Source organism: Mastigoproctus giganteus, chromosome 8 (genome assembly GCF_048544385.1).
Source record: "Mastigoproctus giganteus isolate SK-2022 chromosome 8, ASM4854438v1, whole genome shotgun sequence".
Taxonomy (NCBI): Eukaryota; Metazoa; Arthropoda; class Arachnida; order Uropygi; family Thelyphonidae; genus Mastigoproctus; species Mastigoproctus giganteus.
In genome coordinates this window covers 188,743,128-188,887,306 of record NC_143582.1, presented here as the reverse complement: position 1 = coordinate 188,887,306, position 144,179 = coordinate 188,743,128, and the positions used below count along the sequence as shown (strand labels likewise).

Sequence of the window (144,179 nt, the reverse complement as noted above, 5' to 3'; positions counted from 1 at the left end):
CTCACAGTCCAATACATACTTCTGGAATGTACTCTATATAATAATGCTCCACAAGTGTCATTCAGTTCTCTGGCAAGCTTAAAGGAACCTTTGTCGCTTAGCCATATCATAGGAGAAAAATCAAATCTCACAGAATTCTTCTCCTTCCTAAAACGAATAGGACTGTATAGCCGTTTCTAACTGCTTCTACATCAACCAACACAGGCAGCATGAACCACCTTCATAAGTGCAATATGGCCTAAGTAGCCATTGCACTTAAAACCCCATCAACAACAACAACCCACACTCAGGTGGGTTAGTTAGTTGATTTTTTGCTTTGATTTTGGGCTTAAGCACCCATGGCTAATTGCCATCAATGACTAATCCTCTCCACTTCAGTTGCTCCTATCTTGGTTTTTCCAAGAAACATGCTAAAGCGGTTTGGAACCAGAATGAAGCATGTTCCAAGTAGCTTGAGTAGACGGAAAATGAAGCTGGACATTTGTCCAGCTTCATTTTCCGTCTACAATAAAGCTCGTAATAATTATAAACAACTTAATAATAGAGGACACAGAGAGACAGAGACTTACAAGATCTAGTAAGGTAAAGACAGATGCAAGTAGGAAACTGACGTGAGCAGTGCTTTTTCATTTTTCTACATAATCGCAAAAACATTTATACAGCTGTCCCATCGCTTTACAAAATTCTGGAAACCTATTGAAACAGCGGTTTCTCGTAACCAGTGACGCACATAATTTTTTTACTTCCCTCTTGCTATAATAAAATCGCATGACTTTCACCGGAGTTAAATCACGGATCCACAACCAGAACGTACCTCCAAGCAATGGAAGCAGCATGGTAAATATTTACTTGTAGAGTAGTTTATAAAAATTTTAGTATTCAGTTTATTGGTGCTTCTAACGATGGTTAAGTTACGAAAATTAATTGGCGAGTCCAATGTCCATCTTTAATCGTTAGCGCCCCATCGACGTACTACCGAATTAGTATTTGATGCTATTGGTATCAATTTTGTGTCATTGTTTTCTTTGGTGGAAGCCATGTATAAATCGGTGAGGGCAGCGAAATTCCAGTCCCCAAGACAACTCTTATGTTGATTGGTAAGTGTTTTGGAAAACGAAATACAGTATTTTGCTTCGATCAGAAATACTATTTGCTACTGCGCCTGAAGCGTAACGCACTGCGTATATTAACTAACTTATTTTTCTTACATTTTAATTCTATTCTAAAAAGCACAAACTTTTTTGGTCACCTGATATTAGCCCTGCTGACGCACAGCCATAGCCTTCTTTGTTGAGGATGAACCAGGAGTCTCCATTGCATATCTTTGCATTTCATCCCGAATCATTGCTTTTTTACCCGAATCCAAACTGTTGGATTCTGGTAAGAGTCTAGGAAGATAAACAGAACTTTTATTCATTTTATTTATTTCACTTAACTCTTAAAAACATCGTGTAAACAGACTCGTATAAATAAGGATATAAATCTGCAGTATTCATCAGAATGACAGCAATAAATACGAAGAATATAGAAGCCGTTTTTTTTACTACAGTAATAAACGAATTCTACATTGAAAACAGCTCCAAAGAAGCATTCGAAACTTTTATGAGTCTGAAAACGAAAGAACATATTTCCCCTTTCAGCAATAGCGAAAGAGGAAAAATGGCCAAAAATGCATATTGGTTTTACCATAATATTTATCACTCTGTGTACTCTTACTCCATCACATAAAATTCTAATTTCCACCCATCCTTTTGATGGTTGCTGGACCTTGATGTAACCCGTCATCTTGCTACATTATACAAACGTGTCAATCAGGGTTTCGCTAACGATGCTTTCCTGCCGTCATCTAGGCACCGGTTGGTCAGTGATCTCGTAGTTTTATCCTTCCAAGGTCAAATTGCATCCACCAAAACACTGGGAGCAACAGCATCTGAAGTATTGTCTGTGTGTTCGCTCTGTTTAAAAAAAAAAAGGGTTTGTACAGTATGATTAGTGGCTAAATAATAATAATAATAAAACTCTTGATGCAGTTCATTGTGTTCACGATTAACTTGGTTTTATTATTCATCTTCCTCTCAAATTTTAATTAATTTATTTACTGGAATTTATGCGAAAATTCTCCATTGTATTGCCAATGCATTGATGGTCAAATGCCTGTAAGACTACAAGTCCAGATTCAAACGCCGTTGCCGGTTTTTGTCCTCCCCCTAGTCTGACACTGAGGGACATTCAAGTCTTTTGTCCATTTGAAGCAGAAGTACGTGTTAATGACCTTTGATTTGTCAGTTACCTCGTGTTACCACTCCTGACTTACCTTGTAGTTTATCGTCTTACCCAATAGGGAAATATTTCAAAATCTCTCCTTTGTCCTATTTTCAGCTTCGGAGGATTAAACGTATCAGGGACAGCAGAACGATGGAGGGAACAAGGGGACAATCTTCCAAAAAATTTCAGTAGGAATTTTTTGAAAATATATACAATTTATATTCAATGCACTCTATTGTACATTACTTTTTATTTTTATTTATGTGTTTATTTTTTGTTTTAAAGTGTACTACAGCCGTTATTTGTTCGTACATTCCAAAAGATCAAATTAGGCCTATTGACGTATTAAACATTTTTCTTAATTTTCCCTTTTTAATACTCTTCTACAAAATGTATATTGGCAGTTCACTTTAAAAAAATGTGTGGCGAAAAATAAATGCGTTCTCAGTGGAAGGACCACATTTTTTTGGTGGGCGAGAGAAGGCCAATGACCCCTTAAGGCTCATTTAAAGTGAAAAACACCTGGTTTTGGGGCATTATAGCCTCTGTTTCTAATGCGCCAATAAATTTTTATTAGGCTTTTTATTATTTAAATTAATTTTAAAATAACTTGAAATTTTTCAAAATAATAAATAGCGAGTTAAAATTTATTTATACACCTTTCGCTTACTAAGATGATTTTTATAGTTAATTACAAAAAGGGATAAAATCAAGTTTTACCAGTTAAAGAAAGACCTTACGAGTATTATGCAAATTGAACTAGGATAATATTAACTCTTAATTTTGGAGAAGAAAGAAGCAAAACATGGAAAAAATTTTATTGCAAAGTGACGTTATGGATGGTAGAAATCCTTTTCCGGTTGATGCTATGGCCACAAACTAAACACCCCAATTCAAACGGGTCAACATCTTACCACTTTTCAATGAACTTAGGTGATATGAGTGATAATTATCCACTGGCAGGTTGATTTTTTTTCACGATGGTGCAATTTGCATCCAACCAAACTTTAAGCAAGAGTTTCAAGCTCAAATTCATTGCCATTGTCGATTTGGTCTTCTACATGCATGCCTATCTCACAAGAGGCAACTTTTAATCAAGTGTTAACGACCTTCGAATTGTGCAGTAGCCTCTGTCATGGTATCACCTCTGACCTTGCTTGTAGTTTATGGTTGCGATGCTCAATGGGGAAAATATTTCAAAATTCTTCTTTGTTCGCCTGTCTGCGTCATAGGATTAAAGATCTTCCACCCCTTCGCTCTTGACTCCTACTAAATTGTAGGTTCATGTTAATTCCGGCACAGTGCGAAGGATCACAACAGTATTTGTTTCTTTTTCTCTCTCTCTCTCTCTTCTTTAGGTATCTGGTTTTAATGCGATGATCATTGGATGCCAGAACTTCTGGAATGAAAGTAGCTAAGAGCTTTTGAAAAGTTTCTGCTAGCTATCCTATTGTGCTGAAAATTTATAACCAAGGCAGTTTTCTGACCTCTTCTTGCTATAGCGATGCCCAAAAAAAATTTCTTTACAGAAGGGGGGGGGATTACACCCTTGTTCATTCAAATATAAGTTCCTGAAAGACAGAATATTTATAATCGATCTATTATAGTTCAGATAATCTGGTATAACATTACTAATATATTCTCGAAATATTCAGCAAATCAGTCCGACTGCGCACGCGCGCATGTTTAATGTTTTTAAATTTAAAATAGTGATCATTTTAAATGCCAACGAGGATAAACACGATATGCCCATTATAGTTTAACTATAATAAATATAATATAAAATAAAAGGCGTCTGAAGGTCACTTACTTGGATTTCTATTTTGTACTAAGAGGAGGCATAGTGAGAGAGACCTTGAGCCGCCTGCTATTTTTGTATCTACTAGAATAATCTACCTAGCAGTTCGAAAAAATGCATAAATAATACGAATAATTTAGGCCTAAATTATGTTTACAGAGTTCTACTGGTGTATGATTCATTGCCTTCTTTCTGTATAAATTTGTAAAATAAAAAAGATACTGATGCTGCGATAATTTTTATAAAAAAATTAATTTTTTTAATAAAATTTGTTTCTTTAAATTGAATGTTTAAAAAATATTCAATTAAAAAAAAAACTTGAAATTCAAAGAGCGTGTGCTACTGCACTCGCGCTCTTGACCACTCGGCTATGTCAAGCCTTATAAGAGAAAAATGATTTATAAAGTAGGATGTGACTATATTTTCAATGATGCCTAGGGGGGTCCTTCCCGAAACTCAATCATGAAAACGCTAATCGACAAGCTGATGACTATCTGGCGCTGTGAGCACCAGGCGAGGCATCACAGCATATTTCACTGTGGGCTGCACCAAAAGGCTGAAATGGATCTGGACTGATTAAAAATATACCCTTAGAAACAAAGCCCAGGAATGCTTAATTTTCGAGAGGGGTTCGAACATGGGTTTGTATAGGGATCCATAAATTCTATCCACCATTTGAAACAAGGCTGACTTAGACTCTGTCATCTAGCACATTGGGCGAAAATTTTCCTATGAACTAGCGCCACAAGTTCGTTGTAGTAAACTTGTAATGTAGTCCATCGTATCATGATGGACTGCATTACCACTGCGTACATACAATGTGGGGGAGTCTAGGAGGCGTGACGTAATTCTGAAGTTATCAAACTTTCTGTCCAGGCCTCTGGTGTTTGGCAGTGCTTTTGTAGCACGGTATTGGTCGTCTTATCTTTGAAAGCTCTCTCAGCTTTCTGTTGTATCCAAGTGCTGCTGAGCGCACCCTGATCATCAGTTCTTCGATAAGAATTCAACCTTCTCAGGGGAAAACAAATCGGCCCATTATTCTTCGATCATTAGAGGTTACTCAGTTGATTTAAGTATCGATTGACAAAAATTAAAATAAATTTTATCACGTAAACATTTTATTGAACGTTGGATTAATAATGATAATGTATTGTTTTTCTTAAGAATCCATCGCATTTATACACTCAATAGTATTTTCCATAGTTGCGCAATGGACATCTGTGAACAGAATGGGCGCTATAATCCTTGCAGCACGTTGCATGCACGAGAATTATTCAAAATGAATCCGCATTCCTTGGGGTTTGTTACGATTAGAAAGTTTCTGTTGAAACTGTACGGACTGTACGTCCCTCCTCCAGGAGGGATGTACAGTCCGTACAGTTTCTTCATTAACTCACATCTAACAGAGTCCCTCCACTCTGTCTCATAGACGTTCTGTTTCTGCTGCATGCCTTTTCTATAGATACTTCCATGGACCCTGTTCTTCTGCATTGGCTTCTATAATTCCCCCTCTTTCTTCTAAACCGAACACGTGCCTCAACCAGTCAGCATCCATTTACTGTTCAACTTCAAACTCACAGAACCAACATTTCTTCTTCCTCATTTATTCATTCAACTTCCGTTCTCTGGAAGAACCTTCCTTCGAACGTATTTCATGAAAATTACAATCTACAGAAATTCAAGTCCATGTCAACAAGTATCTTCGTTCATCTTCTCAACCTTTAACCCATGCACGCTAAAGTACTGTAGGTTTTAATACTTCTCGTGCTTGGGGTTCTCATAAACAAAAATAATAATTTAAATATCAATTGTCTTTTTCATGAGATTTTATTCATTTATATCATAATAATCTATTTATATTCATTAGTAAACCTTAGATTAGTTACTCGCGAAACTGATTATTCTAGTTTTTCACGACAGTTTTCTTTCTGAAACAAAAAGGCCCTTGAAACTGGACGAATCCAGAAACTCTTACGAAACACCTTCACGGTCTTGTTTTTGTTATGACCTTCTCAAGCGATTTGACCTTGCTGGTCTTTTGAAACGAATCAACGACGAGAATTAATAAAACCGTAATATAATCTTAAGCAATATTTTTGATATTAAATAAATTGCCTTTTGTTCCTGGTACTCTCTTACCAAGAAGCGATATAGACTTTCTCATTCCTTTATCCTCTTCTTTAATGATAATAGTCTTCCAGCAAATTATCATCTTCATTCACAGCAGTGTATGCATCAGCTGACAATAAAAGAATGTGTTAATCGCCTTTTACTACTGGTGGCGCTATAGTCTCCACCACGAGTGTTTTGATTGGTCTGTTGTAATAGAAAGATCTCTCAAAATTCGGGTGTTTATGCCAATCCTCACAACTAGCAGGTACTTGCAGTCAAGTCGTGCGATCGATTTTTATTCTGGGTTTCATTAATCCAGCGCCACTATTGTATTTTCTTATTTGCCCACTAACAGGTTCTGCACTCGCCATCAGGACAACCGTTTTGGCTTGTTTTTCTTACATTCGCTACCTCCTTTTTGGCCTTAGGCGCAGAACAGGGGAGCGACAGGTTGCAAGCTGATTTCTCTTTCTATGCTTCCGTGAGTACTAATATCCCTCACATCCAGTAAACGGTCTAGCGTTAGAGGACGTCACATTTCATCCAGCTTAAAAAAAAACAAGAGAGAGTCCATTATGGAGAAAAAAGGCAATCCACCTGCAAAATGTTTTGTTTCCCATCTCATCAGGTATGATTTTGCATTCATGGAATATAATAAATGCAATGTCATTTTATGCGAAGCATTTCTTTACCGAATTACATTAATTAAAACAAAAATAATCTATCAACTGCCTGTTTATATTTATTTAAAATATTTAGAATTTCTATTAAACTCTATTGTTCTTGTTACTTCCATCATGCTTTAATGGAAGGTATATTTGCTAATATCATAGAACTATTTGCTTATTTCTGCGATATATATTGTTTAAACGAAATAGCTAAAGAATAAATTCCCTTTAATGTTACATCTTTTAATATTCTCTGTCTTCTATCTCTCCTGACACTTCTTTATATCTAGCGACGATCTTGCCAAGGTAGGCATCTGGTGACCACAATGGATGCCTTTGGATTTAGTTACCATACTTTCGAAAAGTCCTTGTCTGACTAAGGCCATTCAACTCTTAAGAGTGCCAAAGCGCTGTGGGAGCAGGCTTAATGTGTCAGACCAGTTCTGATGCAGCAAGAACGGCATCCTACTTTCTCTGTACTGTGTTTCTAACCTGCTTACACACTCAATGGCTACTTGATGATCATGCAACGTCCTTTCCGCAGGCGCTTTCGGGATCAAGGATACTTAAGTGTGTGCTGCTGACCTTTAAAGAACTTTTCTTTGAGTTATTATGAAAATCAATATGAGAAGACACGCTGAAGTAGACGAATTAATACGATTCTTGCATTTTCTAATTGGCTCTGTACAGAAGGACCTTAAAAAAATTTTTGGGACGCCCTTGAATAATAAAAAATAACGGAGTTCTTCCATATTTGCTGTTTATATACGAGTTTCCTTTAAGGAAAAGTAAGATTAACGGCAGCCATCTAGACCTGATATAAAACATGTTTCATTTGGAAGGAAACAGTCACAGAGATTAACAAAAATCAATATATATTTTAACCAAAGTTTTCCTGTTTAGGAATAATCAAGTATACATTGTAAAGTGTAGTTCCTAGAGAAAATAATCTTCATCATTCTTTAAGAATATATATGGAGATATCCACCACGGTTTCTTACCAGGAAAATCCTGTAATAAACCTGTTGAATGCGGATTATATCATGCATACTTTCGAAACCTTCGGGTATGTTGAAATCTCACTGCTGTTTTTCAAATTAAGCTAATACAATATTAAATATTGTTCTAAAATGGATTGTGAGCCTCTTAAACGTAACAGTAAAGATAATGGACTGTTTGGAAATTTCAGAAGAGATTTTAATAGTTACAGGAGTCCTTGAGGGTTCTGCCCTGTGGCCTCTATTGCTTGGATCTTTTGTCGAGTTTCATTGCAAATGAAACTCGACATTGCTGCCAACTATTATACTACTAGAGAATTTCGCATAAGCTATTCATTGAAATGTTACCATTTCAATCTAAACTTAATGGAGATTGGCTACGTTTCAGATTTCTATTGAACTCTATCGTCAGGCATAAATCACTGTGAGACAAATGCTCCTGGAAGCTAAATATGCTTCAGGATCGGTTGGTCGATCCATGGATCCATTGAATCTTTGCAAGACTGTCTGTATTTACAAGGATCACCATAAAGGTCACCATAAACTCAAATTAATTTTTTATAGTTATAATATAGAGGAGAAACTAATCATCAGGTTAGGTGAAGCTACAAATCTGGGTATTTTTGAAACGTCACTGGTTGTAACTTCTGAAGAGATGGAAAGCTAAAAAAGGACTGTTTTTCGATTCTTATTAGAAATATCAAAGTGGCCCATAATTTCAATCGATACATATCCTGTAAGTTGCATCTGATACATTCTAATTTCATTTTTCCCTTTAACGAATCTTTCACTATAAAAAGACATTATGAGCATTCAGAATATTCAAATTAAGAAGGCCACAATATACTGAAATCGGTTTATAATCCTTACAATTACAAATGTGCTCGAACTGGTATTTGGCAATAATCATCTTAACATTTTGAGAACTTTTTTTTTTCTTTTTTCAAATCTTTAATAACCGGAACACTTTGAGTTTAATTTGCTCTAACCAAATTTTCCCTTCCTCCTTGAATCCTAACTACAAAGGAGACCTTTCTAGAGTCCGAAAAACAACACAAAACCAAACACGGATTTCTATGCAACGATATCAGGTGAAAACGAATTTTAATTATTTATCTCTGTTGTTCGAAGTCGAGACAACAGAGAGCAAGCGCACTGCGACAAAGCATAACGTGTTTAGACATGCTTAATCCTTACCACCACGCAGTAAGCTGTTCATTCGCTTATTGTCCGGTATTGTCAACCAATAATGAAGACGTGTTTCATATCTTGTTGAATTTCAAAATGTCAAAGCACTGAACGACCTGTGCGCAACAGCTCCCGATTCAGCAGATATGGCTCAATGCGACCATACCTGTTTCTTTTCTTCTCAGTTCCATTTTTTACAATTAGGTTGTACAATTAGCTCACTCTATTCTTTACTTCGTTTATTCCAAAAACTATGCATTTGTTTGCCAACGCTGATGAAGAGTTCTTTAATCATATTTATCTTCTTAAATGTAAAAGTCTAAGGAAACTATAGAAGCATCCTATAAAATCAGCATACTTCTTATTATGCTTAATCAGATCGCATCTACGATATCATTAATTTACATACTAGAATGATTTTGCCACATGATTCTCCTCTGAACATCTTGATAAATTATTAAAATTTTAGAGGAAATTTTAATCCTAAAATTTCCCACTGATGGGAATATACTTATATGCTTACTGACTCTTTCTAAGAAAATCAAGTTCTTAAATGAATAGAACTAGAAAAACCTGTAAAAGTCACAGGAAAAGATAAGAAAGCATTAAGGGAATGTATCATGGTCAAGGTTGACTATATACTGTAATTTAATGTTTTTGGTGCTTTACAGGAAATATCAGTAGAATATTTGAAACTATACTTAAATTTCATGAATCATCATTCTTGAAAATCGCTAAATCATAAAAATCTAAAAGATTTTTAGATTGGGATTTTTCCTGTTGGGATTTTCACGTACGACTCTATCTGGAGTATGCTGATATTGGCTCAATCATCAAATAACACCAAGCCAATGACGCTGTGGTCTTTGATATGAGAGTCCAAGGAAGACTGACAAGACTTTTGCACGGTACAAACAGACTACATTCAGTAAAATACCATCCAGTGCAACAGAACGCATAACTTGTCGTACCTTGTTATGGATAGGATACAGCTGCCGATGACTGAAGAGAATTCCACTCCTGTCCGCACAAACTCAAGAAGGTATGGTTATTCTGGAACATCAACGCTGGACAGTGGAGGATTGTATATGCGTTGCCTGGTCTGAAGGATACCAGTTCCTGCTTTTTCACAGTGATGGGAAGACCAGAATATGACGAAAACAGCGTGAGATCATGGACCCATTTTGCGTGGTGTCAGCAATGCAGGCTAATGGTGGCGCTGTAAGGATTTAACTGTAAATTGTGTCCGATCAGATACATTCCTTCTGGCCGCCTTGTTTCTATCGTGAATAGGTTTTCCAAAAGGATAATGCGCCATGCCACAAGGTCACAAATGTACATAGCTGGTTCCAGGAACATGAGAGAGTGAATACAGCATACTGCAGTGGCGTTCCTAGTCATCTGATCTCAATCCAATGAAGAACCCGTGGGAAGCAACAGAATCAATGAATAAACATCACTGTGGTACGCTTTCGACACTTTGTTGAATGAATCCAGACTGCTGTTGAGGTTTAAAGCGGGACTTAATCGATATTAGGTATGGGTGCCCTAATATTGAGGCCACTGAGTGTATAAATAAAATCGTCATAATTTTTTTTAAAGAAGATTTTTATAAAATGATTTTAAAAGAGAAATGTTAGCTTATGTTCTTATTTCCTGCGTTCAAGTCCTGTCGATGACAGGACTTGAACTGAGGAATATTTATGGATCTTTTTCACAACGTGGCTGAGTTAGTCGGTCTCATTCGAGGGTAGCATGGTTTTCCCCCCGAAAATTCGAGTTTTTCGTCCAGCAAGCAGAAAATCAACCACAGACACGCAACAACAGCAACTACTTGCGCACATCGATAGTGCTGAATATTGGCAAATCTGTTTCTCGTTACTAATTTTCTTGTAACTAAGTACTGATGCTGATTACACCACCCTTTTCACAATTGTAATGACCAGCAGAATTGCAAATAAGTCATCAACACAGTGATTTGTCAAGTGCTGACGTCATAATAATCAGTGACCCCTTAAACCACACACGCTGGCCAAGGCTAACATCAGCTCAAGCATTTGACATTGAACTGTGGTTTGGAGTAATTCGTTTCTATTTAGATATCGAAGGTCAGCCTATCATTTCCAGGTAAAATGCTTATTCCACAATAATAAGGCTATGAGAGGATATTACTGTGTAGTTGCTCATAAACTGCCATCAAACTGAGTCACTGTTGCATTCATTGGAGCAATAATCAGAGTCAGAAGAAAGCCTTGGGCGCAATGCCCAACGGGGCGTAAATCACCAGCAACTTGTAGTTTAAGTTTTTTATTTCTCTATTAAAGAAATTACAAAATATGAGAAAATTTCAGAATTTTTAAGTGAATATGATTTAAAAAAAAAAGTATTAATGGTGATCTCTAGTAGCATCCTGTACAAATAAATTCTGCGATCAAATTAGGAAAAAGTTAAGGATATTATATAATAAAGTTAAATCTGTCAGAATCGTTTCATCTAAACGTTTTAATTTTAACTACTTAAATATTATTATGAAAATTTTAAGATTTAGAGAAAAAATAAGATTTATTTATTGTTTAATTTTATTTAAATTTATTATGATGAGGGACAATTTAGTCCTATATAGGCCTGTCTTTGAAAACGATTTCATGGATCTGATTTTTAAAATTTATTAATTTTAAGAAATTTATACAATTGTAGAAGCGCTGTACTATTCGAAATAAGTTCTGGATTGCTCAAAAAATTTCTCTTGTTTAGAGAAAAACAAAACAAATTGCGTAATAGTTGGCGCATGCGTGAGAATTTTCACAATTATCCATTCAAGGCTTTACACGCGTGTTCTAAGATTCGTGACGTAACAGCGAATGAACGCTTAGCTTGATGTGGTGTGTCCTTTTTCATTCATTGCAAAATTCTTTCTTTCCTCCTTTTTTATACGTAACAAATTAGAATATTCTGCGTACTGGAAATGACGTCAGCAAGAAGCGATTAACCTGGGTTTATCACACAGGGTGTGACGAATTTCCGATTATGGACATTTGTACATCATCTTAGCGTGCATCCAGAAGTAGAGAACTTCTTGAGAGTTTAAATAAGATACAGCAACCAGAAGCTGTCTTCAGGACATGTGATCTATTTATATGTGAAGTAATAAAACCTGTTTGTATATAACAGGTTGAGTTGGAGGACATTGATTATTGGTAATTTGATCATGTGCAATCATTACAAGTAAGTATATTTTAAGTAGCGTTTCCTTGAAAGACAGGAAATTTTCACTAATTAGTTCGCTCGTTATCTTGATTATTGTGATTTATTATTTTAGTGAAACTGGTAAAGCAGAACTTTTACCACTTTGCTTTCCATAATAATATTTCTATATGCGCAGCGAAATTATTAAGAGAGAAACACAACTTGAAGTTCCAAATGGCCACGGACATTTTTTCTTCTGAGGTGAACCTTAAATGTGGTATCCTTCCACATATTTTGCTCATTTTGTCCTTGATGAGAGCAATCCTTAAAAGTCACTCTTGAGGCTGCTCTCCAGACGTAATCTTTGAAGAATATTCTTCACGGTTGCAATTTTTGTACTGTATACATTTTTTTGGCCCTCTCAAGCATTAATGGACTAAATACTGATATTGAATTTATAATCGAAAGAGAAACGATAATTGAAGATCCTTTATATTATTCGATCACTTTGCAAACGCAAAATCAAAAATAACTTCATACACCATTAAAATTCTTCTTCAATGAAAAAACTCCATCATTCTCGATGGATTTTACAGATTGGTATTTTATCTATAAATACATTATTTTGTTTATTTATGTTTTGGCCATTAACTTCTGAGCGCTAGCATATTTTTAATTACTCAATATACAATACAGGATGTTTATTTTTCAGACATTCTTAGGTTTCCTGAACATACTAGCTACACCATCCCAAAATCGTGACTCATTTCGTTACTTCTCCATAATTATTCACTAACCACGTGCATTTCCTTGATTATTAAAACTTACGTCATTTTGTGATACGCATTTTATGTCACGTCTAGACATTTTCAAAATGAAAGTTGAGAAAGGAGCATCTGACAGTCACAATAAAAAGCAATATTATAACTTTAATAATTATTAACTGCGCACGTGTCACGTGGTGTTACGTTTTAAAGGCTGTTGAGTTTATACGTATACAGTAAAACAGGCCAAAGTGACACCTGGGGACCCCTTAACCTCTTCTGGGAACTCAATAATTAATATTCATATTACAAAATTATTATCACACATAATTCGTTTTTGTTTGAGAATTGCGCAATATTTTTAACAACAACAACAATAACAATTTTTGCAACAACTATAACAAAATATATTCTAAAATTTGTATTTCCAAATAATTTCAATCAAAAAATAATAATAATAATAAAAAAATACTGTTTTTTACTCAGATTATTACAGATTTAGTATAGAAATATTTAATTTTTTTTAAGTGAAATAAGTGTTATACAGGTATCAAATAAATATGCACATTTGTACGTATTTATTTGAAAAGTACAAATATTTATTTGTACTGGAGAGCCAGTATATGATGTCGCTCCGATTTTTAATTTAAAAATTTTAAATTATAAATATGAAAAACTTCTCTCCATTCTCCAAGAAGGAACAAAATCCCAACAACAGAGCAAGGCCCTGTTGTTGGGATTTTTGGATTCATTACATCTAGAGGTTGACCCCAGTAAACTTTGAGTAAGATTCCAAAGCTCCGAGGCTGGACAAATCAGTGACTAACCGGGCATTTGTCCGGGCAGCAGAAAAAGGGAATTTTCCTGCCCTAAAAACAGCGCTGAGGAAAATTACGTGACCTCACCCACTGACACAGTATTCTTGCTGCTCTGCATTCACTTCCGCTTCCTGTTTTCCTTAAGCTCTTTGACAACAAAAACTGTGGTTATCTTTGTGGCTCGATCATCTTTGAAAGTAAATTTCTTTTTTATTTTAGGAAGTTCAGTGTCGCAGGGGCTGTCAGATTCGTGAACAAAGACACTGCCGACAACGACCTTGACCTACGTAACGTCGCCAGCTTAGACGACCTTCTGCAGATGTGCAAGGACGAACTAGCTCATCTTCCACCCAGAATCGAAAGGAACTTCCATCATGTTAACCGGCCGAACGCTTCCGACTCTGCGCCGGAGGTCAACTGTAACGGTGTCAGCAAGGCGGAGAGGATTCGGGTCATGCAGTGGAACGTGCTTTCCCAAAGTCAGTAGAGTGTAACTTTGTTCCTATTTTTTGTAACTGTGCTTGTAATAACAACACATTTTTCGTAGGTCTCGTTCTTTATGTATAATAAATTTTATTTAGACTGTCACTGAGTCATAGAAGAGATTATTAACGTATTTTGCTGAATCATGTGGATTCGGACACGTTTGCGATTCTGCAGCTCTCTTTCCGAACACGAATATTTATTCACAAAATAAAGTACATTTACTTGATATAGTAGTGGATTGCAACTTGTTGATAGAACCCACAAAGACTGCCATTAATTTGAAACCTTCTGAAATGAAAAATGTAGTCATATTTCCACGAAAGATTCAATAAAGAGACTTCATCAAAAACATATTAGATGTGAATGGGGTTTCCTGCAACCAGTAATTTTGGGCGAATAATGGCGTGGAAGGCCTTCAGAGCAACAGGAACAATGAGCAGAAGTCGTTACTTCGACAAACGTTATTGAGAGAAAGGTCAGAATTCGGGTTTTCCAAAGAGATTATGAGAGCTTAATGAAGGTTGATTTTAAGAAATTAGTTTCAGAAAGAGCATTTATGATGAGGCCCTATGACAAAACATGTGCAGAAGTCACAAAATATATTTTTGGGGCTTCTGCACAAATTATAGGTTTTTATCTTCACAAAAGGAAATGACGAGGCTCCTCTTGGATGGCGAGGCCCTCCAAACTATTGCTTATTATTAAATTTATTTGGCTTATCCCTAAATCCAGCACTGCACAGCACTGCACTACATCGTAGCGTATATATTCCTATACGCTACGATGTGGATAGCATTGTTAATCCCGGGTATTTCCCATTGTCAAAGCGTGAAACATTGCATCTAGACAGGAGGACGTGACTACCCGAGTGTGAAGCAACGTACGCAGGATTCGAGGTGTTGCGTCCACATTATACAGAGGAATGCGCTCCTTTGATGTCACCAGACAATGCTACGTGGTGCATGACTTTCATCAGTCGGTGTAACTCTGTGCCATCCCTTATTGGAAGCCTGAAGTGGTGAAACCGCTTCAAGTTTCCAATTCTCTTCTATCGTGTAGTAAAAGTAATGTCGTTTGAGTTTGTAATAGTCCACCTGATCGACCTACTAGTAAAATCTCTGGGAGTCATCCGGATCACCGAGTGTATAATCTCGTTGTCTTTGCTCTCTCAGCCAATGACTGGAGGGAGTCCAAGTAGTTTGTATGCAGATTGTCGAGGCTACATCATGTCAAGTATCTAGGCATATCCTTATCTCAATTTTCAGAGTGTTTTCTTTTGCGCTCTCAGCGTTATTTTTCTTCTGAACGACTTCTCATTCTGTACAAATCGCAAATCCGCCCTACCATGAAATATTATTCCCACATCTGGGGCGGTGCCCCATATGGGCTCTAGGGTTCTAGACATCATTCAAAAGAGGGCAGTTAGGTTAATTAATGGCCCATCTCTGCAAAGTCTCGGCCCCGGGTGCCAAGCGTTCCGTGGCCAAGCGATCTCAGTGCGTTTCAAAAAGCGAGCTATCTAAAGAGGTTTTGCCATTATATATATTCTGTTTATTTCCGAATACCGTTTTTCTCATTTTATACTTAAGTAGCTCTTTCGTTCTACAAGTAGTAGGCAAAGGCCCAGAAAGGAAAGAAACCTTTCTGTTTCGTTTTCTTTATTACTAACACAACTAATAGCCGCTTGGTCACCTCGTGGCACTGCTCCTGCCTCCCCGTGGCGGGGCCGGTAACCTGGGTGGTAAAGACAAACCCCCAGGGCCAAAAGGAGCCGACATGGATATAAGTGACTATCCACCATTAGAGCTCTCGGGTTCGAGATCAGAAATTCCTGACAACGACCGGGACTCCAATCGTCCGAAGAGACTAAGGACGGAAAATCAGAATAATGACGTGCCAGCATTTCTTATAATGCACTCATTATCCACGCAACCTGTTGGCAAACTATCGCCTTTTCTAATACAGAAATGTTTAGAATCGGTTTGTGGATCTCCTAAAATGGTTAAGCGTCTCCAATCTGGAGACCTTCTAATTGAAACTTCTAAGACAACTCACTCAGAGAAGCTGTTAAAATTAACATCATTTAACAGTATTCCAGTGTCAGTTACGCCCCATAACACTCTTAACACCTCTAGAGGCGTTATCAGCGAATGGGACTTACTATCAGTGTCAGAAGAAGAGATAATACAAGAACTCAGGGAACAAAAAGTGACTCATGCGCGGAGAATAATGACCAAAAAAGATGGCAACCTACTACCAACCAGGTCCGTCATTTTGACATTTAGTACTCCGACTCTTCCATCTTCTGTTAAAGCAGGTTATTTAAACTGCAAGATTCGGCCATACATCCCAAATCCCATTCGCTGCTTTAAGTGCCAGAAGTATGGCCATTCTCAGACGGCATGCCGAGGCGATGCTGTGTGTCCTATTTGTGGCTCTAAGGAGCATTCCCAAGGAGACTGTACAGCTGCCACTCCTAGTTACCCTAACTGTAAAGGAAGCCATCCTGCCTTTTCTAAAGCATGTGACCTTTGGAAAACAGGCAAACAAATCCAGAAATATAAGGTGGAACATAAAGTCACATACCCTGAAGCAAGGAAGCAAATACTGTTAACCATGCCTAGCCGATCATACGCATCGGTCTCTAAAAACAGCCGGTCAATTTCAACTCAAACAGATGTCTCCATAGAACCAAACATTTCATTTGCCACCTGGGCCAAAACTATGCTAACGTGCAATAAAAAATCTACAGTTAATGAAACCAGCAACACGCCAATCAGTATCCCAACTGATGCCATCTCAACCTTGCCCGAAAGAACAAAATCTGTTAGCGTTGAAAATCAAAAGACAATGAAACCATGCTATAGCAACATTCAAATGGAAGTTCAGTCAGAGGACGAAGACACAGTCCTAGAATTACATGCCAATGACACCATGGATACAGGACGCCCAACCTTTCCCAAAAATGAAAAATCAAAACTAAGCAGGCAGAAACCTCAGAAAAAACAGTCAGATCAATCTTCGTCAAATAAACCCAAGCAATGAACAAATTCCTACAATGGAATTGCAGAGGATTACGCAGTAATATAGATGACCTGAATGATTTACTCATACAAACTAACGCATTAGGAGTATGCTTACAGGAAACATTTTTATCACCAAAAGTTTCACTCAATTTCAAAAACTATACTATGTTTAGGCGAGACAGGGATTCTGACTCTTCTTCTCGTGGAGGGGTAGGTATTCTTGTCAAAACTACCATACCATCAAGACATCTCCAACTAGTAACCTCCCTAGAAGTTGTAGCGGTTCGGATAGCAATGGGAATATCATTAACCCTTGCATCTATTTATATACCACCTAATTACCCTTGTTCCCAGGCTGAACTTGACAACCTTTTAACACAACTGCCACCTCCTGTCTGTTTACTCGGTGATTTCAACGGTCACCATCCATTGTGGGGATCCTCCACTATGGATAAGAGAGGCCAATTAATTGAAACATTCCTAGATAACCATAATCTGACTGTATTAAACACTGGCTCTCCAACTCATGTTCAATTACCTACAGGTACAACCTCTGCCATAGATTTATCTATCTGTTCAGCATCTCTTTTTCCAAGTATGGAATGGTTGGTGTTGAATGATCCATTCCACAGTGACCATTTTCCCATCATCAGCTCAATTCAGACACAGGTCGTATCATGCCCGAAAGCCCGTTTATTTTGGAATTTCCACAAAGCAGACTGGAAAAACTACTCTACTTGTGTCCTACTAAACAAACAGTATGTACAGCAACAACATATTGATGACGTAACCGAACACATTACCAGCCATATATTATCAGCAGCCGAAATTTCGATTCCAATATCCAAACAGAGCAAGCGGGTACACCAAAACCATTGGTGGAATCAAGACTGTACCATAGCGAAAGTAGAAAAAAACCGTGCTTGGAACCAATTTCGCAAATTCCCCACTACCGCCAACCTTATAGTTTACAAAAAACTGAGAGCCAAAGCAAGACAAATTAGGAAAAAAGCAAAACGTGACTCCTGGATTAAATTCGCCTCAACTATTAACAAAAATACTGACACTCGAATTATCTGGAAAAAAATACAAGTTCTGAATGGAAAATTTCTACCGTTACATTCTCCAATAATACAGTGGAATGGGCAAGACCTATCTTCTCCTACTGACATCGCAAATGCTTTAGCAGAATCTTTCTATAATATTTCCGCCTCTACCACTTATGCGACTGCTTTTCAGAGAATTAAAACTAATGAAGAACGTAAAAAGTTGAACTTTTCCACTAATCTCCCACTTCCATATAACCAGCCCTTTATCATAGCTGAACTCAAAGAATCCTTGAGTAAATCTCCAAATAGTGCACCAGGACCAGACAGCATTCACTACAGAATGCTTAAACATTTGTGTGAAGCTGATCTGTACACACTATTGCTATTTTATAACAGGATCTTCTCAGAAAACACATATCCTCTCTCATGGCGTCATTCCTATATTTGTGCAATACCAAAACCAGGAAAAGATACCTCTCAAGTTCAAAATTACAGACCAATATCATTGACCAGCTGTTTGGGCAAGATCTTCGAAAGGATGGTGCATAAGAGACTCACCTGGATTCTAGACTCCCAAAATCTGCTTTCTGATCACCAATATGGCTTCCGCAAAAACAGGTCCACCCTAGATTTACTTGTCAAAATTGAATCCAACATACGTAACGCCTTCATCAGGAGACAACATTTAGTTATGGTCAACCTAGATATTCAGAAAGCATTCGACACCACATGGCGTTATGGTATTATCAAAGATATGCATCAGTTAGGGTTGAGAGGCTATCTACCTCAAATTATTCAGAATTTTTTAAAGTTACGTACCTTTCAAGTCAGATATCAAAACTTCCTATCAATATCTCATATTCAAGAAGAGGGTGTCCCACAGGGTTCAATACTGAGTCCAACGCTATTTGCAGTTAGGGTCAACAATATATTGGAAGATCTTCCAAAAACTATTGAAGTATATATGTCTGCAGATGACCTCACCATATCGTGCCAATCACAAAATATGAATGCCATCGAAAGGCAGTTACAGATTACTCTAAACAGAATAGAATCGTGGACTTTAAGCAATGGATACCATCTTGCTGAACAGAAATCCACTACCACTCATTTCTGCAAACTCCGGTCATTTCATCCTGATCCTGAGTTAAAGATAAAAAATGTGTCGGTTCCTTTGGTTAACACTGTCCGCTTTCTTGGCCTGGTTCTAGATAGAAAACTGAACTTTCAAGCACATGTGGCCTATCTTCGAACCATCTGCTTGAAGAAATTGAATATCCTTCGGTGTGTGTCATCCATGTCATGGGGCGCTGATCGGCATACTCTTATCCATATTTATAGAGCTCTCATCAGGTCCCGTTTGGACTACGGTTCTCCAGTGTATGACTCTGCAAGGAAGAGTACCTTAGAGCGATTAAATACCATCCAGCACAGTGCCCTTCGAGTTTCCCTAGGGGCTTTCAGAACCTCCCCAATCCAGAGTCTTTACATTGAAGCCCATGAACCTCCCTTACACCTTCGGAGGAAAACATTGCTCTTGATGTATGCCGCAAAAATCCGCAGTCTTCCCTCTCACCCGAATTGGAGATGTCTGTACAATACCGAATGGGACTCATTGTACAACAGTAAACCAAATGAAAACAGACCTGCTGCACTTAGACTTAAAGAACTAACTGAAACGTGGAATATTGAAATCGGCAATATATATCAGGACATAACACCGCCTGATCCACCGTGGACAAATATCCCTGCAATTTTCGATGAATATTTCCAACAGTGGGGAAAGAACACCTTGTGTCCCTTCAATATCGCACAGTTACATGAAGCTCACTCTGCTTCTAATTCGGCCCCGAGTGCCAAGCGATATTAGTGACCACAGCGCCTTTTCATAGTGATTATCTGATACGCTTTACTGTATATACGTTTCTCCTGAGTTTCGCAAGTCCGTTAACTCTTGAGCATTATAATTGAATAGATCTCTTATATTATATAACCCAGAAAGGAAAGTACCTTTCTTTAACCCCCTTTTTTATTTTTCGTTAATACTAACCTTCACTTCGCTTGGGTCACTAGGCGGCACCGCTCTTGCCTCCACGTGGCGGGGCTGGTAACCTGGGAGAAAAAGGTAATCTCCCGGGGCCAAAAAGAGCACGTCATGAGTAAATCAAACTCTGACTTATCTGGGCTGCCAGATGCACCCCAGTCAACAAAAAAGAAAGACAGTTCTATTGCAGGAACTTCAAAACGGCAGAAAACTGACTCTGACATCTATCCTACTCCAGCTTTCCTGATCATGCACTCAACTGGTGAAAATGCAATTGGCAAAATCTCGCCATTTAGGGTACAGAAGGAATTAGAAAGCAGAGCTGGAACTCCTAAGTCTGTAAAAAGACTTAGGTCAGGAGATATTCTGATCGAGACCTCTAATAGTAAACACTCAGAGCGACTCTTGAATATTAATCTCTTTGCTGGAATACCAGTTACTGTGACACCCCACAGATCACTGAACACCTCTAAAGGAGTGATTTCTGATTGGGATTTAATAGATGTATCCGAAGAGGAGATGCTTGAAGAACTTAAAGAAGAAGGCGTTATACAGGTCAAGAGAATTTCCACCAGAAAAGAAGGAGTTCTGACTCCTACACGTAATCTCATTTTGACCTTTAATACACCACATCGCCCAGCATCCATTAAGGCTGGATATCTCGTCTGTAATGTCAGACCTTATATTCCAAATCCCCTACGGTGTTTCCGATGCCAGAAGTACGGACATTCCCAGACAGCTTGCCGGGGAACTCCTGCTTGTGCAAAGTGCGGGTCAGTTGATCACAACTGCGAAGCCTGTACTGCACCCCAACCGATATGCCCAAACTGCAAAAAAGATCATCCCGCTTACGCTAGAACATGTGAACGCTGGAAAACTGAGAAACTTATTCAGATTTATAAAACCAATCATAACGTGTCCTATCAAGAAGCTAAGCGAAATATCTCACCACCAAACCTTGCAAATAGATCTACGTATGCTCAAATCACCAAAAAATTCCAATCAACCGCATCGCAAACTGATCTAACAGTACCCCCAAAAGAGTCTTTCTCGAACTATGTAAAAACACTGTTCAATACAACTGAAACTCAGGCAGTCAATACGCCTATTTCTGTACCAATCGAAAATCACCACTCCCCGGATGAAGGGCACAAAGAAAAACAAATCGTAACTACTCACCAACAGGAAATGGATACTAAGGAAATACCCCCAGATGACCCGGTCCTACACATTTTTGTAGAAGAAGACATGGAAACAGAAAGGCCCTACTTTCGAAAGAAAGACAAAAACAAGAGTGAAAAACAGAGAACCTCAGCACCAAGAAAACGCTCGGAAAGTCTAACTAGAGATAAACAATGAACACAATAATTCAATGGAATTGTCGTGGTTTCCGTGCCAATATTAATGACCTATACGACCTTATCTCTAAATACACACCAATATGTCTCTGCCTCCAAGAGACATATTTCAAACCTCAAGACACACCAAAACTGTCTTATTACAATATCTTTAGAAAAGATAGAACTGATCAAAATACTGCACATGGTGGAGTAGCTGTTATAACAAACCCATTTGTTCCTGTCAAACAGGTCTTACTAAACTCTCCTCTCGAGGCAATAGCGGTCCGTGTAGCTGCTGACATCCATATTACAATCTGCTCCTTATATATTCCACCAAGCTATCCCATCCAACAAAATGATCTAAACAACCTCATAGCTCAACTCCCCACACCTTTCCTCATTCTGGGAGACTTAAATGGTCATCACACACTATGGGGTAACAACAATATTGACCAAAGAGGAAAACTAATTGAAAAATGTTTAGATGATAACAACCTTCTCCTTCTAAATGACGGCTCACCTACTTACGTTCACCTTCCTTCTGGAACATATACTGCAATAGACCTGTCTATCTGTTCTGCAAGTTTGTATCCTACTCTAAAGTGGACGGCAAACAATGATCCACTGCATAGTGATCACTTTCCCATTACAATTGAATTAGTAAATAAACCCTCTTATCAACTTACTAGAATTCCTCGGTGGCTAATTGATAAAGCAGACTGGGAGATGTATAAAAAATTAGCTAAAGTGGACCCTGAAATTATACAAAAATCCCCAACCAAGGAAGCGGTTGAGTATGTCACAAAAACTATACTACACGCAGCAGGACAAGCTATACCAAAATCCTCCTCAAAATTACCTGTACACCCAAAAATATGGTGGAATGACGAATGCCGTGCAGCAAAAAGAGATCAAAATAAAGCTTGGAATACTTTTAGGCGCTATCCAACCACAGCTAATCTCATTCAGTTTAAACGCGTTAGAGCAAGAGCCAGGTATGTTAGACGCAGTAATAAAAAGGCCGCTTGGATTCGCTTCACTTCAACCATCAATCAAGCAACTCCCACACACAAAATTTGGAAAACAATCAGGAAAATGAGTGGTAAATATCAAACGACACCTCAGCCTATCATGGAATGGAGAGGGCAGAACATTTCTGACCCCGCCCAAATTGCCAATATACTAGGAGAAACTTTTGCCAAAACATCAGCAACAGAAAGTTACATACCAGCCTTCAGAAGATTCAAAGCAAATTCAGAAAAACAAAAGTTAAACTTTTCTTCAAAAGCAGAAGAACAATATAACTTACCATTCACTATCCACGAACTACATAGAGCCTTGTCAACATCTAGGCGTAGCGCTGTAGGACCAGATAATATCCATTATTCAATGATACAGGAACTAAGTGCTGAATCACTGCAGTCACTTCTTGATCTGTTCAATAGGCTCTACCGGGAAGACACATTCCCTGAGCAATGGCACCACGCTACAGTCCTTGCATTCCTTAAACCTGGAAAAGACCCGACAAACCCTACTAGCTATAGACCCATTGCTTTGACCAGTTGCCTTTGCAAAATTCTGGAAAAGATGGTGAACCGTCGACTGATATGGTACCTGGAAAATTTCAATCTCTTAAATTCTGCACAATTCGGCATTCGACAGAACAGATCAACACTAGATATACTAGTAAAACTAGAGAATTCCATTCGGAATGCATTCCTTAGATCGGAACACCATGTAATGGTTTGCTTTGACATCAGCAAGGCCTATGATTCCACGTGGAAGTATGGAATACTCCGTGAGCTACATCGCCATGGACTTCGGGGCCATCTCCCGATTTTCATACGCAACTTCCTAGACAAGAGAACTTTCCAGGTTCGATTTAAAACTTCGCTGTCCAAACTATTTTTTCAGGAAGAAGGAGTTCCCCAGGGCTCTGTACTCAGCGCTACACTCTTTATAATTGTGATAAACACCATTGCTGAACAACTTCCGAACACTATTGATAAGGCACTGTTCGTAGATGACCTTAGTATTTCTTGCCATGCGAAAAACATGAATACGATCGAGAGACAATTACAAGGGGCAATAAATAAGATCAGTACATGGGCACAAACCAATGGTTTTCAGCTTTGTTCTCAAAAAACGTTGTGTATCCATTTTTGCCGACAACGTAAATTGCACCTACACCCGGAACTACAACTGAACGGAAAACCAATAGCAGTTCAACCCAGCATACGATTCTTAGGAATCACCTTAGATCATAAACTTACCTTCCTGGAACATATTAAAAGACTAAGAACATCCTGCCAACAAAAATTAAATATCATCCGGGTTCTCTCAGCAACAAAGTGGGGAGCTGATCGCCTTACCTTATTACGGCTATACAGATCTTTAATAAGATCAAAACTTGATTACGGGGCCCCAGTATATAGCTCAGCAAGGCCTAGTGTCCTTCGCTGGCTTGATCCTCTCCATCATAGTGCAATACGCATTGCTCTAGGAGCATATCGTACGTCACCAACACATAATCTATATGCCGAAGCTCACGAACCCCCTCTCTCTATCAGAAGGCAACAACTTATATTACGCTATGCATATAAAATTAGATCTATGCCCGAACACCCAAATTGGGAATTACTTTTCACTCCCCAACACAGCAGGTTATACCATAACCGCCTTACTGCTAACAGACCGTTAGGTATAAGAATAAGACATCTTCTAGAAGAACTTAATCTGAGTTTTGATAATATCACAAGTACCCCTCCACTACTCCTTCCACCGTGGAGAATTACTCCACCTTTATGTGATAAATACCTTCATAAATGGGATAAATCTGCACTAAATAAAGAAAATTTTTTGCAATTGTACCATGCAGTGGTGGAGCAGTTTCCAAACTTCATTGTAGTTCATACAGATGGGTCAAAGAATGACACCCACGTTGGAATCGCCGCAGTTTTCCCGAACATAACATTAGCCTACAAACTGCCACATGAGTTCAGTATCTTTTCTGCTGAACTAATGGCAATTCAGGTTGCACTGAAGCATATCGAGTCCTCCAATATTGAAAGCAGCATAATATTCTCTGATTCTCTAAGTGCACTTCAAGCCCTGGAAAACACCATGAACATCACCCACCCTGTCGTTAAAGAAATAACAAACTCTTTATATACCTTATCTGAACTTGGAAAAACCATACACTTCTGTTGGGTCCCAGGACATATGGGAATTCCAGAAAATGAATTAGCGGACAGTGCCGCAAAAACGGCCGACTTACCACCTGATGTACAGTGGAGAGTTCCACATCACGATTATAGACAAATAATACAGGAAAAATGCATGTACCAGTGGCAATCAACATGGCAAAATCAACTTGAAAATAAGCTTCGAAGTATCAAGCCAAAACTTGAGCAATGGCCTTCAAGCCTCAGTGCAATTCGACAACAGGAGGTAATACTAGCTCGTCTCCGAATAGGTCACACTAATATTACTCATGGTTATCTTTTAAGAGGGGAGAATCACCCCCAGTGTGATCACTGTAAAACAGTACTTTCAATGAAACATATCCTTGTGGAATGCGCAAAATTTGCAATAGAACGCCAGAATATCTTCACTCCAGCCACAACTGAAGACCCACTAACACTTGTTTCACTTTTGGGCAATAAAACAAATGTCTCAAAGATTTTTACTTTTCTCAAAGCGATCAATGTATACCACCTCCTTTAGCTAGTCAAAAATCAGTCTCCTGACCCTCGATCTATAACGAAATAGCAGAAATACTAACCTATGTATGGCGCACTATGGCCATAGATGCCCATGCGCCAAAAAAATCCCCAACCAAACAAACAAACAAACAAACAAGCTTCTAATTCACAGGCCTGTAAGATCTATACAGACGGATCAAAAACTGAGACCCAAGTAGGCGCTGCGGCGATCTTTCCATCATTCACCGCTTCTGTCTCATTACCTGTAGGATGCAGTATCTTCACTGCTGAGCTTTATGCTATTAACTTGGCTCTAGGGCACATTACTCAACTTCTAATTTCGTCTGCCTTAATATACACTGACTCGCTCAGTGCTGTCTCTGCCATAAATAGTAATACCAACTCCTCTCACCCTGTAATAAAACAAATCCATTCTAAATTACTTATGTGTAATGAATCAAACCAAACTGTGACTTTCTGCTGGATTCCAGGTCATTCTGGGATAGCAGGAAATGAAAGAGCAGATCTTGCAGCCAAACAACCAGATAATTCTCTTTTGCAGACTTTTCAAACTCCATATACTGATTATAAGTATATTATCCGTAAAGCATGTTATAACAGCTGGTCATTAATCTGGAAAGGTCATCCAGGAAATAAACTGTACCAAATAAAACCGGAACCAAAACTGTGGCACTCCAGCTTCCAGAAAAGCAGACGAGAAGAAACAATTTTAGGAAGGCTCAGAATTGGGCATACTCATCTCACACACCTGTATCTATTAACTAACGACAGCGCTCCCCAATGTACATCATGTCAAGTACAACTGACCATTCGCCATTTGTTAGTGGACTGTCCCCATTTTCAAAACATCCGCTTAGACACTTTTAAATCAATTACTAATATGCAGAGATCAATAAATTTAATGCAGATTCTTGGAGATGAGCCTAATAAAAAAGAACTATTTACTTTCCTAAACCGGATAGGAATATATCATAAAATATAGTTATTTATTTCATATTCACCATTAGAAAGACACAATATGGCCCAAGTAGCCTATGTGTCGTTAAACCCAACAGCAACAACAACAACTGCAAAGTCTCTCTCCACTCTCTGGCTCACAGACGCTGCATGCCTTTTCTATAGGTACTTCCATGGGCACTGTTCTTCTGAACTGCCGTCTATAATTGCTCCCCCCCTCCCCTACTCTTCAGAATCAGTCCGGACACATGGCGTAACCAGTCAGCATCCATTCACTGTCCACATTACCTCTTCTTTTCTTCAATTTCCATTTTCTGGAACAGCCGTCCTTCATAAGTATTTCCTGGCAATTACAGTCTACAGAAATTCAAGTGTGATGTCAACAAGTATTTTCTGTCTTCTTTCAACCCTCAAGTCACGCACAATACGAAGTTGGCGCTCACGATATGGTCTGCTGTACAGAAATGTCGACTCTTGTCTGGTGAGAATATATCATGCTAAAATATTTTTAGACATTTGTTTTCACCACTCTGGAAATTGTGGCCACCGAAAATTTAATGCATTTGATCTCTGCAAGCGTCAATTATGGTATCGATTAAAAAGTACTGATCTATTCAATTTTATCTCACATTATTTAGAATAAACTTAAGCTGTGTATGAAGGTTCTGGTAACATGACTACGGGGTGTATCCCATTTTCTATGGGTGTAGTCCGATTTAGGCTTTAGCCTAACCTTAGATATTCTATGTTTGTTAGCAAAAAAAAAAAAAAAGGTTATTCACACCAAGTGGTTATTGACACTGCCAACAACAACAACAGCGTCATTTTCGCGGCTATGAGCCTCCGTCCCTATAGTAGTTGTGGACATCCACAACCTCTTCAAGCTTATTGAATGAGTATGCCGTGTTATGGTAAGGTGCAGCAGGAATGTGCTGCCCTGGATTCATGCCAACCCTTGTTAAATTTTAGATGATTTTCCGAGACCAATTTAAGACAGTTAAAATGTGTATGATAAGTAGCTGAACTGAATTAGCAGTCCACTGTAAATTAACTGGCAACAGTCCAGTCAGGGCGAGGACCAGATATTATCATCTGAGATAAGATATGAATATGGCACCCTTTAATAATTCTAAAATATTTTCCCACAAAGTGATCGTAAATTTAGTTAATCAACTCTTTTGGCTATAACGACCAAATAAATAGGTATGTAGAAGCGAGATTGATTTATGTATTAGTCCTTGGTTGGAAACAGTTCAGCGAGTGATAAAAGAGCTCACCACCCTCTATTTAGTAATATTCTGCAGCCTGTCCTCAGGAGTTTATTCATGGCCTTGGTGATGTCCTCCATTAATTCTTACAATGAGTTGGAACTGAGATAGCCTACGTTCCTTCGAAATTACTCAAATCTTCCTTCGTTGATTCTATTCGATGTATGGAGATCCTGGTATTATGGGCAAGTAGCGCCCACAGATTAGATCGATAGCTGCCATTCCCAACCATGTAAACCGTTCGGTGATTTCAGAAATACATGTCACTCCTTTGTTTAAGAATCAAAGGAGTGACATGTATTTCTGAAATAACCAATATTCAACCGGGCCTATTGCCAGGTTACTTGCGCTCAACATTGATATACTCAAGTATTTATTTATGAGTTATAGCCACAAACTAGATTAGTTTATGATTATTCTGTATTGTATAATCTTCTAGAAGTTTTTAGAAGATGTCGTTAGTATAAGTCTATGTAATTAAAGATCAAATAGTTTAAAATGTATTTTTATTCCCTGACGTTTATAATAATTAAGATTTTATTGTTTTTTAGTTCTTGGAGAAACAATCGACAAGTTTTTGTATTGGCCAGAGAAGGCTTTGGCATGGAAGATCCGAAAATGGCGCCTTCTAGAAGAGATTCTTACTTATCAACCAGATATTCTTTGTTTTCAAGAGGTCGACCACTACCTTTTCTTCAAGCGAAGTCTAGATATTATCAACTACCGTGGAGTTTTCTTTCCAAAACCGGATTCTCCTTGTTATTACTCCTTTGGGAACAATGGACCAGATGGGTGTGCCATCTTTTATGACGCTGATAAGTTTGAATTTATCCGGGCAGCGACTAGAGTGCTTGAAGTATGGGGATGCGAAGCTAATCAAGTCGCGATTCTGTGTAAATTGCGTCGGAAATTTGATGGTGCAATGATTTGTGTTGCTACAACTCATTTAAAAGCTCGTAAGGATGACTTGCTCACCACCATCCGAAATGAACAGGGCAAGGATCTATTGAAGTTCGCAAGACATTGCAGCGCTAATGACGCTGTTATCATTAGTGGAGATTTTAATGCTGAGCCCTCCGAACCAGTATACAAAACAATGCTTGAGGATCCATCTTTGCAGCTGGAAAGTGCTTACTGCTATTTGACCAATCGTCATGAAGAACCAAAGTACACCACTTGGAAAATTAGGGATGATGGAGAATATTGCCATACGCTGGATTACATATTTTTTACACCAGACAGTTTGGACGTTACGAGTGTGTTACAGCTTCCAAAAACACAGGACATTGGTAGGGAGAGAATTCCTTCTCTCCAATATCCATCTGATCATTTCTCGCTAGTTTGTGATTTTAAATTAAAATCTAAAGACTTCCCCGATGTGGACGAAAAGAAATCGGATGTATACAGCTAGAGATCCACTTCCGAATCAGATATATATATAATTTTTTATTGAACCAGTTAAACTAGAATTTTTAACAACGGTTAGCCGAGTTCGGAAATTTCTTTCCAAGGGTGTATACATTAGTGTTCACGATGAGTCCAAAACAAGCAATTGTGATAATTGAACAAACGACGTTAACTATCAGCTGGCTCTGCTTGTTAATATGATATTCAATAAAAAAGATGTCCCCCTTCCCTTAAAGGAAACTGTTAGTAAAAGTCCCTACTCACAATCACGATCAACAAAAGTGATCCATTTGTATCAACGTACTATTGGTAACAAGGCAGTGTTTTTTAAATGGCTGAGTTTATTTATGTATAAATACTACGGGTACGTTTGGGAAGTTTTATTTATCTGAGGAGATAGCTTATTGGTTATTCTTTAGAATTCTGTTTATGTTTATGAATATAAGTAAATGAATAAAGCATATTTTCATAATATTGTTGAAACAGCATTTTTTCCAATTCTTGTTTACTTGGTATGTCATGTATTATTCATAATTATGCTCTTATGAGAGTAATACAGGGTGTCTATAAATTATTCACCTGATTTTGAAGTTCGATTACAATTTTATTGTAATAAATACCTTAAAATGGTTTTGATGTATTTATCAAAAAAATACTCAATGGACTTTTTCTCATGTGGTTGGCAGCGTTGACCCCAGAAAACATTGCGACATTACAGCATTAAAATGGCAACAGTGCAGGAGAAAGCAAGGTACGTGTTGTGGCTGTGAAGATACCAAGTTTCCAGAGACTGTAAAGAGACGTTTTCAACGGGAATTTCGGAAAGATCTACCTATTAAACAGTCAATGAAGCGATGGTTGAAGCAGTTTCAAGAAACCAGCAGTGTGCTGAACCAGAAAGGAGCAGGTAGGCCTGGTGTATCTGCAGATAAAGTTTTGGAAATGCAGGAACTGTTTATCAGACGTCCTACAAACCTGCAGCTACAAATACCGCGAGAAACATTGCACAGGGTGGTTCTCAAGAGACTGAAACGTTATGTGCATAAAGTACAAATCGTCTAGGAAATTAAGCCTCCCGATAAACCGCAACGAGAGGAATTCCCAGTTCACATTCTCATCTACAAATGAGCACTTTCTGGAAAATGCGTTTTCAGTGATGAAGGGACATTCTATCTGTCTGGTAAATGTGAGCTGTGTGTGGTGTACAGTTATTAAAATATGCTTCTAAAAATATCTGAACCACTAGGTATACTTCTTTAAAATGCGAAAAAAAAATTAAAATCCGGAACCACCTGATTGTTTGGCTAAAATTTTTTAAAGATGACAACCATTCCAATCCAGTAATAAATCAGAGTGATTTTTTTTTTTGGATAAAGGAGTGCTCTGTGGTCTGTTTATACCTTATTTAGGCCTTTTAGACAGCCACCAGTCTTTGCAGTTTCTCTCCCCCTTTCAATAGCTAGTTAATATCTAATAAACGTATTTTATTTCGTTCTGCTAACCCTATCTTGATCCTTTATCAAGATAAATTTGTGTAGCATGCACGATTCTTAATCAAACTGAATTTGTCATTGCAACTTTTTCACCGTCTGTACTCCCCTTCCCTCTCAGCTCGGCCTGCGCCAATTTCTTCTTAAATTAACACAAAAACCCATATCTTGTTATTAATAAGAAGAAATATGCTAATAACCAATTTTCATTTCGTATATATGTAAAAAAAGTGTGAAACAAATAGGTGTATTTGTTATTCTCCAGAATTTACCGGCTATATATATTACTGTAAAGATTAATAGGAGAAGGTTATTAAAATATACTTTTTATGGAGAGGAATTTTATTATGGACAAAGGCAACTGATAGTCTGAAAGAACCTAAACACCATAATAAGTAAGTAAATAAAGGTTTTAGTGATAAGAGAAGTAAGCAAATAAAGCTTGTAGAGATAAGAGAAGGCCCCGAGTGCCAAGCGAGTGATCTAGCGATTTACAAAGCGAATTTGAAAGCGTTTTTCTAAAGAGCAGTTGATAAAGAGATTTCCAAAGGCTTTACTTTCAAAGTTATTTATTTTCTGGCTCTTTGTAAATAAAGAAGGAAGCCTCCTACAAGAAAGGAAAGACACCTTTCTTTTGTATATATAACTACTTTTCTAACACACTAACCACTAACCTTTTATCGCTTGGTCACTGGTGGCACCGCTCCTGCCTCCACGTGGCGGGGCCGGTAACCTGGGGGATAAATCAACCCTCGGGGCTAAAAGGAGCAGTAATGGAAACGAATGAATTTCCACGTCTAGAGCCCAAGAGTGCTCAATATGACAATCGTGAACCCGACCATGACTTTTCTACCTCTAAGAGAATGAAAAAAGATGCAGGCAGACAGGAATCACCAGCTTTCCTGATTATCCATTCTCTGTCGGCACAGCCTGTTAGCAAGCTCTCCCCTTTCATCATCCAACGATGCCTTGAACATGCAGCATCATCTCCAAAAATGGTGAAACGTCTCCAATCCGGGGACTTGTTAATAGAGACTTCTCTCCCAAGACACTCTGAACAACTACTGAAACTCACCACTCTAAGCGGAATTCCAATACAAGTCACTCCGCATAACACCCTGAATTCATCCAGAGGAGTGATTACTGAGTGGGATCTACTGAACGTGTCTGAAGAAGAAATAGTACAAGAACTAAAGTCACAAAATGTAACTCAAGCAAAAAGAATCATGATACGAAAAGATGGTACCTTAGTCCCAACACGTAACATAATTCTAACTTTCAATACACCGAATCTACCAGCATCAGTCAAAGCAGGTTACTTAAATTGCCGTGTTCGACCCTTTATCCCAAATCCCCTAAGATGCTACAAGTGCCAGAAATTTGGTCACTCCCAGACAGCATGCCGTGGCGTTTCAACATGTCCAAACTGTGGCTCCACAACTCATACCCAGTTAGAATGCAAAGCACAAACTCCACAGTGTCCTAATTGCAGGGGAAGCCATCCAGCATACTCTAAAGAATGTGACCTCTGGAAGATAGGCAAAAAAATTCAAAAATATAAGACTGAAAATAAAGTCTCCTATCAAGAAGCTAGGAAACAAATTAAACTAACCATGCCAAATAGCTCTTATGCCTCGATTATCCACTCTCACCAATCAGTAGCATGTCAGACGGAAGTGTCACTCTCTCCAGATAAATCGATTGCAGACTGGGCTCGATCAGTTCTATCGACCCAGCCTACATCAAAGCCAAACACAGTTGACCAAAGTATGAATACACCTATCACAGTTCCAACCCAAATCATAACCCAAGGTAAAGTAACAGAAAAACCTCAAAAATCAGATCCTGTCGAGGTTAATCAACCACCCTCAATAAGGATGGATACCGACGATACGACTACCCAAGACCTCCTTGAATTACATGCAGATGATGAAATGGAAGATAGCAATAATTCAACACGCCCCAATTTCCCCAGAAAAGAAAAACCTAAGCTGGATCGTCACAAACAACCCACTTATAAAAAGCAGTCAGATTCATCTCCCTCTTTCAAATCCAAATAATGGAACAGATCATCCAATGGAACTGTAGAGGCCTTCGCAGCAACATCGATGATATCCATGAATTAATTCACCTATACCGACCTCTTGCAATGTGCTTGCAGGAAACGAATTTGACACCTCAGATCTCAATCAAAATCAAAAATTATACCTTGTTTAGACAAGACAGAGCTGACACTAACAGTGCTCACGGAGGAGTAGCAATACTCGTGGATTCAAGTATCCCCTCCAGACGCATACATTTACAAACCTCCTTAGAAGCTGTTGCCACTCGCGTTGTAAATGGTATTACACTTACACTGGTTTCAATCTATCTTCCACCAAATCATCAATATACCATTCAAGAAATTGAAGATCTTGTCTTGCAGTTACCATCTCCCTTTTGTATCCTAGGAGACTTTAATGCCCACCATCCAATATGGGGTTCACCTATATCAGACAAACGAGGGAAGCTTATTGAAATGTTGATAGACAGGCAAAATTTAACTTTACTAAATACTGGCACTCCCACATATATCCATCTCCCTACAGGTACAACCTCTACAATAGACCTTACCATTTGTTCCCCAATCCTCTTTCCAAGTATAGAGTGGGTAACTCTAAGCGATCCTTATAGCAGTGATCACTATCCCATAATCTGCAAAATTCAAACATCCTGTTCCTTCCCAACAGAAAATCCAATGAAATGGAAATTTTCAAGAGCTGATTGGACAAAATACAGAACGCAAATATCATTTGACAACTACATTATTCAGTCCTGTTCCATCGACAGTGTTACTGAGCACATCACAAATGAAATTCTGTCAGCCGCATCCGCTACCATTCCTCAATATCAAGCAAGAAATAGACGAAAAACAAATTATTGGTGGAATGAGGACTGCAACCATGCGAAAAAAGAGAAAAACAAAGCCTGGAACCTTTTCCGCAAACACCCAACCACCCTCAATCTTATTAGTTATAAACGTCTTAGAGCAAAAGCTCGTTACATCAGACGTAAAGCGAAAAAAGAAAACTGGATTAAATTCGCCTCGTCAGTGAATAAAAATACTGATATTAGATTAATCTGGAGAAAAATAAAATGTTTAAACAGTAAATTTCCTCCTTTATCCACCCCACTACTGAACTGGAATGGACAGGAGCTTTCTACCCCTACAGAAATATCAAATGCACTGGGAACCACATTTTCTCAGCTGTCCTCTTCTATCGCCTATGATCAAACATTCCAAAAACTTAAAACAATTGCAGAGAAATCCAGACTAAATTTCACTGACAATTCCGCTTTACCTTATAACAAACCATTTACCATGCTTGAGCTGCAACAATCCCTTAACAACTCAAGGAACAGTGCTGCTGGCCCAGATGGGATATACTATGTAATGTTGCAAAATTTGGATCAGAGATCACTCTCATTACTGCTCATATTTTTCAATCGCATTTTTTCCGAACATACCTTCCCAAGTTCCTGGAGTCATTCTTATGTACTAGCAATTGCAAAGCCCGGTAAAGATCATTCTGTTCCGCAAAATTACAGACCAATATCCCTTACCAGCTGTCTAAGCAAAACCCTAGAGAAAATGATACATCGCCGTCTCACTTGGTTCCTGGAGTCCCAAAACTTGATTAACAACAACCAATTTGGATTCCGGAAAAATCGATCTTCATTGGATCTCATTATCAAAACCGAGACAAACATTAGAAATGCTTTCGTCAAGAAGGAACATCTCGTAATGGTCTGTCTTGATGTTGAGAAAGCCTTCGACACTACTTGGCGATTCGGCCTCTTAAAAGATCTGCATTCTCTTGGCCTGAGAGGTAATTTATCATACTTTATCAAAAATTTTCTACATCAGAGATCCTTTCAAGTCCGTTACCGGGGAACCCTCTCTAAGATCTTTACCCAAGAAGAAGGAATTCCGCAAGGGTCGGTTCTCAGTGCCACTTTATTTACAATGAGAATGAACCACATAATTGAACTCATTCCGAAAACTGTAGATTCCTACCTCTTTGCAGATGATCTCTCAATATCCTGTCATTCTCAAAACATGCATTACATTGAACGCCAGCTACAAATATCAATTAATCGCATCGTGACATGGATGACAGAAAATGGTTATAGACTGTCCAGCCAGAAATCTACTGCCATACACTTCTGTAACAGACGAAATATGCATCCTGAGCCCGAGCTCCACTTGAATAACCAACCTCTTCCCATAGCTAATTGTATTCGTCTACTAGGATTATTTTTCGACAACAAGTTAAACTTCCAAAAACACGTTGAATATCTCCGGACAAACTGTCAAAAGAAACTGAACATACTCAGAGTTTTATCAGCGACAGCATGGGGAGCAGATCGTAACACCCTGCTTCACCTATACAGAGCCATAATTAGATCACGCCTGGACTACGGGGCGCCTGTTTTTGATTCTGCTAGGGAGAGTGTTTTATCTCGGCTCAACCCTATCCAACATTCAGCTCTTAGATCAGCATTAGGTGCATTCAGAACATCTCCAGTGCAAAGTTTATATATCGAAGCCCATGAACCTCCTCTAAATATCAGGAGAAAGATGTTGCTGTTAAACTATGCAATCAAGATCCTAAGCCAGGTAACCCATCCTAATTGGTCAATACTTCATGATCCGCTGTATATGACCCTGTATAGAAACAAAACACAGACACTTCGGCCTGCTGGTATTAGGCTAAAACATCTAACAGAAGATTGGGATATACACTTCGATAAAATCTTGCAAGATCCTATAGATCCTGACCCTCCATGGTGTGACATCACGCCATGTTGTGACAAGTACTTCCACCAGTGGGGTAAACACTCTCTATCAGACTTTACCATCCAACAGCTGCACACTGAGCATGGTCAACATTATCCTGACTTCGCTAAAATATATACAGATGGGTCGAAATCCGAGAGTGGATCGGGTGCAGTAGTGGTACTCCCTGATAAAATAGTTTCTCAATCTCTTCCGACAGAGTGTAGTAGCTACACAACTGAATTATTTGCCATAAAGCTTGCATTAGAAAATGTCTTCCATATGTCAATTCAAAAGAGCATAATTTACACAGACTCGCAAGGTTCCGTATTAGCATTGCAAAACAATTCCCCACCTACTCATCCGATATTAAAGCTCATCAAAACACAGTTGATACGACTTAGAGAGCATCAGCAAAAGGTTATCTTCTGCTGGATTCCAGGCCATACCGGAATACCAGGGAATGAAATTGCAGATGATGCTGCCAAAAATCCATCCAGCCCAGCCCCAACGAATTCTCTAGTACCTGTCACAGATTATAAAATGAATATACAAAGAATATGTAAAGATCAATGGACTCTTCAGTGGCAAACACAATTCCAAAATAAACTATTCCAACTAAAACCCTTACCAAAATTATGGGCTTCTAGCTCTATAGCAAACAGACAAGAAGAAGTAATTCTAGCCAGAGCCAGAATTGGACATACTCATTTAACCCATCTGTTTCTTTTGTCAGGAAATGATCCTCCCCAGTGTAATCATTGTCATACACCACTCACAGTCAAACACGTACTTCTGGACTGTACTCTATATAATAATGCTCGACTAATGTCTTTCAATTCTCTGTCAAATTTAAAGGAACCTTTGTCACTTCACCATATCATAGGCGAAAATTCAAATCTTGCAGAATTCTTCTCCTTTCTAAAACGAATAAGATTGTATAACCGTATTTAACTGCTTATAAATCAACAAACACAGACTGTATGCATCACTTCCATAAGTGCAATATGGCCTAAGTAGCCATTGCACTTTAAACCCCAACAACAACAACAACAACAACAACAAGATAAGAGAAATAAGTAAAAAGCAAGAAAGAAGTAAGAAAAAAGGGGTAAGAAACAATTAATACATACAGTATATATTATATTAGAAAGAGAGGACACTATATTGTTGTCTTGTGGTACAATTCTGATGGTTGACACTTGAGATATATATAAAAATTAATACATACACTGAGTGATCACTGAATTATGACCTCCTTTTGCCCTCAGTACAGCAGCTATCCGACGTGACACTGATTCAACAAGATGTCGGAAGCGTTCGGGAGGAATGGCCAACCAGGCTGTGTGTAATGCAGTCAGCAATGCAGGTATGGAGGTGATTGGTGTATCCAGAGGCTTGATATGCCTTTCTATAGTGTCTCACAAGTGCCCTATGGGATTGATATCGGGGGAGTTATGAGGCCAATCGATATGCTGAAAATCAGAACTGTGTTCCTCAAACCATTCTTGCACAACAAGTGCCCGATGGCTCTGCGCGTTGTCATCTTGGAAGACACCATCGCCATTCGGGAAAAAGTGTAACATAGCGGGGTGTACACAGTCAGCAAGCAGTTGACGATAGCGGAGACCACTGATACGTTGTTCCACATGCACCAGGGGCCCAAGTTCATGTCAGCGAAATATGCCCCACACCATACAACCGCCTCCAGCGGCCTGCACGTTTGATACCACGCATGATGGATGAAGAGCCTCATGTTGTTGATGCCGTACACGACATTTCACGGTGTGGAGTAAATAACGGACTCATCCGACCAGCACACCTTCTTCCAGTCTCCTAACGTCCAACTTGCATGCTCTTTGCACCAGGCGAGTCTTTTACGTCGATGAACCTTGGTTAGGAGAGGATGCCGTAGGGGTCGTATAGTCCGTGCGTGCGACGCATGGTCATGCCAGATATTGTTTCGGGTTGGCCCATGTTGTATTGGGCAGTCAACTCTTCAACAGTGCTACGCCTGTTCGCCTGTACGAGTCGTCGGACCCGGCGCTCACCTCTAACATCAACCAATCGCTGACCTTTGCAGTTTTGCCGTCGGGTCGTTGTTTGACCATTTTGACGCCAGCCCTGGTACACTTTAACAACGGCGACTCTCGAACACCCCACCAGTTCAGCCGTTTGGGAAATTGAGGCACCAGCTCGTCGAGCACCCACAATCTGTCCTTTATCAAAATCCTATAAATCCTTTTACCTATCACGCTCGGAATTTTACTAGCTACTGAACCACTGGCATCTTATCTATGCTACGTAGGTCGACTAAGTGCGCACTCTCGTACCTCAAGTGGTCAATGGGTTGCATTCAGTTTTCATAGAGGTGGTCATAATTCAGTGATCACTCAGTATATATATGTTAATTTATATATATATATATATATATATATATATATATATATACATTTTTTTCCACACCAAAGTACATAATTGACTGAATGGAATGTCTCAAGAATAAATGTCAGAAACTCACACTGCATTTATTTTATTTAAGAGGATCCTCGGCGAAGCTGATATAAGCACAATCGTATTAAGGATAAAAATATGATCTCTTATTACCGCTAGGAGTCGTTTCAAGGTGTAACACTCGTATAAGCAGTATCTTAAGTCAGCATTATCTTAAGTCTTAATTTTGCTTACGAACTGATAAATAAAATACTGTTTTCTTAACTTTTGCTAGCTATTACGTCTATCGGCTCCCTCCCATAAAAATATGGGAGGGAGCCAAGTAAAACCGTGCAAATCAAAGTGGCTATTTAATGTAAAACAGTTATTTTGGGAAAACAAGGTTACAGAATATTTTGATTTATTTCTTTGAATACGGAAATTTTCACCTTTTGACATATTCTAACTTTTTGGAATGCAAACCGCATTATATAAGGCAGTTTCGTAATTTACAAACTGGTTTTGCTGTCTGATTTATAAACTGCACGTAGTACATCGAATAGATTTCTCGGAATTAACCTTTTTCGCGAAAAGGAGCGATTGTGTTTTTTTTTTAAACAGCATTTCTTCGAAGTGGAGGCCTTGATAATTTTCCAGCGATCATAAAACATTGTAAACAATAAAAAAAAAAGTAATTTTTCTTCCCCATCTTTAGTGTAACAGCATGTGTTAATTGCACTTGTACACTTCATGTGTTCTCATCGAATCCTCATCATACGCTTGCTGTAACTGTTTCGAATGGAGAAATTTTTAATAGCACAAAATTTGAAGTTAGATAAGTAATTTCCAATAAAGAATAGTCTAAAGGTTAGGTAGAAGATCAAAAACACGAAGTTTCTTAAAAATAAGCATTTATTAAATAATTTTTATATTTTGGCATATATACACGCAATTATATTTATTTAATTAATCTTTAAATCAAAATGTTACGCCTTTTTGCGAATCTCTTATCAGTATTAATATTTATACACTCACTTCCCAAAAAATTAGAAACCTTTTGAATTTGGCATAAACAGATAATTAAACGTAAGGACAGACTATAATTTAGTAAAAGGTGGTCCTACTACATATTGATAAAGGTTTCTAATTTTCGCCCAGCGAGTGTATATATCTCTCGCTTAAAAATTTAATAACATAACAAGAAATTTAAAAAATACTGTGATGGCTTGAATAAACTTGGGAGTTAAATCTAGAATGAAAAAATGCGCAACAGTTCTGTTGAAATCATGCGCATGCCCATAAAACAAGAAGAAATAGCGCTTGTAAGTTTTAACTACACAATACAGAAATCTCGCACTCTTTTATTATCTATGAGTGTTTTTAAACACTATTGACCTCCACAGTGTTGCTTAGCAACTCTAAAATAAAATAAATATCAAATTATACGAAGTTAGGAGGAATATCCTATGTTTATGAATAAACAAAGCATCCAGAAGTCAGCCTACCACTTCTTAATAACTTTTCTGTGATAATAAGAAATATTTTTCTTCATTTGGAAAGTTCGTTTTCTAGAAATTGTATTAAAACCAGGATATTGTACTCCTCTGCGTGCTGCCATCTGGTGGACTTTTCTGGAACGCTTCTGTGTCAGTTTTCGTTTGTGTTTATTGTCAGAACACGTATAGCTCACACTACTGATGAATAATTCCATAATTTCGAAGATTGAGATAATTGAGGCACCAATGTAGAGTCCTATACTTCCCCCGAGGTTAGCAAGAAGTGATGGAACCTAGGAAAAAAATGTATATTAATATATATTTATTAATAATATAGCGTAAGAAATTTCTCTTATTGAAAAAGCTCATAAAATTACCTTGTAAGCTGGAGTACCGTGGAGGTACATAAAATTAACTTCTATTACGTATATGTGTACTTTCATGTAGTTCTTTCTAGAAAGAAAAAGAAAATATAAAAAAGTCTGAATATTTTTGTACACAACCATTTTGAGATTTTATTAGGACTTCAGATGCATTAAGTATTTTCTGAATTGTGAAAACGGTATTTTATTTTGTTTATTCGCTTACGCAATGAAGTTCCTCCAAACACTTTTATCGGCTTCTTTGAACTGTTGTCCTTTAAACCTTTCTTCATATTCCGGCCATCTGGTAATTATATCTTCAATATAATGTATATTGGGCCAGTTAGTCTCAGACGTGGAAGACCTGTAGGTAATGTCACTAAATAAGACAAAAGTACAGATGAACATTAGCTGTAACCAATAATAGGAGATAAATATTAAGCGCCTCTTTTTTATTATTTATTTTATTCAGAAAATAACTCGATTAAAGTAACAAAGCAGGCCAATAGAAACGCTTTCAAAGTACGTTTGAGAATATTGAGTTATTCTACTCCACATGTCAGGGATCCAATGCATACATACATGCATGCATACACATCCACATACAAATCAACACAAACTGTTTCTGTGTTTAACCATGGTGTTTGTGGAAAAGGGGAGGTACTTTGGATGATCCCAGCCTAATAGGATCACAGTATCCTCGAATGGGTTTCTATTGAACCTACCTATTAGAAAAGAAACTGCTTACTTGCAGCCTGGTTTGCAAATTTCGAAGCATTTTTGATTAATATCTTGTTTTTTTGAAATATTATCCCGGCATTGAGCTGAAACACATGAAAAACAATTTGTAATAATTATGCTATCAGAATATATTTTGTCATACTTGCTATGCAGTTTCTAGAATTATTCTTACCACTTTTAAGCCTACACTTACCTTGAGAAATATTACACGGGTTGCACAACGTAATACGCTCATCAAAACTGCCTTTAGAACATCCACAGCTTTCTATAAGGTAAAAATCACGACAGAGTAGGTCACAATACTGAAAAATAATAAATTAAAACGCCATGAGATTTTTAGAATTATTTGTAAATATGTTAAAGTTATTGTACATATTTAAAAATATGCAGGAAGGATTTAGCAGTAACCCGGTTTACCTCAAAAGTGTAAGTGTATTGGTTTAGAGACACAGGAGACTTGAACCCTCTCTTTTTTAGTAGACTGGCCAATTCAGAGTCTTCGAATGTATCTACACAATCCCCATAAGGCTTGTTTAAGCGTGTTGTGTTCGTCTAAGAAAAACGTACACAGGATTAAATTACTAAGTTATCATCATCATCAAGTGATGATATCTAAAAATTGATGATTTTATTATAATTAATAAAATTATTCTTTTTTTTGGGTTTAAAATTGTTTATGAAAGTTTTATTAATTTTTTTAAAAAGCAAAATATCTATCCTTCAAGTGAATGGAATGTTTGCAGTGCAGTACGATAATGAGTGATGAACTTACCATACGAATGCCAATGTAGGTTAATTTTCCTGGAGGGATAAGGATGGAACTACGCTTCAGCTCAGGTAATGCATTTATTGAATGGATGGCTACTCTAACACCATAGTCAGATCGAGTGAAATTGATGTATTGATTTCTTTCAATATTCAGCGTCAAACGCATACCTAAAAAAGTTCAGCGATTACTTGAAATTATATTGATTTGTATGTGGATATGTATGTATGCATGTATGCATTGGTTCAGCTATTTCATTTGATATATAACTGATGGCATTTGTTGGCAGAAACATATATTGATTTCATTAAATGTAACAATTTAGCTTGGTTTTTGCTCAGATAATTTTGTAGATAATAAAAAAAATTCAAGTACTGTTTCAGTTTATTAATTAGACCAAAAAAAAACATCAGAAAACAAATTTGATTAACAGTATTTGTTAAATAAAAAGTTATATCATTTTTTGTATAACGGATAAAAATAAATATACTCACTGACTATTGGCGATATAACGGGCAACCAATGATAAAAATTTAATTTAAAAATTTTATGGCATCTTTGGCAAAAAAAAAGTAAAAATCTCCATAAAACTTATACTGTTCCAATCAAAATATTATGAACACCCCCGTGTTTCAGCAATCGGCTGGAGGCACACGTGTCACGGTGAGAACACGTGTGATCCTGCAGGTTGGTGGCATGTGGTCCATATGAAGTATTTGATCGACATGGGCAAGGGAGGTGATCTGACGTGCTTGTCATGTGGAAATGGTGTTGGCAGCAAGAGGAGGACATATACATTATTAGGGAAGCCATAATGTTTTGATTAGTAAATAATAAATTCTCAACAGTCAGTGAAAGTTTAAATTTAGTTATTTTTAGTGTGTTAATGTACTAATTGCATTATTTAAAAATTTATTTATGGTTAAAACTTTGCATTTATCACTAAACGAACGTTTCTATACTTTTTTGAAGGTCGCTGTAATCAAGTTATATTTTGGACCAATTGATAAACACAATGCACACGATAAGATATAATATTTTAATATATTGTATATTTATATTAATAAAAGTTAATAAACATTTACTTACCACTTGTAAAACCTGCTCTGTTCACCTTTCGACGTGTCTTGTTAACAATTAGGGTGTGGCACAAACCGATTGAGCTGGATGGATACTGTGACACGCTGACGATTTGGCTAAAAGACATACATTTAATATATTTTTTATTTTACAGTTGATCTATAATTCAGGTATCGATTTCTTTCGATATGCATATTTCGATATTTATTGTCAAAACGCAAATAGAAAGTTCGACAGTTACTTGAAATTATATTAACATGTATGTATGTACGCATTCTTTGGTTCAGCCATTTCCTTTTCCACATTATTTAGGAAAGAAACTGTAGAGTTTGAACAGCATTGTGGGAAATTCTTTCAGAAGTTTAAACCAGAACCACCCCATCCACGAATTGGTGGTAGTGGTGGAGGCAGTGTTGCACGTTTTCGTCTGGAAATCGCTTCCTACCAGTCGAATTCCTTTGTGGCTGCAGCGTAACCATCCGCAAACGGGTTCTTCCAACAGGATAATATCCATTGAAGGCCAGAATTGTATAGAACTGCTCCAGAAACACGAGAGCGAATTCAGCCTATTGCGGTGGCCTCCCAATCACCAGATCTCACTCCAGTTGAGCACTTGTGGAATGGGGTGGAAAGAGCTCTTCGGAGTAGAGATCTTCAACCACATCCAATTTGCAACAACTGTGGGACGCGTTGAGTCAACATGGACGAGTATCCTTGTTACTCACTCTCAACACTTCGTTCAGTCCATGTCACGGCAAATCTAGTCGGTTCCGAGGGATAAATGGGGTCCTTCTCGCTATTAGGTACGTGTACCTAATAACGTTTACTAATATCTGTTTACTGTATTGGTAAAATTGAAATCCTCGACAGCTAACAGTCCAATATTTTTAGATTTATTGCTTACATATCTCATTTAGGCTATTATTACTGATAAAGAATGAAGTGTCCATTTTTATTTTAAAGAATTTGAAACATCGAAACGTTATATGGACTTACTCGTGTCATGGATTCATCGCGTATCTGAGCGAATCTGAATTCGATTGAGATCTGGAGAAATAGGATGCCAGGGCAGATGTTGGAAATTTTGGGAATGTTTCTCGAATCATTCACATACAGTTTTTGCACCGTGAATAGCTGCGTTGTCGTCCTGAAAGCATCCATTGCAATCCCGGTGAGAATGAAGAACCTCAAGGTAAAGTTGGTTCGATACGACAGAAAAATATTCATTGGTCACACAACTTTCTAATGGTATGGGCGAACCCAGTCCCTACCAACAGAACATACCCCATACTATGATACCATCTCCAACCGCTTGTGGTGGACACGACAGTCTGCATGAACGGCTTCATGAGATTCACGCCACACTTTCACTCTACCATTGGTCCAAAAATTGCAAATCGAGACTCGTCAGATCGCATGATCTTTTTTCCCTGTTCCACAGTCCAGCCTTGGCATTGGCTGCACCATTGACGGATTGACTAAGAAGCCTCATTTGCATACCGTTCGTTTAATTTTCTATTGACGCCAATTGCAAAAGGTTTCTAAATTTTTTGGCGAGTGTAACGATATTGTATATAAACAGAAAAATGTAAAATATTTCTAAAGTTTGATTTATATTTTAATAATCACAATTAAATTTAAGGATAAAAATATTTTTAAATAAAATCTTAATTAAAAACAGTAACTTTTTTGGGTATAAATTTTTTACCTGCAATTTTCTCCATTGTAAGTGCACTGTACGATCAGATCCTCAGCCTGATGACCATATTTGGAAACATTCTCCAAAGTCATTTTAAGACGTGACCATCTATCGCTAAGATCCACAACTGTACTATCTTTAAGGAACTGCTTTATATCGCTCGCACAGAAACGACTCTGGCCTGTCTCATTATTTCTTGTTAGTGCTTCGATGTAAGTGTTCTTAATGGCGTTGTTATTGCAGATTGTAACAGCTGGAAATTCAAAATTATCCGCGTGTATATATTCCGTGTGTGTGATCCTCGGATAGTTGAAATATTTCACGATAAGCTGACCAGAAGTGTATCCACAAAGACTGAGTGTCGTTAGAAATACCACGATCCAAAATCCTTTTCGAATCCAGCTTCGGGAACCGATGATTCTTTTAAATCCATGGGTTGTGGAACTCTTGGCGAAATATCTCAATCTCGTACTTAAATTCATTGTAAGTGGTTTCTTCGGTGGGTCACAAATAATGTGCTGCCTTAATACAAAACGTTGGGCATTTGGCATGGAAAAAACTCTTTCTTTTGAGGCTTTAATAGGCAAATCGATCATCTCTATTTGTTTGTGGTATTGAAGTAGAACGGAAACATTTCTTCTGGTTGCTCACAGCAACAACAAACATAAATGTCTTTTATAGGAATATTTAACCTTGTGTGCATCTTAATGATTCATAAATATTAAAACAGGAATATATGCGTGAGGTGAAATCGAATGCCCCTTTCAGTTAGTTATTCTATCATCACATCTCTGAAAAGTATAAGATACTATTTATGCAATTGCTTTTTTTTAAATGCGGGGCCCTCAGCAAGCGCGTACAGTATTTATCTGATATCGAAGAGCTTGTGATAAAACATTACCAATGACAACTATATTTGCATACTGTTAGTTTATTTTGTTGACGCCAATTGCCAAAGGTTTCTAATTTTTTGCCCGGTGAGTGTATAATTGAGAAATTTTTATCCTTTATACTTTATAAATGCATAATTATGATCTGAGATCATTCTAACAATGCTCCTAACAGCCATTTTCTTGCATCCTTTTCAAATATTGTTTAGAAAGTTTCTGCATAGTTATTTCGAACTGATGGATAAACAATGAGATGTGAGGAATTGTTATTGAAAATTTTCAGAGTCCATTTGCATCTTGGTCATTAGCAGTGGCAGAAGTTGCTGTAAGATCTGACACAAAATCTCTCATTTTGAGGTGTCAAATTAACAACCTATTTGACTCCTGGTTTTTGTTTCGTGAAGAGAAACTATACCACAGTTTTTCTTTTAATCGATCATCACGGAGTCTTATTGGTCCCAGCCAATGGTCGCTAAGACTGGATGCTGTAGTGAATATGCTACTCCAAGCAAAGTCTGATTTCATTTCGAGTCATAAAAATGTCTTGGGTTTCACAATTAACGAGACGTTTCTCGTTTTGGATGAAAAAATTGGCTTTCCCAACTGGATGCTAGTTATTAACAGTATTGGGGAAATAGGTTATGTTCCTACTAAGGGCAAATTAATTACAGAAAAGGTAAGAATGTCCTCCTTTGTTTAAAAAAAAGATAAAGATTTAACTGAAAAAAATTTTTTAAGTAACATAATCATCTGATTGTCATCTAAAGACTGATTGCCACATAAGCAATCAGTCTTTAGGTGACATTTCAAACGGCATTGAAGATCCCTAGGTATAGCACTGCTGATGTGATCACCAAATGGAAGAGGACTGGTGCTGAAACCTTCACAAAATGACCCGGAAAAATTGAAGTTTAAGGAACATGATAGGAGGGTACTGCAAAGAATTGAGGCCTGTCGGAACGTAGGTCAATGTTGTCGCAGTACTCGCATGCCTTAGTGAGAAGGTTGGGACACATGTCAGTATCAGTACGATGCGAAGGACGCTCCATGATGATGGTTACCACGGTCGTGCATCCATCCACAAGCCATTAATCATCTTAATTAATGGCACGCCGTCCAGCTTGGTGTAAGGCCAGCTTTTTTGGATCGTAGATCAAAGGAAAGCTATGCTTTGGAGCAATGAGTCACGCTACATGGACGTCCAGTCTGACGGTTATACTCGAGCATAGCGGATGTCCGAAGAAAGCTACTTGCTCGACTATATCATCCGGACAATGAAGTTTGGTGAAGGAATTGTGATGGGGCTGGTTTTCATGGTTTGGCATTTGAGATTTGGTTGTTTTGGACAAAACATGAATATTGAGGCCTATCTAGACGTCCTGGAGGACAGTAATGCGTTACCTATCGTGGCAGCACGATTGATTGGAAAGGCCCATGCCACAGTTAGCGTTCAATAGCAAAATCATCTGTTTGTCACTATTGGAAGATTGTGTAATTGCGTCTAAATCTTTCTCATTATCTTACCACCATCTCTCTTAAGTTTATTTTTTCCCCAGGTAACAAATTACTTTGAGATCTGGAAAATTATTGTAATGGTAGGGAAATTTATAACAGCAAGTTTGCCACGAAATATATCCATCTCGTATTGTCGAGGAGCTCCACCAACTCCCCCTGTATTTGAGGTGTTTTTGTAATATCGCGCTACCAGAGCTTGTATAGCTCTGGTAGCATGAGGCCATTTCTTATAACTTAATTCTTCTTCCCACCTGTGTATCGTGGGCGAATTTGACATTAGATTTTTCAGTGCCATTAAAATTTTAGATAAAATCAAAGTAATTTTATTCTTACATTTATCGGAGTGTATTATTTTCTCAGTCATCACGATCCAAACGAAGGGAGTTAGACTTTCTAGATGCGATCATTGATAGAGTGAATGACTCAGCAAAATCTATCCAGAGATTCACAGAATTTTATATTATCCTTCTTAGGTAAGTAGAGGCTTTTGATACTCTTATTGGTACGTTTTAATTAAGATGGAAATGGCACTTCAGCGATTCTTCAAGAACATAATTTCTACACCGAAGTTCTATTTCTTTACTCAAATGAGTTCTTGTTTATTGCAGACTCCTCTTTAAACTTCGCTTTTTGGTATGCAAATTTGGACCAAACTGGGGTGAAAAAACTAAAGTAAAGTGTAAGAAAAACAAAACTCCAATTCTAAGTACGGATTTCCTCGAACTTGCAGGACCACCAGAACAAAAGCTACAGTTTCTCTTAGGATTTGTGGGATGTCCTTATTTGGAACATCAGGATGAGAATGTTATTAGCCAATGCTTGCTAAAACTCCTGACATGCGTCCAAGAAGTGGATGGAAAAACTGTTCGTATAGCTCTCAAAGGTTTCCACGAAAAAATTGCTCAGAGTATGGTCTACTATTATGAAAAGGTAGGGCAGCATTCCGTTCCAAGAGTGCTAATAGGGAGATTGCGTAGCTGTCTTTTTCATGGATCCAATTAAGATTTACTTTCTTTTCTTCCAGGAATCTCGAACGAAACTTCGTGTGACTCTTCTTGATGTGACCAGTGCTCTTTGCAAGAAAGATGAGGATCTTACTAATATCTTTGCAAACACGTCACTTCCTTTAACTCTCATTAAAGAAATTCAAATTGATACTGCAGGTACGTAATGTGAGGACAACATAAAGGACAAATTAAAATGAAAGCCTGGTTCAGATCCAGGCGAAAGCTCTCAGAGCTATCAGAATAGTGTTAGTGGAACCTTTTCATGTATGTAAACGACTACGCCATTACTTTTTTTTTCTTCTTTTGACATTTTCTTTTAGATGCTGAGACGATACCAGCGAGAGCTAAAGCTCTGTTTTGTTTGTTATCATCGAGTGCAACCGTACCAGTCGAACTGAAGAAAGCAGTTAAGAGAGATTTCTTTGCCGATCTTTTAGACATTACTCATCGGATGCCTTCAGAAGATGATGAGTTAACCCACGTTATTACCGGATTGGTTATACGACTCGCAAACGTTTGCCAAGCTGTTTCCACAGTGGAATCTCTTTTTGCAGAATCAAAAAACTCGGCATATTTAATCAAACATATCTGCAACTTTATGAAAAGTGATGGTAAGTGTTATAAAGTTAATTTTGTCCCTAATCACTTGCTTTATTCTCAATGGTAAAGTTGTTCCCCGTCTTTGGTTTAATCTAAACCAAAAGTGGTCATGATCAGTGTACTTCTAAAATGAACGTTAAACCGATTTTATTCGAAGAAAATTAAATAAACAAATACAATAGCTATTATTCTATGTAGAAAAGAAGAAAAAACTCGAAATCAGTGAGATGAGATATACTAATACCAAATCGAGTCATGATTCTACTTGCTTGGATGACTCTTTGTTCAACGTAGCTCTTGGCCAATTTACTCCTCTGATACAGTTAGTAAGTCCCATTTTGTTATTACTCCATTAGAGGAGTTTAGGGTGGCATGGGGTGTAATTTTTATTGGGTGCTCGCCAAAGTTTGAACGTTGGGATTGAGTGATATCTATCAGAAGACCGGCAGACTGGAGTCACCTTATGATTTCGTTGAATCTGCAGCACACTCATTGCAATTCTGCACAAGGAATGGAGATAATTTACTTAAAGGTGGGTCTGACAGATAATGCAGAATGAGGAATGCTGGTATTTCCTCTTGAGGGATTGTTTTCAAATCTCTTGGGTTGAGAAAAGTCATTATCGGTGTCATTTTCTCTGGTCTTGAGCTCGTTGGCTCTAAAGGTGGAAACTATTACTATCCATCTTTGCTCCTTTCAGCCCTGGAAAAGTGGATTTCTTCTGTGAGGTTTCTGGCTCTGCCACGGGGTGGCATACATTTGTTTGCAACTGGTGGGTAATGGAAATTGGCAGATTAACTTTTTAGAGTGCGTTTGACAGCAGTGCAAAACCAGTGCTACTCGTTGTGAAGGCATAGTTTTTTCTGCTGTCAACATTAAGACCATTGGGTTAACTAAATAGTTTACTTATCAACAAGAAAAAATAAGAGTATGGTCCTCCTAACTCCATTGATTTAACAAATAATTTGAATTTGAATAACTACATATCAGCGGAAATAATCTCTGAAATTTTAACAGTTTTAATGGACAAATTTGATAATATGGTTTTCGGACATCAGGTAAGTCAACGGTTCATACAGAATTAACTTCATTTTTTGATTTTGGGTCAGAAAGGTCTAGTATCAGAGAGATCAAAGGTATGGAAACTCGAGATAATTCTATCTGGGTCCCCATTAGGGGGTTATTAAGGAGAGTATCTCCATTTTGAAGTCTTCTAGATTAAAAAAAAATATATAAAATTATAAAATATGAAACTTAAATCTAATTTCAAATTTAAACTTAAATACAAAAGTTAATATAAAGTAAATTATGGTATGTTTTTGTTATTTTGATAGTAAAGATGAACTTTTGTACTGACTCGGTGTTAATCTAAATCAAGTATAGCAGTTTTTTTTTTTTTTTTCAGAAGATATTAATACTAGTTCTTGCAAACTGCTTTTGCAACTGGTAACGTCTCCAAACTCCTGCAATGTTTTAACAGCGGAAATAATCTCTGAAATTTTAACAGTTTTAATGGACAAATTTGATAATATGGTTTTCGGACATCAGGTAAGTCAACGGTTCATACAGAATTAACTTCATTTTTTGATTTTGGATTTAACCGTTGGACTCAATATTCAATTGGGAAAATATTTATTATTTTTTTCAAGAAAGATACGAAAATTTTACTTGTATTTTGGTTCTGTGTTTCGTTTCGCACAGTGGTTGCCTTTGTACTTCCGTCTGGCCAGAGAACTCCTTAACCATCCCAAGCTGCCTGGTGATGAAGTGTTGCTGACCAATTTTCAAACTGTTCTCTTGGAATTCCACAGAAGCAGATATTTATCGCATGACTGTAAGGTTTTGGTGGAAGATACCTTACAGAGTATTCCCAAGTGCTTTGAGATGGGTAAGTTCCACAAAGCAGAGGGATTTATTTGACATTTCTGTAGTAACATCTGTGGAGTTGGCTTATGGCTTATTTTTCAATTGGATACAAATTTAATTTCAGCCACTGCAGAGAATAAAAAAGTCATCGAAAGAATTTCCAGCAAGGAAGGAGATCAGACACAGCCTAAAATACAACCACCACCCTCAGAAATTGTTATCAGAAGTGTGCCTTTTGATATTCAGGTAGAAGCACGTCGTGAAGTAAAGCGCAAGGACTCACTTAAAGATTCAATAAAGGTAAGTCGAGTTGCTGGAAATTTTTCTGTTGTCTTTATCGCAAAGAAATATCCTGAAACTGACCCTCTTTACCACAGAACAACAATTCTCGCAAAGAAAAAAGCTTAAAGACCCGCATAACAAGGAGATTCCAGAAATTGAAGAATTGGGCCATATTGGTAGAAGGTACAGATAATGAAGAGAGTGTTGTAAACATACTGAAAGAACTTGTGGACATACTACAGCACTCAATGCTCCCTAGACAGAAAACTCAGCTTGACAACTCAGACCTAGACGATGCTGCAAGCGTGCTGACACATATTTACAGCCAGGTAGGTGGGACTTCGAGTCTTCTTTGAAAACTTTGGAATTGCATCATTAAATTAATCAAACAATAAGCCGAGGTCGTTAGGCAATAAACTACGCGTGGATCAATTACAATATCCCTGAATCAATTATTCCTTCTCCCCCGAATTAAATTCTTGATTCGGGGGAGCAGGAATAAATGATTCAGGGGTATTATGGACTCGTGTTCCTTGCGCCATACACGAAGGCTCCGTTGGCGTGCACACTCGGTATATGGACTCATCTGACCACCACACTCATTTACAGCCAACGTATTGTTGACACTACAGCATTCGCCGTCCACAATATCAGTGGTGAGGAGAGGGCGTCTCTTGGGTCGCACACTCTGCAACCCCATAAGCCTGAGTGTGCGGCGCATCGTCATTTGGGATATTGTTCTTGCATTCCGCATATTGTATTGCGATGTCAACTCTCACCCAGTGAACTGCCGATGAGCTGCTGGCATGCACTGCATCCTTTGCTTACCAGGAACTATCTTACGTAACCCTTTGTAGTTCTGCCGGCGAGAGGTGGTTTGACCGGTTCGACACCATCTTTGTATACTTTAACCACAGTGGTCAGTGAGCAGCCGACAAGACGTGCCGTTTCCGTTATGGAAGCACCCGACGCACGAGCTCCCACAACCATGTCCTTTTGAAACTCCACAATATCTTTACTACGTCCCATAACTGCTATTTTATCACTTTGACTTGCACGACCAGATGCATATTACCACTGCTCTAGCGTACGAAGCTGCTCGAATTTAAGTACTGCGAGCAATGCGGCATAGTCCATTACAGATGGGATGGTCATAATTCAGTGTTCACTGAGTATATGTATGTGCAGAATTCTTTTCTTAAGTCTGCTTCTCAGTAGCCGTCCATGCCACGAGGAGGAGGGCCACAACTACAGTATATGCACTAAACTCCCTCACCCATAAGGAGTAGTGCAAATTCTACAATTGTCAACAATCCTGTACCATTGGGGGCCAACCAGTGTTACGAGATATCGAGTAGATGCCAGAGAAACAAATCCAGCCTTAAGATGGGGCCAGTTGGATGAAAAGGAAAGTATGAAGAAATAGAGAAAATATTTCAAAGGTAAAGAATTACTGGATGATCCGTTTGATCCAATGCTGAGTTCGACAATTTCTTTCGGACAAGAAATAAAAAATACAAGTGAAGTGTGTGCGCCTGTTTTTTTTTTTTCAAAATCATCAATTGTTTAGTTCAAAAAACATAGCAGTTCTCCACTGCTTTAGGTTCATTTTCTAATATTTTGTCGAGACAGTGTATTTGCTTTGCTTCTTAGGCGAACAATGCAAGTTTAAAAAGGTCATATTCCTATAGAAACAAACACAAGTAATAAGCCTTTTACGCTTCTTTCTTTCTTTCTTTTTGCTATGCGTAAGCACCAAAAAGCTTTCGTTTCGTCCATAAGGTTCTTTTATCCGCTTATTGGGCTGTGATTGAATTTTATAGTCAAAGGATTTTGTCCATACAGTGAAAACAACGAAAGCTTATTGCAAATGTCAAGCCCAGAATATAACAAGAATTCTAGTCTCAAAAAAATGATAGAGTGATCATAAAAAATATAATTTTTAAAACATCTGAAATTTAAAATTATTTATCAACGTTAGATAAAAATCTGAAACTCAACGTGCGTATACCAAAACTCTACTTTACGAGTGCTGCCATCTATTGTTTAAAATTTAAACTACACCTTCTGAGACAGATTTCTTTTTTTTCTTCAATTCATTCAAAATTATGACACCGTTTACAAAAAAAAAAAAACATGTAATGTTAAAGCTTTCTGAACCAACAACTTAGAACTGATTTCTTGAATTCCGGGCTTTTATTTTTGTTTGCAGTACGAAAAGACAAATGTACGGCACTTGACGTTGCAGATTTCTCTGGAGGTTTGTGACCTTTGTCCTCTGTTTGCCGAGAGACTCTTGAATTCCGACTTTCCCACAGCGATTGCGAAAGACATACGAAGCTCACTGAAAGGTAGGACGCTTCTTTTATTTTTCCTTCTGAAGTGACCGATACGTAGTAATAAATAAAGCATCGCGCATAAATAAGTTATTTCATCGGTGCACGTGCGCGTACACACGTAACGCCACGAGAGACATCGCTAAAAACGTGACTTACTCGTCTTGTTGATGTATTATGAAAGATCGAGCACAGACGAGAAAGATTTGTGATAAAAAAAACAAAAAAAAAGAGGTGAATCTCAGACTCATAAATACGCAAGCGTGTCGCAACGCCATCTAGCATCCTCAATTATAATCAGTTTCCAAAAAAATATGTAAATACTGCAGTGCATAGAGTTAGATGGAGTTAAGCGCTAAAATATGCTTAGCTATTTAAACTAATTTATGCATGCACGTAACAAAAACATTTTATGTACATCTGTTCATCTGTATATTGTAAAACACCACTTGTTTGCTTTAATTTAAGGAATATTTGACGCCAGATTATTATTATGGTGATATTATGAGTTTTAGAACAAGCCTGTGCATCTCAAAAAGGAAATATTTTTGTAGTAAGATCGATGTCACATAAATTTTAGTATGTGGGACTGTATTATTAATTCCATGATAATTTAATTTTGTTATTTTTGTACCATTATCTTATTTAAAGACATTCATCTCACTTCATTAAAGCTTATTACTGATATAATTTTTTTCTTTTCTTATAGCGAATTTTGGGAATGACCTACTTTTCCTTCCGAAGGTGGTACTTTTGACCAGAATTTTATCTTTCAACAGGGAGTTGCCTTCTGAAATTTCTGGTAAGAACTACATTTCAAATGTATTCGTGTTTTAAAAGGTTATTGCATAAAAAAGGAAACCTTATTTTCACCTTCCCTCCTAAGCACGCGGAGGTCAGATTTGGCTTTGATCTGCTGGAAAAGAAATGCGCAATGCTCTCGTTAGAAATTGGATTACATCACATACGTACTCTCAACGGTCCTAACGTTATAAGGAGCTTTCGTGTTCTCGGACTGCAACTGTTCAGATTAGGGCGATTATCTAACATTTTAGGGTGTTAGATTTAACCATTCGACTGTTCGCTGATATATTTTCATTCTATACGACTTCAAATGGTTTTTTAATTTCTTATGCTAATAACACTATCTCATTGCCTTTTGCAGACATTTTGACCACAGACTTCATCGATCTTCTGTTGCAAGTCATCAACAAAGACGATCCTGGAAGGAATAATATTGTGACCTCAGTAATGACGCTTTTGCTAGCCATCAACCTTCACTTCAGTACCCCTGCATTTATTATGAGTACTGTCAATAAGCAAAGAAACAACCGAAAACTCTTTGATAATTTGATGAACTTTTTGGTAAAAGGATTTGATCCAGTCTATTTCCACGACCCGACTTCGCAAAATTCCATCTTTAAATTTTATTCTGATATTTTCGCTTACAAAAAAACCTCAGTTTTGTTATCCACTACTGAAGTCCAAGACGTTGTGGACATCCTTTTAAAAGCAATTTTATCTACACTGAGCATAAGCGATGATGTCCTTCCTTATGAACAAATGGAACTTCTGCATCTAATCCTTCGTACAGGGTGCAGTAGGGGCATACAAAATCGCAGAGTTCACTCAAGCGACTTGGAACAGCTCTCCGAAATCCTGACAAACGTTCCATCGCAATCCAGTAACGAAAACCGCGAACAGTTCCGTCAATGGCTTTCATCTGTGGGTTGTCAGGTATTACGGCACCGTAGCTCCAGCGGAGGTAAAGAAAAGGCCAAGAAAATGCGCTGCCGTAGTTTGTCGCCGAGCAAAAAGGTGTTGGGAAAGCCAAAATCAGACAACACTATCTTTCTGGATACCGAAGAGGAGAAAAATGTACACCAATTTTTCAATTCCGACAGCTCTTCCAGCAGTGACGACAGTTGTGATTTTCAGGTTCATCAGGTTGCTTCCGAGGTCACTTTGGAGGAAGATTCATCAAGAGAATTTTCCAGAAATATTAAGAAATCGCAAAGCGTTATTCATCGTAGAAATGTATGCATCCGTAAAATAGAAGAATATCCAGAAGTCATGAAACGATACAGCAGTTCTGAAGAGACCTCAGATGATGGCTATCCTTTTCCAATAAAACATTTTGAACTTCCGTCAGACGATCAACAACGAAGGGCCTCTAACAAAAACATAGATGCAGGAGGTAGAGCTCTTTGCAGATGCGATGACATTCTGTATGTAAGTGATGAAGAAGTTGCTTTCAATGATCGCAAAAGTCAAAGTCGTCAGAAGGCAGAGTTCTTGGATGATCACCCTTGTGTTTCTTCCAAAGCTTTTGACGAAAACTATGATAATCATGTTTACATTAATCGCCGATCTAGTGAAAGTACTCCCAGCATCGTTTCTGGTGGGTTGAAATTCCGAAAGAAACCTGCTTGGGTGTCTTTGCCTGACATCAAAGAAACTGAGGAGAAGCAAATTCACCTGACAGATTTAAAGAGCGCTGAAAGTGGATCAAGCAGAAGTTTCAATAATAAGAATTGCAGACGGAAACGTAGCAAGACCACTACTCATTTTAGTTCGTCTTCAGAGAAGAGGGACTCGAATGACACTGGGATAAGTTCGGGCGGGGAGACAGTGGGGGAATGTGGAAGTCCTTGCGAGTCAGGATTCAAGGGGAAGATCGGAGTCGAAGAGCAGAATTCCCATTCTCCTGATAACAATGACCAGAAGCCCGCAAGCCCACAATCGCCGGACGTTGGACACAGAAACCGAAAGAAACTTAACTGGATTTCTCTTTCTTCAATTACTGAAGCTGAAGAAAAAACTTCAAAATCACCAGTGGATTCAAGCGGCGCCGATAATGGACCAAAAAAGAGTTCTACCAGAAGTTCTGGATCGAAAAAGAGACGAAGTATGCCAGCGATTTCCATTTCGAAGCCTTCAGAGAAGCAAGGAAAGAACATCTCCGGTCTTAACTCTGCAGATGAGATTCTGAAGGCGTTGGGAAACGGAAAGGTTCCAAAGGACACCATAACGATGTCATTTGAGAAAACGATCACTCGTACTCTCGACAACGATTCAAAATCTCGTTCGAAAGGAGAAATTGGAACTCATTAACTCTGCAATTACGAACCGTATCTCGTTGGAAATTTTTCTTTATTCACTTCGAAATAGTTAGTAGATTTGTACAGTTACTTTGACAAAATCTTTTGTAAAACTTTTTCTCTAAGTATTAAAATATTTTAATATAAAAGTATTAACCGTTTTTCTTTAAGCTCATTAAGCCATTTGTTCTAGAAGTGGAGCACTGGGAGGTGGGAAGATTTAGTTCGAGCGATATCAGTTGTATGCTTGACAGGGACATAATTCTTATGATTGATTACTAGATCAGTGAAAAATCGCATTTTGGAAGCTGCTGAAACCATCAAGATTAGTTCTAAAATGAGGTGACATGCCAGCGAATCATGAATTCGGTGAATGCTGCATAGAAAAAAAAAACGGAGGTTACTTTAAACAGTCGTTTTAGAGGTTCATTTAATCCTAAAACTTTCCCAAGGACTAGCAGAACATACTCTGAAAGTTATTAGGTCTTGAACTGAAATGTACTTCCATCATGTATGGACAATACAGCGATAAACCAAAAGCTTATTCAGCTTATTCATCAGCTTATTCTAGTTTAGAATTGTAGAATGTGCTGTAGATGAACAATTATAAAGATCTCTTAGGTGTGTCCAATAAAGCATCCTTACTCAGAGAAGCCTTTTGACATATGAAAGACAGAGGCTGTAATTAAGAGTCGAACTTACCATTTCTCTGACAATCTCCATTAGGTAAACACCCTAATAGATATTCTCTTGAATGCTCTCACATTTCGAGTATTTTATTTCACATTTGGAAATGAGAATTCGTCTCTGATTAGGCAGCGAAAGATATCTAATATTTTACTGTTCCTGGAGGAAATGGCTCAATGTTTGCACCATGAAAGTACATCAATAGATTACTTCGAGAAAAAATTGTTTCAGAGTAGCAGCGTTATTAGAAACATCTTTCCTCGTCGATAAACAATTCTATTGTTATATCTTACTATTCTGGAAAATTATGGAGGAAAACTCATTATGCCCTTCAGAACTGAATCTCCTGTCATTACAATATTGCTGTTATGAGGTCAGTTGTTATCCATCAGTATTTGAAAGATTACATCGTACAGATTTTGGAAGAGTACATTTAATAATTACTTTTATTACAACGCGTTCAGAAAAATGTCGTTGTTTTGATGGTCATTAAAAAATTAAATTGTTCCGATAAATGGAAAGACGAAATATTCAAGAAATTTCATAAAATATAGCAACGCGCCAATTGTCTTGACCACGTCCATCCTTCCACAGCTCGATGGATATGTTTATCTCTTTTTTTAAAAAGATTTATCAAGCTCACGAGTGGGCTAAAAATGAGTTTTGAAAACGTTTCTTCTAAAAGTGTCTTCAACTTTCGTTCTAGGCACCTGTTTATTTTTCCACGTACTGTACTCTCTTTTCGAGGACATTCTCCGGAGAGTTATTTTCTTGATGGATCGTTTTCATATTGGCAAATGGATCAGTAGCGTAAGAATACATTGTTAAATGTGTTCCTAGCTACCAAGCCTGGGAATTTTATTTATCTTTGTAAACAACACGTGGCAGTATCGATCAGAAAGCCCAAGTATAAATTCAAAACAACGGATTAATGGGCCACATATGTAACTTGGTTACCACTTAATGAAATTTGTCACAACTCAAGAAAATCAGATAAAAAAACAATTCAAACGGAACGCTATTCAAGTGGCAGATGTTGAAAATAAGTAATTATTAAGTCTGCATTGGATTCGTTGTTCAACTACTTAGAACTCCCGAAAGAGACAGAAAGACTAATGTCTAATAGTTAACCACGTTTAGATCTTCCTGCTGTCTCTGTCTGATGTCATTAGCGAGTTTACACAAATAGTTTTATCGTTGCTATGGTGACGGGAAGGGATGGGTGGAAAAAGGAAAAGATGATCAATCGAAAAGGCCAGGCTTTCCTTTTGCCATCCATAACTCCTCACTTATGTTTGGCTTAAGCATTCATAACGCGCCTCAGACACATTAGGAAGAGTAATAGCCACGTGTCAAAGGTGATGCCAGAAGGAACGGGCAAAAAATAACTTAATTTGGACGTAGAGTGCTTTAAAACGGGGGTGAGCACTTCTGTAACGACGTGACTAATGATTTTCTTTCAGAAAAATGTATTGTAGCGATGTCTGTGTCTCACTTAGAGCGCTGTGCTAAAGGATCTTTGGCCCTCGCTCTCTTTAACAACCCCCATAAGACGATGCTAAATATCCAGCGTTTGATGAAACTTGTGTTGGGATGTAAGGGGTTTTTCTCAGCTTTTCTGTCACGTTTATTAATTCCAGGTTGATTGCAAAATCTGCCAATCGTGAGTTAGAATCATCTCCGGTGTTTGCCCTTTTGCATTTTTAAGGTCAGATGTCAAAATATAGTGTCTGCTCTCCAATGTCTTGCTTTTAGGCAGCCTTGAGAGCGTAAGAAAAACAAGACGTTGGAATAAGCAGATAATGTGGAGTTACTGAAAATGGCACGAGAGCTGATGAGTGTGGTTGACATCTTAATAGAGACATCTTGTTGTTAATCTCAGGAATTGGTTTCTTTGTATTCTAACAATTCAATCTTTCATTTTAAGAATGTCCAAAATTATAGAGAGAGTCAATGGTTACTTAGGGGACACAAACTACCAGAATAAAACTAATTTAATGTTTCTCTCATGAAGTATTTTAGGTTTTTCATCCTGCATCACAAAGAATTCATATCAAGCATGTGCTAGATCGATGTTTTGCATGTTACATCAACATACCAACCCAAATTAATAGTAACCCTGAAAATCTTGATGATCATTGAAGTAACGTTACTCTTGTTGACGTCCATTGAAATTCCAGTATCCACAGAAAAGCAAGTTCAGAAGACAATAAAAATTTACAAAAAATCGTGGGAAGAACTATATTTGCTGCGCACAAAATTTAAAGATAATATCATAATTACTTACTTGTCAAAATACGAACCGGTGTATTTTTTTTTACATCGAAATGAGAGGGGGATAAAATCAACCAATGGACATACATCAAGCTGTCACTATACACTGTAAACAGCCGGTTCCAGGCAGTCGGTATGGCGATCTGGGAGGGCTGATGCCGGAGTAGATTCCTAGTAAAGGAACTGCCATTAAGTGTATATTGTCCAAAATAACAATAGCAACACATGTACGTCGGTACTATTGATGAAGAGGCGTTTTCCAGTATGCAACACGTATTGTTGGTCAGAAATAGATGGTAATTACGGCACGTATTTGACGTCGCTTTCTTTTACACCTGCTAAGGAGCTGGCAGGCCAAACTTGTGCAGATCATCACGAATATAAACACCGAGCTGACCCGCATCGAGTGATCAGGGTCACATTATTCACGAAGTGGTCGCACGTACCACAAGACGATCCAGCGGCGCATTTACCATAAACTACCGGCCTCAAAGAGATTTGGAGACGTTAACATGCACGTGGAGATCGATTTCAGAAGAGCACTCAGGTAAGGAACCCCCCTCGCTTCCCTCTCTTAAATCTATATTAATTAAGATACTACCTTGAATTTTATCTCTCACTTGATCTGATCTAATTGAAAGACTCTGAACGCGTTTCTAAGGTTGACATCTGTTGGAGGATATTTCCTCTAAGCAAATGTAATTAGCAAACAGCCAATATATTCCTCGCGTGTAATTGATTGAGGCAGTAGCTGGGAATCAGTACTGCGTCCTCGTGAATATCATTAGGGGCAAGGACTTCACCAGAATTTGGTTTAATATTTTCCCGCTATTTAACCTTCGCGTGTCTCAAAAACGGAAAATATTTAAAATGGTGCTCAGTTTATAACGTCAGGAATCGCTTTTGATTTATGGGTACCAAGAGAAATTCATATTTTGAATTTTCATTGTTTTCTCGAGAACACATGTACATCGGTGCCATATTTTGTGCACAGAAATTTCATATTTCTTTCCTTCTTATATTAACCGTACTTGACAAAGGTCATATCGCAAGATGGCGCCCGTAGATGTTATTAATTAAGTGGATCAACGATGTATGATGGAATTGTTGATGAAAGGAGACTTCAAACTGGCTGATATTCGCAGAAGGCTTGCGGTACTATCGAGAACGATGCGTTATCGAAATCACAGGTGTATCAGAAGGCGTATTACAGAAATACATCCTCCGATACACTTCTGATGTGAGCAATCTCCCCGATTTTGCGCGGCATAGAATATGGACAGAGCCCACAAACTATCATGACGACTGTTATTTTTATATAGTGGTATATTAAAGTTTAAAGTCTGTGGATCAAAAACTTATATGTTTTCTAACATACTATCCCTCTAGTGTTGGGTGCAACAGAATAAAACCACTCAACCCGTCCATTTCCCAATCCACCGCCCAGCTGCCCCACTCGCTGGTGCCATTCTTATGTGCTAGCCTTCCCGAAACCAAGAAAAGACCACACAGATCCAGCAAACTATCGGCCAATCTCCTTAACCAGTTGCTTGGTAAAAACATTGGAAAAAAGTTAACGCCTGACTAACATGGTTCCTGGAGACTCAAAACATTCTGAGTCCAAGCCAGTATGGTTTTCTGAGAAGTAGATCGACGCCTGATCCCATTATCAAAGCGGATGGAAATATTCAAACGTTTTTCTAAGAAATGAACACTTTGTCATGATATGCGTTGACATCGTAAAAGCCTTTGATACAACTTGGCAGTATGGGATTCTTCATGATTCACATAAATCTTGTCTTCGGGGTTATCTCCTGAAATTTATTGAGAACTTCCTAGCTAACAGACCCTTCTAAGTCCGATTCCATTCTTCACTTTCAGGAACATACGTACAAGAGGGAGTTCCCCAGGGCTCAGTGCTGATCGCCACACTTTTTACCATCAGGATCGATTCTACAACCAAGTGTGTACCTAACACAGTTGATGCATACCTGTATGCTGACGATCTTGCCATCTCATGTCATTCTCAAAATATGTGACTTATTGAGAGACAACTACAAGGCACCATTAATAGAACAGTCTGTTGGGCAAAAAACAATGTTAACAGAATTTCTAAATCGAAAACAGTTGCAGTACACTTCTGTCGTAAACGTACATTGCATCCTGATCCAGACCTTCAGCCCCTCGACGTGGGCACCTGTACGTGGTGAGGGGACCTCCAAGTGACGCTGCTGGACTTCCAGACTAGCATCACTGGGATCCAACGCCCACAGCCTAGGTTCCGGGCTTACATCAATGGAATCCGGCGTGTTTGCCGTGCGCTGCGACCCGTGGAAATTCGGAAAGGGGGATCCTGGTGGTTGAGGGGCCCAGCTTCAATACACCACTTTGGCCCCTGCTTCGACAAGACGGGTGGTCCTGGAAGGCCCGGCTAGGATCAATCGGCTAGTAGGCTCGCCTGCGAGGGTCAACCGTGTCAATGCCACGCCCCTACCCTCATGGTCCGAGGGACAGGATTCAGGCTGGCGGCGATGCGGGTATAGTGTCTGGGTAGCCCTGGCGTCCCACTCCCGAGCGCATTTATTGCATGCCGGGTAGTGGGCGTCCCTTTGGGCTCCGTGGTGGGTGGGGAGCCCGGGCACTGAACAATTAAATAAACTCTATGAATCCTGATAAACTCATTTCTTCAGGGGCCCCAACCCGGTCCCTATCTGCAAACATTGACGACGATCCAGATAGTACTATTAGTACAAAAAGGCAGCGAACAGAAGTAACATCAGGGCCTGTTCCAAGGTTCCTGATTATGCACTCAACCGGTGAAAAACCGATTGGTAAAATGTCGCCCTTTTTTATCCAAAAAGGGTTAGATGGGTTAGTAGGTTCACCCAAATCAGTTAAGAGGCTCCGCTCTGGAGACCTCTTAATTGAAACTAAAAATGACAGGCAATCCGAACATCTACTCCGAGTAACATCAATCGGAGGAATCCCTATAACGGTGACACCACACAGAACACTCAATTCATCGAGAGGTGTCATTTCGGAGTGGGACCTTCTCGACGTATACGAGGAGGAAATCTGCTCCGAATTAAAACCACAGGGAGTCATTGCCGTCAAGAGAATCACTGCGCGAAGGGATGGAAAAATAGTTAAAACCAGGAGCGTTATCCTGACTTTTAACTCTCCTAAACCTCCTGACGAGATCAAAGCTGGATATATCAACTGTTCAGTGCGTCCATACGTTCCGAACCCTTTACGGTGTTTTAAATGCCAGAAGTATGGACACTCTCAAATGGCCTGCCGCGGAGTCCTTGCATTCGCTCGATGCGGTGCAAAGGACCACGAAACAACAGCATGTTCAGCCGCAAAACCCACCTGTATTAACTGTGAGGGCGAACATCCGGCCTACTCACGAGCATGCCAGAGGTGGAAAGAAGAAAAAGAAATTCAACGGCTGAAGGCAGAGCTAAATATATCATACCAGGAGGCAAGGAAATCGGTCAAACCCCTGAATATCAACAGACCTACCTACGCCCAGAAGGTAGCAGGGAGATGTTCCGTCGGAACTCAGACGGACATGACCATTCCTCCAAAGGAGTCTTTCACTCCCATCGCGCGGTATCTTTTAACTTCGCAAAAACCTACACAGAAGGACCAATCAGCTGCCACTCCTATATCGGTAACTCCTAATGCTCCACAATTAACAAAGGTAATTACGACAGAAAAGAATAAGAAAGGGCAAGTCCCCCCTAGTTCCCAAGAAAAGATGGATGTCGAGCAAAAGGAGGTACCCGAAGAATCAGTCTTGGAACTCTTTGCGGAGGAAGAAATGGACACGGGACAGCGTCCATTCTTCCCCAAAAAAGATAAATCCAAGACTGATAAAAGTAAGCCCTCAGCACCTCGGAAGCCGCCCGATGGACCCACCAAGCCAAAATAATGGCTAAATTCCTACAATGGAATTGTCGTGGATTCCGGCGAAATATAGAAGACATCAAGTCTCTCCTGCAAAAGCACAAGCCAGTTTGCTGTTGCTTGCAGGAGACATACCTAAAGGCAAATGATGATCCCACCCTGCACAACATCACAGTTTTTCGAAAGGATAGAATTGCGGACGGCTCTGTACATGGGGGAGTGGCTATCCTTGTGGGTAACCAGACCCCAGTGCAGCCGTTGCTAATTACAACCAGCATAGAGGCTGTTGCAATTCGCCTTTCAGTGGGATTTTTATTAACTATATGCTCTATTTATTTGCCACCTGGGACGGACATCACCCAGGCAGACCTTGAAGATCTTCTAACGCAGCTGCCTCCCCCTTTCTTAATTCTCGGAGATTTTAACGGACATAACACCCTGTGGGGTAGTGCTAACATCAACGGAAGGGGACGAGTCATAGAGCGTATGCTGAATGACAATGACCTCTCCCTTCTAAATACTGGAACAAACACCTTCTTCCACATGCCTACCCGTACCTTTTCTGCCATTGATCTCTCTATCTGCTCCCCTTCTCTACTCCCTTCACTCACTTGGGAAGTGGAGGAGAATCCATACGGAAGCGATCACTTCTCTGTGATAACCTTGTTACACAGTGGGAGACCATGTCTTCCTTTTAGGTTACCACGGTGGAAGATTGATCAGGCTGACTGGACTGCCTTCCAACATCAGGCAAATTTTGATCTTAGTACAGTCAGTCAAGAGCCTATCAATGATGCAGTTAAGTACATCACAGAAAATGTTGTCCAAGCAGCTGCTAATGCTGTCCCAAAAACATCAGCCCGGTTTCCACCATTTCCTAAACCTTGGTGGAATTCACAATGCACAGCAGCAAAAAAGGCTCAAAACAAAGCGTGGGGGATATTTCGCCGATATCCTACCACGAACAACCTTATAGCCTTCAAACGTGCACGAGCCAAAGCACGCTACATCCGTCGTCAGAGTCAAAAGGAATCGTGGATCCGTTTTACATCATCTATTAACCAGTCTACCAACTCTAAGGTGGTCTGGGATAAAATCCGGAAAATGAAGGGAAAATATACATCCCACCCTTCTGCAATCCTAGATTATAATGGATGCGCTATTGCAGATCCAACTGCAATAGCCAATGCTCTTGGGGAAACATTCTCTAACATCTCTGCAACATGTTCGTATTCCCCAGAGTTCCTGGTCCTTAAACATAAACAGGAAAAGCAAGCACTTAATTTTAAGACCAAGGGCCTCTATCCCTACAACGGGGCATTCACTATAGAGGAACTAAAAAGAGCCCTCACTCTTTCCAAAGCAAGTGCTGTTGGACCAGATGGCATCCATTATGAAATGGTTAAACATCTTTCACCAAAATCTATGGATTGTCTGCTCCTTCTGTATAACAGAATCTTTACTGAGGGGCGGTTTCCGGATTCCTGGCGAAAGGCAATCGTTCTTGCCTTTCCTAAGCCAGGAAAGGATCCAAAAGTCACCACCAATTATCGTCCTATTGCTCTGACCAGCTGTCTGTGCAAAATCCTGGAGAGAATGGTTAATTCTCGTTTAATATGGTATCTTGAAACAAATGACCTTCTCTCCAACATCCAGTGCGGCTTCCGAAGGAACCGGTCCACCTTGGACCATCTTATTAGATTGGAAGCATCCATCCGGGATGCTTTCCTAAAACGCGAACACTTGGTGTCGGTGTTCTTTGACATGGAGAAAGCGTATGACACAACTTGGAGATTTGGCATATTAAAAGATCTGCATAGCCTAGGCCTTAGGGGGCAACTCCCCATTTTTATTAAAAACTTTTTGGCCAATCGATCTTTCCAAGTTCGTGTGGGATCCTCACTCTCTCTTCCCTTCAGCCAAGAGGAGGGAGTACCACAAGGATCAGTATTAAGTGTCACGCTTTTTGCCATCAAAGTCAATTCCATCACAGAACAACTTCCTCCAACTGTAAACTGTGCCCTCTATGTTGATGACTTTAGCATATTTTGTCAGTCATGCAACATGAGGGTTATTGAAAGACAACTGCAGAAAGCCATTGATCGTCTTAATTCCTGGGCACTTGCTAATGGCTTCAGGTTCTCGCCGGAGAAGACCGTTTGCGTACACTTTTGTCGCAAGCGTAATCTTCATCCTGAACCTGAATTAAGGCTCGGACAAAATGTTATTCCAGTAGTGTCAGACACAAAATTCTTGGGACTTGTGTTTGATAAAAAAAAGCTGACCTTTCTCGAACATATTCGTCAGCTTCGTACAAAATGCACGAGGGGACTCAATATTCTCCGCTCTCTCTCCTCAACGCGTTGGGGAGCAGATCGATGCACCCTACTGCGGCTTTACCGTGCACTTGTACGACCCAAATTAGACTACGGGTCCCAGGTATACTCCTCAGCTAGAGATAGTGTCCTCCGATGGCTGGACCCTGTCCACCATCAGGCTATCCGTATCGCTACTGGAGCTTTTCGAACATCTCCTGTCCAGAGCTTATACGTCGAAGCAAGCGAACCATCGTTATCCCTTCGACGTAAGCAGTTGTCTTTAAACTATGCTTTAAAGTTGAAATCCCTGCCAGACCATGCTACGTGGGTATCCGTTTTTGAGCCACGTTGGGAAAACTTGAACAATACCCGTCAGACTGCCAACCGACCTTTTGGTATTCGTGTCCAAGAGCTAATCAGAGAGTTTAACATCATGGTAGACAAGGTGGCACAAACACCAAAAGAAACTCTTCCACCCTGGCATGCTCATCCCTCACCGTGCGACTTTTCCCTTAAGAAATGGGTAAAGTCTGAGACCTCATCATCTGTCTACCAGCAGCTGTACTCTGCACACCAAGCTGAGCACTCAGACTTCCTGCCCGTTTACACAGACGGCTCGAAGTCTGAATCGTGCGTAGGATCTGCTGCTGTCTTTCCGGACACTATAATATCTCATCAGATTCCTCCCGAATCCAGCATATACACTGCAGAGCTGTATGCTATAGAGCTAGCCTTGGATCACATTCGAACTTGTCAATTCCAAAGGTCAATAATATATTCCGATTCTTTGAGTGTATTACAGGCTTTATTATCTCTGAGACACAATTCTCATCCAGTTCTTTGTCGGATTCAGCAGAAGAGACATTCTCTTTATGAATGCAAGTTTGATATCCGCTTCTGCTGGATTCCTAGCCACATTGGGATAAAGGGAAATGATTTAGCTGACGCTGCAGCCAAATCAGCAACACCCACTCATAATCGTTGCTCGTTGCCTGTCAGTCCCCTATACAGACTACAGGCAAATAATACGCAACAAGATATATTCCCAATGGCAAGAACTATGGCACAGACAGAGAACAAATAAATTATATCAAATAAAGCCTGTAATAGAAACATGGCAGTCTAGTCTGCGGAGGAATCGGAGCGAGGAAGTTGTTCTTGCCCGACTCCGCATAGGACACAGTCATCTGACACATTCGTTTCTGCTGAGGGCGGATGACCCTCCTATGTGCGAGTCTTGCGACACCATTTTATCAATAAAGCATATTTTAATAGATTGCGTTAATTGTATCCATGTTCGCAATATATATTTTACCGCTTTTACTCATCCGACTGAGCCTTATACACTCAGTCAGATTTTATCAGACAACGACCACGTGTCGGCAGTTTTTAAGTTTATACAAGCTATTAACATATACACACATATATAAATAACAATTTGACGAGGTAACCTTTTTAAAGGTTACCAGAATTTCTTTGTTGATATTTTAATCGTTTCCTGGCTCAATATAACCGTAGTTGTTTTTGCGCCATTAAAACCGAAATCAAATCAAATCAAACCAGACCTTCAGTTAGACTCTTATTGTATTGTATTGCATTTCAGCCAAGTACTCGATTTCTTGGTATAATACTTGATAAAAAAACTAAACTTCCTTGAACATATAAAATATATTTCTTACTAGCTGTCTTAAGAAACTAAATATTCTCCTCTATATCATGTGGAGCCGATCGTTACATGTTGCTACATTTTATACTACTCATTAATTATATTCTGCTTAGACTATGCGTCTCTTGCATACGCCTCAGCCAGGCCAAGTATGATGTACGGGATCGAGCCAATGGCTCGATCTCATACATCATAATGCACTACAAGTTGCTCTGGGGGCCTTTCGCACATCTCCCATTTTAAGTCTATATACGGAAGCCCATGAACCTACACCTTCGACGATAAATTCTTCTCCTAAATTATGCCGCTAAAATCAGCAGTCTTCCACATCATCCCATATGGCAATATCTCTTCAGACCAAAATGGGAAAACTAAACTACGTCTCAACAAACCATTTAGCAACAGGCTTCAGGCTTTAAACACAAGCTGGGGCCTCAACATGAATAACATACTGCAGAATACTAGAATGGAAACTCAGCCATGGAAAATACCCATGATATATATCGACAGATATTTTCAGAAATGGGAAAAGAATAATCTTCTAGATATTAACATCAGACAATTACATCTGGACCATTCCACTCAGTTTAGAAGTTACGTGCAGCTATATACAGATGGATCCAAGACTGCCAGTAAAGTTGCTACAGGTGTAGTCCTGCCGGATGCTATCATCGCTAATCAGCTCCCCTCAGAATGTAGTAATTATACCACTGAGTTGTATGGTATCCTATTAGCCCTAGAGAAAATAAAAGAAGCCTCATATACTTAATCCATCGTATATACCGATGCGTTAAGTGCTGTGAATTGTATACATTGTAAATGCTCCAGCAGTCATCCTCTGGTACAGAAAATCTGGGCTCAGTTAATAGAAATTCATACACGTGATCACAGCATAATTTTTCGTTGGATTCCTGGAATCCCAGGAAATGAACAGGCAGATTTGGCTGTCAAAAGTGCTTCAAATCCGATCTCACCCAGTTTCAAGACACCTTATGTTGACTATAAATGCATTATACAGCAGACTTCTAAAGAACAGGGAAACGTATCCGAATCAAAACAAACAAGAAAGATATACTAGTCAGAAATCAGTGCATTACAGCCACAGTTGCTGATGCCCCAACAAACCTAACAACAACAACAACAACAACAACCAACTTCCAAAGAAGGGTCTTCAGAACTGGTTGATGGATCTGGTAAAGAAGATAATTGGAGTTACACCTTAGAAGCCTGTTCAAGTAAAGCTCACATTTCTCTAACAATCACCATGAATTGAATGATTAGTTAAGCACTTGAGTTGGACCAAATCCAATACAAAGTTTCTGAGATCTCGTTTAAAAGAGTGGAATCTACTGGGTTGCAGCTTCAAGACCTTCCCATACAGAAGAAAAAAAAAAGATATGTCACTTATGCACGTTTTTGTACTGTTGCAGAATCCCTGTGCCACAGTTTTGATCTGATTGGTCTTGAAGACATTGGTATTAATGACAATTCAGAAGAGTGGCATCTTTTCAGGCAGTTGAATTAAAAGTTTTAAAGCTACGTTGCTTCACAATGGAAAATCCATCAAATCCTGTTGTGCACCCTGTTTATGCTAAAAGACTATGGAAATGTGAAGCACGGGGACTTCAGGGTACTCAAGTTCTTTCTACGTTCGCAAAGTGGTTTCACTAAGTTTCCTTACTTTTTCTACCTCCGCAACAGATGGGCAATAGATCAACACTACGGAAGAAGAATGCCAGAATTGATGTGTAGCCTGACGCACACAATTCAGTGAACAATTCCTTTGTTCCAAGAAACAAAGTCTTCCTTTCACCACTTCATATCAAGCTCAGACCAGTCAAACAATTTGTTAAAGCATTGGATTCTCAAGGTGGATTTTTGTACTTTCATTTCTGGGTAAATCATTGACGATGTACAAAAAATAAGACCGTATTCAGAATCAGCATATCCAAATTCACAAAGAAACATGGAATGCAGATAAATAGAACCTTTTTTTGAAAATTTGTTACATAGTATAATCTGAAATGGTCTCGGGTTATCAGCAAACCTCCTTGATTTATCATTCAAAGAATTCAAGAGAGATTTTTAGGTTGATTCTTCGGTACTTTTGGTGTTATTTATGACCGATTTAATCCTAATAATAATCTTATTTGTTTGACGACTCTTTTATTAGACAAACACTAGTTTAGTAATGATTTCTTAACATTAAGGACTGATTTCTTCCGTTTTTAATCTCCCCACAGCAAGAGTCTTTTGATTTATTATTTGGACTTTTGGTTTGAATCAATACTTGTATTTTGTTCCGCCTTATTCTGCTAACATCCTTTTCGCTTGGAGGTTTAACTGAACACCTGAGACCAGAAGTGGGGGGAGGTTAAGGAATGAAACTGAAAAGATTTATTTTAACAGGCTTTACGGCTTTCTGGACTGTTTTTTACTTTTATTGCCCTTTGGCACAATTTCCTCACTATGCCCCACCAGTCTTTGATTATAAGTGACAGGGTTCGAGGGGGCCAACTGGAATCCCAAGGTCGTACTTCCTGTCATGGATCTGTGCTCCGAAAATAGATTATTGTACTCTAATCTCAGAGGGTGGAGTTCCGAAAAAAAAAAAGCCACCTAACCAGTTCTCTCTTTTCTTTGTGTCCACACTTCAGCTCATATTTTCTTCAAATATTTGTTCTGAAGAGTTGTTTCAACCTACAAGTATACTATTGTATTTCATGCTTTAAAATGAGGCCTTTAAAAACTCAACGTTTCTGTCCTTCGCTGCGTTTAAACATCCTTAAATCATGAGCTTACAGCTTTTACCAACCTTCGTGCAAAGGAAAGTCAATTATAGAGCTACTTATTATGCAGATTGTTTTATAATGACACGAGACTGTTATGGACATTACATGAATGCTGCATGGCATTTGTAAAGTTATTTGAATAATTTTTGTGATGTAAGCAGAGTTATTGAGGTTCTAACGCTATAGCCTTTGAAGTTCGGCATGTACTACATTAGTTAAATAGAGTGAGCTTTATGAAAAAAAATATGCCAACATAACAGTAAACTGTTTTAATTTTGCGTACAGTGGCGGACAAAAAAACTGCATCACTTGTGAATTTTGCAAATAATGTATTTTGCGCTGCATTGTGGGTTGTAGAAATGTTCGAAATGCATTTGATCGTGCACTTGTTACAACACCCTTCGCTGGACAGATCAACAGCTACACTTTTTTTTCTTGGTGTCAACTGAACATATGGAGCCATGCTTACACTTCCGCAAAACAGGATACTAATGAGCGTATATACCCTTCCAAGACCGTATTTATAGAAACGGCTGATGCAATACCTTGCAATCACTGTCTGATGCAATACCTTGCAATTACTATCTGATGCAATAAAAGCGTTATCTGATGCCACTGTATTTATATGCATGAATAAATTTTAAAAAAATAACTTGGAGATAAAAGTTAAACCGCATTTAAAATTATAATAAACCTGACATTTTCATTTCCTATCAACAAGAGAGATAGGTTTTGATAGATAGTTTATCCAAGTTTAAAACTTTAATTCAAACATTAAAAGAGGGATATTTTCTGATTATTATTCTGATTGTTAGACCCTTGGAGACATCGAGGGTTAAGACGTTTGTGGTTACTTTCGATTAAGATGTCACCAAGGTTCGTGGAGAGAAAACACACCATTATAGCTCGTGTTTTAACTATTAGAAGAATTATTAAATTTCTTCCCTAGAAATAATGTGATAATTAGTTTGTTTTAAGAAGCAAATAGATTTGCCTTAAGACTGACAAAAAACACATTCTGTATAAAGAATTTAGAATTGCAAATTTTACTTTAAGACGTCTGAGGGAAATTACTTTTATGTTTTATAGTTGTAGAGTGAACCACAGATGGAAAATGTTTTTCACTATTGGGTTTCTTGTAATGCATTTGATGAATGCAAAAATACTTGGAAGTATTTCTATGAGTTGAGGTCTGGGATATAAATATTTCTAGACCGCGAATAATTATTACTTCGAACATATTTATTTATTCAATTTGCATTTCATTATCCACTAGAAAACCCATTATAATCTAATTTGAATATCTTTATTCGCAGTTTTATAAATAGCTGTCTGTTCTTTGCGTGTGGGTTTGTGCTAGGTAAGTGTGTAGTTAACAAAAAGAAGGCCGGGATCCCATTGGGATACTTTAGTGATATTTTACAGATAAATGTGATAATGTTTAGTACGTTTCTAAAACAGATCATCAAATAACACTTAAGGGGTTGTGCGTTTTAGGAGCACACGGGTTTATGTATACATTCCCAGCGGTCAAATCAAATAGATATTCTGTTCCAGCCCATTTTGAATTAAAACAACAACAACTTGGTTATTACCAAAATAACCCAAGGGAAGTTAAAAAAAATATTTTTCAATAATTATAGTTTGCTGCGCAAGCGATACTTGAAAATATTAATTTAAAAATTATTAAAAAAATACTAAAAATAGAATTTCTTCTCTTATTATGAGCAATTAACTTCACATATATGATAAATACTGGATCTTTTCGAGTGGGAGTTTATGCATCAAATCCGGGTCCGGTCCAGTGCCACAATGAAAGACGACTGCCCCTTCTCCCAATGATACATAATCCTTCGGAAGCCATTTTTCGTTGCTAACCTTTCACTCCCTCTTGGGGTGATTTCGTTGCTGTTTCATAGACAAGTAGAAGCGTGTGTTGTTTGCATCACAGAAGTGTCGCCTCGCCCACATTGTAGCCAACTGAGGTGAGGCCATGATGGATTAGAAGGTCAAGAGGGCTATTTGTTACCATAGCGACGGTCGGAGGAGTTTCGATTTAGAATTCAGTATCATAATAATGTTGGCATCTAATTATAATGGTCGTGGAAAGGGTACGAAATGAAAAATGAGAAGAATATTTCTCCCTTCACCCTCCTTTTTTAGATGTCACCGCGAATATTGTCTTTTTTTAAGGGTATGATGGGGACCATAATGAAATCCAGCAATTCTTTCATTTAGAAGGTATAACATTCATACGAATCCTCTTTTTATTGTTGAGTTTCGCATTCCTCCTCCATGTGTATTTGCACAAATTTCATTAAATCTCCTCTTTTCATAACAAATAATTCCACCCCGGTGCTTCATTTTAAGTTGGTGGAACCACCGTCCTCCCCACACTGGGTGGAAAAGATCTGAGTTCGAATCCCGTTAATAATACGAGGAATTTTTATGGGCATTTTCCACAGTGTGAGTCTCAGGCGAGGGTAGCATGATTTTTTCTCCCGGAAACTTAGGTTTTTCGTCCAGCAAACAGCAAATCGACCACAGAACACACGAAATACCTAAGTTGTGATGCATCTGAAACCCTATAGCAACCAACCAACCAACTTACTTTTACTGGAAGGATCAGAAGTTTTGCGAAATCTCTTAATTCAAAGTGGCCTCTTTTGTCCTTGAGAGAATTCACACACTTTTGTACTTGTCACGTCAAAGATTTTAAAAATTTGATCAGATTTGGCATAAAGTTTACATCCAATTGCTCTGGTGACTTAAAACTCCAGTATTGTACAATCTGAAGACACCCAGATCTGACTATCAGGATATCTGAGGGTCTGAGTTCAAGTAATGATGCATCCTTGAATCTGCTGAATTTCAAGAAGAAACAATAGTTGGGACTAAGCAGCCCAATACATAAGGGAGTACCAAAACTTTTAAAGAAAATTTCTCACGAGAAACAAGAAAAGAACGGGAATATCGAGTTGTACAGGATGCTTGTGTACGTCAACAAACTATGAAGATAAAGGCTCTGAATGCTGAGGCTAAGAAAAATAAATGCCAAAAAAATAAAACAAAGATTTCAAATGATAAAGAAAGCATTGATCTATTCTCACAGGATTTAGACCAAGTCAAGAAATACCAATGTGTATTTTGGGACAAATTTAAAATGCGACTGAATACAGTATTTTTTTTGTGTCTCCATGACGACTACAATTTTTATGGAATATCTTATTGGGTGTAGAAGACAGAGAATAGAAGGGAAAAATAAACAAAACAATACACATACTCTGTAACATTTTATAATGGCTTTTCAAACATCATAATATTACTATGAAATCTTTTAATAGCTTTAACATTATTATTATTATTATTTTAATTTAAATGTATTGGGCATCTTTAACCGACTTAGACTATGGACAAAGATGGCATTTTAGTGGCCTAGTTTAATGTAATAATTTATTTCGTCATTTCTTGTTAATTTTTAAATTTATTCTTTATAAAAATTCTGCAGTAAAGAAAGACAGCGCAGAATAATATGTGGCTAAAAGTTTAATAAATTTTGCTAATTAGACAGGACCCTTTCAGTGCCAATAGAACAATGTACGCTATACTACCAAAAGTAATCTGCCACCCGATTACTTTTGGTAAGATAGTACACATTGCTTTCTGCAAGAAATAAAAATACCCAAGTCGACAACTGGCAATAGGTTGAAGGAATGGAAGTCCACTGAGCCCAAGAGACGACCAAGATCTATGGAAAAAGTCACGTTACATCGCTATTCCAGTCTGATGGACGCGTTTGGGCATAGCATGCCCAGAGAACTCTTACATGAGTGTGTTTTCCCTTAAAAGGCCCCTTGGCCTTTAAGTTTAGGAGACAAAAGAAGGGGAGGGGTCATTGTTGGTTCTTCTACTTTAAAAATCCGCTCTAAGACAGTGGTAAAGAATCAAATAAGTACTGTGATATTAGTTCCAAAATGTCTCTCTAAGTACTACGCAAACTTCAAAGACGGGGTGCTAGCCATTCATCTTTTTGATGATAAAAATATAGCTGTTTATTGATGGCGCGGTATCTGACGAACCCTTCGACCCTCGATATTTAAACATAGGTTCCATGGATTTTTAATATGTTTCGTGCGGCTGTTAGCCAAACCGTTTGCACAGCTCTATTTATATGGCGAATACCTGTTTGTATATTTATATATGTATGGTGAATGAAGGTACAAAATGGACGATCTTCAAAAAGAGTGTCGATATCGGCATGGGCTAATCCTCAACTGATAATTTAATGGTTTTCATGCACGTTTCGAAAACCATTACTGCATCCTATGTCACGCTTTATGCCGAAATACCAATTTATTTCCAAGTAATACTTAATAAATGACCCGCAAGATGATTGCACTTGTGAAAGGCAGAAGGAAAAATGAATCGTTTATGTCTATGGCCCCTAGAATGCGTACCGAAACGATCAAATGATTTTTTTTTTGTTGTTCGCCAATCCCACATCGCTGAAAGGCATTATCTTATGTTTCCCCCCTCACAATCCACGCGAATTCATTTTCTGATCATCGCAATTTCTTCCCTCTACCTTGCTTGCAGCTTCCTCGATTATAGCGGAATATCTATAAGTCCACAAAATATGGCAATAGAAGGCTTTTTAAATCTCCATCTTCTCTCTTGAATTTCCAGTATGAAAGAAAAACAGTTCTAAACGCAGTGATTTTTACCCAGATCCTCACTATTTCGTTTTATTTCAATGACTTCTCTGCAATTTCTGGCTAAATAAATAAATAACGCCATAATTAATATACTAACTCAGTTATTTATTAATATTTATTATATATATATTTTTATAAATTATAAATTAATTTTCGCATTGAAAAAGAATGACGTAAGACCAAAAATTAGTTCCGTAATGTGACACCAGGGAATGCAGAGTTGTATTTTGCAGTTCCACTATGTTCTTTATGGGGCCCTTCTTCTTTGAAGAGAATCAATCAAAAAATGACTCCATAAAATCATGTGAACGCAGTGGCTTTCTTAGAAATCTTTTTGTAGTCTGAAGAATCTGCTGCATAGCTATACCCCTAGCGGAACTTTGTGAAACTAATATATATTTTTAGTCATTCTTTTCCGCATTATTTGGCTATTGCCCACTGGAACCTGCAACTCTGCGTGATTATTAGTTTTCCTTCTACGCCTTAGAAGGAAAATCGAGTGATGTACTTTAATTATTTTTCTGCTTCTATCTTATTCTTTAATGTTTCTTTATTGTTACATTTCCTTGAAGCGTTCAAATAAACTTTCCTTAATTTTTCTTTTGTTTATAAACTCTTAAATGTTTAAAGAGTTTGTTAAGTGCTTAGAAGCATTCAAATAAACTTTCCTTGATTTTTTCTTTTGTTTAAAACCTCGTAAATCTCTAAAAGAGATCACAAATAAGAATACTTTTATCCATTCTTTCTTAGCTAAGCTAAGAAAGAATCAGCTATGTCTTTCTTAGCTGATTTTTCCTATCTTAAGTTGCTATACTTTAAGGGAAAGTCATCAGATACAAAAATATAGAAAACTTCCTTGACATAATTACATCATGAAATACATCGATAGCACACCATGGACTTTCCTTTCTGCCTCTCTACACTGCTTGGAGAACTTCACGTCCGTCTGTATTATAACTCCCACTTGAAAACTCCTTCTCCCTGCTCTTTGCTGTCTTGGCCAGTACTTTCTCATATCCAGCCTTTGCCACCATTTTCTGTGGCACTATTACAGATAAATTTGTAGCTCTAATAGGCTTCAGTACTTTTCACCGCTCTGTAATTGTCCCATACCATATTTTTCTGCTCTATTAGGCTGCCCAACTCTGCCTTCATCCATCTCGGTATCCTCCTCCTCCTCCTGCCATTGTTGCTTGTATGCATTCATGGCTTCCGTGACTATTGCTTTGAAGATATTCCATAATTCTAATATATTAATCCTCTTCTGATATCGTAAATCCTTTGCCTTGCTCTTCAACAACTCCAACTTCTTTCTTCATCTTCCAAGGACTGTGCAACCACTTCCTTGCTAAGGGTTTCTATACTATGAGCCCAGATGTAATCTTGTTCGCGGGTAATGATCAGTTCTAGATTCTAGAATATTCTTGCCAAGTATTGTAGCTCCTACTCTAGACAAAATCCTTGTATTAGCGCATGAGCTAGGTTTGTAGTCTTAGTTGCTTTGACCCAAAAACAAAATAAAAAAATCAGAGATCAAACAAATAAAGAACTGTAACGAGTAAAAAAAAAAGGAAGATAAGTAGATTATGCCAGAAAGAAACAAAATACGGATATGCTTAAAGTGCTACGATATTGGAATCTATCTGCAATACGAAGAAAACCTGAAAAGCATGAAGGCAATCCTCAGAGTAAGATGGAAATCCATATTTGCAGTTCTATGTTCCATTAGTGGCAAAGAGTATTAAGAAAGTAAAGTAATGTATTAGGCATCTTATATATAATGCATTAAGTGCATTAAGAATGGTTTCCGCATTGCCTTATTAACTCTACAAGATTATTTATAAATGATAAGCCACGATACATTCCTCAATTCAAAGTCTTCGCATCGCGAATTAATGGCTATTCATTGGATTAGAAATGCTGCTCAGTTATCCAACGATACATTACGTTTATTTAAACCGAAAATAAATTTTGTTTATGTTCCAGGGCGAACATATAAGGTGAGTGAATTTCATAAGGTAGAGAGAGAGGAAGAAAGAGAGAAAACTCAAAATTTAATCCACAAACTTTTTATAGCACAAAAAGCGTAACCATCCCTCTTTGTAATCCATTGTCTCAAGTGCACATAGCCTTTCCGCCCCAGCGGAATCTTTAACCACGAAGGAACTTCTAAGGTCTTGAAAGGGGAAGAAAGGGTCAATGAGCAATTCCTTGGACAGCAGAGATGTGTATTTCCAGGTTATCACAGAAGTACTTAATTACAGCTGATTAGGCTGATCTACTTCTATTCTCTTTATTGCTCCACGTCTTAGACAATCAACTGTGGTATTACCTCAATATTTTCAAAGGATCTTATATGAGAAAGTTACTCTCCTATAATAAAATAATTGAGGATTAATTTCGAGTCCCTGTTACATGTTCGCTCACCTTGTATGATCAAGATCATTCTTATGAAAATTGCTTAAGTCCATTATATTCATCTGACTGAAATAACGGCCATTATTATAAAAAAGAAGTTAGTTAGTGTACGCAGCGCCGTTGTGGATAGCACAGTTGGTAGAATAACCATCCTCCCAAACTTCAAAAGACCAGAGATCGCATAATCTCAAGGCGAGGAATTTTTATGGGCTTTTTTCGCAACGTGGTGGAGCTAGGCGGTCTCATGTGAGAGTTGCACAGTTTTTACTCTCGGAAAATTGGGTTTTTCATCCAGCAAGCAGGTAAGTCGACTGTAGAAGACGCGCAATTTACAAACAATATACACTGAGTTATCACGGAATTATGACCACTTACCTAATACTTCGTAGATCCTCCTTCTGCCCTCAATATAGCAGCTATCCGTCGTGGCATTGATTCAACAAAATGTCGGAAGTGTTCGGGAGGTAGGGCCAACCAAGCTGTGTGCAATGCGGTCAGCAATGCAGGTATGGAGGTGATTGATGTATCCAGACGCCTGATGTGCCTTTCCATAGTGTCCCACAAGTGCTCTATGGGATTGATATCGGAGGAGTTCGGAGGCCAATCGATATGCTGGAAGTCAGAACTGTGTTCCTCAAATCATTCCTGCACATCAAGTGCTCGATGGCTCGGCGCATTGTCATCTTGGAAGACACCATCGCCATTCGGGAAAAAGTGTAACATAGCGGGATGTACACGGTCAGCAAGCAGTTGATGATAGCAGAGACCAGTGATATGTTGTTCCACATGCACTAGGGGTGCAAGTTCCTGCCAGTGAAACGTGCCCCACACCATACAACTGCCTCCACTGGCCTGCATTTTTGATACCATGCATGATGGTTCAAGAGCCTCATGTTGCTGATGCCAAATCCGTACACGACCATCCACGGTGTAGAGTAAATAACGTGACTCATCCAACCAGCACACCTCCTTCCAGTCTTCTCACGTCCAACTTGCAAGCTCTATGCACCAGGAGAGTCTTTTACACCGATGAACCTTGGTTAGGAGAGGATGCTGTAGGAGTCATTTACTGGTATAGCCCATATGTGCGACGCATGGTCATGTCAGATATTGTTCCGGGTTGGCCCATGTTGTATTGTGTAGTCAACTCTTAAACAGTGCTGCGCCTGTTCGCCCGTACGAGTCGTCGGATCAGGCGCTCACCTCTAACACCAGCCTTTCGCTGACCTTTGCAGTTTTGCCCGTCGGGTCGTTGTTTGCCCATTTTGACGTCAGTCCTCGTACACTTTAACAACGGCGGCTCTCGAACACCCCACAAATTCAGCCGTTTGGGAAATCGAAGCACTAGCTCGTCGAACACCCACAATTACTGCCTACTGAACCACTGACACCTTATCTATGCTACGTAGGTCGACTAACAGCGCACTCTCGTACCTCACGTGGTCAACGGGTCGCATTCAGTTTTCATAGGGGTGGTCATAATTCTGTGATCACTCAGTGTATACATATGGCGCAATATGGCCTGAGTTGCTGATGCGGCTAAAATTCCACAAAAAAAGAGAATCTCCTTTTTTTTGTGAGCATCTTTTCTCAACTGATAGCTCTGTAGGTAACAGAACTATCAGAGACTTCTGTAATATATGAAGAGTCCTGGTGATGTTCACCAATTGTATTTGAATTGTTCTGCATTGCCAAAGAGAATAGAAATTATCAAGGGTTATGAGGATCCGAACGAGGGTTCGAGATAACGTATGCCATCTTAAGTGCAACCTGACTGTACCGCTGCTCTGTGTATCACGGATAAACATCTCTGTTCTTCATCCTTGATGAATCCGACAATCATCTATTTTACTTTAATGGAAAGACAGCAATCCGCGCAGCTTGATTTTTTTCCTATAAGATCTTTAATAAAAGAAATTCTATTACATGAGACATTTTCGTATTTTCCCCTTATTTTTCGATTTCCTTTTCTCTATTTATTCGCTAAAGAACCCCTCTTCGGTCTTGTAAACTGTCAACACAAAAAAAAAGTAAACTAAAACAACCAATAGGGATAGCAGAGCTAACGATCGCCTACACCATTTATCATTTTGAACCATTAACTGAATTCAGCCGCCTCCAATTCGTTGACGACTTTCTTATTTCTTCTGAAAAGTTGCCGTCTCTACCCCTCCACCATCTGCACACAAACATTTAGCTCCCTCTGGGGGCGTGTAACCATTTTCACATTGAAAACGATGCTTTCCACATCCTGTTCACCAGTTTACGTAATCATGTAGACAATAAACTACTTAACCTCAATATTGCCTCGACACGTGACCACACCACGTGATGCTCCATCGCATTTGCTGGCGGCTAACTGTAGCGCTCTCCCAGAACCGGAAAAAAAAGACATCCAAGCGATAAGACTTTGTCCAACTTCCGAAGAGGTGCAGAGCGCTCTCTCTCTCTCTCTCTCACTCACACAGAACCTACAGAACACCGGCATGAGGGAGGCAGAGGCAGCACGTGAGCCTCCTCCACCTACCTGGATAACACGTGATTTCGTATATTTTATCTGAGGATCTACCAGATAATGTTCTCCTTTGACGGAGCTCGTTGCTGCCGCCGTTAACCGTGAAACGCTTGTCTCTTCGGCTATGTTTCCCCGCCGTCCTTCAAGTGCCTTCGAGGCTTCCTTTTTATAACACCCGCCATCAAACCGTGTCCACATCATTGTTTGCTGCGTTGGGTGTTCAGCATGGGCCTCTCCCCTGTGGCGAAAGTCAGCATCCTGGTGGTCACGGGACTTTTTGTAGCTGTAGTGGGACTTGCAGCTTATGTGTGTTTTCCGATCCTCTTTAAATGGCAGATGGAAAAGGTAAGTTTTTTTTCCTCCCTTACATCTTTTAATGAACTCAATTATAATGCTGGACGAACTGGCCGGTTTTAATTTATTCTTGAAAAGAAAGAAATCAAAAATTGCAGTTATACGTTTTCCAAGTGATTGCCTACAAATATTTATCATAAATATGATCCTATTTTATATTTTAACCGGTGGATAATAACGAACAACTAAAAAAAATTAAGATTTTTAGTTATAGATTTGAAAAACGCATAAAATTTTATGAGAAACACGGTTTGATTAAAAAATAAAATCAATATTTTACAATCCAGCAGTTTCAAGAACGCAATCCTGTAGTCTTATAAAAGATTTCATTTGTTTTCAAGGATCCATTTCTTTTAAAAGATGGGACCGCTATGGCAGACTGGTGCAAGACTAGCTAGTCTCTCGTTAGGTAGCATCCTCGTGGGTAGCACATCGTGTGGAAAAGACCTGAGTTCCGAGTCCTGTCGATGACGTGAGCAATTTTTATGGGTCTTTTTCACAACGTGGCCGAGTTAGTCGGTCTCGGGCAGCATGGTTTTTCATCCAGTAAACAGAAAATCGACCTCAGAACACACGTACTTACAAACAATATACACAGAGCAATATGGCGTTAGAGTTAAATACATTATGAAAGGTCCATTTCTTTTCTTAACAGCTGGAATTAAAAAAAAGGAAGTATCATGAATTATATTTAATCCTCTTAGGAGCATTGCAGTTAACAAGGTTAATAGATGATTATTTCCCGCCTACGGATGTTGCCATGAGCTAATAAATGCAGAATGCACTTCCGAGTACTCTTTCTTTCAGTCTTTTAATAATAAAACTACAAACGCAAGAATAGAGTGAAACTTTTAAGAAGGAAACATTTTGGGATTAGTAGAGAGAAATTTTTCTCGAGATCTCGTTAATTAAATGGATAAATTGTGCAATATATTTATCTGTACGTGGTTTATCGATTTGTAATACAACTAGAGTAGAAATAATTGAATCCAGGATAGCCTGCATCGAGTGGGGGTGGGGAAATAAAAATAAGGGATAAAATAATGTTGTATACATACGCTTTTTCATGTATTTTTAAACGTTGGGTTTCCTAAGAGTGTGGTACCAGATTTCTGAAAAGTAATGCAATACCGGCGCAACTCCTTGTGAAGGAAAAGTTTGTTTTTATTTTGATTTTGACCTTAGAAAAGTGTCTTACCGAGGCTTATTCCTTATCTTTCGATAAAGAATAAGCATCGGTAAGATCTTTATATGATCTTTAAGGAAATTAAAGTTTATTTTATATTTTTAAGTTATTAATTGTATATTTATTTAAGAATTTCTTTTTTTCTATTTTATCCTAAGATATTAAATAAAATATATAAATTCGTTATTGAATTGCAATAATAAAGGTTAGAGGGCGCTCACATCGAAATCCTGAGTCTCTAAAGTGGCCATTTCGAGCTTAATTCTGTGGTTATTATCGATAGGCGAATTCGTGTTTCTTAATCTGAAGGTTTGTGTAAATTTAGCCGAAATTAAAGATGATGTTGAATTAAATGATGCAAACAAAAAGCTGTATTTCTTCAGCGTATTATTCAAACTGTGTGAATAAATTACCTTAAAATTTGCTATCCCCAATAGAAGTTAAGGCAACCACTATGCTTGGAAAGTGACAGTAGCTTTCCAGACACTTTTTTTTTTATATCTTGTTTTTGTAAAGTTGCTTGTGTGCGTGTTTTTTTCGTACTTTTCTAATTAACTTACTGAATGAGTAATTCGAAATCGGATTACGCTTTTTTTCGGAACGTAGGAACTGTTTTCTCCTTTCTAATCTATACTCAGAAACGAATACAAAACTTTTCTCTAACTGTTTTTGACGTTCGAGATTGGCTTCTTTTATTGGTTCTGTCATTTACTTTCATTGTGTACTCGGAGAGTAGCTGTTTGCTCAGTAAAAGAAACTCGAAACCGTACATTTTAAATCCTCACATTCATTACAACATTTCCGTGTAGGGTATTGTCTGCAGGTTTCTCGACTACAGAAAGAAAGAGAGAATGAAGAAAAGAGAGCAAATTTAGTGTTTGAGCTTTTAATGTTGTTAAACCTGGCATGATCAAAGACGTAGAGAGAGAGGTAGAGATAGATAGGGAGGCAGAGTGAGATGATGCTATTTTGGAAATACCAGATTATACTTAACGAGTAAAAATTAATATAAAATATAAAATTCAAATCAAATCGGCATTTGATTTGAAAGGTGTATAAATTATTAAGAGAAGAAAAAAAAAAAAAAAAAAAACAGAAGAAATTAGATAATGCATGCAGTGCATAAAATTATCCAGGTGAGTTGATGATGCTTTTCAGATGCGTTCAGTTTTTATTTTTTAAATAAATAGATTTTATATATTTAAAATTTAATTAATTTTTTAAAGTTTCAATTTTTAATAATTATTTTCTTTTTCTGCGCTGAACAGAAGCGAAACGTAAATATCTAATTATCAATTACTAATCCGTAATTAATTATAACTAATAATATATAAAGATAATTTTTTACACTTCACATCCCAACATAATATGTATTTAATCACGATTTTGTAACACTTTACTTTACTTCCTCCTGGCTTTTCATAATTCAAAAACAACGAGAAAGTCAAGTTTCTGCTTTTATTAATATAATAAGAAATTATTAATAACTAATTTATATATTCATATTATATATTTTTATATATTTAGTAAACTGATAACAAAAAGATCTCTTTCATATGCAAATCTCTTAAACCGAGAATACTTCTGCACAGTTGTGGTCGCAACCCCTGTTTCTATAGGCAAGAATAATTTGCATAATGCGCGGCTCGGTAAGGTAGTAGATCGATTTCTATTGGATCCTTGGAATCTGCATGCCAGGATTCGTATTATATCAAATATTCGCCTTCTGCGACACTGTTCACAATAAAATATTAACGAAAAACATTTTGTTCTGATAATTTTGTCGAAAGGGACTAAAAATAAAGAAACAGTAGCACTGTCATCTATTAAAAATGAACTTTACACAGAAGCATAATGTATAGATGAAAGTCCAACATAAAAGCAGTAGCATGACAAGTACAATGTATTTATTTTTTAAATATAATGCTAACAAAAGCAATGATATACGTTGCGAGGACTTTGCTATGCTCAGTGATGGCCAACGTGTCGTTCGTTATCTGCTTTTTTGTTGTTTCATCGGGTACACAGATCAGGGGTGTACGCCCTACCACAGAGATTTCACTGTTGCCACGATTACTAAGCATTTGAAATATTTTCGTGCAATTTCCATCGAGTTTCACTATCATGGAGGAAGTTATTGGCAACAGGTTCATGTATGTCAGTGGGTTAGTTCGACTTAGTCTCGCTAGAGTGACTTAAAGTATTTGAAAATTTCCATTTCCGGGGAATCAGGTGTGTTGTAAGGGACGAGAAGGGAGATGAAAAGTGGTATTAAGCTAATAGCCTCATAACCAGTTCTGAGACATATGTAGCTTGTGGCTAAATAAAAACAGCAATGAAATGAATGTAATAACGCGTTCAAGTACCATTAAGAAGAAGAGGCGCAGGTGCTATGCTTGTTATAGTCATCAATATCGAAATCTGTCCATGGTAAAATGGAATCCATTAATCGCACGGTGTTTTTGGAGGCGTAAGTTTTAAGTAGGAACGATCATATTTATTGTACCCTCTCCACTTCAAGGTTTACTTTTATATTCAAATACTTTTGTGCTAGAAAGATGTCATGTGGTACCATCTTGCCCACACCAAATCAGTTTATATAGCAATGACTCAGAGCTGACAAAGAGTTCCTCTTCTTAGTCATGCGGGTTGAATTTATATTCGTCAGAAGTTGCAGTCTCCACTGTGCTATCCACTTGGAAGGTTGCCTCGAGCATTTCAGATGGGAAATCCCCGAGAATCATTTTGAGAGAGTTAGACATGCATCTGTCAAAACAGTTTCCTTATGTGGAATAAGTTGTGAATGCCAGAAGATCTCAAAATATATCGTAAAATAAACCTCGCTATTTAAAATTAAATTAAGAAATTTACCCGAGAGAAAAGCTTGTAAATTGCAGATATAAAAGGTGTGTGATACATCTTTAAAAGAACTGCATCGTTGAACTTGTAATTGTATTTTATAAATGTTTTCATAAAAACATTCTTACAATTTTCCCAACGTGTGGGCCAACTCTAACATATATAAACTGACGAGAAAATTAATATACCACGGAGATTTTGCTAGTAGAACTTTGTTTAAAAAAAAATGCACATATATTCAAAATTTCTGTCCATGGTGTACGATTCTGTTTACTGAATTTAATTTTGAACAACTGTTTAGTGATCCTCACGTTGTCCATCACTTTATGGTGAGGAGGCTTCAATTCCTTTTAAGTCCCATAAGGCTCACCTTAGGCCCTCATTTGTTTATACTGTATCTGAACGATTTGTCGTCCTTCTTCCAATACTGAGTGGGAACTGATAAGAAAATTTCAAGTGGTTACAAACTTTTCATGTGGTTTCATGTGGATACAAATCAGATGCATCCATCCTCACATAGGTGTGAGGATGGATGCATCCAGTTTACTTTTGAATTTATCCAAACTGTCAGCCTTAACTACCTGCGAAGGCAACCACCAAAAAAGATAGGAAGGACAGGGAAGATAGAAGGGATGGTGAGGTCATGCTTCTTATCAAAAGCAGCCTGAGCACGACGAAAGCTTTCCCGGATTCAGACGTTTCGTATGCTAGTATAGAATCTGTATGGTGTGAGATAGTTGGAAGCAAAGGTATAATGAAAATGGGAGTAATCTACAGGCCAGGTGATTGTAAAGATTATGATGAGAGCCTCTACATGTAAATGGAATGGGAAAGTAAGCGTGAATGTCTAATTATGGGTGATTTCAATTTGCCTCTAATTGATTGGAGTAAATGGGAAGGAAACTCCACATGGGGAACAACATTTTTAAATCAACTAGATGATTGCTATTTGTATGTATCAGCATGTCAGAGAAAGTACTAGGGAAAAGAATCTTCTATACCTCATCATCACCCATGAATCAGATGATATAATATGGCTGACAGTACAGCAACCAGTAGCAGGAAGTGATCACGGAGTTCTACGGTGGATGATGAAGAGAGAGAAAGGGAGCAGCAGTTAAATGCAAAGGAATGGGTTATAATTTCAGGAAAGGAAATTACGATGCCTTAAGGTGCTACATGGCCTCTATTAAATGGATAGATACACCCCACAGAGAGCGAATACAATTGAATTATAGTATACCTTTAAAACATCAATCACAGAAGCCTTGGGATTAGGGGAAATGATTTGGCTGACGCCGCAGCCAAATCAGCAATTCCCAATACTAACCGCTGCCTGTTAGTCCCCTATACAGACTACAGGCAAATAATACATCAAAAGGTTCATTCCCATTGGCAGGAATCGTGGAATAGACAGACTGGAAATAAATTATATCGTATAAAGCCTGTAATTGAACCGTGGCAGTCTAGTCTGCGCAGGAATCGTAAGGAGGAAGTTGTTCTTGCCCGGACCCGCATAGGACACAGTCATTTAACTCACTCTTTTTTGCTGAGGGCTGGTGACCCTCCTATGTGTGTGTCCTGTGGCACAGTTTTAACGATTAGACATCTTTTAATTGACTGTCCAGATTTTAGCAATATTCGTCTTACCGCTTTTAATCATCTGACTGAGCTGTATACACTCAGTCAGATTTTATCTGACAATGACAATGTGTCGGCTGTTTTTAGCTATTTTAAATTAATAAAAGTTTTTAATTGTATTTAATTTATGTTATTGTTCCGTTTTTATTGATTTATTTTTTATATCATTGTTATTATATATATGGACATGGTGGCCTTACTAATTAGGTCACCGAGAATTTAAAAAAAAAAAAAAAATTTTTAAATATTACCTAGTCTTGGCGCACCATAGCCGTAGTTGCTAGTGCGCCAAAAAATCCAAACAAACAAACAAACAAACTTGGCTACCAAAATGTTTAGTAGCGTTTTAAAATTTGACTTGGCGCATTATGGCCTTAGCTGCCAATGCGCCATAAAAAACCAAATCAAATCAAATCAAATCACAGAAGCCTTGAATGCTTATATACCATTAAAAAAGCCCCCGGGTGCCAAGATTTCCGTGGCCAAGCGATTCTCGTGCGATTGAAGAGCGTTTTTCTCTAAGCGACTAGGTTCTCTTTTGTTTACTCCCTTGCTTATTAAACTTTTCCGTTAAGTAGCTCTACTTTCTTAAAAGCACTAAGAAAAGAGCTCAGAAGAAGGAAAGAACCATTTTCTTTAATTTAATTCGTCTTGCTAACTGGGCTAACCTATACGCTTGACCACAAGCGGCACTGCTCCTGCCTCCCCGTGGCGGGGCCGGTAACCTGGGCGGTAAAAATAAACCCCCAGGGCCAAAAGGAGCTAACATGGATACGAGCAGTTATCCACCTTTAGAGCCATCAAGCTCAAGGTCAGAAATTCCTGACAACGACCATGACACCAACCAGCCCAAAAGGCTTAGAAGGGGAGCTCAATGCCATGATGAATTACCAAGTTTCTTGGTGATTCATTCTTTATCCTCCCAACCTGTGGGCAAATTATCACCATTCTTGATTCAAAAATATTTGGAATCAATTTTACTGGATCACCAAAAATGGTTAAAACTCTGCAATCCGGAGATCTCCTCATTGAAACAGCCACCGCAAAACATTCTGAGCGGATCTTAAACACAACATCATTTTGTGGGCTCACAGTATCAGTTACTCCACACAGAACCTTAAATTCATCAAAGGGTGTGATCAGTGAATGGGACCTAATTACAGTCTCCGAAAAAGAGCTACTTCAAGAACTGAGTAGTCAAAAAGTTACAAATGTGAAACGGATTATGAATAAAAAAGATGGAAATCTCACTCTAACGAGATCCATCATTTTAACATTCAGTACGCCAGACTTACCATCCTCAATTAAAGCTGGCTATTTGAATTGTCGTATTAGACCATATATTCCGATCTCGTTCGCTGCTTCAAATGCCAGAAATACGGGAATTCGCAGCAGGCATGTAGAGGTGAGGCCATATGTCCCATTTGCGGCTCTAAAGATCACACTCAAGAGAATTGCTCTGGCAAAACCCCTGTTTGTCCAAACTGCAAAGGAAGCCACCCACCTTTTTCCAAAACATGTGAGCTATGGATTACGGGAGAGAAAATTCAAAAATACAAAATAGAAAATAAAGTCACCTTTCCTGAGGCACGTAGACAAGTTATGTCGACCATGCCTATTAGTCGTTCCTATGCAGCTCGCATTCGGAGCTTTGTTTCTACTGCAGCTCAAACAGATGTATCAGTTCCACCTAACACCTCTCAAGCGAACTGGCTCAAATCTACACTTTCAACCTCAAAAAAAGATAATTCTCCAAAAAGAACTAGCGAAGCCACAAATACTCCAATCAGCATTCCTACTCATACCCCATCGGTCCCAGTTGAAAAAGAACAATTAAAATCTGAATCAGTCTCTGAAAAAACGAATCTCCCTCCAAAAGTATGGATGTAGACGAGCTGTTAGATAATGAGGAGCCTATTCTAGAACTCCATGCAGATGACACCATGGATACTGGACGCCCCACATTCTCAAAAATGGACCGAAAAAAATTTCCCACGTACAAAAAACAGTCAGATGAATCATCCTCAGGTAAAGCTAAATAATGCATAAGATCATATAATGGAATTGCAGAGGACTAAGCACTCATTCTGATGACTTAAGAGATTTAAAAGCTCAATTTAATTCCATAGGTGTATGCTTACAGGAAACATTCTTGTCACCCCACGTTTTGTCAAATTTTCAAGTTATACCATTTACAGACGAGATAGGAACTCAGAATCACCTGCACTTGGAGGAATTGCTATTCTTGTTAACGCTAACATACCATCCAGGCCGATCCAATTGAGAACTACCCTAGAAGCTGTGGCAGCTCGCGTTGCAGTTGGTACATCATTTACCATTGTTTCCATTTATATTCCGCCATCTGCACTACTTCTGCTTTTAGAACTTGACAAGCTCATTGCACAACTCCCAACTCCAATTTGTCTTTTTGGTGACTTTAATGGACACCATCCATTGTGGGGATCTGCCACAATGGATAGAAGAGGCAAATTGATGGAGGAATTCATGCATAATAATGATCTTAATTTATTAAATTCTGGATCTCCTACCTACATCCACTTAGCAACCGGATCTGCTTCCGCAATAGACTTGTCAATTTGTTCACCATCTATCTTTCCAATCATGACATGGTCGGTATTAATCGATCCCTTTAACAGTGATCACTTTCCAATTATTTGCTCGCTACAAACAGGGGGTAACTTCAAATCCCGATCAACGATCGACTTGGCAGTTCAAAAAGGCAAACTTGGGTGGCTATTCTGCCCAAATACGCTTAGACAGTTTTAAAAAGACTAAAAGCAAAAGCTAGACAAGTTAAGCGGAAAGCGAAACAGGATTCATGGATTGCTTTTGCCTCCACCATTACCAAAGACACGGATACACGGGCCATCTGGAAAAGAATGCAGGCATTAAATGGCAAATTTGCTCGGCTGCCCTCTCCGATACTTCATTGGAGAGGGAAAGACATTTCTACTCCCGAAGAAGTTGCAAATGCATTAGCAGAATCATTTTCCAAAATCTTAGCTTTTGCCACCTATGCGTCCACCTAACATCGAAGCAGGTGCAGAACGGTATAAAATCAACTTCTTCACGCGCTGCTCATTCCCGTACAACCAACCGTTTACGTTAATAGAACTTCAAGAATCATTAAACAGATCTTCCAATAGCGCTGCAGGTCCAGATGGAGTTCATTACATTATGTTAAAGCATTTACTTGGAGAAGACTTGAGAACCCTATTAATTTTTTATAATCGGATCTTCTCTGAAAAGGCCTATCCAGCTTCATGGCGCCATTCGTTCATTATCGCCTTACCAAAACCAGGAAAAATCCCTCCTGTGTTGAAAATTACAGGCCAATATCTCTTACAAGCTGCATGGGAAAAATTTTCGAAAGAATGGTTCATACTAGGCTCACTTACATCCTGGAGTCAGAGAATCTCCTTCCAGATCACCAGTATGGCTTTCGAAAAAATAGATCAACCCTAGATGTGCTCATTAAAGCCCAGTCTCATATCCGCAATGCCTTTGTTATGAAAGAACATCTAGTCATGGTCAATTTAGATCTTGAAAAGGCATTTGATACTACATGGCGGCATGGTATTATTATGGACCTTTACCATCTGGGGCTTAGGGGTCATTTGCCGGAAATAATTCAAAATTTCTTGCAATTGCCCTCTTTTCAAGTCCGATACAAAAACGTCCTCTCTACATCTCACATTCAGGAAGAGGGAGTCCCACAGGGATCAATACTTAGTCCAACACTGTTTTCAATCCGAGTGAGCAGCATGACACGAGATGTCCCAAAAACCGTTCAAACTTATATGTCTGCAGATGACCTTACCATTTCCTGTCAGTCTTAAAGTATGAATACCATCGAACGGCAGCTCCAACTTGCCATAACCAAAATAGAATCCTGGACTTCACGGAATGGCTACCGACTAACACAAAAGAAATGCACTGTCACTCACTTTTGCAAGAAGCGAGCACTCCATCCCGAACCTGAACTACAAATAAACAATACTCCAATCCCGCTTGTTAATATTGTTAAATTTCTTGGACTACTATTAGACCGCAAACTAAATTTCCAAGCACAGATCACTTATTTGAGAACTTCTTGTTTAAAATATTTGAATATACTTCGTTCGGTCTCATCTATCTCATGGGGAGCTGATCGGTGTGCTTTGCTGCATCTTTATAGAGGTTTAATCTGTTCACGACTATATTATGGTTGTCCAGTGTATGACTCTGCCAAGAGCACTACTTTAAAACGGCTAAATATGATCCATCACAGTGCTCTGAGGACTGCGCTGGGAGCTTACAGGACTTCTCCGATCCAAAGTCTATATATTGAAGCGCATGATCCCCCATTACACTTGCGTAGAAAAACACTACTGCTTCACTACGCTGTTAAGATCCAGAGTCTACCATCGCACCCAAGTTGGGAGTATCTCTATAATACTCATTGGGATGCCTTCTATGAGAGCAAACCAAATGAAAATAGACCCGCCTCTCTCAGGATCAAAAAGCTTGTTCAGACTTGGAATGGCAATTTAAATGAAATTTTCCAAGACGCAATTACACCTGTTGCTCCTTGGACATATGTGTCTGTCTCTCAAGATACACACTTCCTCCAGTGGGGGACAATATTACACCTCCATGCCATATCAGACAGTTAACATTGAGCTCATGAACAACCATGCCTGTAAAATTTATACGGATGGTTCCAAAACTGAGAGTATGGTAGGTGCTGCGGCAGTTTTTCCTTTATGTACAAGTTCAGCCACACTACCGCTTACTTGCAGCGTCTTCACAGCTGAATTATATGGCGTTAAGTTAGCGCTTAGTAAGATTATTGAGCTTTCCATCTCATCTGCCATAATTTACACAGATTCTCTTAGTGCTGTCTCTGCCATAAGGAAGAATTTCTCCTTTTCTCAGCCTACATTGAAACAGATTCATTCCCAGCTATTTGCTTGCAGTGTGTCCAATCAGTCAATCAGTTTTTGCAGGATCCCTGGCCATTCAGGCATACCGGGAAATGAAAGTGCTGACTTTGCCGATAAACATCCTCAACCCGCTCTCTCACAACATCCTCAGGTTCCTTTCTCTGATTTTAAGTCTGTCATACGCAAAGTGTGCTACGATAAATGGCCACAGGCCTGGAAAAGGGACACCAACAATAAACTTTACCGGGTAAAAGAAGATCCAAAGCTGTGGCTGGTTAGCATCAGACGAAACAGACGAGAGGAAGTGGTACTGGCAAGACTCAGAATTGGACACACTCACCATACTCATCTCTTCCTATTATTGGGAGAAAACCCAGCACAGTGCTCATCCTGTCAGACGCAACTTACAGTCCGTCATTTTCTGGATGATTGTCCCTTACATTCAACCATCCGGTCAAACACTTTTCAGTCACTCTCTATATCACATGATTTATCTCGCATCTTAGGAAATGAAGCAAATATTGAAGAACTTTTATTATATCTAAAACATATTGGTTTGTACAAAAACATATAATTTAACCTCTCTAACAATACGCTTTTTGTCAAATAACGATGAACAGACACAATTTGGCCTTAGTAGACCTTGTGTCGTTAAACTGAACTACAACAACCATTAAAAAATTACTCCACGAGGAGGATTCCAAATTGGATGAATAATGAAGTTGCCAAATTATTTGAGCAGAAAAAGATGGCATTGAAAAGTTAGAGAGCAAGAAAAAGTACTGAAGCCTATAACAGCTACAAATTGATCTGTAATAGAGTCACAAAAAAGGTTAGGCTAGCAAAGGCAGATTATGAGAAATTGCTAGCAAAGAGAGCAAAGGGCGGGGGGGGATAAGGAATTCTTCACATATATTCTTCACAAACCAGATCGGACCTTTACGTAAGGGAAAGGGGATAGTATTAGATACCCCAGCTGAAGTTGCAGATGAACTCAACACTTTGCATCGATATTTACAGAAGAAAAACTCTTTACATCAATGAGAAATTCTGGGAGGGATGTAGAAAAATATGTAATTAATGAAGTTGAAATTTCAAATTTCACTTGATTATATAATGAAAAAACTTTCGAGCCTACAGGCAAGTAAGGTTCTTGCATATACCCCATAATTTTAAGGGAGGCACTAAGTGAGTGCACTGAACCATTGAGGCTAATTATTAGAGCATCACTGGACTCAGGAGAGATTACCTCGGACTGAAAAGTGCCAATGTGTCTCAAATACACAAGAGCGGTTCTGAGAGTGAAGTGGGAAATTACTGGCCGGTTAGTCTAACTTCAGTAGTAGGGAAAATCATGGAGACGATGATCAAGGGTGGAATTCAGGATCACTTAGATAGAAATGGAACTCTGAAGGATACTCAGCATGGGTTTGTAAAGGGAAAATCATGTTTAACTAATCTAGTTAGCTATTTTGACAGGGTCACTGAAGAGATGAACTTAGGGAACAATTTCGATGTTGTTTATTTGGATTTCAGCAAAGCATTTGACTCAGTCCCACATGAGCGGTTACTTTATAAGCTGGAACAGGTTGGAATCGTAGGAAAAATCCTTAGATGGATAGAAGGGTGGCAGAAAGTTGTGATAAATGGTTGTTCTTCAGATTTGGTTGTAAGAAGTGGGGTTCCCCAAGGATCAGTATTGGGACCACTGTTGCTTTTGATTTTCATAAACGACATCGATGAAGGGATAGAGGGCGTGATGTCTAAATTTGCAGATGATGTAAAGATTGGTAGAGTAGTTAATGATTGCCGCCAAGCACAGCTTCTTCAGAGTGACCTAGATAGATTTCAGGATTGGTCAGAAAAATGGCAGCTATTCTTTAATCTAGCAAAGTGTAAGGTATTGCATCTGGGGAACAGTAATCCCGAAATAACTTATTCACTTGGTGGAGTTCAACTAAACCCATTACTAGAGGAAAAGGACTTGAGTATTACGATACGGTCAGACATGACGTTCTCCGAGCTTTGTAGACTGGTTGCAAGGAAGGCCCATGGTGTCCTATCGATGATTTAAAGAACATTTTCTAGTAGAGATAAGGACGTCATAATCTCATTATATAAAGCCATACTTGGAATACTGTATTCAAGTATGGAGACCGCACCTAAAGAAAGACATTGTTCTTCTTGAAAGGGTTCAAAGACGGGTAACTCGCCTGGTGAGATCGGCAAAAGGGCGTCCACATGAGGAAAGACTTGGAACATGTGGGTTGCAGAGCTTGGAAACTCTGAGAAGCATAATTAAAATGAATGAGGACGAAATATTCACGATTATAAATAATTCTAGAACAAGAGATCATAATTTCAAGTTACGGGGAGAGATGTTTAGAATGGATTACAGGAAGTTTTATTTTAGCCAGCGAGTTATAAATTACGGGAATAAATTACCTACATGGGTGGTAGAGGCTGACAGTTTGGGGAAATTCAAAGGTCAGCTGCATAATTACCTACGGGAGGAGGGAAACGCATCGGTTGTCTGTTTGCTTTACTCTTATTATTATTATTTTATTTTATATATTTATTTTGTTATTATTTTTTGGCTGGTGCAGCATAAGCCATAGACTTCCTTGTATCAAGTAGCCATTAATACTACTAATACTAAGAAACAGGATACAAAGAACTAACCTTTATGGCCATCTTGGAGTATAAAGAGAATATTATTTCAAAAAATGAAAGAGCGTGCAAGCTCTTTATCTGATTAGCACGAATCAATGTGGTGTATACGCATGTGGAGGTGGACTTATATAAGAAGCAGTAAAAATAATATATATTAACGCAGCCATGGTCATGGTTCTTGCTGGCAGTTGAAGCGTATGAGTATTACGTCATCTTTAAGATGCATGTTGCCTTGTATTATGATAACACGCAATTTAAGGAAAAATAAAGAATATATTTTCAGGTGCCTTGTTTAAGCCTAATTCCTCTGAAGTCTCTTTCGGATAAGAATTACACGGCATAACAGGAGCCCATTAAACTGAAATAATTGTGCCAAAGGTGGGGAGATGTTAGACTGTTCTATGTAATATAAGTGCACATAAATGCTGTTTATTACGTTGCAGATTATGTTCATAAATGAATATTTGGAGCACCTGCTTTCTAAGATACACTTTGAGGAAAAATACACTCCAGCTGGTTGGTGATGCAATCCCTTACTACAGAAAGTTATCGTTAGTCGAATTTGTCATTTGAATAATGGACTCTTAAATACAGGAATTAAATGAAGTATGATGAATGAATTGCAGTAATTCACTAACACATTATAGAATAGCAAGCAGGAAAAACATTTGAAGTTGTCAGTGTCAACATCACCTTTTGGAAGGAAGGCATATGTTGTATAAACTTTCCTCTTACAATGCGTTATAATAATCTTCAGTCCCTTGAACATTTCTTTTATCACCTCATGTATTTCGTAATCTCATTTTACCTACAAGAAAAGTTACATAAATACTTCCTTGTATCAATTTCGAAACACTCCAAAAAAGAAAATAAAATAAATAAAAGATAAACTAGCGACATGCATAAGACTGGTATGAAATCACCTTCTCAGCATGCATTTCTTTAGTTTATAGACCACAAAGAACATCATTTCACACCTGGACGTAAAAATTATTGTATTTTTGAAACCTGATAATGATATTTGGACTATTTTTCAACACCCAAAGAAACTAGCAGCTAAAGCCTAGTTAAATATCTAAGAATCAACAATGTAAAATTGGATTTCCCTTCCCTCTATCAACGAGGACGCCCCCAAAAAAACCCTGAAATACTCACTTATGATGAGGTAATAGCGAAAGTCCCTTCACCCATGGACTTGGGCGTATATTTATCCATTAAACAAAGCTTGCCTCACTAGGTTGAATATTAACAGCCTATTTTTAAACCCTCCAACTTTTTTTCTGAATATTTCAGTAAGATAGCTTTTATTTTATTTTTTTTCTAATACATCAACGGAAACCATTAGCATTAGCATTAGCATTAGCAGAGGCATATGATGCAAGAAAGCAAGCTTATTCAGCATCAGCCAAAAAAAAAAAAAAAAAAACCCACTCCCATTTCACCCCTCCGTTCGTTCGAAATACCTGTCCAGTTGAGCTTTAAATTTGTTTAGGCTATCAACTTCAACAACAAGTGATGGAAGTCGGTTCCACCAACCAACCACCCTCTGGCCAAAGGCAAATTTCCGCACATCTATCCGACATCCGTCCTTCCTCAATTTGAATTTATGCCCTCTGAGGTGATTATTCTGAGAAAGATGAAGAATCCCATTGGCATTGAGCATGCTCAAACCATTCAAAGCCTTATACACCTCTATCAGATCACCTCGCCGGTGCCTAGTCCCCAAACTCTGTAATTTGCAAAACTTAAGCCTTTCTTCGTAAGAGCAACCCTTTGTTCCATTTACTAATCTTGTTGCCCTTCTCTGTACCCGTTCCAGCAGCTCTACATCCTTCTTGAAATGAGGCCTCCAGACCTGTATACAGTACTCAAGATGTGGCCTAACCATTGCCTTATACAAGGGAATAATCACCTCCTTATCCCTGCTAGAAACATTCCTGTATATCATTGACAAGACACCATGAGCTACTCTTGCAGCTCGTCTGCACTGCTCAGAGAACTTCATATCTGCCTGCACAATTACCCCCAGGTCCTTTTCATTCTCCACCACTGTCAGTGTAGTACCGCAGAGTTGATACGTTGCTCTGGGGTTACTGTTTCCCATATGCAGCACTTTACATTTGTCATTGTTAAACCTCATTTGCCACCTCTCAGCCCATCTGTTCAACCTTTCCAGATCCTGTTGCAGCAGCATAGCGTCAGTATTGTCCTTAACGACTCTGCCAACCTTTGTATCATCTGCAAACTTGGACATTAAACTTGATATCCCATCATCAATATCATTCATAAACACCGAAAACAACAACGGACCCAACACTGAACCCTGAGGAACTCCACTAATAACATTAGTCCATGTTGAGCAGTGTCCATTGATTACCACTCTCTGTCTTCTGCCACTCAACCATCCCCTTATCCATAGCAGCAATTTGCCTCCAATGCCACACTGCTCCAATTTGTGCAGCAGTCTTCCATGTGCAACAGTATCAAAAGCCTTTCTAAGATCCAAATATATAATATCAAAGTTATTCCCTGCATCCAGTTCTTTTGTGACTACATCATAGTATCCAATCAAATTGGTCAGGCAAGACCTGCCCTTAACAAAACCATGCTGCGTCTGAGCTATAACTGAATTCTTGTCTAGATGATCCTGCAATGCTTCTTTAACCAGTGCCTCCATTAATTTACCTGGAACAGAAGTTAAACTAACAGGTCTATAATTACTTGTGTCAGCCTTTGATCCTCCTTTGTGAATTGGGGTTACATTTGCACATCTCCAGTCTATGGGTACCTCCCCTGAGTCCAAAGAAGCTCTCATAATTATGGCTAGGGGTTTGCATACTTCCTTTGCTGCCTCCTTTGATTGGGGGAAGCACATTCTGTCAGTCACAGGATTACCTTAGCAACATATTAAGTCTAACTGCCCAAATCAACGAAGCGTTCCGATTACGGTGTAGATATATAAAAAGGAATCCAACCCCAACCTGGTCTACATCTTTATCTCCCAAGAAACTTGTCGTTTCTTCTTTTTTTTTCTGTATTAACGTTCGGTGCATTCCGTAGTGGTATAGGGGGTCAAACGATGATTTCAGATGAACTTCAGGGATAGCAGCCGCTTTACGTCTTCCGTTGTTAGACGAGGTCGTCGGACCACCTGCCGCTAGAGAGTTACGGTCATCTACCAATTGACCTCTTGACTTGGGAAGCAGGTGAAAGTTTATCTTGCATCTCTGTAGGAGTGAGGCTGTTTAGACTAGACGTTAATCTGGGGAACCCCATTCTGGTATGGGGAGAGCAAAATTTTCAGTATTTATTTTGCTGATACGTTGGTCCTTTCTTCACTTGGATCCAGGTGAAACAAATTTAATTAGCTTGATAAAATCTATTGTGTCATTCACATCTGATTTATATCCACTATTATTGTAATTGTATTGATTGATAATGCTAATATATAGTAGGTTCTTGATTATCCGGGTTGCGGATTAACCGGTGTCTCTGTGGCCCACAGAAGCTTGCAATTTTAAATGATAATTGTGGATAACACAAAGAAATTGGTGGAATCTCTTACAAGTTGTACGATTGATGGTAAAGTGTGACAAATATTATTCAAGATCTTTCTCCTCAAGGTGGATTTAACCGTAAAAGACCTAAATTCTAATTAATTAATTTGATAAAGGAAGATGGCGACTCCCACTTGGATCGTTAGAAGCGTTTTAAAACGACCTTTGCGTTAAACAGGAATGGAAGTTGTAGTATAATATAAAAATATGTAGCTTAGATCAAATAAAAGCACTTAGTTTGGTATCGAGAAATGGCCACACGTGTCCCTCATGAAAAGAATTTGTTTATAAAAGAAGCGCAGAAATACAAGAAGCCATTAAGCTAAAACGCTTTTGATCTAAGCAAAAGTGATAGCATTAGGTAGCCAACATCAGGGATACATTAAAGATGGATCGCATACTCTAGGACAACACCAGTGTCCAGCTAAGGGATTTAGCTGAAGTCAGGTAATGTCATCTGCCCAAGCAAACAACGTAAGATTAAACAAAAGGCATCATCTGATATCGGAAAATATGAGAACATTCTGTGCTCTGAGAAAAGGCTGTGTTAGAGCCCCAACCACGAACTCTGATAATTATATACAGTCAGATGAAACTTATAAATAAATTTCTGCTATCAAAGGAGAGTAGAAAAAAAGCATTTTCTTCTTGCAACGCTTTAATTTGTTTCAGTGAGTTTTTCTGTTAAAAAGCTTTTGTCTTTTAACTTTCAGATGAGTAATAGAAGTACTTTTAATGAAATAATTGACGTATCGTTATATAGTTAGGAAGATAATCAATAATGTGAGTGTTAGGGTTAACGACCTTTTGTGGAAGCCTTATTTGTCCCGACAATAATTATTAGAGATTCACTGGAAAAGAAGACGTCTTTAATTTAGTGAGTTCAACAGCCTGTGATTAATGAAACCACTGCTGTGGGGTTGCTTTCCTACAAACTTTAATGAAATCCAAACAGCTATTTAATGAGGTTAACAACAGGGTTACTCAACGTCCGCTTGATGCTAAAACTCCAATAAAGGTTGCTTTTTCAAAAGAAAGTGGCTGACGTTTAATATACAAATTTCATTTACTGTCTTTCCACCTGCTGTCCTTTAAATGTTAAATGTAATACTGAAACAAAAGGCATCAGTTTACCGAAATTTGCAATAACGACAAAATGATGCCCAGATAAGTGTTGAACACAATTTTACAAACCTTCAAGGGGTCAAACAGCTTCCTTTTAATATGTAGACTTGTTATGTAAGCCTGGAACAGAGGAACGATATTTATTCTCAGGAGAAATTTCTCTTGAATATCTTGGAAATCAATGCAAGTCTTTGAAATATATTACCCGTGTTTCAAAGACCTAATTTAAAGAACACCACTAGGTGTGCTGTGGTGTTCTTTAAATCCTCTTCGCTAATTTTTCTGTTAAAATCCTCCGATATTTTATGCCAATCGGACTTCAAGTCGGCAACCTCACACGCACCTGATGATCCAATTCAACCCAGAGATTCTCTGTACGATTGACGTGAGGGTTCTGGGTTGGCCAGTCCATCTTTGCAACGCTCATGTCGTCCCACCAGTCCATCACAAAGCCAGCAGTGTGACATGGAGCGTTGTTCTGCTGATACAGATCTTCTTCGATGCGCTACCATACCGTAGGTAACGCATTACTATCCAGGATGTCTAAATAGACCTTCAGCATTCATGGTTTTGTCTAAAAAACCAATGGTCCAAGGCCAAATCATGACAATCATCCCCATATCCTCAAGCTAGGAAATATTCTTACCACTCAAACTTTTTTATTTGACTGGAAGATGCTCTTCGGAGAATCCCTTCATCGCTTCAGTGGTCTGAATGACATCAAAGAAGGACTTTTAATTTCATATTTCCAGAAATATTACTACCCAACAATAAAATAAGGCTATCTTTCTTTAGGTTCTTTAAAACAGGTTATCTTTCAACTGCTTCGACTCTTACCTTCAAAGGCAAATTCTTAACTCACAAAGAAAATAATATGCCAGCCCTAAACTTGTTTTTGAAGATTTTGTCTTTTCACTGTAGAGAAAAGGAAGATTCATGCTTGGTTTCCCGAGGAAATATTATAAGTGGTTTGTTTACTTCTCAGTCTAACCAATTACAGTAAGCTCTTTAAAATTCAGCAACCTCGGGGATTGAGAGGTGCTAGATTTAAAAATTTTCCAGATTTTAGAGAGGCACACCTAGGGTGGAGCTGTTTTGGAAAAGCACATTTTTGTAAAAGTTTGTATTGATAAAAGATGGTATTAATGTGTAATATTTAAATAACAGTTTAATTTAAAAATGTAAACAAATGATAATAAACATAATCACAGAAAATGTCAAGATATCAATTGATGTGATTCGGAGAAAAATACTTTTGTAATAGAAAATAAGAAAAAAATTAACTCTTCTTGCATCAATTTTATATTACTCTTATATTTCACTTAAGTGAGTTGCCTATTGTTTTTCTCCCTACTTTATTCACGAATCTTGAGATGCATGACTAGTTATAATGGCGTCAAAATCCTCTGTGGGGTGAAATTAAATTTTATGGAAGAGATTAGCAAATTTCGAGGAACTGTTTAAGTATTTGAAACGATTAAATTTGCATAATAGTATCTAATCGTGATAATTAAATCATGAACGGGCACAATATGGTCCAAGAGGCCATTGTGCCAAAAAATCTCAAATACAACAACAACAACAATGGAAGAGATTAACCATAGGTTTAATAAAGCATACATTTTTCCAGTTTTAACTACAGTGAGCATTTGAATCTCTCTTTGCTCTCAGATGTTCTAAAATCACTCCAAACTGGTCACTAGCTCAAGCAAGCGCTGTATGACCAGTCACATATCTGTAATTTGTTGCGCTAAGTTTACTGAATAAGAGATCAGCACCGAAGGAGAGAAATTCAAAGTTAAAGCGTTCCTAAAAGTATACGGCCTCAGAGAAAGTATAGAATGTTTGCAGAACTACCTTATACTGTATTTTAATCTGTTTTTACGCCAGCAGGATAAAAACTTCATAAAAAACTTCGTTTCATTAATTCTCACAGCTGAATAAATTTGCATTTGTAACGAGTTGCCTGGTATTGTACTACTTGTAAACAGAAGACCTTTCCAGAAGGTTAATGGCCCCTGGTGCCAACCGTTCCGTGGCCAAGCGATGTCAGTGCGTTCGTTAAAGCGATCTTTCTAAAGAGCTTTTGCCATATAGAGATTCTTTTTTGTTCTTAAATACCATTTTTCTTCATTTACTATTAGAGTAGCTCTTTCGCACTAAAGGAAGTAGCCAAAGGCCCAGAAAGGAAAGACATCTTTCTGTTTCTGTTTCTTTTTCTTCTCTCACTAACACAACTAACAGCCGCTTAGTCACCTCGTGGCACTGCTGCCCGTGGTGGGGCCGGAAACCTGGAAGGAAAAGTTATCCTTCCAGCGCTAAAAGGAGCAATCATGGAAAACGAAAAATTTCCTCCTCTTAAGTCTGCAAATTCTGCAACTATGGATTTACAGCAAAGTGATTGTGACAATCAAAACAGATGTACCTCGAATGGAATATCCATCTTTCTGACGTACTGCATTCGCTAACGAATCAGTCACTAGGTACACTGTCTCCGTTTCTGTATACAAAAATGCTTGGAAGGTGTAGCCGGATCACCAAAAATGGTACTAAGACTGAAATCTGGCGACCTATTAGTTGAAACCATCAACCGTACACATTCTGAGACTCTCCTCAAACTTACATCATTTAGTGGAGTCCCTATTAAGGCATCTCCTCATGCTACCCTTAATGCGTCATTTCCGAATGGGACCTATTGAACATCAAGGAGGAGGAGGAGATTGTTCAAGAACTTCAAGACCAGAAAGTTACTCAAGCAAGACGAATAATGCTAAAGAAAGATGGATAACTTGTTCCTACCCGTAGCATCATTCTTACCTTTTCTACACCAAACCTTCCTTCATTAGTAAAAGCAGGATACCTAAACTGCCGCATCCGTCCTTACATACCCAACCCTATTCGGTGCTACAAGTGTCAAAAGTTTGGGCATTCCCAAACTGCCTGCCGAGGAGGTTCAGTTTGCTCAAATTGCGGATAAAAGGAAACTGAAGAAAAAAAAAATTCAGAAATACAAAGTGGAGAACAAGGTCACGTACACCGAAGGGAGAAAGCATCTTATACAAAACATGCCTAAAAGACAAGAGACAAACCTCACATCTCAACTATCCGTATCCGCGGCCGGATTTTAATGTTTGTAGGCCCTAGGCATTTTTCATTCTGAAAAGTGCGAAAAGAGGAGTAAAATATTTCTTATAATAAATTATACTGTATTAACACACTGACTGCGAATTACATCTTTTGATGTAATTCGCAGTCAGTTTTACATCTTTTGATGTTCTCGTCTGGGGAGGCGTTATCTTGGATGGACGTACACAACTCCAGATACTGGAAGGCAGTACTGCACTGAGGTAATCCTTCCACATGTGCGTCTGTTTCGAGGTGCCATTGGCCCCGAGTTCGTGTTTATGGATGATAACGCCAGACCCCATCGCATTGCAGCTGTTGATATGCTTTTGGAAAGTGAGAACATTGTTCATATGGATTGGCCTGTCCGTTCCATCGGTCTAAATCCCATCGAACACATATGGGACGCTCTGGGGAGACGCCTAGCGGCACGTCCACACCCACCAGAAAATGTTCACCAACTGAAGATGGCGCTGACAGAGGAATGGACGATGTTACCGCAAGAATTTATCAACAACATTGTTCTAAGTATGGACAGGAGGTGCAAAGCCTGCATCGACATTAGGGATGACCATATCTGCCACTGCACAAAATTGCAAATCGAGAAGGAAAAAGCAATTAAATACTGGACTGAAGTTTTAAGAAAAGTAGTTGTGGCGATAAAATTTTTGGCAGAAAGAAGTACAGCTTTTCGTGGTGATAATGAGCATCACAATAATCCTAACAATGGCAACTTCCTCGGGTGTAATTGATCTTCTATCTGAGTTTGATCCTTTTATAAAAGAGCATACTGAAATGCAGGAAGTGGAAATGTTTCATACCTGTCTTCAACTACGAAGAATTTATCAATTTATTAGAGTCAAAAGTGTTGGCACACATCACATCTGAAATTAAAGAAGCCAAATATCATGGCATCAGTATAGATTCAACGCCTGATATAAGTTACACAGGCCCCGAGTGCCAAGCGATAGTGTCCAAGCGATTTTCCAAAGCGATATATAGTGCTCTTTCCCAGTGATTTAGTTATATTTTTCTTTCCAGTGCTTTTCTCCTACTCATTTCTTTGTAAGTGGTTCTGTACTTAACAGATCCTAAGTAAGAACCCAGAAAGGAAAATTACCTTTCTTTTCGTAGTATATTTATTAATTTTTTGCACTAACAAACTAACCTCTCCAACCGCTTGGCCACTAGGTGGCACCGCTCCTGCCTCCACGTGGCGGGGCTGGAAGTCTGGGAGGAAAAGCGCTCACTCCCAGGGCTAAAAGGAGCAACAGTGGACTGTGATACATGTCCACCACTAGAGCCGACAGGCTCTCAACATACTGAGACTCGAAGAATGGAAGACGATTCCAATCTGGCAAAAAGAATGAAAAAAGACTGTAACAAATCAGAACCACCAGCTTTTCTGATTTTACATTCTTTATCGACTCAGCCGCTAAGCAGACTCTCTCCCTTTGTCATCCAGAGATGTCTGGAGAATGCAGCAGGTACACCGAAAATGGTGAAAAGGCTCCAATCAGGAGATCTCTTAATTGAGACCACTCAAGCAAGGCATTCAGAATTTTTATTAAAAATGACATCTATAAGCGGAATCCCAATCAAAGTCTCACCACATAACACCTTGAACTCCTCAAAAGGAGTAATAAGTGAGTGGGATTTGTTGAACGTAACTGAAGAGGAGATAGTCGTGGAACTAGCAGAACAGAAAGTAACTCAAGCAAGAAGAATTATGATAAAGAAGGATGACAATCTTGTTCCCACACGTAATATTATACTGACCTTTAGTACACCAAATTTGCCGACCTCAGTTAAAGCAGGCTACCTAAACTGCCGTATCCGCCCATACATTCCAAACCCTTTAAGATGTTTCAAGTGCCAGAAGTTTGGTCACTCCCAAACAACATGTAGAGGCGAAAATACTTGTCGTAACTGCGGGTCAAAAAACCATTCACAAACAGAGTGCACTGCAAAGGTTCCGGAATGTCCAAATTGCAAGAATGACCATCCAGCATACTCAAAATCATGCGAACTCTGGAAAATTGAAAAAAGAATACAAAAGTACAAGACAGAGAATAAGGTCACATATCAAGAAGCAAGAAAGCAAATAAAGTCAACTATCCCAAAAACCACGTACGCTGCCATTACACTAAAATGCCAAGCTGTTTCAACCCAAACTGATGTATCAATTCCGCCCAATACATCCATTGCAGAGTGGGCACGATCTGTGCTATCAACACCTCAACCTACCAGCAAACCCGTTGTAGTTGATGAAATAAGCAATACCCCTATCACAGTTCCGCCTAAAATAAAATCATGTGATAAAATGTCAAATAAATCACGAAGGCAACAAGCCAGTGAATCACAAAAGGCAAACTCAAATAGAATGGACTCTGAAAATATAACTACACACGATGAAACAGTACTTGATCTTCATGCAGAAGATGATATGGAGACTGGATTTACATCAGGTCAAACTGATGACGTAGAAGAGGGTACAGATTCCGGACGTCCCAATTTTCCTAGAAAAGATAAAATGAAATACGACCGTCAAAAGCAACCCACTCACAAGAAACAGACAGACTCGCCTTCCCTCCTCAAACCCCGATAATGCAGAACATTGTTCAATGGAACTGTAGAGGTTTACGCAGCAATACCGATGACATCTATGATTTAATATCCCGATATGGTCCTATAGCCGTTTGCATACAAGAGACTAATCTAACTCCACAAGTCATTCCATCAATCAGAAATTTTACATTTTACAGAAAAGATAGAAACTCCTCATTATCCGCACGCGGAGGCGTCGCGATTCTAGTTGACTGTAAAATACCATCTAGAAAAATTCCGCTTCAAACCCACTTAGAAGCCATTGCCGTACGTGTATCAGTTGGGCAAATTCTAACTCTAGTATCTCTGTACCTTCCACCTAACAAGATGTGCACGTTTAAAGAACTAGAAGACCTTATAAGACAGATACCACCACCTTTTTGTATCTTTGGTGATTTCAACGCGCATCATCCATTGTGGGGATCAGACCACATGGACAGTAGAGGACACTTGATCGAGACTATACTAGACCAACTGAATATAACATTACTGAACACTGGTGAAAATACTTATACTCACCTTCCCTCTGGATCTATGTCAGCAATTGATTTAACTCTCTGTTCCCCCATATTATACCCCAGTATAGAATGGACAGTATTAAACGACCCACACAACAGTGATCACTTTCCAATCATATGCAGAATCCAAACGCTTCAAACATCACATCCTGATAATCGCTCAAAATGGAAATTCTCCAGAGCAGATTGGAAAACGTTTTCAACCCGTCTTTCTTTTGATAGCCAATTGATCAAACTACAATCCATTGATGATGCCACAGAGCATATTACCAAACAAATACTGACCACTGCCTCCGAAGCAATACCTCAAGCCTCCACATTTAAACACAAAAACCTTAAACACTGGTGGAATGAAGCTTGTACCAATGCCAAAAGGGAAAAAAATAAAGCTTGGAACCTGTTCCGGAAGTTCCCAACTACCAACAACCTAATTCAGTATAAAAGACTAAAGTCAAAAGCTAGGCAAGTTAGAAGAAAAGCCAAAAAGGAATCGTGGATACAGTTTGCCTCCACTATTACAAAAGATACTAGCAGTCGTCTCATCTGGAAAAAAATTCGGCAATTAAATGGGAAATATCCACCTCTTCCTTCTCCCATTTTAATCAAAAATGGACAGGAAATTTCTTCCTGTCAAGAAATAGCTAACGTCCTTGCAGAGAATTTTTACCAAACATATGACACTTCAGCATATAGCAACTCCTTTCTTAAAATCAAAGCTTCAGCAGAAAGGTACAAAATAAATTTCCATACTTCCCAATATATTGGCTATAATCAACCGTTTAACCTATTTGAACTGCAAACAGCATTAAAGAGATCACCTAACAGTGCAGCTGGACCTGATGGTATATATTATGTAATGCTGGAACATATAAACAGTACAGCCTTGAATTTACTATTAATTTCTATAATCGGATTTTTCTTGAGGGTACGTATCCATCTTCCTGGCATCATTCCATCATTTTAGCCTTTCCTAAACCAGGAAAAGATCACTCACTTCCAGAAAATTACCGACCTATTTCTCTAACTGCCTAAGTAAAATCCTAGAAAGAATGATACACAGACGGCTTACCTGGGCTCTTGAAACTAAACAACTGATGAACAACAATCAGTTTGGTTTCCGACAAAACAGATCCACTTTAGATCTAATGGTGAAAGCCGAGACTAACATCCGCAATGCTTACGTCAAAAATGAACATCTTGTAATGGTAAGTCTCGATATAGAAAAGGCTTTCGACACTACCTGGAGATACGGCATATTGAGAGAGCTTCATTCCATAGGATTGCGAGGGCACTTACCAGAATTCGTTAAAAATTTTCTTCAACACAGAACCTTTCAGGTCCGCTATCAATCTGTACTTTCCCGGTCCTACACTCAAGAAGAAGGTATCCCGCAAGGATCAGTACTGAGCTCTACCCTTTTTTCACTTAGACTGAACACCATAACACACAACATCCCAAATACTGTAGAACTATATATGTATGCTGATGATCTAACTATATCTTGCCGTTCCAAAAATATACATACCATTGAAAGACAGCTGCAACTCTCTATAAATAAGTTGGAGGCATGGGCAATGCAGAATGGATATCGTTTATCAGACCAAAAAACAATTGCAGTTCACTTTTGCAAAAAACGTAAGCTACACCCAGAACCAGAACTCAGATTAAAAAACCATTTGATCCCTCCCACCAGTAATTTCCGTTTTTTAGGCCTAATATTGGACACCAAACTGAACTTTATTTCACATATCACACACCTCCGAACTGTCTGTCTAAAGAAACTTAATATACTTAGGTCCATTTCTGCTATGACATGGGGAGCTGATAGGTACACTCTATTACATTTGTATCGTGCTATTATCAGATCTCGTTTAGACTACGGTGCTATTGTATATGATTCAGCCAGGAAAAGCGCATTAATCAGACTTAATACCATCCAACACAGTGCCCTTCGAACTGCTCTGGGCGCATTTAGAACATCCCCTGTTCAGAGTCTGTATGTAGAGGCACACGAACCTCCACTTCACCTTCGAAGGAAAATGTTGCTTCTAAATTATGGAGCTAAAATTCAGAGCCTTCCAGACCATCCCGTTCGACCGTTGCTTTCCAACCCTGAGTGGACAACGTTCTATAACAGTAAACCGAATGAAAATAGACCAACTGGCATGAGACTAAAAGATTTGCTTCACACCTGGAATATTGATTTTGATAACATACTTAAAGAAAGCGATATTCCTGATCCACCCTGGTCTGTAAATCTCCCTCACTGTGATACGCACTTTCAGCAATGGGGAAAGAACTCCCTGGCAGATGAAAATATCAAACAACTACATAAAGAACATACCCTCAACAATATACAAAGCTACCAAATATATACAGATGGCTCAAAAACAGATTCTACAGTTGGTGCCGCAGCTGTCTTTCCATCTTTTACAGTCTCCATATCACTACCAGTTGAATGTAGCAGTTACACTGCTGAGTTATATGCAATTAAACTAGCCTTACAGAATATTAACACTATCCACAATACTAGCAGTATAATATACACTGATTCTTTGAGTGCAGTGTCTGCTTTGGGTAATCAGTTTTCAATATCACAACCAATCGAAAAACAAATCATTTGCTACTTAAACCACCTACGAAGTAGGAATCATAAAGTGAAATTCTGCTGGATCCCAGGGCATTCTGGTATCTTAGGCAATGAGAGAGCAGATCAGGCAGCCAAAAATCCAAACAGTACAACACCAGCAAATTATAAAGTACCATATAGAGATTATTTGAAGCATATAAAAAAAGTCTATATGTTTCAGTGGTCAGAAATATGGAAGGCACAAAGTAATAACAAGTTGCTCCAAATCAAAAAAGAACCTGCGTTATGGATTTCCAGCTTTAGACAAAATAGACAGGAAGAAGTTGTTCTAGCAAGACTAAGGATTGGACATACTCATCTAACCCATATGTTTCTACTCATGGGGGATGACCCACCTCGATGCACGCATTGTTCACTACCGCTTACAGTCAAGCATATACTTTTAGATTGTCCTCACTATTCTCCTTTCAGAAGAATTTTCCATTCTCAATCACAACTACAAGAACCGTTATCGCTTAACCACATGATTGGCAATAGTGCTAACCTAGCTACACTCTATACATTTCTGAAGGAAATACATATATTTGAATTCCTATGATGCCAAAATAGAACATATTATATTACCTTAGAATAATAATGTAGGACCTGGCACATTTTGGCCTTAGTTGCCCTTGTGCCTTTAAACACCAATACCAATACCAATAAGTTACACAGATCAGTTGTCGGTCATTATTCGTTATGTATCAAAAGATGGCGAAGTGCATGAGCGTTTCTTGATGTTTGTTCCTATTGGAAAGCATGATGCAAAAGATCTTTTTGACACGGTAGCATCTGTTCTTGGTTAACATGGAACAGATGTAGCAAATTACAGATCTCAATCATATGACAACGCTGCTAATATGAGTGGGATGTATTCTGGAGTTCGAGCCAGATTCAAGGAAGTCAACAAACTAGCAGTATGGGTTCCATGTGCTCCACACAGTCTTAATTTACTAGGGACTACATCCGCAGAAAGCTGTTTGGCTGCCGTTAATTTTTTTCGGCATTTTACAGTCACTTTACACATTCTTTGCAGCCTCACCACAAAGATGGTCTAAATTCAGTACGATGGAGAATACAATCTCAATCAAAAATCTACCAGACACAAGATGATCATCACGTTACGACGCTGCGAGATCATTGAAAAAATATTACAGTAAAATTCGCGCAGAAAAAAACCGATGGTGGTTCATGAAGCAAAAGCTTCGATAAATAAACTGAAATAGCATTAATGACCATCATTTGGGAAGATTTAAAAAACAGAGTGAATAAAGCAATTCAAGAACTTGGAATTGAATTATGCGTAATTGTGAAATTATATGATACTCTTCTGGATTATCTGATTGGTGATCGAGAGGAAGACAAATTTGATGATTTTGAAAAAAAATGGCAAAAGAATTCGTTCCGAATTCTGATTACAGACAATATGAAGACCGAAAGTGGAAAAGGAAGGAACCGTTTGATGAAACACCGGAGGAATTGGTACCAGAAAAACTGAGTGCAAAAAATACATTTCGAATTCAAGTTTTTTAACGTATTGCAGATGTACTAGTCACAGAAATGACAAAATTACGTGCTGCATACAGTACATTGTATGGTACCTTCAGTTTTCTTATAGATATATCTATGCCAAAAGAAGAAATTCGATCCAAAACCAACGTTAGTCAACACCTACTAGTCTGACTTAGAAATAAACTTCGTTGATGAATTCCTATCGTTTTCGGCACTATACAAGGAGAAAACGTCAATGGCAGAATTGATACACAAATAAAAGATAAACTGATTACTATTTTCCCAAACATACACGTAGCTTTAAGAATTTATCTATCCATAATTGGATCGAATGCTGAAGGAGAGCGCCCATTTTCGAAAACTTAAGCAGATCAAGAACTGTATACGCTCAACTATGAGCCTAGATCGCTTATCGTCGTTGGCACTTCTGTGCAGCGATATTACTTGTCATATGGACTTCGAGGATGTTATTAAAGATTTTACTACAATGAGAAGCCGAAGCAAGAAACTTTTGTAATCTTAAGAAATATTACACGTAATCTAGATATTGACGATTTTGTTTCTTTTTAATTTCAAGTATAATGTTGAAGTTTTATAGTTGCATTAATTTTAAGTCTGAAAACCTTTTCCTCTCTATTTTTTACTTTTTTTTTTTACCTTTTTTTTTACCTTCCTTCATAGGTCCTAGGCACGGTGCCCACAGTGCCTAATGGAAAATCCGGCACTGTCTATATCAGTTAAATAGTACACTCTATTTCGGCAAGACAGGACAAACAATGCTCATAGAGGAGTGACCATACTCATAGACTCGAGAATTCCTTGTAAGAAAATTCCTCTCCGAACCTCCTTAGAAGCCGTTGCAGCTCGTATAATGATTGGCATTACTATAACGCTCGTTTCCATATATCTTCCACCCAATCAGCCATATGCGATTCATGAACTGGAAAACCTTGCTTTGCAACTACCGTCACCACTATGCTTATTAGGAGATTTTAATGGACATCATCCATTATGGGGATCTCCTGTCTCAGACGGACGCTGAGAACTCATTGAAATGCTACTAGACAGACAGAATTTAACATTACTGAACACAGGCTTACCCACTTACATTCATTTTCCTTCTGGAGCAACCTCTGTAATCGATCTCTCAATCTGCTCTCCGAGTGTCGAATGGACAACACTTGACAATCCTCTCAACAGCGATCACTATCCAGTCATATGCAGAATTCAAACCACCATCTCCAAAACAACCGATGCACATATGAAATGGAAATTTTTTTAAAGCAGACTGGAAAAAATATAGAAATCGTGTATCTTTTGATGAGCACATCATTGAGTCTTCTCCTATCGATAGCGTTACTGAGCATATCACAATGCGGGTACTATCAGCTGAACATCACCAGTTCAAAGTCTGTATATTGAGGCTCACGAATCTCCACTCAGTATCAGAAGAAAGACGTTATTATTGAATTACTCAGCTAAAATTAAAACCTTCCCCACTCATCCTATTTGGACATTACTGTATGACCCGCAATGGACAACACTCTATAGAAACAAACACAGAACAATCCGACCAACGTATCAGATTACAGAACATATCAGAATACTGGAATTTTAACTTTCACAATATCATCAGAGATTTAAAAGATCCGGATCCCCCGTGGATTACCTTAACTCCTGCTTATGATGATTTCTTTGAAAAAAAAAAAAAAAAAAAACATCAGACAACTGCATCTTGTTCATGCAGAAAAATTATTCCAATTTTTCTAAGATCTATACTGACGGTTCAAAGTCTGGCAATAAAGTGGGTGCAGCTGCTGTCTTCCCTAATACAATTGTTTCTACTCCACTTCCAGCTGAATGCAGCAGCTATACTGCTGAGCTCTATGCGATTAAGCTTGCCCTGGAAAATATTTCACTCTTGTCAATCAATAAAAGTATAGTATACACACATTCCAAAGAGTGCTCTGTTAGCTCTGAAGAATACTTCAACTTACAATCCTTTGGTAAAGCTAATACGACATAAGCTGGTACATCTCCATGAGCAACATCAAACTGTTGTCTTCTCCTGGATACCAGGTCACAGTGGTATTCCTGGAAATGAGTGCGCTGATGACGCTGCAAAGCATCCTTCCAACAACATAGCCATTATCAAATGATCTGGTCTCATATTCCGATTATAAACACAACATGCAGAAAATATGTATGGAACAATGGACTTCTGTGGAAAAAGCAAACGCACAATAAGCTATTTCAACTGAAACCTGAACCACAATCATGGATATCTAGCCCCAGCAAAAATAGAAAAGAAGAAGTGCTCTTAGCGAGAACTCGAATCGGCCATACTCACCTCACTCATCTGTTTTTGCTGACAGGAAATGATCCTCCTCAGTGCATGCACTGTTTGCAATCATTATGAGTGAAGCACATTCTGATTGAATGTACCTTGTTCAACACTGCCCGACAGTCTACTTTCAACTCCATCTCAAACTCTGTGTCACAGCAGGATCGTAGGCAATGACGCAGCCCTTTCTCCCGAAACTCCCCCAACAACAACAAAAGGTTAATTGGCCACTTGTTTAAGAGATGAGACCGCTCTGACAGCCTGTTTCAGAACTAAACGCCCCTCATCAACAGATAGTGTCAAGTGACAACATTCAGACAAAACATAACTTTCGCTCGCTCTTACTTGGAATAGATTTTGTCTTTTTGATATTTAAGTTCACATTAAAGTTTTATTATTAAAGTAAGATAAACATGTTTTGAAGGTTCCATTGACGTTCAAAGCTAGTGAAATATATGAAGCAATAAAGTGGAGCTTGAATAATTCAAAATTACTTAATTTGAAATAATCTCAGATGTTCTAAAATGACGTCAAACTGGTCACTGGCTCAAGCAAGCGCTGTATGACCAGTCACATATCTGTCATTTGGTGCGCTAAGATTACTGAATTTCGATTTTGTTGAATTCGAAGTTTGGATAATTGGAAATAATTTTGATGCCTCTTCAGCTTCGAATTATTCAAGCTCTCTAATGTATATGAAGCAAATAGTAATGCAGGTTAAAATCCCGGGAGGGAGGGCAAAATACCGTTTTTTGCCATCACCCTACGCGCATGTACACATTTCGCATTGGAGCATTACTAAACTTGTTTTTATATATATGCTTATCTTCGTTAAAACTCTATTTTTTCAAGATGAAACTACTGAAGCGCTTCCTTGTGCACTTAGCAGTGTATAAACAATCCCTTTCTACTCTTCAGTTCCTCGTTGTCTTCTTCTCATCACACGAAAACGACCTCCACTCCTCCTGTCTAATAGGGTGCAAATACGTCACCACTCACAATTTCTGTAATCACTAACGGTACTCGCTTTCTAAGCCCGCGTTGACGTTCCCATCCCTTAGAGAGACAGCTGGTGTACTTTGTAATATTATGGGCAGAGGGGATGGACTACGTTATAGCTGCCCAAGCTCATAAATAATTAAATTGTTATGTAGACCCGAGGACAGGAAGTTAGGAACTTAACCAAACGACTCATTCATTTCCTGTTGTATTCCTCTTCCGAGAATAAACAGCTTCGAACATTTTTCACCTCTACTCGAACGAAACTTCCTTTTTTTGTGCGTTAAATTTGCATTTTAAAGAAATTTATTTTGTACTTTAAAAAAGAAGAAACTTTTAATTGAAGGAAGTGAATAACTCATTGTTGAAACTTTCCGTGCTAACACCAGAGGGAGTTAAATGTTTCACTGATCATCATGGATGTATTCGGCTCATTAACATTTTCCACTTACTCTGGTTACCTTAGCAACAAGTTATTTGTTGCCAGAGATAATTACAAGTCAAGCGACTCAGCAGTTTTTTTTTTCCATCTATTTTACTAATAAAGGTTACAGTTAATTAATTTCTTGCCCTATAGCTGACATAATTAATATATCCGCTGTCATGGTACTTAACTACGTGAGTCTTCCTCAGTTTATGAACCCTGCTACTGTACGCAGGGCAGAGATCGCCATCCCAATCATAAACAAGAAAGAGAGCTGATGTGAATTGTAATTGTCTAGGGACTTGGTAATAGAAAGGACTGTACCTGACCTTAATTTTTAATTACAGAGAAAAATGTAACAGTGGTGTCTGTACTTGGTATTAAGTATGTGAGCATACATAAATACTTTGAAAAGAAAAAAAATTCGGCACCGATGCGCAGTAGATGAGACAATATGGCGTTCACAGTGATGGGTGCGTCTAAGTTGACGAAATGCAGTGTTCTTCAGTTTCTTATGGTGGAAATAACTGAATACATATATATGAGCGTATGAATGGGCAAATCGCTACTATGAAGGAAGAAAAACTCTGGAGGATGACTCTCGCCTAGGATCATCCTCCAGTAATTCATTCTGCCATGAATTTGGAGCGTAACAAGCGCGTATTGGTGATGAGGTCAAGGAGCTAGAAGGTAAATGGATTATTTATCATCGGAAGTAACGCTGTACAGTAGTTTAGGTGCCAGTACTTTCACCCTTCATCTTGACAGTTATTATTAAGACACTTCTATAAAAATAAGCTCTTCGCCTACCTAAAACAGAAATAACAGCATAGCAAAGTCACCAGAGGAACGCTTTGATTGGAGAGGAAAAAAAAAACCCAAAATGTTTTCTGAGACAGTCTGTCTTTTTCTGACAGCTTATCAAAACAGTGGTATTTTGATAAACTCAAGCTAGAAGCAATAAAAGTAAAGTCTGCCAATGATAATGATGTACTGGAGAATGAACTGAAGAAATTGCAAAATCTGTTCAGTTTATTCTACAAGAACATCTTATATTGGAGGTAAAAAAAAAAAAAAACTCCAGTGAAGTCCAGTTTTTGTGATGCCTTCCACTTGACTCTTATTTCTGTTTTAAGTGGGAGAAAAGATTTTTTTCTAGATTTTTTTACTCATTGATATAATCAGCTAAGCTCTTAAAATAAAATGCATTAATGAAACAGGAAATGGATTTCTCTGGAACCGGAAGTGATGTCAATTAACTTTAATATCGTTTTTCTCAAAAATTAATTCAATTTTAATCACGCCGTATTTTAACTGAAAATTTAAGCAGGAGAAAAGCGTGTGGTGGCAAAAATTTTGAATTAAGTTCAAAGAATGAGAGAAAACTCCAGGTTTGCAAAGATGTTTTGAAAAAAAAGTTAAAGATCCAGAATTTCTGAGTACTGTAATTACTTGTGATGAAAGTTGGCTGTTCCAATACGACTCAGAAACTAAAAGGCAGTCGATGCAATGGTAGACAAAACAATCCTCAAAAACCAAGAATGTCATAATCAAAAATTAAAACCACGTTTCGTGTTTTCTTCGATATTAGAGGAATCATTATGGCTGAATACATCCCATCAATTAGACTTTAAATCAAACATACTACACTGAAATCGAAGGAAGAGATCTCTATTGTGGAAGGATGGTCGGATGCTCCATTAAGACAATGCTCCAGCACACAACACGCTCTCTATTCGCCAGTTTATAGCCAAAAAAAAAAATAAACAAATAAATAAAATAAAAATACCTGTGTGTGAACATGCACCCTACACACCAGACCTGGCCCCACGTAGCTTTTTTACTCTTCCATAAGCTGAAAAGTGTAGTTAAGGGAACCCATTTTCAGTCCATTGAAGACATCTATTCCATTTCAATCTGAAAACATCCCACAGCCTTTATCATCAAACGCAGCGTACACTTAGCTAATTATTATACATTTAGAAAATTTATCTCCGCATCATAATATATTGAAAACAGAGATTCCCCACAGAGAACAAGCAATATCAATTTTCTAGACAGTAAACGAGTTTTTATTCTTCTCCAATGTACGTATTTGCTATCACCAAAACTTAGCATTATCTCGGGTTTCAGCAATCCACCTGGCAACCCTTGTCTTCCATCTTTCATTAGAGCAGTGGCTGCCGGATAGTGACAGCTTCCTTCTTATATTACCATAGCTAGAAGCAATGTGTGTGGTGATAAGCTTCCGTGCACTGCTGTTTACCTTGACAATTTTGCATACAAAAGCAGCCAATAATCACTAAGATATATGAAGCCAGATCAAGTCCTGACACGAAGAACATACGTGACGTGTGAAATCCATTGTTAGCTTTGCACGTTTTTAACAATAGATGTATGTACAGCTTTTAGGGTTACCTGATTTGTGGGTAGGGTGGTGTATTTACATCATGAACCCTTCCACTTGGAAATGTTTAAAACACGCACAAATACCAGGTGTAGCTGATAGCTGATCTGTGCCTCAAAAACACCTTTCACATCATTAATTATGTTTTTTAAAACATTTTATTGATTTCATTCTGTGAATTAGTTCCCCTATAAACTAGGGGGACCATTTATAGCTTTAAAACATGGGAGATATTTGTCAAAAAATACTTGAGAACAAAGTAAGACATTAGGCTTAAAATTATGGATTGATATCTTCTGTAAAAAAACCTCTTTAAATGAAAAACGTGGCAGCTGAGACTTCGTTTGTTTTTTTATTAACCCTAATATAAATGAAAGCTAAAAAAAAAAGGGTGCAGAAAAAAGGGAAACATTACTTTCACGTGCAGTGAAGTTCCTTCTGTTCCATATGCATGCTAAAATTTTCCCAGCTTCGGACATCTTTATCAGTAACTCTTATCTCAGGTGTTGATTCCATAATTTCGATAGCGTGTTCTCGGAACGTGACCTCTGACCGGAATTCATCTTCAACAACCCTCTCGGAACATAGGGTTAGGTAACCGCAACGCAAGAACTATATTGGTGATATTTCTGTACCCTTGACCTCGGGTCGGTCAGTTTTCTGAACTTGAAGCCCCAGAAAACGTTTAAAGTTTAACATCTTAAGAGTTTCTTTGTCTCCCGAGAACAACTTGACTCCAAGGGTATTTATGGCTTGCCAGTTCTTCTGTAGTGTCTATTTTTTCACCTTGAAAAACTATCGTTTATTTCTTTAACTGTTTTACCATTTTTTTCTACTCTCCTTTCATAACTAGTTGCCTCGGTATTGTATTACTTGGAAACACTTCCCTCAGCTGTTTAAAGTTGTCCAATATAGAAATAATTGCGCAGTTATCACTACTTTAAATACTTTAATCAATATTTTATTATTCTTTTTTTAAAAACTAAGTATTATTTTTCTTTCCAGGTGCTAATCATTAGTCCTACAGCTCATTTCTACGATTTTTGGAGAGAAATTCCTATTCCTATATACCTAAGAGTTTATTTTTTTAATATCACTAATCCCATGGAAGTGTGGGATCAAACGAACAAGCCGATTCTGGAAGAACTTGGACCGTATACTTTCAGGTAAGACAGTTTTTGTTGGAACTGCAAACACGATGTGGGCACACCTACTGGCGTGGAGGGAAAGAGTTGCAAAGCCCTTGGTTGGAACTCTTCCAACAGTTTGTTTTCATGTACACTTTTGTTCAGGGGTGAGGGAGTATCTTTTATCACAGGAAGTGGGACTCTATAATTTAATAAGCGTTCCCGGTCATTGAAAAGAGGGCGATCCTCCAGCCAGTCTTCAGTTCCCAGAACCCTTTATTAGAACCCCAAGCTTGCTCTTCTGTAAAGAAGCCTCCGATGGTTCGTGCACAACTTAATAATTATGAATGAACACATTTCTGTCACAGCTCTCTCGTGACTCACAGCCTTGTGACCTTTGAAATGGAGCAGTGCATTCTGAGGTCATTCTCCTCCCGAACACAATGTTTTTCTTTTCTTCTAACAGCTGCTGTTTTCTGATGTTAGATGTTAATCGATACACCGATGCCAAAGTTACTTGGGTATATCGCTCTAGAGGAGAAAACGCATCTCCTTTAATAAAAAGAGAGAAAAAGGCGAGTTTATAGATATATATATATATATACAACTAAGTTTTTCTCCACAATAGGATTTCTGGCAAAACGTACCAATTTACCTCCTACAGTAAATTTTCTAATCCTTTCTTGAATTTATTCAAATTCTTCTTCCACAACACTAGATGGAAGGTTATTCTAACAACAAATTAGTCTCTATCTGGCTTACTCAATCCATCCAACGCCTTAAACACCTCAATCAGCTCTCTTTGTCTAGTTTCCAGACACTGCAATTTGCAAACTGAAGTCTTTCTTGGCAAAGAGTACTCTTCTGTTCTCCGCACTAATCTCTTTGTCGTTTTCTGTACCACAGAGAAGAGCAACGATCCACATCCTTCCTAAAATGTGGCTGCTAGATTTGTATAATCACCTCCTTGTCCCTGATGCCAAAATCACCATGTCATGGGGGATGTTCAGCACCTGTCTACACGCCTCAGAGAACTACACGTCTGTCTGCACAATTACCCCTCAAGTCTTTTTACGACACGGTGGTACGTTTTCCTTATATACTGGTCTTAGTACTGTCTGGGAAGGTCCAATGGGGGGGGGGGGGTAGCGTATGGATAACCCATGTGACATATGGAAAAAAAAAAGAAAGAAAGAATTTTTTTTTTATATTTCTATTTTTCTGATTTTAATGAAATTTGTGTGGCTCAACAAATAGTAAAATATTACCTTTAACGAAAATCCATCTACTGGAAGTTGAACTGTTACATGCGAACGGACAGGCAGACAATTATGGCGAAGACGATAAGCGCTTTACGCATAATGTGAAGACGTCTAAATATTGCGAAAAAAAAAATATACAATTACCTCTTAATATACAGTAGGTTTCCTTTGAGAAGGGCTATTTATTTTAATTTAATGCAATACTGAGACAACCCTTTAAAAAGGCAGATTAAATCAAATTTTTGAGAAATATATCAAAGGGATAAGCTCATTGTCTTTCATTATTTCCCCAAATTCTTAAGTATTGTCTTTCACCTTACAAGCCTGACATGTATTTCTGATTTTTAACTCCTCAGGGAAGCAAGGGAGAAGGTGAATATTAGTTGGAATGACAACGGAACTGTTACCTATAGGCAAGTGAAAAGGTGGTATTTCCAGCCTGATCTCACCAATGGTTCTCTAAGTGACATCATTTGCACCGTTAATGTACCGATGGTGGTAAGTAGTGATTTGTATAACTACTCTGTTTCAGATAATGGAATTTACTAACAAATAATTTTCTGACAAATAATTTTCTGTTGCATTAGTGGTTCTAAAGCTTTTTTTCTCGTCAACTCCCTAGCAGGGTTTTTCTGCTTGTGCAACCCTCCCATCTCCTTCTGGCCAAAAACTCCCAATTTGTAGAATCATTTTATCTTGCAACATCTTTATGATCCCCTCATGAAGGGGCTCGCGAATCCCACTCCCCGGTATGTCGTGACCCACAGTTTGAGAACCACTAATCTGCATGAATCGTGTATCTTTTTCAGGAGCATTGCTCTGTATGTGTAGTAGTGGTCACTGTTTCTTTATCCGCCTGACTTTTTTTTTTTTTTAAATTCATTTTCCTAGGCGGCTGCCTTTCAGTTGAGATACAGCTCCGAAGAGGTCAAAATTCTCCTTTCAGTGGCGTTCAACATCACAGCCAGCAGGTTGTTTATTTGGAAGTCAGCGAGGGAACTCCTGTTCGATGGTTACAGTGATGAGCTCATCGAAGAAGCTAGGAAATTGGGAGTTCCACTTCCTGACAAGTTTGGCTGGTTTTACGGTGTAAGTAGTTACACTTAACTATTATTTTTAGATGATATAAGTATTTAAAGAAGTTTTGAGAAGTGTAATTTTATGATGAATATTTTACGTGTGATTAGCACGTACGCTATCACAGAAATTAAGAGTTTTCATAAATTAACAACATGATGAAAGTTTTTCTTGTTCCATAACCATTCTTAGAGATTATTTTCAGCCCATTGTACCCTTTTTGACCCAGTTAGCTTTTATCTTTGCTCAGTGCTTCAGAAGTTTTTGACACAATTCTCAGACAACTTTCTAAATGTTGACAATTATCTTTTCTTAATCTGAATCATCTTTTCTCTTTGTGTCTTCTCTAAAAGAGAACATATACCTCCATCATTAAGTTTTTCCAACCCTTTTAAGGCTGTTATACCTTTCCAGGTCACCACGCAAATGCCTAGTTTATAAACTTTGGCACACAAGTGGAGTCTCTTCATGAGTATCTCTTTACATTCACAACTAATTTGCTTGATGTCCTTCTTTTTGTATCCTTTCAAGCAAGTCGATATCTTTACTGAAAATAGGCCTACATAGAGTATTTAAGATGTGGTATGACCACTGATTTGGTCAGAGGGATAATTACTTATTTGACATCACTGACACTACTGCATGCTCTGTCCTAGTAACCTCAAGATGCTTTTCACACTCCACAGTGTTGATTGTACCCCACCTTTCTTTTTTTTCTCTCTTAAATTTGGGTTTAACTCATGCGAAGATCGTGTGAATTATGACAAATCAGGTGTATGTGTGGAGAGTCTATTAGAACGAAATTTATTTAACTGATCAAAGGCAGAATACGATGATAATTGGATCTGTTCAATTATATCTCGAAACACAGATCCGATTTCTGTCTTCTCTTTGAACAGTTTGCTTTTGTCATGGAGGAAACGCACGATGAACAAATATTAAGGAGCCAAATGGAAAACAGGAACTGCTCAAAACATTTTACAATCTTTTATGGGGGAGCGATGAATGCTAATTATTTAGTTAATAGTTAGAATTAAATAAATGAAAGAGTAACTTGAAAAGTGTATTTTTGTTCACAGAGAAACAACTCAAATGATGGACTCTTCACTATGTTCACAGGGGAGTACGGACTGGATGAGTTTGGAGACATAGATTTGTGGAATGGACACTCGTAAGTTCCTGCTTTATTATTATTATTATTATTTAAATTTCTGAGTTGTTTTCTATTAGAATTTCTATAAATAGAACGATAATTAGAACTAGAAATAAATAAATAAAACATGCATTGTTTTTATCAGTGTATCGTTTGTGTTAAAATAAAGTTAAAGTAATTCGTATTAATACATTTCGTTTTGTTTAAATTCTTCTTGATCATTAATACGTTTTCTTGATTTCTGTTAAGGGAAACAGATTACTATGATCCTCCTTGTAATAGTATTAACGGATCAGGTGAGTTTTAATTAAAGTTTATTTTAATATCTTTTTTATAAAGTTTAAATTGTTTAAAATCCAGTACGAAAAAACGAGATAACAAGTTAATAATTAATTATAATTGCAAATAAACGTTTAAGAATTTAACCGAAATTTCGAATTTCGAATAAAAAAGTTTAAAAAATATTTGCAGTATTTTAATGTACCGTATTGTCTGGTGATATAAAATCCTGTTAACGTGGTTACAAGGACTATAAGAAGGTATTAGCAAAAGGACAGGATTTTCAATACAAGCAGGTTGATTGGCTTCAGAGCACAGATGTACGATTATTTTACCGATTTCAAGCACAACCAAAAGAATAAAATCATTCCCTTGAACGCTTCTACTAGTGCTGCCATCTTGGGACAATAAATACCACTACTTAAGGGCCGGCACTGCAAGGTTTAATGTGGTTGTCATGTTCCATTTTATTTTTTAACTATACAAAGTTTATGCATCAAAATTATAAAATAGAAATTGGTATTTTGCGTTATTGAAATTATATAAAATTTGTAGTTTTTGTCTTTTTATTTTATTTTTTTTAGTGGCCAGCAGGATTAAATTGCCTAGCTGACCAATGGTTTTATCGATCACAGAAGAATGACTTTGACGTCACGACGAGTTGACTCGGTATTGCACTAATTTCAAACAAATGGCTACTTTTGCTTTCATTTCAGATACTTCTATTACAGCCTGTTTTAATACTTACTGGTCCTTCATCAGACAGTAGGTGATCTCTTTTAAATAAACACACGCGGTAATATGAAAAGAAATTTTCTGGATACTTTTTTTTTTTTTTTTTGAGCACGCATACTCACGTGACCACTTAAATGCTTATGTTTTTGATCACAAGATTCACGATAATATTTTTGTAATGATAATTAATTTTATAATTTTTTTAAAATTCTAATAATAATTTCACTAAAAGAAAAATTGAATTACTGAAATAATTATACTACATGAATTAAAAAAAAAATTTCGCTTCGTTTATTGCATTTATATTAATTACATTTACTGAAATTATTTTGATGTTTCACAATTCCACTTTAATTAATAATTTCTATCTGAAATGAGTCATAGGGAATTTTTAATTATTTATCTTAATTATCATAGCCGGAGATCTGTGGCCACCCTTTATGGATACACGGGATGATGATCAAGTTACTTTTTTTGTCAGCGACGTATGCAGGTAATTTACTTTAATTGTGAAATAATAAATTCAGGGCTAATTATAAAATTACTTTTGGAATTTGACACCACCCTTGTTGGAAAGTGTTGAAAGGTGGAATATTCTTATATTTAGCACGCGCTTGATATATTCCACAATTTCCACACTTCTCAAGAAGTACTTTGAGCTATATTTGCAAGTTGTTTGACAATTATCCCATAGATAACATTAATTAAAATTTTGTTGGTTTCTTCACAGGACACTGACATTTAATTACTTGAAAGAGAGAGACTTTAAAGGTATCAACACATACAGATTTTGGGCAGACAAGACGTTGTTCGATAACGGAAAAATAGATCCTTCTCACAAGTGTTACTGTGATGGCGAATGTCTTCCACAAGGCGGATTAAATGTTTCAAAATGTAAATTCAGTAAGTATTTATTTAATAACGATTTAAATAATTAACAGAGTTATTTCCACTTTTATTTCTTAGCAGTTGTTTGTTCAGTATTAGTAGTATTGGCTCTGAACAAAAAATAAAGCTAAAAAAATGGCTGCTTTTAAGAAAAAAATTATGACAGCTAGATGGCGCCTCATTCCCTCATTAAATGTTCCTGTAATATTTAACACTTAATTATTTAATATTTTTCGCATAATATTTAATGTCATATTAAATGTTTATTAACGTAATAAATATATTTATTATATATTTATTACGTTAATCATGATAAATATTGTTATGAGGATAAATATTAAATATATTTATTACTTATTCACGGAAAAGTGCACTTATTATTAAATTAATTCTTGCCAGTAATAATTGTGATTGTAAATCTTTAAATGTTTGCAGATGCTCCAGCTGTGGTGTCATATCCTCATTTTTTGTTCGCCGATTCCATTTATTCTCGAGGTGTGATAGGACTAAGACCGGACCCTAACAAACATATCAGTTATTTAGATATAGACCCAGTAAGTAAGAAGGATTTAATGATGGCTATTAAAAAAAAAAAAAGAATCAATCAAAAGTCTTTCATCTGTTATACGTCACTAGTAATAGTTAATATATATGCCATTAGATGGCAGCACATACTACCCTTACGTATGTAATGTTGAATTAACGGGTTTAGACTTTATTGTAATTTTATGCGTACTTGTTTGAACTGTGCAATCTTAGCTTTAATCCTTTATTTTATATAGGTTCTTGGACTTCCATGTAATGTTGCAGCCAGACTTCAAGTCAACATACTAGTTCAGAGGATTCCAAAGCTAATGTAAGAGTCCAAAATCTACTTCTTCATTCACTTTGGCTTCTAAATGGAAGCTTTGTTATTTTAATAATATTATTCAGTATTATTAATTATTCCATTTTTTTTCCCTTCTAGACAGTTCAGGAATTTAACGAAAAGAATCATATACCCCGTGATTTGGTTCAGCGAGGTAAGATGACCCATCTTGTAAATCGTTCTCTCTTATAATCTATAATCTATCTATCTATTAAAATATAATCTATCAAAGAATTTTCGTTGGGCTTTCGAGCAAAGTGTAATTAAAGCGGTGTCAATAACTGACTTATTTTCATATTATTAATTATTCCTACACATTTCCCAAATTAAATAATTAATTATTGTTTTATTTATGAAAAGAATAATTTTCATATTATTAATTATCTGACGACAGTTTAGTATTATTTATTTTCTTACAGACTGCAGCCTTAGATGATTCCTTGGCCAAAATGGTCAGATTCTTAACCAAAGAACTTCCTTACATCGTGATGGTTGGCGCCTTCGTATTTGTGGCAATTGGAGCAATCATCCTTACGTTTGCCCTTGGAATTGCTATCGTCTACAGAAAGAACAAAGTGAGTGTGAGTAAGAGGGTGATAAAGTATAGCGTCTCTCATTTGAGAAACTCGTTTATTATTGATTCCGTACGTGGGACAGTAGATGGTGATTCATATCAAGCAACCTTGCTAAGGACGCTTTTAACTCCTTGATTCAATGCACGTAATTATACCACTTAATTATATTTTACACTTTCTTTTGATTGCACGATCGTTGTTCTTTAATGTTACACATTGTACACAGCTTTTCCTATGCCGCATGAGCACAAATAACTCTGCAACTATTGATCCTGAATGGGAGGAGAGCTATTTCTTTGAAGATTTGATTATGTGGACTGATTTAAACTCCATTTATCGAGCACTAACTCATATGCCCATGTGTATTTCCATAAATTGCGTAGGTTCCTCTGGTCGATTTTCCCGTTTTGCTGGGCAAAAAAAAAAAAAAAAAAAAAAAAGTTTCCGGGGGGAAATACTTTTCTGTTCTCCAAGCCTGAGGCCGACTAATTCTGCCATGGAGTAAAAAAACCTCATAAAGGTTCCTCTCGCGTCACTGAACGGATTCAAACCTATGGAATTCCACCAGGAGTGGTAAGGATGTTGGTTACTTGGACTGGACTGGTTTTTTTGGATATTTCACTGGGTCCGCGCTATCCACGCGGAACCATTCAAACTGCTAAGAACTTTTCCTCAAAAAATATCGCACAAGGCCCTTGCAGAACCAAATCTAGTGCGTATTTCCATGTGTAATACAGTTCATTCGGGGATGGTTGGTTTCTGAGTTAACATCTTTCAGTTTCAGTCTTCATTTGTTCTGTTTTTTCAGCTTAACAAACAAATCTACGCCATGGAACAATAGGCTGAAATGGCAGCGTAATTTCAGTGAAAACTCAAATTTAAAACCTTTTAATCCTCCATCAACTTTTCACACTGTATTCAATTCCATCCAATCTTCCTTTATCCCTTCCTTACTTCCTTCCAAACCTCTGGAAGAAACAAATTCAGGGCGTCAGCTCTTAAAGATCAACATCATACTGAATTAATCTGTATCTTGTCCCTACCTATTTAAGTCTCTCTATCTATCGAAAGCAACTCATCACAAACTTTGTAGTGATAAAACTCTGTTTACAGGGCTAACACCTCTTTGAACACTCGGTTTAAAGAGTTATCATTTCCTTTGTGAAGAAGACGAAATGACAAACTCATGTGCAAATAATAAGGACGACTCATATCTTCACTATCAACTACGAATCAGACTACAGGCATCTAGAACTTATCGACATCTTTTACTATCTCCTACCTCAATCCTCACCACCTGAAGGAAGCTCATGTTATTTGCAACACCAGAATTCAAGGAAAAAGGACAAAATGCTAGACTTTTATAACACTATCGTTGGGATTTTCTTAGCCCTGAAGCAGCTGAACTGTTAATAAAATTGCTTATTCATAAACAATAAAGGCAAAATCTAACCAGACATCCCCTAATCTGTCAACTAAAGAGATATTGGAAAAACAAACACCAAAACTTGTTTAGCATTTTTCTATCCCTTTAAACTAACTACCTGACTTCAACAGCCCCCCACACCACCACCACCAGGATAATCTATCTAATACAAGCCAAAAAAAAGTAAGGCGATGCCCGCCAGCCAGTCACCCAACTATTTCGCAAATAATGATATTCCAGCGTTCCTCACAAATCTTTGAAAAACACAGAATAAATATCTTTCCTAAGGCTGGAGAAGACAAAAAGATTAACTACAGACCTGTTAACTGCCTACACAATTCAAAAGTAATTGAGAAAGAACTATTCATATACCACCAAAAACTTCATTCGTAACAGTGGTTCTACAAACAACCAACTTGACTAAAGCTTTTGCCACCAACCTGGCTGACGCACTCATTCATGTAACAATGACCATTCCAAGAAACAGCTCAGAGGGATATTTACAGTTTGGGCGTTAAGTCCACTTTTGAAAACCTCGATCACAAAGACGTAAGGAAAATACTAAAGGCTCGCTTTCAGTTAAATAGTAAAATAGCTTCTTATTTTCTCTACTGCCTCAGTCACAGTTTCCTTGTTTTCATAACGAACTTCGTGAAAATCACCGCTATTATGTCCTGAGAAATGGTAGTATTCTTTAAGTAGGAATAGTTTCATCTTTCCATTCGCACTGAACCCCACTGCTACACAAGGTATGTGAAGATTTGCAAAATTTTCCTACCTGAAAAGCCTGCAATAATATTCAACGTGATGCTAATGAACTAATGCCAATCCTAGTTATCTGTCATCAGTCCATCAACTTGACCACTAACCTTAATAAATAGTCTCAGATCATCTTTGCCCTGGAGAAGAATCCAGTCCAGTCCAGTCCTGGCATCAACCAAGAAATAATGGCTATCCCAAACAAGACAGTAATGAAAAAACGTATATTTATCCAGTCTTTGCATACGGATCCCAAATTCAATCTATTGAATATTAACAGTGGATCCTTAGATGGCTTATTAAACTCAGATTTCCATACTACAACATCCAGAGAATCAATAGAGAACATGGCAAGCCTAGTCAGCTCCAGACAACACCTTATATTATAGACATAATACAAGAGCCAGATTTATTGCTAGCAGAGCTTGCAGAACTGACATCGCCCGCCATAGTCCAAACAGTTGATGTAACTGCTTTACAAAATTTAAACTTGTTAAGAAACGTATAAAAATTGTTGTGAAATAATTCTCCTCACTTTAAAACATTTATAAAAATTAAAACGTACTGAGCGTGATCGTTTCACTTAGCTATTCCTCTTGGTGACACAGAATACGTTTTTATAAAGAAGGAAACAAAATTTCCCTGTAATATCAGGAGCTTCGCGAAAACTAATTCCAAGCATTAACAAATAACATTAATAAATTACATTGTAAGAACATTTGAAAACAGAAGTTATTACAATGTTTCAAAACTGTCACATTTCTGATCTTAAAAGAGAAAAAATCATTTCCAGTCTTCTCATATTTGAACAATTGCAAAACGCAGCCACCTTCACCTGGTAGTATTAACTACTAGATGAAGGTATAATTAGCGATTAGGTAGGATCATGTGCTTGGCGTGAGTTTAATTTTGAGGCCTCAAGGGTAAGGCTGTCTGTCAGTTGGAACCAACGCAGAAAGTCTTGGGACTCGGATTGAATAAGACGAAGCAGTAGTGGGGGAGGGTGGGCAAACCAGATCTTTTGTTAGACGTCTAATGAAGGGGTGGACAGGATCGTTCTATCTTACAAACGTTTTTCTTTGTCTGTCGATCTTCTGTAAGCGGACAGGGGCATCTTGTTCATTGTCGTGGCCTTTGTGTGGGGGAAGCAGTGATAGAGAAACACAGGTTTACAGAGCAAACAGTAGGCAGATCGTTCCGCCCAGGATCATGTTAGTTTGCTAGCGTCTGCCACACACAGAAAACTGCACGTGCGGTGCTGACGTCAGTTCACGTTATCGGATGGCTGCCTTGACAACCAAACTTCTTAGAATATGTGCTCATTTTTTTTTTTATAGTTCTTTTAACCCGATTCGCGTAAAAAGTTTGTAGTGCGCCTCTCACTCTCCATTTCAGTCATTTCTTAGTCTGATTTCATTATTCCTTGTAAATACGTAAGATATATAAACATAGAGGAAAAATTACATACATACAGAAATCATGCATTCATAGAAAAATTACAAAATTACAAAACAATATACATACATAGAAAAATGACATCGTCATTTACACTATGAATTGGTCCTCATTGTCATTCTTAAGGAATACCCTCAGTCCTATAAGAGCCTTTTGGAAATATAATATATCGTTCATTTAAGATTTTTATGAGTTCGAGGGCACTTGAAGTCTTTCTTGAATTACGTTCTTCATCATATTTGTAGTTTCGTATACAGATCCGCTGCAATGAGCTTCCAGTAAGTTTTCTCATGGCAGTACCTGTCCGGATCTATTTTGAGGTCTCTAAACAGCTCCAGAGTATTGGCAGGAAACATCCGCCTTAATCCGTCCGTGTTATTGAGAGCGCTTCGGAGACTATGAGGGTTGTGGAAGCGGGCTCCAGGGCGGGGCCTTACTACCAGATTTTCAATTTGAGGGACATCTAAACTCCCAGTCAGAAGTTGTGCCAGAGTGCTGATGTTTCGTATTGTGATCATCTGAATCCACGGAGCTGTGTTCAAGTTTGCGTACAGTATGGATTTCGAAATTATGAAGGGCTTCCCGGCAATCCTATTTAACCACCGGAGCAACCAGTATTCCAGGCTGAGAAATTTCCTGATATAAGTATTTGGAGCAGAGGACCAAATTGTCGAAGCATATAAGGATACAGGAACGATACATCTTTGGATATATTGGCTCACTAGCTGCTGGTTTCGAATTCCAGTTATTTCCTGTCTTACAGCCCATATGGCAGCGAGAGTTTTTGTTCTCGTGTTTTGAAAGTGCCTTTGGAAGGTAAGGCCCTCGTCCCACGTCAGTCCTAGGTCGGTGTATGAGTTGACTTTCTTAATCTGTGCTCCATTAATAGATAATTTGATTTGATTTTTTATCTTCTTATTAGTTATTGTCAGTTGTGCTGACTTGTCTGAGTTTAGCCACAAACCGATTTTGCGTAGGTATGTCTCCAGTTCATACAGCTTAGCGTTGGCATGGAAATTGACGTCGGACACCTGAGATCCTTCGTTAAAGACAACAAAATATTTAATATCATCGGCGTAGGAAATAAAATTGTGATTCCGCGCCAGAAAAGGCTCCAGGGCGGCAGCAAACAGCAAAGCTGATAAAACTCCTCCCTGAGGGATGCTCCAAGTGAGGGTGTATTCTGCACGGAATTCTTGGTGTTGTACAATTAGGTGCCTTGGCTTCAAAATGGCCTTAATGATCTGCAATAATTTGCCCTCAATGAGGAAATAAACTTTCAATATGTTTTCAAGTGCAGGTAACATTACCGAAAGCTGCCTTTATATCAAGGAATATGATGTCAATTTGGGCTTTTTCATTTAATGCGAGCTGCATTCTGAAGAGAGTCTCCAACAGTAGTAGTGGATCGTCTCGGTACTACAATATGGAGGTGGGGGTGTCCTGTGCGCAAAACACTGTTGGGTTAAAGCAGGAAGGATGGCTTTTTCAAAAAGCTTTAAAAGAGAACAACTGATGGATATAGGTCGAAAGTCTGAAGAGGCCTTAGGGTTCTTCATTTTTGGCACCGGTCGCACAAAGTAGTGATTCCATCTCTGGGGAAGGACTCCATCTCTCAGGATGTTTTGGAAATTGTGCAACAGCACATCAACAATATAGGCACTGCATATTTTTAAAATAAAGATAGGAAACCCTTCAGGGCCGATCGTAGATTTGGTAGGCAAGGAATTTATGGCATTGATGAGATCTTCTCTAGAAATAGTGACTGTGGATAAAGCCTTCTCGCAAACGCCCCCTCTCGCTAAAATATGTTGTGCCATATTCTCCAGCTGATATGCTTGGACATTTTTTGATTTACCTTCAACTGGCAGCCTTTAAACGCACTCCTTAGCCTAGTGTCCGAATGTGGTTTCTTCCATTTCATATTTAGCGGCCTTTTTGCTCACGATTCTTTTCGAATGTCGAAGCTTTCTAATAACCTCTTCGTAGTGTGAATGTCGTTTCTTTTTCAAGAAAATGTCGTTTCTTTTTGACATAATCCCAACGGATTATGTCAAATTATGTATTCTTTGACATAATCTCAAGGGATTATGTCAAAGATTACGTTTAAAATAATCCTTTGGGATTATGTCAAAGAATCCAACATGCCAAAGAATTGCCAACAAGGTCATCTTTCCAGTCTTCCGAGACTCTAAAGGTATCACTCTTATAGATTACCTCCCTACAGTACTCCCTATCATCACTGGAGAGTACCGTAGAAATCTCTTGGGAAGTTATGAGAGGCTATAAAGTTAAAGAGACGCGGGAAGCTATCCAAAGGTGTCCAGCTTCACAGTGGACTTTACAATCAGGTGTGGCTTTGAAAATCTGCAGCACTCACCTTATTCTATCGACCTCCCCACTTCAGACTTCTTCCACTTCCCTGAAATGAAGAAACCATGTAATTAATGAAGTGGAAGCCTGGTTTTCTTCTCATAGTGTGGAGGTCTATTCAAGAGGCCAGAAAGAGCTGATCCACAGATGGTAGCATCATAACTGACGAATTTAGTGCTGAAATTTATAATTTGGAACGTTGGAACTAGAAATGATTGTAATTAACTTTAAATATTTTTAATTATTAATTTTAGACATTTAATTTTGAAATTTTAATTTTGTTAAAATAATGATATGTATTAACAAAATTAAAATAAAAGTCAGAAAATTGAAATTTAAAATTAATTTTTATTTCATCTGGGTGCTGTAAATAATAATTAAATTAATATAAAATGATAATAAATATGATAAATACTTTGCAAATAAATTTAAATAAGACTTTGCACGAAATTTTTTACTGTTAAGATTTCAAAAGTATTCTTTTAACTGTTAAGATTTTATTATTTATTTTTCTAATCGATTGTTTTCATTTCATTTTTTAATAGGGTCGACCATACACCGCAATAGAACAAGAGTCCCATGAATAAAGAATGATTTATTGCCAAATGACGCCATTTTGTATTAAAGTTAAAAGCTCAACTACTATGATTAATTTAAGTCTTTGTTAACCAAGTCTGTTTCGATATCGGAAAGAACAAATTTGATGAATAATTCAGAGTACTGATGACGTTTGTTTGCATCTGCAGTGTAAAGCACACATTAGTTATTCATGACCACTGATATGACAAATATTGAGTCATGGTGGTCTGAATTACACGAAGGTTCAATCTTTGAGAAGAGTAAATTTATTTTCTATTCTTGTACGAAATATATACAGAATTTAAAAGAATTATATGAAAATAAATTTGTAATCCTTTTATTATAGGTATTTTTATAACTTCCGATTATACAAAGACATTGGTTAAACATTTTGGATTCTGTAGAGTTTTTCATCATCCACAAAATTTATTCATTTTTGCATCAGTCGGACATTGAAAATAATTTATTATAACTATATTAAAAATGAAGAAAAATAATTAAAACCCTATATGTTGTACTATATGGATTTTTCAAGATAATTTAAAAATTTCAGTAAAAAAAAAACAAGCTTTATATTTCTAAAACCTCTTTTTTTATAGAATTTTATAAATTTATTTTAATGGCGATCCAATTTCAGTTGCTCATTTAATTCAGAATTTAATAGAATTGTAGCAACATTGTGCAATAAGTTGGCAATCTTGTTCTTCAGAGCTCCATTGAGACCTAGTGAAAATGGATGCATTCTTACGATCAATATTATGGCTTGGTAACGAGTTGTTAAACATTCCTCTTTGGCTTTTATGAGAAGTGTTAGTCCATGTAGATAAATCTACGTGAAGTAAAGGGAACATAAATTAGCGACACGATTATAAATGAGGTCTTTATGGTCTCCAGCTTTCCTGGTGGGCGCAGCAAATGTCAGCAAAAAAGGATCAATGGCGTAAATTGCAGAATATACGTGTTTAAAATATCCATGCAGAGGTTATAATTGGATAAACGTATAACCAAATGATCGATCTTTGATGAGTACTTTTTGTTATAATTTACAAGACTCAGAGTTGCCATTTTATTGAAATAACATAAAATTTAAATAAAAATGATTTAGCTTTTTCCTATAGAAAGAAAGACTTAAAATTAACAATACCAAACAAAGCATAAGAATAAAGAACAAAATCATACCAAAACAATAAGTTGCAGATCAAAATCATACCAAAACAATAAGTTGCAGATCAAAATAATCATTTACAGATCAAAAAATAATCATAATAATCAATAATAATAATAATAAAGGAACATTATAAACTAGAAACTTCATCTCAAAACACAGTATAGAAAGGATTTTTATTCAATTTGAAATAGGTGTACTCAACAAACAATTGTATTTCTACGAAGTTTTTAAAAGGAGTCCAAGAGAAGTTTAGGAATTAATTTTTTATTAAGTTATTGGGATGTTTATTTAAGGACGAACATTTCTTGTGTAATGCTCACTTACCTCGAACGATATTTAACTTATGTAAATATTTTTGATTGTTTTTCTTTTGATATTGCAAATTTTTTAATACAAGTATTAGCTAGCGCAGTGGTATTCACTATATTAATTTATTTTTAATATCTTTCTCTCCCTCGAAATGTATGGCCTTGCTGTAAGATTGCATAAATGAGAAGAAAATATATATTTAAATGAATCTTCATCTATGTGGACTCAAAAGTGAACAGTATAACAGTTCCAGCTGCAAAACATGTCAATCAGATGTGACTGATAGCTTGATTGTGTATACGAAGGTACTTATCATTAACCACAGAATCATGTGTGTAAAATACTGCCCAAACATGGACTATAAATCGATCCCACTTGTGTTTTGTACAGATATTTGTTATGAAAAGACGTATAATGCCAAATATTGATAATAATGTAATTTTTTGATCAAAATCGTTTGTTTTCAATAAAGATTATTTGTGTATATATTTTGCTTGTGTGTAATTTCGTTACAACCTCACAATCTGTTTTAATTTCAACGATGTCTTGTTATGGGGATTTTAACTTTCCAACTGGAACTCATGGGTTGCAGGTTTGCTCAGTACAACAACATTTCTCGATTTGTTGGATGACTTCTCTTGATCTGGTTATCAGCAATGACTCGCCATGTGTTCAAGTGAAGGAATCTTTAGTTGGCAGTGATCATAATATATCGATGTGGGTGTAAGTGATCGTTAAGGGTAAAAGGAAGGGATTTTGTTTTCGTAAAGGTGATTATAATGGCTCAGATATTTTTTTCAACTCTTTTCAGTGGGAATAACTGATGTTGATAAAAAGTGTAATCCCAAATGTAAAGTGTTCAGAGAAGTAATCATGACGGACACTAAGCGCTTTATACCAACTAAATTAGTGGAGGGATACGGAAAGCTACGGTATGTATGTACAAATTAATCTACAGTTAAATCATTAAGGGGAGTTAGGAAAACTAAGGCAGATTACTAGAAGTCGGGCTAAGAATACAACACTAAAAAGAAAGGGATCGAATGCTAACACTAGGAGGAAGGGGTCGAATTGGTCCATTGAATATAAATGGCGAAACTATTGATGAGCTGTACAACTTTCGATATACTGAATAAATATTTTGCATGTTGACGCCTGGAAGTTGCACAAGTTACGAGGGGATTCCTAAAAGTAAGGTAGAACTTTTTTTTTCTTAATAGTGGTGAAAGGGAATGAGATGAAACGCAGTGGACAGATGGACCCGTTAATAACTTTCAAAAAGACCGCCAGTGAAGTGTTGCGGTACTGTCGCCCACAGCAGATTCCAGTTGCAAAATGGTGGCTACTGTGCGAGTGTGGTCCAAAATAGGTGTTCGTGAAGTTATTCGCTTTTTGCAAGCAAAAGGGTCTTCACCAAGTGACATTCACCGCGAACTGGTTGCTGTGTATGGAGAAAAGGTGATGACAAAGAAGCAGGTGTGTTTTTGGTGCAATGAATTTAAAGCGGGTCGCGTTGACATTGAAGATCGACATCGGGCGGGCAGGCCTTCATCGAGCAAGACAGAAGACAACAAGAAGGCATCGTTCTTAAAAACGGGCGAGTGAAGCTGCCAACATTCGACGCAAACGACCAGGACTCCTGACAAGCGGCGTGATTTTGTTGCACGACAACGCCACTCCAACACTACCTACATCATTCGTGAGTGATTTCACCGTAATCTTTGGGAAACTCTATCACGTTCCCCCTACAGCCCAGACTTAGCGCCTTCAGACTTCCATTTGTTCGGCCCTCTGAAAAAACACCTTTCAGGAAAGCTTTTCACCATGGATGAGGAAGTTCATCAGGCGGTGCGATGTTGGTTACGTGCGTGTGGGCATGGACTTCTTCAGTACTGGTATTGATAAACTGATCCATCGTTGGGAAAAGTGCATCAATAAAACTGGAGACTTTGTGCAGAAGTAGTGCATGTTCACTTATTTCTTGGTGTGTAATTTAAACTTCGTATTATTAAACATCATCGAGAGAAAAATGTGTTACCTTACTTTTCGGAAACCCCTCGTATACCTGAGGGTTAATTGACGTTGTGATAACTGAGGAGAAAGTGGAAGAGAAATTGTTGAAGCTAAAAGCGAACAAATCCCCCGAAGCTGATGGAATTTGCCCAATTGTATTAAAAGAATCTGTAAAAGAGGTAGTTAAACTATTTGTTATCAGAATGAGAGCATCCAGAGAAGTTCCTAAAGACTGATGTGCAAATGTACCTCTTATTCGTAAGGGTGGTTCAAAGGGTGATGCAGATAACTAGAGATCAGTTGGACCTGCGCAACAGGGAAAATAATAAGTCAATAGTTAAAGAAGTAATTACAAAAACATCTTGTAGGGATAATGAAACTATAAGGCGGTCACAGCATGGGTTTGTTAAAGGTAGATCATGTCTGATTAGCCACTGTGAGGTCATCAAAAAGGAACAGGATGAAAAAAATAATTTTCAAATTACATACATCAGTAAAGCTTTTAATTTGTACGGATTGTTGTATAAAATGAAGCAATTTGGCTTTAGCTGAAAGCTACTATTATGGATAAAGGATTAGTGAGTGGAGCAAGGCAAAGAGCGGTTATAAATGGCCATTGCTTTTCGTGGAGTAATGTGATGAGTGGTGTAGTACAGAGTCGGTATTGGATCCCCTTACTGTTTTCAATATTTATTAATGAGTTGATGTAGGTATTCAAAGTTTGATGTCTAAATTTGCTGATAACATAAAGGAGGGCGCAGTGGTTAATGATAGTAATAAGGACATGCTACTTCAAGAGGATACAGATAGGCTAAAAGGACGGGCTGAAAATGGCAATTAAGGTTTAACATAGATAAATGCAAGCTACTTGGGTAGCAGTAATACCAGAATAACGTTCCATTTGGACAGCACACTGGTAGTTGAAAAGGAAAAGGACCTAGGGATAACTGTACAATCTGATATGAAATTCTCTGAGCAGTGCAAACAGGTTGGTAGAACAGTCCATGGCGTTCTGTCAGTGATATACAGGAGTTTTGCTATAGAGACAAGGGAGTAATTAGCCCATTGTATAAGGCAATTGTTAGGCAAAGTCTGGAAGAACATAGATCTATTGGTAAGGGTGCAGAGAAGAGCAACAAAAAGAGTTGAAGAAACAAAAGGACATTCTTACCAAAAAGACTGTAAATTGTAAGTCTAAATAGGCATCTTGGAGGCGACCAAATTTAAAAAGTGGAAGCAAATTAAATCGTGATGGTATTGTTACTCTCTCTCGGATAGCACACGTAAAAGGACATAAATTTAAGTTGAAAAAAGATGGTTGCAGGATAGATGGGTGGAAATTTGCATTCATCCAAAGAGTCATTGACAGATGGAATAAACGTCCACCTAGTGTCTTGGAGGTGGATAGGTTGAATTAAAGAAGATTTGAATAAATTATTGGCAGGAATGAGCAAATGAAGTGGATTTTTTTGTCGGTTTGCATAAACTTTGCATTCTTGCGTTCCCAATACAGCATCAAAGTAGGGAGAAAACAACAGGCCGCTCATGGTCATTCATTGGCTTTTCACACTATGGAAGAGAATTCCTGGTGACCGCCTGCTATTTCCTCCCTGCTATAGTCATGCACCTGACGAGCTATATGACTAGCTATAATGGAGGAAAAATCTGTCGGTTGTGAGGAATTAAATCTGTTGTTTGTGTGCCTCAGTAAGTCGCTTTGCATTCAGCTGTTCTAAAGCGAGGTCAAACTGGTCACCAGCTTACGCAAGGAGAAATTATAAGACGTTTGCAGGATTGCTTCTCCTCTCATCTGTTTCTGCAGTCAGCAGGATTTAAACTGCATCGATAACGCATTGTTCTTAATTCTCACAGCAGAACAAACTTGACTTTGCAACGAGTTGGCCTGGTATTGCACTACAAACAGATGACTAATAAAAAGTTAACTAGCAATTTTAAAAAAAAAAGGATAGACTGCTAGGACAGCGTGTGTCATTACTGACCTCTACCTTATCAGATAGCAATGTCTTTAGTGAAAACACTCGAACAGAACAAATAGCTTTAGCTATGTTACAGCTTTGAAAACTGATTTTTTATATCGCATGGCATCCCACATCGAATAACTGCTTTACAACTGTGTGGAGCAATTACAGCCCACTTGCTATTCAATGATTGACTAGTTGGTCCTGAAATAGCAAGCGGTCTCATCTTTTAAAAAAAGTTAACCTTTAGGCGAAGGCCATCTGTTTGAAGATAGTGCAACTTGTTGCAAGTTTATTGTGTGAGAATTGATCATCTCATTATCTATATATTTTAAATCTTACCTCTTTATGCCTGAAGCCCAGCAGCGACTCTCCTGGGCATGGACTTCACTGACTTCCAGTAATTACAAATTACATTGGCCAATATACTTCCAGTATATTGGCCAATGTATTTTAAAAGACGTTGATCAAGTCTTGGAATATCTACACCACGTAATACCTAACCTTCTTCAGGTATGCCTCGAGATCGGAAAAAAGTCCATTGAGTTTAATAAGGATGATTACTAATAACACACCTAAATCTGAATTAAAAGACGGGAATATAGGTCTTTTAAATCAAAGTGTGACTCGAGTGACAAAAGTTTGAATTCACTACTCTTTGGATTTGAGATTCAGCGACTCTACGCACCATTAAAGAAGGGAGAAATCTCCCATTACGATCCTCGAACCAGTAGAACAAGGTCTAAGCATGAAACCATGATTCATTATCTTGCTGTACACTATGAGCTCTTTCTTGTGGTCCATTCAAAAATGAAATGGAAGAATGGGGAAATTATCTCTGATTAAAGTTCAACAACAGGTAATAGGGGGGGGAGTAAAGTTTCCCTCTTGGTCTTCCACGATGGAGCTTGGTCAGAGGTCATTACCAGACCTCTTTCGCCACACTACGAAAATACTGACAGTCTCTAGTGGAAGCATGTCTGGATTTTGTCGCTTCCAGACTTCAAAGGTATGAGTTCTGGGCGTGAATTTTCTTTTTCTTGGCCGAATTGGCCTAGAAAAGAAAATCCACGAACTGATTTGGCTGATTTCAAAAAGTCAGCACGAACTGGTTTGGCTAATTTTTGGTTTACTTAGACCAACGTATATCTGGAGAGCTTCTTGTATACTTTATCTTACTTTTAATGTTAAACATATTCTCTATATTTTTCACTTTTTACTGTACAGTGGGAATGTTTGCAGTTTTGTTAAATTATTTGATTTTATCTATAGAGAATGGAGAACTATACATTGCTGGCGAAAGAAGAAGGAAGAAATTTTTGAACTGAAAGTTGATGAACAGCCCAAAGAGAAACAGCAGAATTATTTTTAACATCTATCACCTAATAACTTTTGTATTTTTAGTGTACGTCCGTGTTTTTATGATAAAAAAAAAGAGGTCAAACTTGCGATTATATATTAATGATCTTGGTAAAACACCTCCCACCATTCCTAACACGCTCCATTCAATGCCTCCTGTGGTCTTCCGTCAAAAGGATATCAGAAGGATTTTGATGAATCTTGATGCTAAGAAAGCTCCAGGTCCTGATGGTATTTCTCCAGTTGTTCTCAAAACCTGTGCTCCTGAACTTACTCCTATTCTTTGCCGCCTTTTTTCACTTTCTTATTCCAAAGGTGTTTTTCCTTCTGCTTGGAAATTTGCTCATATCCAGCCAGTTCCTAAAAAGGGTGACAAATCCCTCCCATCCAATTATCGTCCCATTGCAATTACTTCTACTCTTTCTAAAGTAATGGAGAAATCAATTAACCGCCAACTCTTAAACTACCTAGAAACCTTCCGTCTGATTAACGGTCGCCAGTATGGATTCCGTCAGTGTCGATCCACTGGTGATATTCTGGCTTATGTTACCCATTTATGGACTAATTCAATGGAAAGGTTCGGTGAAACACAAGTAGTTGCTCTTGACATCTCAAAGGCTTTTGATCGTGTTTGGCATAAAGGTCTTCTAAACAAGCTTCCATCTTATGGTTTGCCAACTGTTTTTAGTAATTGGTTATCCAGTTTTCTCTCTGATCGCTCACTGAGGGTGATGGTAGATGGCTCTCTGTCTTCTAACGTCTCCACTAATGCCGGTGTCCCCCAAGGTTCAGTTCTTTTCCCCACTCTTTTCCTCTTGTATATCAATGACCTTCTTCCATTGACTGGCAATCCTATCCATAGTTTTGCCGATGATAGCACATTGCATTCAACTTTCCATTTTGAGAAACCTTGTCCTGCTCAATCAGCTTCAAGTTCTCGAAAATCTGCTGCCAATTCCTTAAATGCCGATCTTCAGGTAATTCTCCAGTGGGGCAAAGACAACTTAGTTGATTTCAACCCTTCTAAAACTCAGTCTTGTCTTTTATCTCGCAAAAAGGATTCTTCTGCTCCTATGGTTATCTTTAGTGACACTCCGATTTCTAGGCAAAATGATATATCTCTTTTGGGGATTACCCTGACGTCTAATCTCTCTTGGCACAAGCACATTACAAATATAGCTTCTTCTGCATCTAAAAAACTTGGTTTTCTCTTTCGCTCTCGGCGTTACTTTTCTTCCAAACAGCTGCTCGCTCTGTATAAATCGCAAATCTGCCCTGCTATGGAATATTGTTTCCACATCTGGGGTGGTGCCCCCAAAACCTCTCTCAGGCTTCTTGATTCCATTCAGAAGAGGGCAGTTAGGTTAATTAATGATTCATCTCTAACAGAGTCTCTCCACTCGCTTTCTCATAGACGCACTGTTTCTGCTGCATGCCTCTTCTACAGATACTTCCATGGGCACTGTTCTTCTGAATTGGCTTCTATAATTCCCTCTCTCTCTTTCAAAACAGTCCGAACACGTGCCGCCACCAGCCAACATCCATTTACTGTCCAACTTCAAACCCACAGAACCAACTTTTCATCTTCCTCATTTATTCATTCAACTGCCGTTTTCTGGAACAACCTTCCTTCATACGTACTTCCTGAAAATTACAGTCTGCAGAAGTTCAAGTCCAATGTCAACAAATATCTTCTTTCGTTTTCTCAACCTCCAACCCAAGCACGGTACTAAGTACTATAGGTTATAATACCTCTCGTGTTTGGGGTTCACATAAAAAAAAAAAAAAAAAAAAGCTAATATCCGCGCATTTAATAAAAGTAAACCACTTTACCCCATTATTAATGAATGTTTACAAGGTGGGTGGAGAAAGACCACAGCAGATGCAATAAAATACTTGTCATAAATAGGGTAGAGTTGTTCATAAGTTTTATGGAAAGGAACTTGTTAAGGTATTTGCTATTATTACAGGTGAAGCAATAAAGTCAGAAAGCGTACGACGGCAATGAAAGCGGTTCGAACTCACTGGATTATGAATGACTGAAGTGGTCAACGGTTTAGAGTCAGTTGTATTTTGTTTGACACGTAATGGATTTCGATCAGGGAAAATACTACTGGATTTTCCGTCCTTGAAGTTAAACCAATTTTTCAAACTTGCTAAATTTAATAGCAGCCACTAATAAACATTACTTCAAATTTGGGGATTAGATGCTGACGGCCATAACTGGAACAAAATGGATGACGCACACTTGCTCTTTAGAAGATGTCACGAGTTACATCTTCTAAAGAACAAGTATAATCCTATAATCACTGTCCTCCTCATACCGGGATAAAAAGGTCGTGGTTCGAATTCCATTACTATCGCAAGAAACTTTTATGGACTTTTTTCACTCCTTGGCTGAGTTAGTCGGTGTCAGGCGAGGACAGCAAGGTTTTCCCACCCAGAAACTTAAGAAGTGAATTCATTTCCCAAAAATCATAACGCCAAATGAGGAAATTCGAAGAAATACGTGTGTTTTTCTGCTAAATCCCGAAGAGAACGCTGTTCAGTTGGGATAGATATTGTATTAAATCGCTGCTGCTTTGGCCAATGGTGCTACATGAAATGCGCACTCACTCGCTATTGCCAGAGCAGTGTCCTGTCAACAGATAGTCTATAGACAACAATTTTTAAAGTGCTTATTGTTTCTTGCAATGGTTTTCTTATAAGATTCATCTGCTGACCATTTAACTCAATGTAATCCGAAAAATGTATCGACTTGCTGGGAAGATGATGAATGCACGTAGCCTTCAAATATCTTTTGGAACGGGGGGCTGGTTTTCGGTCGAGCAGCGGAGCGTTGATCCATAATTGTTGGACATGGGAAACATCGTATCCACATGCTATCAACGAAGATCCTCTTCGTCAGCCCACATGCATAGGTGTGGTTTTACAGCGGAATACTTAATTGTACCATTTTCTTCCAGGAGCTTTGTTACAAAACGTGTACGATTACGAATGGACGTGCTATTATTTTTTCCACTTGAAGAGAACCCTTTTCTTTGCAGGACCACACATTACTCTTCTAGTAAAACAGTTCTTTGGGCCACATTACACAATGAGCACGTAGTTTTCTGGTATTTTGCTCTTGGCACCTCGCTCTTTAGTTCTTAACCTTTCTACTTCTGATTATGTGAGATATCTCAAGAATCAAGGCAATATCCAGTTCGGCCTTCTAGAAATCGAATTGAATTTCGAAGTTTTCCAGGCTCCAAGCGCTTTATCAGTAAAAACTTTTCTTCATAATAGTACCAACAATCTCAACAAGTATTTTAAACGAAATTATAAGGAATTTACTAGGTATTATACTTCACTATTTCTTGAATATTATTTTGTTTATTTATTTATGTTTTAGCTTTGTTGATTTAGCTCTTTGTTTTGCTGTTACTTCTACTGTGGGCAATCCAGTTACGTAATAAACGTTGTTATCAGAGAGGCTTCATTTTGCTCGCGATTTCACATCGATGCTATTATTCCGTTGGATTGCTTTTTAGTTGAAATGTTTGAAAGAAAGCTTTCTACGCTGATAATTAACTTTCTTTATTCTTACCGTTTACACTGTATTTCAGGTCAACTATTGATCTTTCACTCGTGACGTTAGTATTTATTATGTGCCAACTCGCATGAGGTATGAACTAATTTCCGGTAGCTGAAACAGTTAATCTCGACCGCAGCAACAATTTGTACGTGGCCACTTGTTAGTTCGTACAATAATCACTAAGTAGCGGGATATTTTATGCACATTCTGCTTTCTTCGAATGATTCGAGGAACCAGCCAATTGGAGCAGTCTGGACAACCACGTGACCAGATCGATGGCTAACTTAATATGGTAATCCAAGTTGGTAGGAGGGATTCCAAAGCCTTGGCTCTCATGGACCCTGTAAGCAAATGCTTTCGATGAAAAGAGATCGGAATAAATCGAGGATTAAAAATTGGATTTGGATTTTCTTCAGAGGGTCGTTTTCATGTCGCTATAGCAACTGGATTCGCCCGCGTAATAAAGATGAAAAGTCCAAACTCTGCAATTAATTTTAGAGAGTCATGAGTAATACGGCTCAGAGCGCAAGCGTTTGTAGTCTGTGTAGGACATACGCTCTCCAGTGTACCACCCACGGGGTCAAAAAGTTAGCTACTTCCAGAAGTCCCATCCGACGTTTCATTTGGGCCGTCGTGTTCTTGTCCGCCCTTGCAGGATGCGCTTACCACACCAGCTTCTTGGTTATAAAGTTCTTGCGTTTTGATCACGTGACTGTCACCGAGGAGCTTCACGCTAACGAGCTGGAGTTTCCAGCAGTGACTGTATGCAATCTGAATGTGCTGAAGAAGAACTTTTTCGTTGACCAGTTCAAAAATGGTTCCACCGATTCATCTAAAGGATTTTGTTTTATATCTGAGACGGATTTTCTGAATCAAAGCACTACCATTGACCTCAGTGATGTCTGGATGGGTTTAGGCCTAACACGAGAGTTTATCGACCAGTATGGACACAACGTAACAGAACTTATCGCTCAGTGTACATACAATAGCGAAAACTGCTTTGGAGAAAGGTTGGTGTGGTTTTCGTGTTTATTTTCATTTTATCTTTTTCTTGGTGGACTCTATTGCAGGTAAAGCTCCGTGGTGTTTAAATTTCCTTTTACAACGAACCACCAGTAGTACGCGTACTTTAGGAGACGACAACCCTCTGATAAAAATAAATTTTCGGAATTCAGCTTTCCTAGATTGTAAGGTATCCATGTTTACATTTATAGAAAACCATAAGGAAAAATATAATAGGAAATTTAATGCATAAAAATTATAAAATAGTGTAAATCTAACATATAAAATATCTTTGATTCTTAATTTAAGAATAACTATAAATAAAATTTTAAATAAGTATCATTAGATATATAGTAGAAAAAGCACCTATTTATGAAATGTCCAGAGCCAGGTTAAGGAGGAGAGAACCAAAACATCACGATTATTTCTATTTTATCTATCCATTTGCCACTGCGAGATTTTATGTAGTAATGGAAACACGAATGCATCTCGGTTCAGCCATTACTCTGATTCTTTGATTAGAAAAACAAATTATTTGCTTATACGTATCTAAGGGCAGGTGCTACCATATTTTTCTCGCGTGGTTACTCATATCATAAAAGGGTGCACGAACCGTGGGGGTATGAAACTAAAGATCAAAACAAATAGCTCATAAAAAAGGAGGTAATAATAAGAAACATTAGCTATTTCGGAAAGAACGAATACAGTACATTTTTCAGGAAGTTTTTTATTCACTTTTTTTTCCAGTTCGTTAGTTTTTTTGTGTTTTTTTTTTCTCCTTGGAATCCTAGAGAAGTGGTGGTTCGATTGATAGTTCGATTTTACCTTATCAAATCTTTCATAATTATTTATTTTTCATATTTGTGTACAGATTAAAAGAATAATGGGCTTCACAATTTGGTACACTACTTAGGACTTTTAATAAAATCGTTTATAAACTTAAAAGTTCTGAACGCACCAGTTTTTCACCCCGGCAAAATTATGAAACATAAATCACACCAGCTTTTAATTATGAAACATAAATCACACCACGAGTTACCTTTGGTATTGCACTAGTGGTTCCTCATCAGATACCGATGGTCCTCCTCGACAGTATAATGGTGGAGATGTCTAGGATTCGAATTCCTTCTATGACTGGAGGAATTTCTAAAAGTCCCTTCAATGGGCGCAGTAGTCAGCTGATCTCAGGAGAGAGCAAGGACCCCCGTAAGATATTCCGACCCGCACAACATGCAAACATACATTATACAATGTGGTCTAAGTCGCTGATGCTGCTATAATTCAACAACAACAAACAACAGATATCCATAAAATGTGATCTCTAGAAACCTCTGGTATCTGATGAGTCACCAGTTAGTCCCGAAAAAACTTTTTGATCCCCTTCCTATTTTGAATATCATTATCATTCATCGTGTTCATTTGATCTGCAGGAAACGTGAGTACAGCGTTATTTTCCTTTTGGACATTTTTTCCTGACACCATTAGTCTTTGTCCAAAAAACTCCCCACTGAATGTAGCAGCTATACTGCAGAACTCTGTGCTATCCACATAGCCTTAAACTACACACTCTCAAGAACTAGACTCCACAGCGTTATTTACACCGACTCCATTAGTGCTATCCAAGCTATACAACACAATACAAAAAATGATAACCCCTTACTTAGACAGATCTGGAATACTCTGACCAAGTTAAACCAGAAGAAACAACAGGTTCTGTTATGTTGGATCCCTGGTCACGCTGGCATTTCCGGAAACGAACAGGCCGACCTAGCTGCCAAAACTGCTACCGATCCTATAGACCAATCCTTCACATCCTTCACTACACCTATATCTGATTATAAGTACATTATAAATAAGCGATGCCTTGAACTATGGCAACATATCTGGCAGAATCAAGCCAACAATAAGCTACTTGGCATAAAAAAATATCTAAAACCATGGAGATCTAGTAACCGTGAGAACCGACATGAAGAAGTTGTATTAGCCCGATTAAGGATAGGCCACACACACCTGACACATCTTTATTTGCTGGCAGCCACTGACCCACCACTGTGTACAAACTGCAACACTCAACTCACTGTCCACCATCTAATTATTGATTGTCCCAAGTACAGTATTCAGCGACAAGCTATGTTTATCTCATTTCCCACGACGAACACCTCTCTCAGCATTTCTGATCTACTAGGAGACACACCACATGTGTCCAAAATTTTTGATTTCCTCAAACATATAAAACTATACAACACAATATAAATTTGAATAGCATCTATACAGACGCAATTCAAGATTTAACATCACCAAAGTTAGGCGCATTATGGCCTTTGCTGTCCTTGCGCCGTAAAGCCCCCAAAACAACAAACAACAACACCATTAGTACTGTATTGGATGGTGCTCATTTTGAAATTTAAGCAGTTTGATTATTCTGTTTATAGGTTTCGAAAGCAGTGCACTTAATTGCAGTCCAGTAGTCAGTTTAAATTCGGATATACTTATCCGAATTTAAACAGAGGAGGCGTAGTGTTGGAACCAGGAATAACAGGACCAACAAAAAGCAGATTAGATCATGGCGATTGGCTCAAGAGTTACCCTATTATAATTTGCGTCGTGTGAGAATAGAAGCGGTATCTTCCCAATTACTTCCCAATCATTGTAATTTCAGAAATACGCTCACAGTTTTCTAGCTGTGTTTGTTCTGTGTTTTGATCCTGACCTTTGATTAACCAGTAGTTGCTGTTTCGTAAAATTTGAGCAAACGGAAATGATCAAGCTCGAATTCTGAACATTCGTTTTCTATTTACATTTTAAGTTATTGGATTTCCTAACTTACCACCGGATGTTGGGACCAATAGGAACCTAATGAATTATAGATATTGTTGCAAAAGTTGATTTTTCATTCTTTTTTCTTCTTCAGTATGAATGCGGAGAGTACTCCTGACTTCAACATCGAGCCTTATAAATCAAAGCGGTTGGGTTTGTGTTACATTCTCACAATGAATAAGAATACATGGGGGAAGGTAAAGAGGACCGGCTTGTCTCTAGGTAGGTATTCCTTTTATGTTTATGTACAAACTGTCAGAACAAAAATAGATAACGATAACTTAATTTTCCATAAATGGTTTTACATTTTTTAGGCCTACGCCTTACTCTAAACATCGAACGAGAGGAATATCTGGATTTGATATCTCCAGAATATGGTGCACGTCTGTTGGTTCATCCTCAAGATACTTATCCGAATTTAAACAGAGGAGGCGTAGTGTTGGAACCAGGAACTAAAACCTACGTCAGCATCCGAGTGGTAAGTTAGGTATCTTCAACTGTTCTTTGAATACTTATTGAAGTTTAGACCAAGACCACCAACCTAATTAGAGATTGCCCAGAGTTTGAGCTTCTTTGCAATATTTTATTCACTTTGTGATTCATAAAATTTTTCTTCTGTTTTTTGTGTTTTGTTTTACTGTACGTCTCTGAGTTTATTGTAATATTGATAAATGGCTAAATATATGACATTCTATGTACACTCCCTCCTTAAAGTTTGGATCCATGTTTTTATTTTTCTAAAATTTCAAAGTTTTTGTTAAATGGGACCAACTTGTTTGCTAATTTTTTATTACAATATTTTCTGTTATGTATAAAAATCAAACAAGCTTAAATAATATTTAAGAACTATTTAAGAAATTTCTAGAATATTTGAGAATATTACAGAAAGCTGTACAATTCTCCGAATGTGGTAGAACATTATAGAAGATTCCTAAGTGTGGTAGAATGTTGCTTGGTAGATGATTCTAGAAAGTGGGAGTATTGTTTCAATATTATAGAAGATTGTAGATGATTCTAGAGTGTTTTGCAATAATATAAATTGAGGAGTAAGAGCTGTAACTTATACAATCGAACACCCGTCATTCAGAAAGAGTGTTTGGTGTAAGTTTTGTGCGTTTCTTGACAAACATGGCAAGAAATAAGGAACTAAGTGTTGAAAAAAGAAGTGCTATTAGAACTCTGTATAAAGAAAGTTATCCCATGAGAAGTATTAGCAAAAATCTAGGTTTTTCATTTAAAGGAGCACAAACTACCATTCGACGATTCAAGGAGACTGCCAGTTTAAACCCCTCGACGTGGGCACCTGTACGTCGTGAGGGGACCTCCCAGTGATGCTGCTGGTTTTCCAGATTAGCATCACTGGGATCTAACGCCCATACCTTGGTTCCAGGGTTACATCTTTGGAATCCGGCGTGTGCAGCCGTGCGCCGCGACCCGTGGAAGCGGAAAGGGGGATCCTGGTGGTTGAGGGGCCCAGCCTTAATACACCACTTTGGCCCCTGCTTCGACAAGACGGGCGGTCCCGGACCGGCTCGACTGGGATCAATCGGCGGGTGGTTTTATACTGCTAGGGTCAACTGCGTTCCAATAAGTCTCCCTCCCTTTGGTCCTGGGAC

General features: G+C 38.1%; 4 protein-coding genes across 6 annotated transcripts in view; 3 read left to right on the top strand and 1 right to left on the bottom strand.

The window, feature by feature from the left end:
• The first annotated feature begins 1,005 nt into the window (after positions 1–1,005).
• LOC150082093 (nocturnin-like) lies at positions 1,006–29,443 on the top strand. Of its 3 annotated transcripts, none has more exons than XM_090379964.1 (3): positions 1,006–1,097; positions 14,017–14,276; positions 28,244–29,443. In XM_090379964.1, the coding sequence occupies exons 2-3, from the start codon at positions 14,117–14,119 to the stop codon at positions 29,101–29,103; spliced, it is 1,020 nt and encodes a 339-aa protein (XP_090236090.1). In that variant the 5' UTR covers positions 1,006–1,097; positions 14,017–14,116; the 3' UTR covers positions 29,104–29,443. The 3 variants fall into 3 exon arrangements, with proteins under 3 accessions (XP_090236090.1, XP_090236088.1, XP_090236089.1); XM_090379962.1 differs by lacking the exon at positions 1,006–1,097 and adding an exon at positions 6,452–6,803; XM_090379963.1 differs by lacking the exon at positions 1,006–1,097 and adding an exon at positions 12,167–12,254.
• Positions 29,444–39,342: 9,899 nt separating this feature from the next.
• Positions 39,343–44,581, bottom strand: LOC150082092 (acid-sensing ion channel 4-A-like). Its single transcript, XM_090380427.1, has 9 exons — positions 43,995–44,581; positions 42,296–42,402; positions 41,213–41,376; positions 40,858–40,992; positions 40,634–40,742; positions 40,448–40,523; positions 39,926–40,078; positions 39,715–39,790; positions 39,343–39,630 (listed from the first exon to the last, which is right to left on the bottom strand). Exons 1-9 carry the CDS (start codon positions 44,579–44,581, stop codon positions 39,343–39,345), a joined length of 1,695 nt encoding a protein of 564 aa, XP_090236553.1.
• A 34,173-nt stretch (positions 44,582–78,754) lies between these two features.
• LOC150082091 (scavenger receptor class B member 1-like) lies at positions 78,755–128,630 on the top strand. Its single transcript, XM_090379961.1, has 13 exons — positions 78,755–79,224; positions 114,789–114,949; positions 116,529–116,670; positions 117,064–117,261; positions 118,329–118,420; positions 118,652–118,698; positions 119,834–119,909; positions 120,147–120,319; positions 120,740–120,858; positions 121,087–121,160; positions 121,272–121,326; positions 121,592–121,747; positions 128,306–128,630. Exons 1-13 carry the CDS (start codon positions 79,105–79,107, stop codon positions 128,345–128,347), a joined length of 1,455 nt encoding a protein of 484 aa, XP_090236087.1. The 5' UTR covers positions 78,755–79,104; the 3' UTR covers positions 128,348–128,630.
• Positions 128,631–139,248: 10,618 nt separating this feature from the next.
• The window catches only part of LOC150082090 (acid-sensing ion channel 4-A-like), an 18,970-nt gene continuing 14,039 nt past the window's right edge, over positions 139,249–144,179 (top strand). Inside the window, exons 1-3 of the mRNA XM_090380426.1 lie at positions 139,249–139,754; positions 142,658–142,785; positions 142,878–143,041. Of these exons, the coding sequence (XP_090236552.1) occupies positions 139,249–139,754; positions 142,658–142,785; positions 142,878–143,041 (798 nt within the window). The remainder of the gene's footprint in view (positions 139,755–142,657; positions 142,786–142,877; positions 143,042–144,179) is intronic.

What these genes read in the sequence shown, in the direction of transcription:
- LOC150082093 (XM_090379962.1), top strand. Translation starts at nt 6,751, where the DNA reads ATGGAGAAAAAAGGCAATCCACCTGCAAAATGTTTTGTTTCCCATCTC. An exon ending in TTTGTTTCCCATCTCATCAG is followed by an intron (nt 6,804 to 14,016) that starts GTATGATTTTGC and finishes TTTTTATTTTAG; the next exon opens with GAAGTTCAGTGTCGCAGGGG. An exon ending in GTGGAACGTGCTTTCCCAAA is followed by an intron (nt 14,277 to 28,243) that starts GTCAGTAGAGTG and finishes ATTGTTTTTTAG; the next exon opens with TTCTTGGAGAAACAATCGAC.
- LOC150082091 (XM_090379961.1), top strand. Translation starts at nt 79,105, where the DNA reads ATGGGCCTCTCCCCTGTGGCGAAAGTCAGCATCCTGGTGGTCACGGGA. An exon ending in CCGTTAATGTACCGATGGTG is followed by an intron (nt 116,671 to 117,063) that starts GTAAGTAGTGAT and finishes TCATTTTCCTAG; the next exon opens with GCGGCTGCCTTTCAGTTGAG. An exon ending in TGTTTCAAAATGTAAATTCA is followed by an intron (nt 120,320 to 120,739) that starts GTAAGTATTTAT and finishes AAATGTTTGCAG; the next exon opens with ATGCTCCAGCTGTGGTGTCA.
- LOC150082092 (XM_090380427.1), bottom strand. Translation starts at nt 44,581, where the DNA reads ATGATCGATTTGCCTATTAAAGCCTCAAAAGAAAGAGTTTTTTCCATG. An exon ending in ATTTGCAAACCAGGCTGCAA is followed by an intron (nt 40,079 to 40,447) that starts GTAAGCAGTTTC and finishes TGTCTTATTTAG; the next exon opens with TGACATTACCTACAGGTCTT. An exon ending in GTTTGGAGGAACTTCATTGC is followed by an intron (nt 39,791 to 39,925) that starts GTAAGCGAATAA and finishes TTTTCTTTCTAG; the next exon opens with AAAGAACTACATGAAAGTAC.